Consider the following 112,789-nt stretch of genomic DNA (forward strand, 5'->3'; position numbering starts at 1 on the left):
CGCATACAAAGGCTATTGATTCATCTTGTTGCAATTTTCCATCCAAACACGTCCAGTTTGGAACAGAAATGCCCCAAGGCAGTGGTTCTCAACCTTTCATTGTACCCGACCACCTTACTTACAGTCATTATAGAAGTGCGCAATTATGGCCATTTTGATATGAAATTACACAGAAATGGATTATATTAAAACGTTGTTTATATTAAAACGATTGTTTAACCAGGTTGAAAACTCAACCAAGCAAGGCGTTTCGTAACGTTATGAATCATCATTAAATTAAACAATGATATCATAAACCAAACTGTTGAAACGGTTGGAATAGTTTTCACTAGTACAAATACTATAATATGACGATCTGAAGTGAACCTAAAACGTTTCAATCAAATCAATGGTCATTGATCAGTGATTTTCAACTTCATATCAAAAAGACTTTAACAATTAATTCAGATATAATTTTCCTAAATGTGTTGGTCTAAGATTTTTAAGTGATTTGAGCACTGTTTATGGTGTGTGCCAGGTGTGTGTGTGTGTACCACTGTTTATGGTGTGTTATGTCATTTAAGATGATTTTGTGTGTTTTACATGCTGAAACTATGCACAAGCTTTTATAAACCTATTCTTTCAAAACAACAGGGAATCTTTTGTTTTTTGTTTTTGTATGTGACAGTCACTGCTGTTCTTTACTTTGTAGTAAAATTTAAAAAAATTTATTTAGATTTATTATTTTTATTCCAACAGTTTTGGTTACACATTATCAGTTTTCCGCAATCAAGAAAATCTTCAAATATTTTAAGTTCTTTTCAGCAAATAGATTATAAAGCTGTATGATAATCAGGCAATGGATTGTCATCCAGTTTGTATGCAAGTTGACGTTTTGTTAAAAGCAATCAGTGATATGATTTCACAAGAATTTAAATCAATGCGACAAGATATGAGGAAGGAATTTGTAAAAATGCGAGAAAGCATGGAAGATATGATTTCAACGCTTGTTTCAGAGATAAAGAAAACTGAAACCATGAACAATGCAATGCCAGTTGAAGAAACATCGCAAACAACAATTGTAATACCCTTATCATCTGATAACAAGCCTTAATATTGAGGAAGTTTATTCCGAGAAAGCACCAGTCTTTCCTCTTGTTGAAACTATCAAAGAAGAACCTTTGCTGTTGGAAGAATATGAGGTTTCACAGACTGAGATTGATGACCCTAATATATCCATGTTAAATAAATTTCCTCCTCAATCAGATATTGGAGTAAATACCACAGTCAACATTGTTAAACCACAATGATGTGTTGCAAGAAACTCAGATGAAGAATGCAGCGATTTTGGTGAGATGTTTGTCAATAAATCTACTACAATTGAAAGAATCAATGCTTGCAAAGTTGGATGCTCAGTTGCTTGATGGAAATAACAAAGAGAAGCATTTTTCTTGCAATTTTTGTGATAGATCATTCAAATACAAAAGAAACTTGAAAGATCATCTAAGAACTCACACAGGTGAGCGACGTTACCAATGCGATGTGGGCCACAAGTCATTTATCCAGAATGGAAATTTCCAAACTCACATGAGAACTCATACTGGAGAGCGAACCTATAAATGTGATGTGTGCGACAAGTTATTTTCCGTTAGCAGCAGTTTAAAAACTCATATGAGAACTCACACTGGAGAGCGACCTTATCAATGCAACCTGTGCCACAAGTCATTTTCCGATAGCCGCAATTTGAAAACTCATGAGAACCCACACAGGTGAGAGACCTTATCAATGCCAAATTTGTCACAAATCATTTATCAAAAATGAAAGTTTGCAAGCTCATATGAGAATCCACACTGGAGAGCGACCTTATCAATGCGATCAATGTTCCCTCTAATTTTTCACGAGTCTGAGCAAACACACTAACTCCCTGAGCGGTCACTTGGACCAGTGTGAGCAACATCAGATGTGCGCACTGTGGCCATTATGATGCGTTTATTTTCAATTCAGGTTGGATTTTTTTTCTTGTGCGCAGCACAGATTTTCTTTGCGCGGAGACCGTGTCAACAGTGCGCATTTGCACACTTGTGCAGCTTAGAGGGAACATTAAATGCGATGCGTGCCACAAGTCATTTTCCGTTAACAGCCGTTAGGAAACTCACATGAAAACTCACACTGCAGAGCGACCTTATCTATGCCAAGTTTGTCACAAGTCATTTATCCATAATGGAAGTTTGCAAGCTCATATTAGAATCCACACTGGAGAGCGACCTTGTCAATGCGATGTGTGCCACAGACACCGTTTTTTGATTCAGACTTGAGCGTTATTGCTACCGTTAGTGCAAAAACTATTGTGTAATTAGTAGTTTGCAGTTATCTACTAGATGTAGGTTTACAGCTGATAGAAGGTACAATCCACAAGAACTTCTTCGAGTTGATGTATCAATACATCATGCATGAAAATTAAGTAAGTTTTATTCATTTAAACAGGAGTTTTCGTAAGCTTTAGCTTGCTTTGTCAGATTTAAAATGTAGGCAAAAATATTTTCGAAATAAATACTTAAATGTCTATAAGGTTAGCTATATGTCAAAATCCATAGCGACGTAATAGATAAATAACTGCTTGAATCGATGCAATTTGACAGAGGATATGACACGAAGGATATGTTTTCAGAAATTACAGAATATAATTATAAAAAATCTAAATAATAGATCTAAATCTAATTAAATCAAACATATAATTTGGTCCAGACAAGAGTCTGGGCAGTTTAACCAAACCCCAGTGCAGAAATCTAAATTTGTGAGCACCAAAAAACAATTGTCAGCAAAAATCTGGCCCACAAATTGAAAAATGTTGAAAGCACTGCTTTCGATGATCTTGGGGACAATTTTGCCCCAAACAGAAATTTACATTAATAATAACTGATTTCAAGTGATATTAGAAAATCTATTTTCAGATACTTGAAGAAGACAACAAGACAAGGATTTTTTTCCAGGTTTGCTGTAACTCACTCTTTAATCATAACCCGTTTTTTAATCATAATTGTGATCAAACACGTTTGCATGATACAAAAGAATTGCGCATACTATCAGCTTGAAGACGTTTTTCATTATGTTGTTTTAAATGTTTTAACTGTAGTGTGTCGCATCACGACAAGGTGAAATAGAATGCATCAATGCAACCACCTAAAATGTTTCAATCACATCAATGGTCATTGATCAGTGATTTTCAACAACACATCAAACAGACTTTAACAATGAATTTGGATATAACTTTGCTAAATGTGTTGCTGTAAGATTTTTTATGTGATTTGTACACTGTTTATGATATCCCAGTTGTAAATTATTTTAAGTCAAACTGCTGTGTAATGTCATTTAAGATGATTTTGTGTGCTTTACATCTTCAAACTATGTAAACTATGTAGTTATAAACATTCTTTCAAAACAACAGGGAATATTTTTGTTTTTGTATCTGACAGTCACTGCTGTTCTTTACTTTATTTTACTCATATGAGAATCCACACTGGTGAGCGACCTTATCCTTGCGATGTGTGCCACAAGTCAGATTGAGACTGCAGTATTGGGATGGCGATGGTGGTTGTCTTAAGTTGGCCTAAAGCCAAAGGTTTAGGTGTTTCATGAGAACTCCTTGACTGTGTTGTCTTTGACTCCGTTGCATGTACCATCTCTGATTTTTTTCTTTAAGTCAGCACAACGTTCATAAAGTACAAATTTTTATATTTCAAAATATAGTCATAATTAGTAGTTAGAAGCAATTTCATTTCCATTTCAAAATCCGAATAGAGCTATTCACTTGAATCGTTATAGTTCACCGCCCTCAGTGTCGCTGTTCTAGGACAATCATTCCGTTCGCGACGAAAATAATGATTCTCTCCACGGCTCCGCTGGTGTCTATAAAGAAATCCATTGTGGGCGAGCTTCGACTTTCCACGGATAGAGGGAACGAAGCTGAATTCATCTATTGTTATTAGTCGTCAAGTTGGAGTAACACAACTAATCTGTTATTCTGAGTTGCTCTGCTTTCTACTTATACTAATATGGTTTTCGTTGCTTTTTATACAAATGCAACGGAAACCATATTTTCTATTGCGTTGGTGTGATGTTGTGCAAAATGCAACAGATAACATGATTTCCGTTGCATTTATGTAAAGGGCCTATTGCGTCGGTGCGATGTTGTGCAAAATGCAACAGATAACATGATTTCCGTTGCATCTATGTAAAGGGCCTATTGCGTCGGTGCGATGTTGTGTGAAATGCAACAGATAAGATAAGAGCAACGGAAACCATGTTTTCTAGTGCGTTGGTGTGATGTTGTGATAACATGGTTTCTGTTGTACTTGTGTGAAGAGCATCGGAAACCATGTTATCGGTTGCATTTATATCGCATGTGCCATTCAATTCTCAACCATTACAGTAGTTTGATCAGTACTCACCAATGTGTCACTCAAATGAACTGTCATTCAGTTAAGCATGAATTATTTGTCAGTCAAATGAACGTTAAAAGAATGTGTCACTCAAATGAGCTGTCCTTCAAATGAAATGTCACTCAATTGATCAACTACCCCCCATTTCATATATTATGATGTTTTTTTTAAAACATTTCAGAAAAACTATAAAGTTTATGATACTTGACCTGGTTCACAATTTCTGGGGCTCGTAGTTCCAATGTTAATTTTACAATTAATGTTTATATGTGGAGAAAGCATTAGTCAAGTGTTTTATTTAATTAAGAAACAATTGCTGTCATGAGTTAAGCAAAAACGTTTTTTTGTAATTAACTGAATTACATTTGAAAAAATAACTTTGAATTAGATTACTGTCATCATGTGTAGGGATTCAAATGGTTATTTCCTGTTTTTTTTTTTTCCACTTTAAACACATCATACATTTTCTGTCACTTCAAGTATTTTCACATTTTTCAATTCATTTTTTTTGGTTTTGACATCTTATTATTCAAATTAATATGTTATTTTTATTAAAACTTTTTACCTTTCACATTTTCAGCAATTATTTGCATAGTTTTATAATAGTTTTATTGTATCACAATCAAACCATGGAGTGTCATCCAGATAAAATGCATGTTGATTTTTTATTGAAATCAATCAGTGATCTTATTTTACAAGAATTCAAAGCAATACGACAAGATATGAAGATAGAATTTGCTAAAGTGTAAGTAAACATGGAAGATATAGTTTCAAAGATTCTGGCAGAAACAAAGAAAGCTGAAATCATAAACAGAGCAATGCCGATTAAAAAAACGTCACAAGCATTAGATGTAGCATCTGATATCGGCATTTGTATTAAAGAAGTTTATTCTCAGAATGCATCAGTTCTTCCTCTTGTTGAAGCTGTCAAAGAAGAACCCTTGTTGTTGCAGCATTGGGAGTTTTCTGAAAAGGATGATCCAAGTATGTCCATGTCAAATAAGTTTTCTCATCAATCGGAGGTTGAAGTAAATGCCGTAGTTAAAGCTGTTGACCCCCAAACCTGTATTGGAGAAGATCATTCTGAAAAGGCATTAGTGTAACCCAGTGGTTCCCAAAGTGGGCGCCAGCGCCCCCTTGTGGGCGTTTGCGCCTCTCAAGGGGGCGCTGGCTAATAAATGGGCGATTGGGGGGCGCTGATAATAAAGTGGGCAGTAACAAGAATAGTGCCAAAGTAAACATTTGTGCTATTTGTATAATAGTTTTATGCTTCGATGTACTTGTTTTACTTTCCTGTATTCGGTTGCATAGTATGAGATTTTTCGGTTAATCCTAAAATGAAATACATTTATTAGGCTCACTATTCTTATTTTTACGTTAATAGACGAATTTCAACAGTATTGTGTCATAATAATCTTGCATTTTTTCTCACATGTAGCATATGCCAAAAGGTATTTAAGCCACGAGGAAGTTAGTGTGATTGTGAATAGCAATATTGTTAGATTTTAGTTAGTGAGTTGGTACCTAGTTATACTTATGTTATTCAGTCATTAGAGTGCTAAATAACGACTTCAGCCAAATGAAAATGCAGGCAATACAGTTCAAGTTATTTCCAGTATGGATTTATTCCAGCCCCAAATTCCGAATCACAGCCGATGTGTTTGCTGTGCTTTAAAAAGTTTTCTAATGAATCGATGAAGCTGTCCAGACTTTCCGAGCATTTAACGAAAATTCACCCAGATAAAGTAGGCAAGAGTGCATCATTTTTTTGAAACGCTCTGGGACAATTTCAAAAAACGCAAAACTGTTGGTACGATGTATTCAAACCTTTCCCATACAAGTAATGATGGATTACGTGCGTCTTACAATTTGTCTTTGATGCTTGCAAGAAAAGGCAAGCCGCATACGATCGGTGAAGCATTGATCTTGCCATCAGTGAAGGAAGTTTTGGACACCATTTTGCATCACAAGGCCTCTTCTACAGTTATTAAATCTATTCCTCTGAGTAACAATACTGTACAGAGACGGGTGGATGAGAAGGCCACCGATATAGAAGATAGTTTATGCAGCATCATCAGAAATACAGAACTCAGTTTACAACTGGATGAGTCTCTATTACTTGGGTATGTTCGTTTTGTGAATGATGAAGTTTTACATGAAGAGTTTGCAATCGCTTTAACACTGGATTCAGATCCCCGGGGTGAGACAGTATTCCAAGAAGATAAAACATATTTCGAAAAAAACAAATTCCACTTACCAATGTCACAGCGTGTGCAACTGACGGCGCCCCATCTATGATGTGCCGTTACCGTGGTTTCATGGCATTCCTAAAAGCAGCGAATCCAAACGTGCTTACAATTCATTGTGTGATTCATTGGCAGCATTTGGTGGCCAAGAATATCAGTGGTCGTCTTAACCTCTCATTGAAGACTGTCATCAAGGCAGTAAATAAGAGTAAAGCTCATGCGCTTAACACACGCTTGTTTAAGCAAATGTGTAAAGAGAACGACGAGGCCTTTGAGCACTTACTTCTACACACCGAAGTAAGATGGCTCTCCAAGGGAAACGGCCTTGTACGATTTTAAACACTGATAGATACTGTTGTGGAATTCTTGGAAGCTGTGACCCTCGCCTTGCCAAAGAAATTATTGCTATAAAATGATATCGCATAATTGTCAGATATATTTTCCAAATTTAACGAATTGAACCTATCCCTTCAGGGCAACGAGGTAAATCTAATCAAGGTAAAATCAGTAGGCCTACTGTGTGGATTCAAAAATAAGTTTGCGTTGTATGGGCGAAATTTAGCTAGACGCAATTCTCCCGGTTTTCCAGCCTGCAGCAACTTGCTATCAGCAACAAAGGTATTTCTTATGTTGATGTTGAGACATACAGCAAGCATATTAAGGAATTGCATGAAGACATGGAAGTTCGGTTTCAGGATGTAATACAATTGGAGATTCTTGACTGAATAATCGACCCATTCATTGATATTTCCGAGCAAGGCATTCTTGCAAAATTATTTTGAACGCAAACCATAATTCCATATCTTGTATCAATCATTTTGGCTGCAACGCGATATTAAAGTGAAATATCCTCACGTGTGGAATCGGGTAAAAAAGTTTTCATTGCATTTCCCAGCTCATACTTAGTAGAGCGTGCATTCAGTGTCGTCACAATGCTTCTGGACAACAAAAGAAACCGCCTGGATATAGTGAGACGGTTAATTAAAAGAAAAGCGATTACACGGTTTGAAAGAGGAATGTCCTGCTGTGTCAGAAATGTTTTAGTTGTCAAAATTGACCCATCGTACATCGAGTAATTGTAAAACATTTCAGGCTCATTTTAGAGCTGATTTTGCAAGCGTGCAGGTGCATGGTTAATCGCTTCCCGAATGAATAGTAAATTCGTTGTTACTTTTTTGTTGAATGGGCGTTTGATAGTCAGTAATATGTCCAGGGGGGCGTTATCGGAAAAAAGTTTGGGAAACACTGGTGTAACCAAACTTTCTTTACCAGGAACCTTCCTTCCCGCTTTACAGCTAGTCAATTAGCTCTGTCTTCTTTATTCACATTTAATGGCATATCTCTTAGGTAAAAACATCCGTCCTTCTACTATATCACCCAAACGTTACTGAAACACCACTCTATCTCCGAGCGAAACACCACACCAAAACAAATTCCACGCAATCGTAGAATCAGCGTGGGACGCTAAACACAGTACTGATTGGGCCCTTGGAAGACACTGTTTCCAATGTCTTGCAAGTTGTGTTGTTATAATCATATTTGTGACGTTTACCACGCTATTACATAACGTCATATTTGCCATAAGTCAATCACAGTTCACGGTATTACAGATTTACATAAATGTAGTTGATTGACAGTCAGTTCCGCGAGCTTACCTCTGCTTGCACTTTTGAACTTATTGCATTCTGATGACTTCTATATGATTGACAGCTTATTAGTAAACATGTTTATCTGTACGATTGACCTCGCATTAACAGCAGTGTTATGAAAAATTGACGTTGATAGATTGACATAGTGTTTCCTGTATCGATCACCTGACTTGTATTACGTCACGTTTAAAAGTCCGAATCATTTCCGTAAAGAAAAACGCATTCTCTTCAAGTTGAAATCCTCTTTCTTTATTATCTGTTTCAGTGTATTTTTATTTCCTTATTATCTTCTTAAGCGTTTAAGTATAGCGTATTATAGCGTGATTTAGTGAGAATTAGAGAGAACTAGAATTGTTACTTATACCTAAGAGGTAACTGTACTAACCTTATGAGCGTTTTCCTGAAGTATTAATGAATGTAGACTTGTAGAGTGTTGCGCTTGCTTGCTATTGGATTCTTAAAATCCTTAGTATATGACCCGTAATATTGTCGTAAATTTTAGTGTTGTTTGTAGAAATAATGAAAGATATTAAAATCAATATTAACCAGATTCTCCGTGTTTAAAATTATATAAACTATTCAACCGAAGTTTAGGAGTTCCTAGACAGAATTCACAACCTTCTAATCATTCTTAAGAGTCAGATAACAATATATCATAATATCTATAATTTGGCAGTTCTGTAAAAACCCAAAATAAAACAGTAACCGCCACCCTCGGGGTAACGTCACAAGAGATAGAATAAAAACATGTAGACCCATGAACAAGTAAAACACAGCAGCACGTGAACATGCACAAAGAGACAATACAACGCGGATAAATCGATGTACAAAACGTGACAGTGACAATGCGAACAACGTGATGATGCAAATAAAACGTGACGGATATAAAAACGGTGTATACAAATACTTCTCGTGACATCAGTTTATCCTCAATTTGAAGTTATTGAAGAGGAACCTTTGTTGTTACAAAAATATGAGGTTTCACAGACTGAGATTGATGACCCAAATATATCCATGCTAAATACATTTCTTCCTCAATCAGATATAGCAGTAAATTCCACAATCAAAATTGTTAAACCACAAAGCTGTGTTGCAAGAAATTCAGATGAAGAATGCAGCGATTTTAAGCAGATGTTTCTCAATAAATCTACTGCAATGGAAATAATCAATGCTTGCAAAGATGATGTTCAGTTGCTTGTTGGAAATAACGAAGAAAAGCATTTTTCTTGCAATTTTTGTGATAGATCATTTAAATGCAAAAGAAACTTGAAAGTTCATTTAAGAACTCTCACAGGTGAGCGTCCTTATCAATGCGATGTGTGCGATAAGTCATTTACCACTTGCAACCATTTGAAAAATCATATAAGATTTCACACTGGAGAGCGACCTTATAAATGTGATGTTTGCCAGAAGTCATTTTTTATTAGCAGCAGTTTAAAATATCATCTGAAAATCCACACTGGAGAGCGACCTTATCAATGCGAGGTGTGCCGCAAGTCGTTTTCCGTTAGCAGCATTTAAAAAATCATATGAGAACTCACACCGGAGAGCGACCTTATCAATGCCAGGTTTGTCACAAGTCATTTACCCAAAGCAGCCATTTAAAAGCTCATATGAGAATCCACTATGACATTTAATAATTCGCTTGTGCACTACTCGTGTGAAGTATTACACAATGAACATATCCGTCATAACGACCGCATTTGCTGGCGGTTATTGTTAGTATGTGAGCGAGGACGATTGATGGTTGGTGACTTGTTTTGCTTCTGTTTCGATTGATGAGTTCTCATTTCTCAAATTTGCGTGACTATGCTGTTAGTTGCTTGATCCTGTCTATACAAATTACTAACTTATAAAGTTCCCATTTTATTTATTATAACACAAAGGTTTTCACCTTCGGGCAAATCTTGCTGAATGTTACATCGCGCTCAGTAACACGTGAGACGGTAAAAGGGAAAGAGGAAGATCGTAAACATTACAACAGTATATATATGTGGCAAGCTAGTTCAAGCGAGGAAATTATCTGACGTCATTAAGGAGAACGCAAATCTGATAAACAACTGAATTATAGGATTCTAAATTAAATTCCAAATATCTCAAAACAACTCGTGAGTCGTGACGTAATCGTCACATAGCCTTCCTACCCAGAGTAAAGCTTGCCTGAAATGAAATTGAAGGCAACCTTTACTCGACAAAATTATGTCTTTGATTAAAATATTTATCACGGTCATTAAAACAAGAATTTAGTACAGTACAATGACAGAGTTCGGCAAATATAACAAATATCGATACACCATTTTACTTGAAATACAAAACATGAGACATAAGCTTACAGAAGTGTCGCATTTCCCTTGCGTGTCAAAGGTAAAAAAAAATGAGCGATCACGTCTGCGTGTGTCGTTCCGCGGCTGTAGCAAGCCTTGTTTGCGGTAGAGAGATGCGCCGTGTGGCGATGTCCAGTGGACTTTGTTTCTTGATGAGTAAAAAATATATACAATAGTTTGCTCATGCTCTTGGAGATGTATAACACGTTGGTTAGGCGATCAAAACTCCATCACATCAACCAGGTATCAATGCCATTATTGCTGTTGCTTCCGAATTAGTCTGGTTGCTGATATTGTAGATGGAATGTCGTGAAAACTTCCTCGTTGATTAGCGTTCGTAGTTGGCTGATCTTGCTGTTGAAACTTGTTCATCAAAACTTCATAAATAGCTGGTAACATTCTTTCTCGCTCAATATGCAACTAACTCAGCAATTTCGAACTGATCAGGGCACCAATTTATGACATTTAATAATTCGCTTGTGCACTACTCGTGTGAAGTATTACACAATGAACATATCCGTCATAACGACCGCATTTGCTGGCGGTTATTGTTAGTATGTGAGCGAGGACGATTGATGGTTGGTGATTTGTTTTGCTTCTGTTTCGATTGATGAGTTCTCATTTCTCAAATTTGCGTGACTATGCTGTTAGTTGCTTGATCCTGTCTATACAAATTACTAACTTATAAAGTTCCCATTTTATTTATTATAACACAAAGGTTTTCACCTTCGGGCAAATCTTGCTGAATGTTACATCGCGCTCAGTAACACGTGAGACGGTAAAAGGGAAAGAGGAAGATCGTAAACATTACAACAGTATATATATGTGGCAAGCTAGTTCAAGCGAGGAAATTATCTGACGTCATTAAGGAGAACGCAAATCTGATAAACAACTGAATTATAGGATTCTAAATTAAATTCCAAATATCCCAAAACAACTCGTGAGTCGTGACGTAATCGTCACACCACAATGGAGATTGACCTTATTATTGCCAAGTGTGTCAAAATTTCTTTTCGCAAAAAAGACCAATTTCTAAATTCATGGAACTATTCACATTGGAAAGATACCTTGACAATGTTATTTTTTGTTTTGTCACAAATTGTTTACGTTGAATCAATAATTAATTATTAAAACATATTAAAACTCAGATTGATAGAATAGAATGAATAAATACCAACAAACCAATAGAATAGAATGCTTTCACTTGCATTTAAATGAATCCATTTGTAGTCATTTTACACATACCCACCTTATAAAATAAGAACAAATGCACAATGCAAATTCCCCCCAAAAAATTTCTTTATAAGAGCACTCTACATTTGTAAATGTTTTAACTGCGTTTTGGATGGTTTTTGTGTTTTTCATGTGGTTTATAAATAATTAATTTATCAATGTCATTCACACCATCAACTGGCAATGGTAAGAAAGTTACATTCATTTGTTCATTCATGTTTTAAAGACCCAAGGTTAATGCAAGTTTGATTGCATTTTTATCACATTTGTGTGTAATTATTATTTTTTGCTAATAAATCTCTTAATTTAATTATTACATCAGGTTCACCATCTATACAACCTGATGTTTGTGATCAAGAAGCTTATAGTGAAAACTCATCAATTTCTGCTCATTTTGAAAAGATTAAAGAGGAATTTTTGTTAGATGAAGAACAAGAAGGTTTGCAAGAGTTTTACTTTAAAAAATCTGAAACATTTCCTAAACATGTAGGTGACAATTTGTATGAAAACTTTGAAAACAACTTCTACACTTCTCTGAGTCGTAGTGGGGTATCAAATGTTTCAAGTAATGCTTCTGGAATTGACGATTATGACAGTTTCTTAATTATGATGTTCAGTGTTATTTATTTTTAAGTTATGGTTAAGACTGTGCTTTACTCATTTTCTTTTCTTTGCACAAGGTTCAGTTATAAATGTTTCAGAAGAGTTGATAGGCGTAATTAAGCTCAAGGAATCCTTGTTCTGCAAACAGTAAGTCCATAGAATCTGCTGCAGTGACTAGTTTTGTTTGTTATTCTTGGCAATTTTTGAACAACATTCTATTACGATACTTGCTTTTATAGGCATTTTTTTGTAGGCGGAACAGTTTTGTTGGGTTTAATTTCACAGATGGATTCTCTTTCACAAATTAAGGCAGCCATTCAGAGACTGGAATATTAATTTAAAACACTCATCACATTGAATAACACAGGAAGGTTCGTTGAAGTAAAGAAGCAAGCAGCTCGATGCAAAGCAAGACTTCCTGATTCTCGTGAAAATGATGTCGTTGAAAGAAGTGAGTCTGAACTGGATGGTTCGAGATCATTCATAAATGTGGAATTGACTGAAGACGCGAACAATTTGCTTTCAGAAACAGAGGATGGTCTGTCGGACTTGGGATTTCAAAGAAATATGGGTTCGGCTGTGAATGAGTACAATGAACACGACACTTATCCTATATATTTGTCACCAGATGGCAGTGTTGGGCAAAATGAAAACCCTTTGAAGTGTCCGCAATGTAAAAGAACATACAGCAGGCGAGCAGCGCTACTGCAACACTTGCAAACCCACAGCAGTCGCTTGCCTTTCCACTGCATATACTGCCATAAGTCCTTCAAAATAAAAGGCCATTTAACGCAGCATCTCCTGGTACATAAATACGAGAAACCATTTAAATGTACAATTGCTGATGGTGATAAAGCTTTTAAGAAACGGCGAAAGCTTCAGGATCATTTACTCAGTCATGGGACAGAGAGAAACTATTCGTGCCATGTCTGTGGCAAAGCTTTCAAAATCGCCTCAACGTTGGCTGTTCACCTGAAGGCCCATCAAGACCTACGGCCGTCCCAGTGCCAACAGTGTGGCATGACCTTTAAATTTAAAGGTAATTTGAAAAGCCACATCAGAATTCACATTGGAGAGCGACCATTTGAATGCACTGTGTGTAAGAAATCATTTGCTCAGCAAACGACATTACAGATGCATATGCGAATCCAAACCGGGCAGAACCCTTACAAGCAATGTTCCCTCTAATTTTTCACGAGTCTGAGCAAACACACTAACTCCCTGAGCGGTCCCTTGGACCAGTGTGAGCAACATCAGACATGCCACGTGCGCACTGTGGCCATTATTATGCGTTTATTTTGTTTTCAATTCAGGTTGGATTATTTTCTTGTGCGCAGCACAGATTTTCTGTGCGCGGAGACCGTGTCAGCAGTGCGCATTTGCGCACACGCGCAGCTTAGAGGGAACATTGCTTACAAGTGCATGGAATGCAATCAGGCATTCGCATGCCATACAACTTTACGGAAGCATCGTGAAAAGCACAAGAACGGTCCTAAACCGTTTCTCTGTAGTATCTGTGGAAAGGGCTTGACCTGCAAACATACGTTGTCAGGTTTAGTCCTTTGTTTGTTTTGTGAAGTACACTCCGACCTGTGGTTTATAATCAAGTACGTAACAGTAATCACTAATCAGTGTCGTGTTTAAGGTATAAGCGATTTTCGTGCTTGCAGATTCTTTGAAAGAACCCGAGTGGATGCAGAACACAGTCTTGCATCTCCAAGCAAACAACGGCTAAGTTCTAATAAGTCAGATAACCACGCAGTTCTAAAGCTCAACTCTGTCAAAAATGGTTTATCCCATACCGACCCTCAGGAATATGTCACACTTTCAACTGCAGTTTAATAAACTTTTGTGCAAGTTTTTGATAAATAATACAACCATGCTATTCATCAGCTATAACAGTTTTAGGCGTTTATTAAACCATTTTTAAACGCAGAGCAACCCAGTCATTAAACTCCACAAAAAACACGTACTTGGAACAAATTTTTCCTAACCCACAATCTTTTCGTCAAATATAGGTAAATTAGTTTTCCCAGTGGCAATTTTAAAACAGATGATCTTGCTGAATGAATTAGTATGAACAATTTACAATTTTATCCAGTAAGTTATCATCTCTTCGATGTTAAAGTTGTAAGATCCTATCCCATTCCCGCCGATGTATTTCACTTCTCCATCCAATACCACGCACATCCACTCTGGCAGCCCTCCATAGTGGAGGTTTGCTTCGTTCTTCATCGTGTCCACCACAAGCGGGAGAGAAAAGTCATCCAAGCTCTGCAAAATTTCAGCCGCCGACAAACGATCTTCAATTGCACGATGCGTCTTTATTTTAAACCTGCCAAGAAAAATTATTATTTTTAAACCAATCTCGGGGCGCATTTATTACCAGGAAATGTGTCAAGTGAAGGCGACATAAACATGAAATTTATCACACATTTATCGCGTTTATCGCAAATCTATTTTGATCAACATTTTGGTTACTTGCTGAATGACATAGGCTTTTGACAAATGGGATCAGGAACCAAATATTTCCAATAGAGGTGTCCCGGAAAACATTGAAATCCAGCAAACTAAAGGGACAAACAACGCACCAATTACAAATCAGCACATGATGTAAAATTCCATTCATTTCAAATTAAACCTAACCTTAAAATTATAGCATTTACTGAGGCGCTGTTTGCATTTGGAACATTAGATTCTGAGCTATGCGCTTTTTGTAAAACTAATGTTGAAACGGTAATACACATGTTTATTCAAAACTCATTTTCGGTTTTGCTCTGAGAAATGTATGTAACTGGATTGCTGTGTACTTGAAGTAGCCTCAGAGATATGTTTAGTAAAATAAAGAAGAAATTAAGATTTCATTATAGTAAATGGAGGCTTAGCCTGCCGTGCTTTTCATTTGCATTTTATTAATTGTGCGTTTCCATTTACTTTATACTGTTTATTAATTATCTGTTCTTGTTTTTGTGTGCTTAATGATTAAACTAAAAGAGTGACAAAAATTTCGACATTAGTCCGCAGCAAAAGTCCACATTTATGAGCCGACTCGCAAACTTTCTGTGCTTATGGCAGTGCGTGACAACTTGAAGAACTTCAGTTTCAAAATAGACAAATTTGTCACCATCTTCAAGACAATTAGCGAACAATAAGGTGAACAATTAAGTCCAAGATTAAGAAAAGCATACAACAACCTTTTGGGACTCATATACCATCGATCGCAATAAACAATTCAACTGACAAACATTGTAGTCATGTATTGAAATGGGTTAACTTTACAGGTTAAGGTACAATAAAAAACCATTTCATTACAAGCTTATGCAGGCAACTTGGTAGATAGCAGGAATAAAAGCTTTCAAAATCACCCATTTGAATGATATGTAGGTATATTTTTCGCACAAGTTTAATATTTAAAAATACTCGGCTCGGTGCTCGAGCGATAAGGAATCATCTCTGCGTTTAAGTCGTGTAAATACTTTTCCCAGTCCGAGAATAAAGACTATCATGCCAAAACACCATAAAGTATCCATCGCTGAACTTAAAGAATATCTTACGCTGCAATGGAAGAATCTCTGTTTTTGTTGAAATATTGTTACGCAAAGGGGTAATCCCCTGTGTATTCCCCTACTGTTCGCTTGTTTAGCTTTCTCAGGTCTCAGCTGAAGCAAAAACAGAGCCATGTTTAATTACTGTCAGAGTGGGCATTTTAGATGTAATACGCGTTAAATACTTGGTGGTTACTAATTTGCTGATGCCAGAAACGCTAGTAAGTTCCTCTACACGATAAATAAAAATATTAAAATTTAGTTGCTAAGTTCTTCTTTTTCAACAATTTGCAAACTAGGCCTACGCAGTGCCACTGGCCCAGATTGCAGATGTTTTTCTGAAATGGTATTGCACACCAGAATAAACCTATGTCTCGAACCTATGTCACTATAATCAAAGAACATATAATTAAAGGACGATAAATAAAAATATTGAAAATTAGTTGCAAAATTCTGCTTTTACAGCAATTTGCACACTATGCAGTGGCACTGACCCAGACTGCAGAGTATGGCAAGTGCACACCCAAGATTTGTTTTGCGAAACGACATTGCACACTAGAGGTAATTGGTGTCTACAAACAAAGGAGATGCAAACTTTTGCTCCAATTTATTCTTCTAGTGTTTGAAACCGATATCGATGTTTATAATCAAAATAGATAAAAATCAGGAAAAAAATTTTTCCCTGATTTTTTATTTTATAAGACCGTAATGCCAAGATTCCCATTACCGTTATGCGATGCATTTTTTCTGTTTTTTTTCCCTTGAATTTTGTAGCAATATGACAAAGTAATGTCTAGAAGTATTGTGTGTGAGGAAATTTCATCGCATCTTGCTGAAGTATTATTTAAATTAAAACAAATGTTTAACCAGGTTGAAAACTCAACCAAGCAAGAAAATTCGAAAAGTTATTAATCATCATTACATTAAACAATGATATCATAAACAAAATTGTTGAAACGGCGGTTGGAATAGTTTTTACTTGTACAAATACTATGATATGATGATCTGAAGTGAAGCTAAAACGTTTCAATCAAATCAATGTTCATTGATAAGTGATTTTCAACATCACATCAAACAGACGTTAACAATTAATTCGGATATAACTTTTCGAAATGTGTTGCTCTAAGATTTGTACGTGATTTGAGTAATGTGTGGTGTGGGCCAATTTTGGGTTAGTTTAGGTCAAACTGGTGTTTAATGTCATTTAAAATGATTTTGTGTGTTTAACATGTTGAAATTACGCACAAGTCTTTATAAAAATCCTTTCAAAACAACGGGGAATCTTTTTGATTTTCCTTTTTGTATGTGAGGGTCGCTGCTGTTCTTTACCTTGTAGTAAGGATGTCGTATTTATATGTTATATTTTTTATTCCAACAGTTTTAGTTACACATTATCAGTTTTCCTCTATCAAGAAAATATTTTAAGTTCTTTTCAGCAAATAGGCTATAAAGTTATATGATAATCAGGCAATGGATTGTCATCCAGTTGGTATGCAAGTTGATGATTTGTTAAAAGCAATCAGTGATATGATTTCACAAGAATTTAAATCAATGCGACAAGATATGAGAAAAGAATTTGTAAAAATGCAAGAAAGCATGGAAGATGTGGTTTCAACTCATCTTGCAGAGATAAAAAAAACTGAAACCATGAATAATGCAATGCCAGTTGAAGAATCATCACAAATAAAAGTTGTAAAGTCAGATATCAGCCGTAATATTAAGAAAGTTTATTCCGAGAAGGCACCAGTCTTTCCTCTTGTTGAAGTTATCAAAGAGGAACCTTTGCTGTTGGAAGAATATGAGGTTTCACAGACTGAGTCTGATAACCCAAATATATCCATGTTAAATAAAATTCCTCCTCAATCAGATATTGGAGTAAATGCCACAGTCGAAATTGTTAAACCACGAAGCTGTGTTGCAAGAAACTCAGATGAAGAAAGCAGCGATTCTGTGGAGATGATTCTCAATAAACCTACTGCAATTGAAAGAATCAATGCTTTCAAAGTTGATGCTCAGTTTCCTGTTGAAAATAACAAAGAAAAGCATTTTTCTTGCAATTTTTGTGAAAAATCACTGAAATACAAAAAAAACTTGAAAGTTCATATAAAAACTCACACAGGTGAGCGACCTCATCAATGCCAAGTTTGTCAAACGTCATTTATCCGAAATGGTAGTTTGCAGCGTCATATGAGAATCCACACTGGAGAGCGACCTTATCAATGCGATGTGTGCCATAAATCATTTTCCGATAGTAGCAATTTGAAAACTCATATGAGAGCTCACACTGGAGAGCGACCTTATCAATGCCAACTTTGTCAAAAGTCATTTACTGTAAATGGCAATTTACAAAGTCATATGAGAATTCACACTGGAGAGCGACCTTATCGATGCGATGTGTGCGACAAGTCATTTTCCGATAGCAGCTATTTGAGAATTCATATGAGAACTCACACTGGAGAGCGACCTTATCAATGCCAGGTGTGTGAAATGTCATTCTCCGTTAGCAGCAAATTGACAAGTCATATGAGAACTCACACTGGAGAGCGACCTTATCAATGCCAGCTTTGTCAAAAGTCATTTACTGCAAATGGCAGTTTGCAGCGTCATATGAGAATCCACACTGGAGAGCGACCTTATCAATGCAATGTGTGCAACAAGTCATTTTCCGATAGCAGCCATTTGAAAATTCATATGCAAGCTCACACTGGAGAGCGACCTTATCAATGCGAGGTGTGTGATATGTCATTTTCCGTTAGCAGCAATTTCAAAACTCATATGAGAACTCACACTGGAGAGCGACGTTATCAATGCCAACTTTGTCAAAAGTCATATACTGTAAATGGCAGTTTGCAGCGTCATATGAAAATCTGCACACGAGAGTGATTTTATCAATGTGTTGTTTGCCATAAGTAATTTTCGTTAGCAGCAGTTTGAAAACTGATATGATAATTTACACTGGAGAGCGACCTTATCAATGCGATGTGTGCCACAAGTCATTTACCCAAAGCAGCAGTTTAAAATCTCATATGATAATCCATACTAGAGAGCGACCTTGTCCATGCCATGTGTGCCACAAATCATTTACCCAAAGCAACTACAGTCGACTCCGCTTAATTCGGACTCTTTGGTTCCGCTCACTTTTGGCCGAATTAAGTAGAAAATCGATTGTTCATTTCATGGTCATTTTTAAAGGCAAACAACGCATTTAAATTACGGTACTGTTGCGTAATAAATGAATTGCATGAACTGAACAGACAGTTGTAAATAATTGTATTCTAATTGCACAGCTTTAAGAGACAAAAAACTAAACTAAGCTGCAACACAAAAAGGTAAAGTTAAACAAAAGCATAAAAGGAAAACTGGTAATCTTAAAATGGTGAATCGTAATCATGCAACTGAAAAGAACTGAGGGACTGAACTGAGAACATAAATAGCGTGATTACGAGATATGCGACGAAGCTACAAGGGGCGTTGATTGATGACTGCGCGGGGCGTTGCATTAATCATTACATTGCACCTGCACTATAATGCAGTAATTGGTACTGATTGCATAAAACCCACAAGAGTATGAGTAAATGAGTACGCATAAAACGCACATTCTGAACCGCTTCCTCTTTAATTTAAACCTCGTCCACGAAGCATAGTCTCTTCACGTTGTTCACGCAGATTTGCATCATTTTTCTTCCAATCTTGCAAAGTACGTTTTGATATCCCCATCAACGCAGCTAATTGCCGAACTGTCAAGGAAGCGTCTTCATATTTTTCTTCGTTGACTTAAGTGAGCAATTTCACTTTTTCTTCTTAACTTTTCTGTACCATTCTGTTCTTACAAGATGGTCGCAATGGTGCTGAAGTAAAATGGTGTAAAATGAAGCATTGGTGCTGTTGTGAGAATGTTCAACTTGTAAGAGCTGGCGTGTATGACTTTATGAGGACCCTGAAATCACTTTGTAAATTTAAGATGTTGTACGTTATGGCCAACCAGGCAATAGTATCCTCAGCAAGAAATGGCATAGATACCCATGTTTGACCTAGGTTATAAAGTATAAACATAGAATATAAACAAGATGTGGCAAGAACAAGGTAAGTTATCGCAATGAAGTCACTAACTTGATGATGTCATACCTCGCCAAACCCCCGGCGACAAAAGTCTGTGCCTATGCTTGGAAGTTAACACTAATGCTTCCTCATTTTAATGTTGGATGGCTGTAATACTAGTTATTTGTCATTTCTGTTCTAGTTAACTGTTGCTAGCGGCAGGAAAAAAACTGCAAAAAGTTTTAAAATTTTCAGGAAGTAACTTTTGCAATAATATCTTTGTTTTTAAAGATTGCTTTATGGATGTTTTTAATTTTCATTTAGGATTTAAACGTGGTACAGTAATATCAGCACCTGGCGTGTGTGCGCTGCCAGACATGAGTGTATGTATTTGTTATTACTGCTGTGATCTCATTCTTACTTCTGACTTACATTTATCTCTTATATTTTTTGTCTTGGGATTAGACAAAGGTTTTACTGATTACAAATTCGAATTCCGATTAGTTGCAAAGTGTCCAATGCATGATTTCTAAATTTGATAATTTTGATGTTTTATCGCTGTTTTTTCTAAGCCAAGTTGTGTTTTGACCTTGCGGCAATCAACATGCCGTTATGGGTTTTTCTTTATATGTGATGTGTTGTTATGTTTTTTAAATTCCATGCACAAAATTTGTAAATGATCATAATTCAAGTTAACCCTTGTCTTTTTGTATGTGCAGGTGGATGCAGAAATGAATTAGATTTATTGAGTGTTTTGTTTGAAAATAGAGACAATGTTTGCCATAATCGGCTGTTCAATGAAATCGCTGTGTCTGATTTTGTGCACCATGCACCCATCTCATCTTGTTGAAGCTATCAAAGAAGAACCTTTGCTGTTTGAAGAATATGAGGTTGAATTAAAACTCACATTGGGGCAATGTAAATATTTTGAAAAGGGGATTGAACAAAAGCTTGGCCTTAAAATTATTTAATTAAAATTAAACATTTACAAACCATTCATGCCAATGCTGCATTCATTTTTTTGTGTTAATTTTTGTCCACTTTTACATGTTTTATCAATAACTTTTACATGTTTCATGAAACATAAAATTGCACTATGTGTTTTGGAAAATAGGTTGTTTTTTCAGGAAGTTTTTCAATGCTAGCTGTGTGAAATGTCATTTACCTAAACCAGCAATAGTTTTCACTAGTACAAATTTGATTTCCTGTTTTTTTGTGTTCCTCTTTAAACGCATCATAATTTTTGTCAACTGGCACAGCAAGCATATTTATTACAATTTACTTCTCACATTTCAATTCAAATTTTTGGCATTGACATATTATTATTCAAATTAATTTGTTGCTTTTTATTAAAACTTTTTATTTTTCCCGTTTTCAGCCGATTGTTTGTATAGTTTTATAATTTTTTATTGTATCACATTCAAACGATGGAGTGTCATCCAGATAATTCACATATTGATTACTTTTTAAAAGAAATCAGTGATTTGATATCACAAGAATTCAAATCAATGCGACAAGATATGAAGATAGAATTTGCAAAAGTGCAACAAAATATGGAAGATATGGTTTCAAAGATTCTGGCAAAAACAAAGAAAGCTGAAATCATAAACAATCCAATACCGATTAATAAAACGTCACAAGCATTAGATGTAGAAACTGACACGGGCGTTTGTATTAAAGGAGTTTATTCTCAGAATGCATCAGTTTTTCCTCTTGTTGAAGCTGTCAAAGAAGAACCTTTGTTGTTGCAGCATCGGGAGGTTTCTGAAAAGGATGATCCAACTATGTCCATGTCAAATAAGTTTTCTCATCAATCGGAGGTTGAAGTAAATGCCGTAGTTAAAACTGCTGAACCCCAAACCTGTATTGAAGAAGATCATTTTGAAAAGGCATCAATTTATCCTCAATTTGATGCTATCAAAGAAGAACCTTTGTTGTTGGAAGAACATGAGGTTTCACACACTGAGATGGATGACCCAAATATATCCATGTTAAACAAATTTCTTCCTCAATCAGATATTGGAGTGAACGCCACAGTCAAAATTGTTAGACCAAAAAGCTGTGTTGCAAGAAACTCAGATGAAGAAAGCAGCAATTCTGTGGAAATGTTTGTCAATAAATCTAATGCAAGTGAAAGAACTAATGCTTGCAAAGTTGATGCTCAGTTGCCTGTTGGAAATAACAAAGAAAAACATTTTTCTTGCAAATTTTGTGATAGATCATTTAAATACAAAAGAAACTTGAATGTTCATCAAAGAACTCACACAGGTGAGCGACCTTATCAATGTGATGTATGCCACAAGTTATTTAGCCAGAATGGAACTTTGCAAGCTCATATGAGAACTCACACTGGAGAGCGACCTTTTAAATGTGATGTGTGCGACAAGTCGTTTTCCATTAAAAGCAGTTTAAACAATCATATGAGAACTCACACTGGAGAGCGACCTCATCAATGCCAGGTGTGCAACAAGTCATTTTCCAGTAGCAGCAATTTGAAAAGTCATATGAGAACCCACACTGGAGAACAACCTTATCAATGCGATGAGTGCCACAAGTCATTTTCCCATAGCAGCAGTTTGAAAGATCATGTCAGAACTCACACAGGTGAGCGACCTTATCAATGCCAGGTGTGCCACAAGTCATTTAACCAAAACCACAGTTTAAAAAATCATATGAGAATCCACACTGGTGAACGACCTTATCAATGCCAGGTGTGCCACAAGTCATTTACCCAAAGCCGCAGTTTAAAACATCATATGAGAATCCACAATGGAGAGTGACCTTATCAATGCCATGTGTGTCACAAGTCTTTCACCGATGACCGCAATTTAAAACGTCATGTGAGAATCCACATTGGTGACTGACCTTGACAATCACTGCCAGGTGTATGAACATTTTTTTTCCCAAAAGAGCAATTTGAGAACTCATGAAAATATTCACAAAGCCATTCACACTGGAGAGCGACCTTGACAATGTTTGTGTTTTTTTTGGTCAAAAATCATTTACATTGAAATGGTAACTATTAACACTTACTAATTTTCCCATAGTAATTATTTCAAAAATCATGTGAGAATCCACATCGGAGTGCATAATTATCAATGCCAGGTGTGTGAAAACTCATTTACTCAAAGCTTCAATTTGAAAACTCATATGATAACTCATATTGAAGAGCAACCTTATCAATGCCAGGCATGTCACATGTCATTATCCAGAAGCACCAATTTGCAAGATCATGCAACTTCTTATTATAACACCATCAAACCATGGAGTGTCATACAGATAATATGCAAGCTGATGTTTTATTCAAAGCTATCATTGATATGATATCACAAGAATTCAAATCAATGCGATTGGATATGCAGATGGAAGAAACAAAGAAAACTGAAGCCATGAACATTGCGATGTCCCATCTAAGAAACATCACAACCATTAGTGTCAGATCACAAGTATGTGTTTTCCCAAGACTACCATTACCGTTATGCGTTGCATTTTGTTTGTCTTTTCCCTTGAAATCTTTAGCAATATGATAAAGTAATATCTAGAAGCATTGTTTGTGAGGAAATTTTATCGCGTCTTGCTGAAGCATTGTTTACATTAAAACAAATGTTTAACCAGGTTGAAAACTCAACCAAGCGAGGCAATTCAAAACTTTATTAATCCTCATTAAATTAAACAATGATATCATAAACGAAATTGTTGAAACGGTTCGAACAGTTTTCATTAGTACAAATACTATGATATGACGATCTGAAGTGAACCTAAAACGTTTCAATCAAATCAATGGTCATTGATCAGTGATTTTCATCATCGCATCAAACCGACTTAACAATTAATTCGGATATAACTTTCGTAAATGTGTTGCTCTAATATTTTTAAGTGATTTTAGCACTGTTTATGGTTTGCCAAATTTGGGTTAGTTTAGGTCAAACTGGTGTGTAATGTCATTTAAGATGATTTTGTGTGTTTTACATGTTGAAACTATGCAGAAGTCTTTATAAACATTCTTTCAAAACAACAGGGAATCTTTTGTTTTTTGTATGTGACAGTCACTGCTGTTCTTTACTTTGTAGTAACTGTAGAGAATATTATTTAGATTTACTATTTTTATTTCAACAGTTTTGGTTACATATTATTAGGAGTGGGCTATACTGGGGTGATTTTTCAAAAACAACAGAACTGGAGTTTAAAAGGTGCCTATAGACATACCTAGGAATGTTTAAAAAAAAATTTTTGATTTCGTGCAAATTCCGGATGGAGCCCGGACTTTATGTGAAAAATTCAAGATGGCCGCCATACAAATTGACAAATCTGCAATAAATCTGCTTCCTGTCAAGCTTTTGGCCTGATTTTGGTGTCAAAAGAAGCAGAAAGTTGAGTTAGCAACACATGTTCCTAAACACATACTGTGCGAGTCACATGTGTGTGAGAAATTGGATGAGTCATGCCTACATGTCCTAAAATCAGCAGAAGACCAGATCGGTTTATGCCAGATGTTAGAGAAACGAGAGCCGAGACTGAAGTCATACCTTCGTGTAGGCAAGTCAATTATCGCCTCAATTGTAGTCCCGGCTCTAGTGAAGCTTGTGGTTAGGGGTGGTGATGGCACGACTACTTCCATGGCAGACGAGTTTAGCCTGGTGTTGGAGGAGAGTGGTACTCACAAATCCTTCTCGCTCTATAAAGACCGCAGATTCACAAGATTGGATCACACTGCTGATGCGTTGGTTGACTGTGTTCTCCATTTCAAGAAGATGTTATCCAGAACTAGCAAGAATAACCTCCTTGTCAGAGCCTGTTCCCTTTACCTGGAGAATGAGTTCATTGTGGCATCACTAAAAGCATTGTCTCACTTCTGTCACAAGGTGACAATGCCTTACCTCAACATGGTAGAGTGTTGCCAGCAATCCGACCTCGTCCGGATCCTTCCTAAACTATACAAAGATCTTGAGAGGGCTAATCTGGAAACCCTGTCTGAGTTCCATGTTCCCTGGAAGCATGTGAATGCTGAATCACACAGCCCCACAACAGACCTTGACCATTACTTAGTTACTGCTATGGCCAAGCTGGCCTCAAGATGCGATGTGGAAGAGAGTACTGGGAAGACGAGACAGAGAATAGTGAGAGGAGTACAAGGATCCATACACTAACTGAAGAAATGAGGGTAAACCTCCCCACAGAGAACTTGCTTGCAGAAAGATACTTAGCCCGATTCGGAAATCTTACAGGACTGTCCGTAGGACATTTAAATAGATACTTTAAAGCGAAACGAATAAAAGATGACCTAATGTTTGCTAATGATGCACCAATTGACAGTGAGCTAGCATCCTGTAAAAGTGATGAAGAAGTTAGATGAAATGGAGATTGCATGGACAGAGACACAAAAAGAATCGATGAAAACTAAACTGAAGGAACGCATTAAAAAAAGCAGGAGGGAGATTTCCTCAACCACCTGGTGGATCAATGTAAGGGACATGGGGGCCCAATTACAAAAGTAGAAGAGCTCCGAGTTCTGCCAACAGCATCATAATCAACGCTGAAAAAAATCGTCCGCATGGAGATCCAGTACCAACGGATGATTCATCCACACGACAGCCAGGCAAATCCTAGCCTCTACTAAGTAAACAGCTTGAATGTAGATACCATGCTGGTGAACCTAGCTGTGATTCTTGGAACTGAGGATGAGGATGTTGGGACCATCTTCCCAACAGAAGATGAGGTATATGCCATCTTAACCTCTACTGCTGCAGCTTCCTCTGTTGACACAGATCAACCAGTGAAAATGTGTATTGCAGCAGCAATTCCTGAACTCCATAAAGAATACCCTATAGGAACGAATGTGGCTGTGGGACGGAGAAAACAATCAACGTCAGTGGTTTTTGGCAAGGGTCTGCCATTTAAACAATGATGGCACTGTACAATGTGACCACTACCAGCGGGTTAACGATAACAACAATACCATGTGGAGGAGACCAAAAAGAGATGACATTCAGGATGTTATTCCTGTTCAAATCGTCCCTGTCACAGTAGAGACTGAATGGGTGTTCCAAGGTGTGACGACCATTGTGTCGTTACTAAAGTGTATAAATGTTTCTCAAATCTCTAGTGTATTTCATGACATTTTTATGTGAATTTCATATACCGGTAACAAGTTATTTGTATATAGTGTTGAAATTGTCATCATTATTCTTGGATGCGACCAGTAATCTCAAATTGCACCAACAAAAATGAAAAAATTATGAAAAATAATGACCAAAATATAATAGTTTCAATGTTTTAGGGAACTTTCAAGCATGCTGGGCTTTTTGTTGCTGTTTTAAAGTAACAGGCTCAATTTTCTGCTTCTTTTGACACCAAAATCAGCTCAAAAGCTTGACTGGAAGTAAATTTATTGCAGATTCGTCAATTTGTATGGCGGCCATCTTGAATTTTTCATATAAAGTCCGGGCTCCATCCGGAATTTGAACAAAATCAAAAAAAATTTTTTGCACGTTCCTAGGTATGTCCATAGGCACCTTTTAAACTCCAGTTATGTTGTGTTACTTGAAAAAAGTCAAAATCACCCCAGTATAGCCCACTCCTAATATTATCAGTTTTCCTCTCTGAAGAAAATCTTCAAATATTTTAAATTGCACTGTTACTGTAATAATATTTAATTGTCATTTCTGTTCTAATTAACTGTTGCTAGGGGCGGCGGCTAAATTATATCTTGTATATATAGCTTTTGTAATAACGTCTTTGTTTTTAAATATTGCTTCATGGATTTTTTAAATTTTCATTTAGGATTTAAACGTGGTACAGTAATACCAACACCTGGCGTGTGTGCGCTGCCAGACATGAGTGTATGTATTTGTTATTGCTGCTGTGATCTCATTCTTACTTCTGACTTACATTTATCTCTTATACTTTTTGTCTTGGGATTAGATAAAGGCTTTTCCTGATTACAAATTTGGATTAATTGCAAAGTGTCCAATGCATGATTTCTAAATTTGATAATTTTGATGTTTTATCGCTGTTTTTTCTAAGCCAAGTTGTGTTTTGACCTTGCGGCAATTAACGTGCCGTTATGGGTTTTTCTTTTTATGTGATGTGTTGTTATGTTTTTTAAATTCCATGCACAAAATTTGTAAATGATCATAATTCAAGTTAACCCTTGTTTTTTTGTATGTACAGGTGGATGCAGAAATGAATTGGATATATTGAGTGTTTTGTTTGAAAATAGAGATAATGTTTGCCATAATCGGCTGTTCAATGAAATCGCTGTGTCTGACTTGGTGAACAATGCAGTGAATGCACCCATCTCAATCAACTGCATTTGCTGTGGAAAAATGAAAATGTGAATCGTGTCTGAGTTTGCGTTAAATCAACCTATCCACAGCTCCTAAGTGAAGAACAAGGAGCTTGCAATGATCATGACCATTCTGTATTTAACTGTCTATAGTTCAGCGCTTCATATCAATGGGTCAGTAAGCATGCCAAAATGTTTCTAACAAAATGTGACAATTGTTAGGTAGGATTTGTAGGTTATTGTAAACACATTTTTTGATAATAGGTTATTTTAATTGGACTTGTCTGTAATATTTGACTAAAAACTATATCAGCAGTGTTGCACAAAAACATTTTCTTTCGAGGATTTGCATAAAATCATGTAATGACTAGGGCAATTTTTTGCAACTTTTGCAACTTTTTTTTACAGCTTCCTAAATACTCAGAATTTATATATGTAGTATGATGTTTTAAGCTGTTTGTAGGAATTTTATATTGCAGCTTATTTCTATTTTTCATGCAACTTTTTACTGCAACTTTTATTACATATTGCGCAAAATGTAAAGGAGTGATTTAAAAAACAAGCTATAAAACTTTTTCTACTATATTTCTATTCTCTTTGCTTTGCATAACAAAGAGATATGTGTTGGATGAGCTGCATCTCAATTTTATCTATGACGCAACAGTTGGCTTGCAAGCTAGAAGTTTAAAAACCCCAGCCAAGCACGACAGTGCTCGAACTAAATTAGAATTGGAGGTATGACTTGGTTTTTGGCCAAGCCCGCACAAACGGAAACAAGTTGTGTCTAGTCTTTCGAGGGCAATTTTGGTTGAGTTTGCTTAGTTAGTTGCAGACCTAGGGGGTTTGGGAAAGGTATTTGACTTGTTTAGGGGGGAGGGGAGGGGTGGGTTTTTGCGGAAAATTATTTCCGCATTGCGTTATTTTCTTGCTGCGTACCGGCAAAAAATGTTATTTTCGACGGTCTCGCCAGGCCGTGTTTGAAATGGGAAAGTACCAAATTTGACAACTCTACAGGAGCTGACAGCAAAATCCTGTCATGTAGGTTTCAATCCTAAAGAATATAAAAATGTATGCATGATCGATTGTATAGCGAAGAAAGAAAAGGAACAAGCAGACACCCTGCAAATCTTAAATTGTTGGGTTATACAACGGATCCTTTCGAATATCTCATACCCTAATGCTTTTAAAAATTTTGTGCATAAATGCAACTTTTTACTGCAACTTTTGTTAAAATTAAGTGCAACTTTCTCACATTTTTAGTGCAACAAAAACTTGCCCTAGTAATGACAGATAAATACAGTTTCAATAAAAAACGAGCCTTTGAAGAGAAAACTATAGAGCAGCATGCACATATGATAAAACTTACAAATTCAAATATTCCAGGTTAAATTGTTACAAATTCATGCTCAAACGCCTGTTCGGCGATTAACCTGTTAATAATCTCTTCTGGACAAAGTACACGATTTTTGTAGATGTTTAACAAAACAGGTTTGTTCATTCAGGTTCACCACTCGTACTGCGCAAATATGTTTTAGTCTGCGTAATGTAGAAAAAGAATGTTCACTTGTACATGTGGTCAACGAAAGAGTTAAAAAGATGTAAGAAATGAATAAGTAGCCAGTTGCATCGCTTGGTCTTTTAATTGTTGTTAATAATTGTTTTAATTGTTGTTGATAATTGTTAATTCAAAATTGTGACATTACTTTTTTTTGTTGTTCTCTTTCTGAAGATCTTTGTGATATCATTAAAATGTATCAATACATCATGCATGAAAATTAAGTAAGTTTCATTCATTTAAACAGGAGTTTTTGTAAGCTTTAGCTTGCTTTGTCAGATTTAAAATGTAGGCAAAAATATTTTCGAAATAAATACTCAAGTGTCCATAAGGTAATGTCAAAATCCATAGCGACGTAATAGATAAATAAAGAAAATCATCCACGTAACCAAACTGCTCGTAACCAAACTGTAACCAAACGGAAATTTTATCTCGTCTCACTGAGGCATTGTTTACATTAAAACGATTGTTTAACCAAGTTAAAAACTCAACCAAGCAAGGCAATTCGTAACGTTATTATTCTTTATTGAATTAAACAATGATGTCATAAACAAAACTGTTGAAACGGTTTGAATAGTTTTCGCTGGTACAAATACCATGATATGACGATCTGAAATGATTGTAAAACGTTTCAATGGTCATTGATCAGTGATTTTCAACATCACATCAAACGGACTTAACAATTAATTCGGATATAACTTTTCAAAATGTGTTGCTTTAACATTTTTAAATGATTTGAGCACTATTTATAGTGTGTGCGTGCTAGTTGTGTGTGTGTGCCACTGTTTATGCCACTGTAAATGATTTAAGCACTGTTTATGGTGTGTGCCAGGTGTGTGTGCGTACCGCTGTTTATGATGTGTTATTTCATTTGAAATGATTTCGTGTGGTTTAAATGGTGAAACTATCCACAAGTATTTTGAACCTGTTATTTTAAAACAACAGGGATTTTTTTGTTGTTTTTGAATGTGACAATCACTGCTGTTCTGTACTTCGTAGTAAATTTAGAGAAAATTTATTTAGATTTAATATTTTATTCAAACAATTTTGGTTACATATTATGAGTTTTCCGCTATCAAGAAAATCTCCAAACATTTTAAGTTTTTTGTTCAGCAAATAGGTTATAAGTTTGTATAATAACAATCAGACAATGGAGTTTCATCCAGTTGGTATGCCAGTTGATGTTTTGTTAAAAGCAATCACTGATATGATTTCACAAGAATTTAAATCAATGCGACAAGATATGAGGAAGGAATTTGTACAAATGCAAGAAAGCATGGAAGATGTGATTTCCATGATAAATAAAACTGAAACCATGAACAATGCAATGCCAGTTGAAGAAACATCACAAACAACAATTGTAAAATCAGATATCAGCCTTAATATTGAGGAAGTTTATTCCGAGAAGGCACCAGTCTTTCCTCTTGTTGAAGTTATCAAACAAGAACCTTTGCTGTTGGAAGAATATGAGGTTTCACAGACTGAGATTGATAACCCAAATATATCCATGTTAAACAAATTTCCCCCTCAATCAGATATTGGAGTAAATTCCACAGTCAAAATTGTTAAACCACAAAGCTGTGTTGCAAGAAACTTAGATGAAGAATGCAGCGATTCTGTGGAAACGTTACTCAATAAATCTACTGCAATTGAAGGAATTAATGCTTGCAAAGTTGATACTCAGTTCCGTGTTGGAAATAACAAAGAAAAGCCATTTTCTTGCAAATTTTGTGATAGATCATTCAAATTCAAAACAAACTTGAAAGTTCATTTAAGAACTCACACAGGAGAGCGACCTTATCAATGCGATGTGTGCCACAATTCTTTCACCCAAAGCAGCAATTTAAAAAATCATATGAGAATTCACACTGGTGAGCGCCCTTATCAATGCGATGTGTGCCACAAGTCATTTTCTGAAAGCAGCAGTTTGAAAGTTCATGTAAGAACTCACACTGGAGAGCGACCTTATCAATGCCAAGTTTGTCACAAGTCATTTACTGTAAATGGCAATTTGCTAACTCATATGAGAACCCACACTAGAGAGCGACCTTATCAATGCAATGTGTGCCACAAGTCATTTATCCATAATGGCAGATTGCAAGATCATATGAGAACTCACTCTGGAGAGCAACCTTATAAATGTGATGTTTGCGACAAGTCATTTTGCGTTAGAAACAATCTGAAAACTCATATGAGAACTCATACTAGAGAGCGTAATTATCAATGCCAGCTGTGTGAAAAGTCATTTACTCAAAACGGCAATTTGAAAACTCATATGAGAACCCACACTAGAGAGCGACCTTATCAATGCAATGTGTGCCACAAGTCATTTATCCATAATGGCAGATTGCAAGATCATATGAGAACTCACTCTGGAGAGCAACCTTATAAATGTGATGTTTGCGACAAGTCATTTTGCGTTAGAAACAATCTGAAAACTCATATGAGAACTCATACTAGAGAGCGTAATTATCAATGCCAGCTGTGTGAAAAGTCATTTACTCAAAACGGCAATTTGAAAACTCATATGAGAATCCACACTGGAGAGCAACCTTATCAATGCGATGTGTGCCACAAGTCATTTACCCAAAGCAGCAGTTTAAAAACTCATATCAGAACTCACACTGAAGAACGACCTTTTCAATGCGATGTGTGCCACAAGTCATTTACTCAAAACGGCATTTTAAAACTTCATAGAAGAACTCACACTGGAGAGCGACCTTATCAATGCCATGTGTGCCACAAGTCCTTCACCCAAAGCAGCAGTTTAAAATCTCATATGAGAACTCACAACTTTTCAATGCCACGTGTGTAAGAAGTCTTTTATCCTAAATAATCATTTAACAGCTCATATGAGAATCCACACTCTGGCGAGACCTTATCAATGCCAAGTGTGTCAAAAGTAATTTTCCAAAGAAGCAATTTTCGGAATCATGAAACTATTTACACTAGAAAGCGACCTTGACAATGTTTGTTTTTTTGTGAAAAGTCATTTGCGTTGAAACGATAAATTATTAACACTCATATTGGGGCAATGTAAATATTTTGAAAATATTTTTGGACAAAAATTAACTTTGTGAAACATTTACAAAACATTTTTCCAGATGCTGCATCCATTTTTTTGTGCTATTTTGTTCAAGTTTTATCAATAACTTTGTATGTTTCATGAAACATAAATTTTCCCTATGTGTGTATTTTTGGCAAATGTGTTGTTTTTTTCTCTAAAACTCACACAGTAGAATAACCTTACCAATACATCGTTTGTGAAAAGTCATTTTCCTGAAGTTTTTATTTCAAAAAGCATATGAGAATCCACATCCGAGAGCATAATTATCAATGCCAGGTGTGTGAAAATCATTTACCCAAACCAGCAGTTTGAAAACTCATTTGATAACTCACACTGAAGAGCAACCTTATCAATGCCAGGCGTGTCACATGTCATTACCCAAAAGCACAGGTTTGCAAGAATATAAGAAAACCTATTACAGCACCATCAAACCATGGAGTGTCATACAGACAATGTGCAAGTTGATGTTTTATTGAAAGCAATCAGTGATTTGATACCAGAAGAATTCTAATCAATGAGATTGGATATGCAGATGGAAGAAACAAAAGAAACTGAAACTATGAACAATGCAATGTCCCACCAAAGAAACATCACTAGCATTAGTGTCAGATCACAAGTATGTGTGTTTCCAAGACTCCTATTACCGATATGCGTTGCATTTTGTTTGTCTTTTTGCTTGATTGTTTAACCGATTTAAGCGATTGTTTAACCAGGTTGAAAACTCAACCAAGCAAGAGAATTTGAAACGTTATTAATCAGCGTTAAATTAAACATTGATATCATAAACCAAACTGTTGAATCAGTTGGAATAGTTTTCACAAGTAAAAATACTATAATTTGACCATCTGAAGTGAACTTAAAGCTTTCAATTAACTCAATGGTCATTGATCAGTGGTCATGGTCATTGGTAGTGATTTCAACAACACATCAAACATACTTTAACAATTAAATCGGATATAACTTTCCTAAATGTGTTGCCCTATAATTTTTAAGTGATTTGAGCACAGATTATGGAGTGTGCCAGGTGTGTGTGTGTACCACTGTTTGTGGTGTATTATTTCATTTAGTATTATTATGTGTGTTTTGCATCTTGAAACTGCGCAGAAGTCTTTACAAACCTATTTTTTCAAAACAACAGGGAATCTTTTTCATTTTCGTCTTTGTATGTGACAGTCACTGCTGCTTTTCACTTTGTAGTAAAGTTTGAAGATAGAGTCCTAAACATTGTTGTAGTTGTTTGTCGAATAGTTTACCTGATGCAATACAAGTTGTGTTTGTGATAAAATTGAGGCAAGAAAATTGACATTGTGGTTGCTTTCACCCTGTTGTAACAATCGTCGACTGACATTGCCATCCTTCCAGATTAAACAAATTTCCTCCTCTCTCAAAGATGGATTAATGCCGCAATTAAAGCTGTTGAGCCACAAAGCTGTATTGAAATATTTCTAATAAATAATTTAGCGATTCTGTGGATATATTTCTTGTTGTTTAGCGATTCTGTGGATTCTGTGGATATATTTCTTGATGAATCTGCCAAAAGTAGTAAAGTCAGTACATGCTTGTGTCTGGTCAAAGTGACAAAGAAAAACAGTTTTGGTGCAATTTTTGTGATAAATTATTCCAACACAAAACAAACTTGAACGATTGGATGAGCGACCTTATCAATGCCAGTTGTGTCACAAGTTTTTGTATGTGACAATCACTGCTGTTCTGTACTTCGTAGTAAATTTAGAGAAATTTTTTTTAGATTTAATAGTTTTATTCAAACAATTTTGCTTACATATTTTGAGTTTTCTGCTGTCAAAAATATCTTCAAACATTTTAAGTTTTTTTTTTCAGCAATTAGGTTATAAGTTTGTATAATAACAATCAGACAATGGAGTTTCATCCAGTTGGTATGCAAGTTGACCTTTTGTTAAAAGCAATCAGTGATATGGTTTCACAAGAATTTAAATCAATGCGACAAGATATGAGAAAGGAATTTGTAAAAATGCAAGAAAGCATGGAAGATGTGATTTTAACGCTTCTTCCAGAGACAAAGAAAACTGAAACCATGAACAATGCAATGCCAGTTGAAGAAACATCACAAACAACAGTTGTAAAATCAGATATCAACCTTAATATTGAGGAAGTTTATTCCGAGAAGGCACCAGTCTTTCCTCTTGTTGAAGTTATCAAACAAGAACCTTTGCTGTTGGAAGAATATGAGGTTTCACATCGGTGCGATGTTGTGCAAAATGCAACAGATAAGACGAGATCAGAGCAACGGAAACCATGTTTTCTAGTGCGTTGATGTGATGTTGTGATAACATGGTTTCTGTTGTACTTGTGTGAAGAGCATCGGAAACCATGTTATCGGTTGCATTTATATCGCATGTGCCATTCAATTCTCAACCATTACAGTAGTTTGATCAGTACTCACCAATGTGTCACTCAAATGAACTGTCATTCAGTTTTGCATGAATTGTTTGTCAGTCAAATGAATGTTAAAAGAATGTGTCACTCAAATGAAATGTCACTCAACTGATCAACTACTCCCCATTTCATATATTATGATGTTTTTTTGATAAACTTTTAAGAAAAACTACAAAGTTTATGATACTTGACCTGGTTCACAATATTTTGGAGCACATAGGTCCAATGTTAATTTTACAATTAATGTTTATGTGTGGAGAAAGCATTAGTCAAGTGTTTTATTTAATTAAGAAACAATTGCTGTCATGAGTTAAGCAAAAACTTTTTTTTGTAATTGACTAAAACAGGGCTTCCCAAACTGGGGGTCGCGACCCCGCAAAGGGTCGTGTAACGAACTTCAGGGGTCGCAGAGCGTATACCAATTTTACACGAAGTACAAAATACAATCGAAACAAAATACCGTTCCAGCCTAATCAAAATTAAAACTGCCTTGAGACCAGCATTAACAGATATTCAGCCAAGGCTTTGTAGCAGAAAGCAGTCGCACCAATCACACTGAATAAATGTGTGTGCTTTTTTGTTTCCAGTAGCCTATATATGTGTAAAGTAGTAAGTAGACTTTGAGTACTGGTTGCTTGAATTCAGTCTACTCTTTGCATCTCAGTAAATGTCACTAATGACTAATGTATGTTTCGCATTGCTAATTTAATCAATTTAAACCTGAAGGGTCGCGGAAAACTTCAGAAGTTTTAAAGGGGTCGCGAGCAAAAAAGTTTGGGAAGCCCTGGAATAAAATACATTTGAAAAAATGACTTTGAAATAGTTTACTGTCATCATGTGTAGGGATTCAAATGGTTATTTCCTGTTATTTGTGTTCCTCTTAAAACACATCATACACTGCAAGTATTTTTACTTTTTTCAATTCATTTTTTTTGGTTTTGACATCTTATTATTCAAATTAATATGTTATTTTTATTAAAACTTTTTACCTTTCACATTTTCAGCCATTATTTGTATAGTTTTATAATAGTTTTATTGTGTCACAATCAAACCATGGAGTGTCATCCAGATAATATTCATGTTGATTTTTTTGTGAGAGCAATCAGTGATCTAATTTCACAAGAATTCAAAGCAATGTGACAAGATATGCAGATAGAATTTGCACAATTGAAAGTAAACATGGAAGATATAGTTTCAAAGATTCTGGCAGAAACAAAGAATGCTGAAGTCATAAACAGAGCAATACCGATTAAAAAAACGTCACAACCATTAGATGTAGCATCTGATATCGGCATTTGTATTGAAGAAGTTCGTTCCGAGAATGCATCAGTTTTTCCTCTTGTTGAAGCTATCAAAGAAGAACCTTTGCTTTTGCAGCATTGGAAGGTTTCTGAAACGAATGACCCAAGTATGTCCATGTCAAATAAGTTTTCTCATCAATCGGAGATTGAAGTAAATGCCGCAGTTAAAACTATTGACCCCCAAACCTGTATTGGAGAAGATCATTCTGAAAAGGCATCATTTTATCCTCAATTTGATGTTATTGAAGAGGAACCTTTGTCGTTGCATAAATATGCAGTTTCACAGACTGAGATGGATGACCCAAGTTTATCAATATCAAATAAATTTGTTCCTCAATCAAATATAGCAGTAAATTCCACAATCAAAATTGTTAACCAACAAAGCTGTGTTGCGAGAAATTCAGATGAAGAATGCAGCGATTCTATGCAGATGTTTCTCAATAAATCTACTGCAAATGAAAGAATCAATGCTTGCAAAGATGATGCTCAGTTGCCTGTTGGAAATAACAAAGAAAAGCATTTTTCTTGCAATTTTTGTGATAAATCTTTAAATGCAAAACAAACTTGAAAGTTCATTTAAGAACTCACACAGGTGAGCGACCTTATCAATGCGATGTGTGCCACAAGTCATTTACCCAATATGGCAGTTTGAAAAGTCATATGAGAACTCACACTGGAGAGCAACCTTATCAATGCGATATGTGCCGCAAGTCATTTTCCGAAAGCAACAGTTTGAAAGTTCATATAAGAACTCACACTGGAGAGAGACCTTATCAATGCCAAATTTGTGTCAAGTCATTTATTCAGAATGGAAGTTTGCAAGCTCATATGAGAACTCACACTGGTGAGCGACCTTATAAATGTGATGTGTGCCAGAAGTCATTTTTTGTTGGCAGCTGTTTAAAATATCATATGAGAATCCACACTGGAGAGCAACCTTATCAATGCGAGGTGTGCCACAAGTCGTTTTCCAGTAGCAGCATTTTAAAAAATCATAAGAGAACTCACACAGGTGAGCGACCTTATCAATGCCAGGTTTGTCACAAGTCATTTACCCAAAGCAACACTTTGAAAGCTCATATGAGAATCCACAATGGAGATTGACCTTATTATTGCCAAGTGTGTCAAAATTTCTTTTCGCAAAAGACCAATTTGAAAATTCATGGAACTATTCACGTTAAAAAGAGACTTTTACAATGTTTTCTTTGTTTTGTCACAAATCGTTTACGTTGAATCAATAATTATTAACACATATTAAAACTCAGATTGGGGCAAATTTAAATATTTTGTAAAGGTGTTGGGACAAAAACTTAGCCTTAAAAAACATTTACAAGATTTACAAGAAACATTTTTAAAAGAAAAATTTGCGGACTCATGAAACTATTCACACTTGAAAACGATATTGACAATGTTTAATGACGGTTGCATTAAACCTCCTATAGAGGAAATCTAAATAGTTTGAAGTAGTCTTCGGAGAAAATTTAGCATCGAAAAACATTTACCAACCATTCATCCAAATGCTGCATCCATTTGTTTGTCCTTTATTTGTCCACTTTCAGATGTTTTATCTGCAACTTTCTATTTTTACATGTTTTATCGGTAACTTCCTATATTTTGTGAAATATATAATTGCACTGTATTGGTTGTTTTTGGCAAAAAACATTTTATTATTTTAAAATTTTCAGTTTTTCAATTGTGATTAAGTTAAAAGATGTGTCTCAATTTAATTGTGAAGGAAAACTACTTCATTAAAAAATTGTGAAAATTCGGTTCGAGTGTTTTCATATATTCGTTTGTTGGGTATTTATAAGCTTAGAATTGGTGTCCCCATTTTGTATATTATGATGTTTTTGTTGATGAACTATTAACAAAAACTATAAAGTTCAAAATACAGGATCTGGTCCTCAACTTTCTGATCAATGTCCTTGTAAAAATTTTTATAAGCAAGGATAACACTGTGCTGCGTTTGAAAATTTTTTTTCATAGGTCAAACATGTTTTAACTGTTTCTGAATCGATTTTTTGCGCTGAACTCAAAAATGCAACCAGTTTTTTTCAATCAGGTCAAGTTTTTTTTCTATCACATATTTAATTATGCTAGCTTTGGTCATTATTGTGCACAAAGAAACTAATTTCTAGGGTAGCTTAATTGGTCATGCATGTTGTCAATTTTCGCAAGATGGTATTTTTATTTGAATGTAAGGTTTTTGCAATGACAGCCATTTTAAATACTAAAAAAATATAATGACACAGTTGAAATAAAGGTACTTACAACTAACCAAGAAAGCTTCCTAACACATAATTTTGTTCAACGGCGCTCAACCTAAAAGTAGAAGTTAATATGTTATACTATAGACACGTAAACACTTAACATCACAAATGTGTTTTAAATGTGAAATACTTGCCAACATCAATGTGTGAAATAAAAACGAAGTGTTCAAAATAGCTTAACACAGAAAGGGTTGTGCCGCACATGATGATATTACGACGTTAAATGCAATAACAATATAAATACAAATGATTTATGCTGACAAAAAGTGTCGCTTCAAAGATTTTCTTCTATGTGTGGTATTGGGAAGATTTCTTTTTAAGCACCAACAGTAATCTGCAAGCATGTTTACGTCCCAGTATCCTTGGTACCTTTCTTCCATATGGCGAAGGTCTTGGTGGAATCTCTCTCCCTGTTCTTCGCTGTAGTCACCACAGTTGTCAGGAAAGTAATCTAAATGCGAACTCAGAAAGTGCATTTTCACAGACATCCGGGCTCCAAGGGATTGAAAACTTTCAAGCAGCTCTTTAACCTGTGCTTCATAATCAGGGCTTCTATGCTTTTCAAGGAAGTTTGAAATTACTGCTCGAAATCCTGTCCATGCTCTTTTTTCTACTGCACTCATGTGTGCAGTAAAACCTTCGTCTTTCATCAGCTCACGGATCTGTGGCCCATCAAAGACTCCTGCTCGTAGCTTCGCTTCAGAGATACGGGGAAATTTCATTTGTAAGAACTTGAAGGTTGGGCCATCTTTATCAAGTGCTTTGGTATAGTTTTTCATGAGACCAAGTTTAATGTGGAGAGGTGGCAAAAGAATATTTTGTGGATCAACTAAGTAAGCAAATTTGACATTTTTAAAACCAGGTGTAAAACTTGTTCTGGGTGGCCAGCTAATTTGTGTGTAGTGGCAATCATCAGCCGTCGAGTCCCACAGACACAAAAAACATGGATGTTTAGTGTAACCGGCCTGTAACCCAAGAAGTATTGAAATCATTTTTAAGTCACCACATATTTTCCATTTGTGTTGGCTATACTGAAGAGATTTCAAAAGGAATTTCATGTTTTCATAGCATTCAGTGAGCATATGTGGTGCATGGAGCTAGCAAGTTGTTCTCACGTAGTCGTGATCCTAGGAGCTGAGCGGATTCTTTGGTGAGATTTAAATCTCGTGTTAGGTCATTCAGCTCAAGCTGTGTAAGAGGCTTTGGTTGGCTTGTACTTTGCTTTGCATCCCATGTGTCTTGTTCACTTGCTTTGCTCTCTGCAGATGAAGAACACTCCATTTCACTTATTTCTCCAGGTGGTTCTGGAACAGGAATACCAGGGCCATGTGGTACTGGTTTCATGGCTGAAGGAACATCAGGGTACTTCACATGTTGTTTGTTCTTCCGGTTTATTCCTAAAATGAAAAAGAACACTGTTACTCTTAAATCAAGCAATTAATGAAAATGCCTCCATACAGTGCAAGTATCAGCATACCTTGTAAGTTGGTCATGCAAAAATAACAATCAGTGACATGGTCTTTTCCTTCTCTCCATACCATAGGAATACCAAAAGGAAGGCTCTTTATTTTCTTTAGGCTCCATAATCTCAAGTTTTCAACGCATGCTCTACAACATATGTGCGGAGCAAATGCCTTGTCCTGATCGCCTAGTTTTACTCCAAAATACGCATAATATGCTTTCTTAACAAACTGCGTAATTTTTGCTTGGCGACTGCGCAGGGTGACCTTGCCACATATGTAACAGAACCTGTCTGGATCATTTTTGCACTTTCTCATTGTACTGTAAAAACAAATCATCTAAACTGCACACTAAGCTAGCCTGTAAAAACAAGTTCAGATGTTTAACTTTTCAAGCACCAGGTGCATTCGTTATGTTCTTCTCATTGTGATGTCACTTAAGTTTCATCAAAACTTAATTCAAAAGCTAAATCATTTTTATGACACCACAAATCTCAATCGCAAACGCTGAAAGCTGAAGTTGTCAAAAATTTCAAATGCAATTTGCCAAAAAACTAGACCTGATTGAAGAAAACGGATAACAGTTTTGGATTCAGCATCAAAAAGTACACTAAGAACCGTCAATACTTTAGTAACCTAAAAATTAACGCAGCACAGTGTAATTGTCTTCAGTGGTTGCTTGGCTAGACTAGTTGTAACATTGCATCACTTGCATTCAAATGAATCCATTTGTAGTCATTTTACACATACCCACCCTACCTTATAAATTTAGAACAAATGCACAGTGCAAATTCCCCCAAAAAAACTTTCTTTATAAGATCACTCTACATTTGTAAATGTTTTAACTGCGTTTTGGATGGTTTTTGTGTTTTTCATGTGGTTTATAAATATTTAATTTATCAATGTCAATCAGCCAATGTCATTCACAACATCAACTGGCACTGTCTTACCATTGCTATTGTGACTTGTTGCTGAATTGTTAAATCATCACATACTTTGATAAAACAAACACGGGTTAAGGTACCAAATCACGTTATTTTTTTGTTAAAACCGCATTCATTTTTTGATTCTTTTTCTATAAATTTTAATCAAAAGTTACATTCATTTGTTCATTCATGTTTTAAAGACCCAAGGTTAATGCAAGTTTGATTGCATTTTTATCACATTTGTGTGTAATTACTACTTTTTGCTAAAAAGTCTATTAATTTAATTATTACAGTACAAATAGCTGCAGTCTTCACATCAATTTATTTTTTATATAATAGTCAATTTATATAATAGTCTAGTGGAGCTTTTATAATAGCCTAGAGTTTACATTTGTCATGTTTTGTATTATTATGTCCCTGTGTGTGTTATTGTTGTCTTATTCATTCAGTTTTGCTGTTGTGTTTATTTCAGCTTCAATTGAAAATATTTATGTTGAGTTTATATAAACACAGAAAGACTGGAAACTGACCTGATCCAGAATCAGGTTGATGGAAATGGTGCAACAACGACAATCCGACACTTGTTCTTGCAAGAAATAAAATCAGTGAAGATGAATGTGGAGAAAGAATTTGCAAAATTGAAAAAAAGAATTGAAGAATTGATTTTAAAGCATTTTCTGGAAGAAACTGATATAGCTAAAGTTGTGAGAAACACGTTATCATATGAGCATTGAGCAAGCATCAGGTTCACCATCTATACAATCTGATGTTTGTGATCAAGAAGCTTACAGTAAAAACTCATCAATTTTTGCTCATTTTGAAAAGATTAAAGAGGAATTTTTGTTAGATGAAGAACAAGAAGGTTTGCAACAGTTTTACTTTAAAAAATCTGAAACATTTCCTAAACATGTAGGTGAGAATTTGTCTGAAAACTTTGAAAACAACTTCTACACCTCTCTGAGTCGTAGTGGTGTATCGGATGTTTCAAGTAATGCTTCTGGAATTGACGATTATTCTGTGAACGATGGGTTTTTGTCAGATCAGGAATCGAAAAGTTTTGAAAACGCAACAAGCAAAGAACCTTGTGCAAGTAGTGGTTTAGAACATTTTCAAGGGCCCATTAATCAAAAAGGTTTAACTGGGATATGTTGCCGTGAAACCGTGACTAAGGTTGGCTGCATGAACAAGGCATGTTTACAAAAACCATTACATCTGTCATCTAAAACCACTAGAGGCCAGTATACCTGCGAAATCTGCGGTAAGCAATTTGGAAAAAGATTCAGTCTTAAAAGGCATAAGCGTTGTCTTCACCCAGATGTAACTGACCCTATAAAATGTCAATACACTTGTTGAAATTTGTGGTATGCAGTTTGCAAAGAAGTTTAATCTTGATAGACACAAGCTGATCCATACAGGCGAAAAGCCTAGATCTATAGAAGATTCACGCACTTGTGAATTCTGCGGCAAACAGTTTGCGAAAAAATTCAATCTTAATAGACACAAGCTGCTACACACAGATGAAATTAACAGAACTTTGGAAAATGTTTAATATTAATATTAACTTTGCTACACAAGTGAAAAACAACACTGTTGCCAATTTTGTTGTGACAGCTTTGGTCGTGATCATGATCATGATCAAAAACCCATACAAAAGTAATAGATTTTCTTATTCGTTCCTGCTGAGATTACAAAATTATTGATCATGTAAAGTCAATTTATTTTCTTCTTGGCAATGCGTACATCTATACAGGCTATATGTTGATTAATGTCATATTTTATTTTTTGCAAATTACTTCAAAATGTACTTTTAGTTTTCTGTTGATGTTACGAGGTTAAATTGACATGCATGCGATAGCTATGCTATGTAGTGCCAGCTAAATAGCAGAGCAGTTGAAACTCAGAGGATTACCACGAGCCTTGCTTGATACCCAGTTGTGTTAAAGTTGTGACATGCTTGTCCTAAACTTTGTATTAATCATGACAAATATCTCTAGTTTAATGCTTGATTTGTCTATGAGTCTATGTTGATCTCATCACACTTTTGCATTTTATCATATTTTAAGGTACTCCAGTCACATAGTTGTCATTACTGTTTTCTAAATCATGATATTTAATTTCTAATTCTCACTTACTGTTTTTATTTACAGGGTGTTTCTAAGTAAGTATGGAACTTTAATAGATGGTGTCCAAGTTGATAATGATGTTATAATGAAAGCAATAGGAAACTTGATTTTGTGAGAATTGAAATCGATTAGAAAAGATATAAAGAAGGAATTTATAAAAATGGAAGAAAAAATTGAGGAATTAAATTTGAAGCAACTTAAAGCAGAAACGAATAAAAAGATGCCATTAACTAAAACCACAAATGAACCAAGTCAAGACATTCTATGTTTATCTCATGGGAATCAACAGCATCCTGTGATGCCAGATCCCCACACACTGAGTCGGATCCTAGCATCTCGGCCAAACAGTGCTCCTCCAGACCCGGTTCGTTTTCACCTCGTGTTTTTATCGTTAAAGAAGAGCCTTTATCAGTTCTGGAACAACAACTATCAGAACCATCACAGAAATTTGATAGAATAAGAAAAGAGAAAATTCGCGAAGAAGTTACATATAAAAGTCTCCCCAAAAATCATAAACATTCCATTGATGCAGTCACAACTAGAAGTGTGGCCAAAAAGAAAAAATTTTCCACTGACTCATGTGAGGTAAAGTCAAAAAGCAATCAAGATAAGAAAGAATCTGCAAAAAAAAACTTAAGACTTTCTTTTGGTAAAGCTGATCTTGTTGCTGAAATGCAATGCAAGTTTCTTGAGGAAAGTGAGACGCCACTGAAATACGATAAGATACTGAATGACGAAAAGTTGATTTGTGATGTTTGTGATAAATCATTTCTCAAGAGAAGATATCTATCTATACACAAGCAACTACACAGTACTATCAAGCCATACACATGCAAATATTGCGAAAAATCTTTTCCGCATAAATACAGACTCAATAGACATCTACTTACGCACACTGGAGATAAACCTTGGCCGTGTGTGACTTGCGGACAACGCTTTCGAGAAGAATACAAAGTAAAGCACCATCTTCGTATACATACTAAAGAAATGCCAATCCAATGCCCAATATATCCTAAACGGCTGTCTTCTGGAACCTGCTTAAAAACCCATATGAGATGCCACAACGGAGAAAAACCATGGATTTGTGAAATCTGTGAAAAGCGATTTCGATCAAAGTTTTCTCTTGCCAGGCACCAAGTGACGCACACTGGTGAAAAAACGGAGTGGTTAGATGGAACATTTGTACACACATAACATCATTGACATGAATTGTGTGCAATATTTACAGTAAAAAATGTAATAAACACTGCAAACATTTTCATTTTCAAATGTCAAAATTCTTTTATAATTGTACAACTGTTCAAGTTCATGCTTAATGCTTGACAGTTTGTTGATTATGATGTTCAGTTTTATTTATTTTTAAGTTATGGTTAAGACTGTGCTTTACTCATTTTCTTTTTTTTGCACAAGGTTCAGTTATAAATGTTTCAGAAGAGTTGATAGGCGTAATTAAGCTCAAGGAATCCTTGTTCTGCAAACAGTAAGCCCATAGAATCTGCTGCAGTGACTAGTTTTGTTTGTTATTCTTGACAATATTTGGACAATTTTCTGTGAAGAAATTGTACTTTTTTTATAGGCATTATTTTTGTAGGCAGAACAGTTTTGCTGTTGGATGAGAGTTCCTAGTGTTTACCGGTATGGATAATCTCATGGAAGTGTTGGTTTTGAAAGAACTGCGGTTAATTTCACTGATGGATTCTCTTTCACAAATTAAGGCAGCCATTCCGAGACTGGAATATAAAATCGAAACACTCATCACATTAAATAACACAGGAAGCTTCGTTGAAGTAAAGAAGCAACAAGTTCGATGCAAAGCAAGAATTCCTGATTGTCGTGAAAATGATGTCGTTGAAAGAAGTGAGTCTGAACTGGATGGTTCGAGGTATTTCATAAATGTGAAATTGTCTGAAGACGAGAACAATTTGTTTTGAGAAACGGAGGAAGATCCGTCGAACTTATGATTTCAAAGAAATATTGGTTCGGCTGTGAATGAGTACAATAAAGACGACACTTATCCTGTATATTTGTCACCAGATGGCAGTGTTGGGCAAAATGAAAACCCTTTGAAGTGTCCGCAATGTGACAGAACATACAGCAGGCGAGCAGCGCTACTTCAGCACTTGCAAGCACACAGCAGTCGCTTGCCTTTCCAGTGCATATACTGCCATAAGTCCTTCAAAATAAAAGGCTATTTAACGCAGCATCTCCTTGTACATAAAACTGAGAAACCATTTAAATGTACAATTGCTGGTTGTGATAAAGCTTTTAAGAAACGGCGAAAGCTTCAGGATCATTTACTCAGTCATGGGACAGAGAGAAACTATTCGTGTCATGTCTGTGGCAAATCGTTCAAAATCGCCTCAACGTTGGCTGTTCACATGAAGGCCCATCAAGATCTACGGCCGTACCAGTGTCAACAGTGTGGCATGGCCTATAAATTTAAAGGTAATTTGAAAAGCCACATCAGAATTAACACTGGAGAGCGACCATTTGAATGCACTGTGTGTAAGAAATCCTTCGCTCAGCAACGACGTTACAGATACATATGCAAATCCACACCGGGAGAAACCTTACAAGTTACAAGTGCATGGAATGCAATCATTCATTCGCATGCCATACAACTTTACGGAAGCATCGTGAAAAGTACAAGAACGGTCCTAAACCGTTTCTCTGTAGCATCTGTGGAAAGGGCTTGACGCCTTGACCTGCAAACATACGTTAACAGAACACATTCGTTTGCACACCGGAGAAAAACCGTTCAAGTGTGAACAGTGCGGGGAAAGCTTTCGTCAAAACCAAGCTTTGAAAGATCGTCTTAAACGCCATGAAAGCGTTCAGTGAGAGATTCTACGTCTAAGCTTGTTGAGTTCGCTTTTTTCAAACAACCTACGTTGGTTACTAATCTTTGTTTGTCTTATAATCAAGTATCTAACAGCAATCAGTGTTATTTTTGCGGTATGAGCGTTTTTCATGTTTTCAGATTCTTTGAATGAACCTGTGGTGGCTTGGGGCCACACCCAGTGCCATTATATCAATTGTGGAAACATATACGCCAGTTAAACATTGTTCATTGATAAACCAACAGCTAGCATTTAATATTTGCAATGCAGATGCAATTCGGCTGCAATCGCATCATTTACAAACTGCAATCATTATGCAACATTGGAAACTTGCACTAAATAACTTTATGTGAAAACGCCGTTTAGTACGTTACCAGGTGATTTCATAGCATCCGAGTTGAAACTGTAAATAATTCCCATCTGCCAACGCTTTGTGCTTATCGTTCGCACGTTTGAAATGTTCGTGTATTTTGTGTTGAATATTTCCGTTCACACCGCTCCACGCTGTTATAAGCTTAAACTTTGTGCATGTGCTCGCTCAGTCAGAGATTTTGAATCGTACGAACGTATTACGTTAGTCGTGTAAAATGTAATCTCTTAGACTCGTGTAAAATGGAAAATGCTAAGTTTGTGATTGTGTAATAATAATCGGAATCTGTACAGTTCCTACAATAAAGGATTGCTTCTGATAAACGGCATCTGTTAATCGTGATAGCTTTCGGCCAGTACCAGTAGTAACACGTTAAGGTTAGAGATTTCTAACCGCACGCAACCACGGAGTCAGATCATTAATTCGGCAGGTAAATTAAGACCGAATAGCTAGTTAAATCACGCAGTACCTCCGCACACAGTTTTGCATCGCCAAGCAAACGACAGATGGATTTTAGTTACGTTCTGATGAGTCAGATAACAACGCAGTTCTGCAGCTACACTCAGTTTAAAAACCTTTGTGCTCACTCAGTTTAAAAATCAAGCAGTACCTCCGCATTTTGGTGACAACAGACGTGGACACGACGTGTTTCAATCCCTACAGCCCCGTTCTGCACTGGTAAGTGAATTTTGCATGTTCTCTTTAAAAATAGCTGCAACCCTAATTAAAATGCATGCACAACAGTTTGTAATGCATGCTCACTTCGCTTAAGCTATAGTTTACACCGCGCTATAAAATGCAATAAAAGTTTTGTAGTAACTGTTTTTTTCCGGGATCTTTTGTGCCCAAACGCTTTTGCGGGGGGGTCGGCGAACTTTGTCGGTTCTGATAAATGCCAAAACCGTTGCCGACATCACGGAAAGTGACTTCGGTACTAGACAAAGCTAAGCCATCGGAGTACCAAATTAGCACACGAGCAACCCCACGGCCCGAACAGTCATTTCAGGGAACGACCATGTCAGGCGAAAACGATGAACCATCGGCAGAACCCTCCAGCAACGGGGAAGCCGGATCCTCTGGTCTGGGGGTGACAAGAAAGAACGAATAATTGCGCGGACTCAGGACACTACTTCGAGGAACGATATGTTTTCGCACGTCAAGCTTCCTACCTTTTGGAAATTCAATCCTGAAGCATGGATCTCCCACTTGGAACACAAATTTTTGTTGTATCGCATCGCTTCGCAAACAAACCGTTACTTGCTAGCAGTAGAAGCAATACCGGCTACAGACCTAGCGTTACTTCGTTTGCCTTCTGCGTCGGCCCAGGACTGTTACGACACCTTGATCAACGAAATTTTGAGGAACTTTGATAAACGTGAGGATCATTTGGATTTTTTGTTGGCTGACCTCACGCTGCATGGTCAGTCACCCAAGCATTTAATGCGGGAATTGATGAGTGCAGTCGGTCAAGAGAATCTCACTCCGCCCGTTGTTAAACTGATTCGTGCTAAATTTCTCAAAGCGTTACCGCAAGATGTCGCAATTGCGCTAGCCAGCGTGGAACATGAAAGTCTACAAAGTCTCGCGAATAAAGCCCACGAGGTATTGTTGCTTAAACAACCACAAACGTCACGGAACAACCTTTCGCTTGCTATCACTAATACAGATGGACAACAACATGCAGCAAGGAACCACGGACCAAGAAATCCTTACTACGCCAACGAAAATCCAGCAAACCATCGCAAAACATCAAACGCGACGTGGCAACAACGATCGGCACACGCAAACAATGGACGGTCTCACGAATCAGACAACTACAATGTCTGTGATAGAGAGGACCAACAACAAAGCGGTCCTTCCTTCACCAACAGACGCAACGGCAGGTTTTCAAATTCGCCTGCCACTTTTCCGAAACGAGAATACCAACGCAACAGTTACGATGGTGCTTCCCCGGGTAATTACCCTGGTGCTTCCCGTGGCTCTGACGGCTTATGTTATTATCACGCGCGTTTTGGAAGAGATGCGCGCTGCTGTCACCCGTCATGCTATATGTGGAAAAAACAATCACAAGCGTCAAAAAACGCTTGGCGGCCGACGCACCAACAATAGAACGCCCAGCCCCGTCGACCGCTATAGCTACCACAAGAGGCTGCCCTTTGTTGACTGTATATGATTACTGCAATGACATTCATTTTTATGTTGATAGCGCGGCTTCGAATTCGCTGCTATCGGCCAGCGCAGCTGACAAAATTAATCGAGAAGCAAAAGAGCCGCTGTTTGCAGCCAACAAAACGCTCATTACTACGTATGGCATTAAACAGCTTAATGTTTCTCTGCATCCTCGCTTTTCTTATCCCTTTGAGTTTGTACTGGCGGACACACCGTTTTGCATCCTGGGGTTGGATTTTCTCACCAATTACAACTTTGTCTTGGACCTCAAAGCGAAGCAGCTCATAGATGTTCCCAACCAGCAACAATATATGCTGGAGCCAGAGACGTATAACCCTCTTCGAATATCCATTCTCAGCCAGATAGATCCGGTGGGCCATCTGTTACATCAATTTCCGGGCCTGCTACAACCCATGTCAGCTGCTGTTAAACCGGTGAAACATTCTATCGTTCACCATATCCATACGACAGGTCCCCCTGTACGTTCACGCCCGCGTCGGTATAGTCCAGAAACAATGGAAATTTTGAAGAAAGAAATTGACAGCTTGCTAGAACGGGAAATCATCCGCTACAGTGATTCACCTTACGGGAGCCCAGCGTTACTAGTTCCTAAAGGCTCGTCAGGCAACAAATATCGTCTTGTAATTGATTACAAATTGGTCAATAAACAAACAACCGACAGCTGTTACCCTCTTCCGTTCCTCCACAGCTTTGCAGACGTCTTATATGGTAAGACTGTCTTCTCCAAGTGCGATCTTCAGGCGGCCTACCACCAAATCGAGGTGGCTCCTGAAGACGTTCATAAGACGGCATTCGTTTGCCCCCTTGGACAATTTGAATATACAAGACTTCCGTTTGGACTGTCGGGCGCGCCACGGACGTTTTCCAGACTCATAGGGGAAGTGGTACGTCCTCTTCAGCACCTGGGAATCTTTGCTTACCTCGATGATATCATCATTGGAAGTAGTAATCTGTCAGAACATCTTGAACACCTTAAGATGCTTTTTCAACGGCTTGATGAATTCGGCTTAACGTTGAATTTCGGCAAATGTGAATTCAACCGCCAGGCTCTTGAATACCTAGGACATCACATAAGCGCTGAGGGTATACGACCGACTCAAGAAAAAGTGCAAGCCATCCTCGACTACCCGCAGCCGAAAACCTGCAAACAGCTGAAAAGTTACTTGGGCGTTTATTGCTACTATTTTCGTTTCCTGAAGCATTGCTCAACCATGCTGCAGCCGTTGTACAAGCTAGTTCCAGGCAATCGAAACAAACGCGCCCTTTTACAATGGAATGCGGAAGCAGAACGCGCGTTCGCCGACAGCAAACAAGCTATCGCAAATGCTAGCACATTGGCTTTTCCAAAACTTCACGCCCCAACTTATTTAACAGTGGACGCTTCATTGACCGGTATTGGAGCAACATTGGAGCAACAACAAGGAAATCAACTCGTCCCGTTAGCATTCTTTTCAAGACAGCTGACTGCAACTCAACAGAAATACAGTTGTTTCGACCGAGAACTGTTGGCCGCTTACAAGTCAATTCGACATTTTCGTTACTTCTTGACAGGCCGTCAATTCACCTTACGTACTGACCATCTACCGCTGGTTTCGAGTCTCGGAAAGTACTCCGAACATTACTCACCAAGACAATTCCGATAATTGCTGTTCATTACAGAATATACGACAACCGTGGAGCACATAAAAGGTTCTGATAACGTGGTGGCGGATCTTTTGTCAAGGTCTCATATTGGAACACCCAACATTAATGCTATTTCCAGTTTTCCGCCGCCTTTGGAATATGAGAAAATAGCAGAAGCTCAAACCACAGATCCTGCCATTCAAAAACTACGCGCCGCGACAACAGCACTCAAGCTTCAAGACTGCAAGCTGCCCAATAACGACGTCACGATTCTTTGTGACGTGTCCGCCGATGCAGAGCGTGTACTAGTCCCGTCGTCCTTCCAGCGCCAAGTATTTTTGCACCTACACAATTTATCGCACCCTGGAAAGAAAGCCACCATCAAGCTCATCAAGGAACGATTTATCTGGACAGGAATGTGTAAACAGATTGCGACCTGGGTCCAGCAATGCCCAAACTGTCAAGAAGGAAAAATTTTCCGTCACACCAAAACCGCACCAGGGACATTTAAGATTCCGGATGGTCGATTTTCGGATGTAGCAATTGACTTAATTGGACCACTTCCAACCTCACACGGCTATAAATACATTCTTACGTGTATTGACAGATATACTCGTTTCGTTCAAGCCATACCAATCCCGGATGCTACCACAGAAACCGTCGCCGCTTACTTTGTAAATCACTGGTGTTCCTTGGTCGGCGTTCCAGTCATTCTCACAAGCGACCGTGGACCATGTTTCACAAGTTCCGCTTGGGCGGAAATTATGCGATCTCTAGGCATTCAACACAATCTAACAACTTCTTACCATCCCCAGTCCAATGGAATCACGGAACGTGCAAATGCGGAGATCAAGCGCGCCATCAAGTGTTCCGACGAACCAGAGCGTTGGTTTCACAAACTGGGCTTTATTGTTCTGGCGCTGCGAAATCGCTATCTGCAGGACCTGAAATGTACACCAGCTGAGTTAACTTTTGGACACACCTTACGTCTTCCAGGTGGTTTCTTTTCAGACTCTAAGCTTGCCTCTGCAGTTCCTACATCCAGCTACCTTGGTGCCTATCGAGACTTCATCAACGACCTGCAGTTTACGCCAACAACCGCGCATACGAAATTCATACAGCCCTATGTTCATCCGGATTTGAAACATTGTGACCGCGTATATGTGCGCTGTGACCATGTCAAAAGAGCGTTGGAACGCCCTTACGTTGGCCCGTTTCCAGTATTGGAAAGATACGAAAAGTATTTTGTTATTTCTCGACAGGGGAAACCGGACCGCGTCTCCCTCGACCGTTTAAAGCCTAGCTACACTATCGATATTGAGGCCCCTTTAGCACCAACAACGGAATTTTTCCTTGCAGACACAAGATCCTGCTCCGCAGCCATTGCCCTCCACCTCTGCGAGACAAGAAACGGTACCACCAACTGTCACCGCCACGGAGCCAACAGAACCTCCTGCGGTTATAAAGACGTCTCGAGCTTGTCGCAAAATCATTCCACCGAAACGTTTCAAAAATTATAAAAGCAACATGTTCATTTGCTTGATGCTTTCGTGCCTCTGCTTGTTCTCCTCAGCCGAACAGAGGAACTTCCAACAAGCGGACCAGGAATTTCTACTATGCCAACGTTCGCATTCACTTGGGTTGTATACCTTTGATGACGACATGCATTGCCAAAAGCAGACACCCTTCACCATACACAACTGCTCGGCTACAGTGTTTGCTCCAGATCTGCATCTCCAGAAGATTCCAGCAACAGTTTGTACTTCACAGAGCACCTGGGGCACCATGTACTTCTTTTTTGGGAGTTACCAGAAATCGGCCAATACCATTGACGCTCACCCACCTTACAATCAGAAATGTACGTCTTGGAATGAAACCAAGGTCTCATCGAATGGCCCACTCATTCAATCTGATCCGGCGGCGTACTCAACACGGAATGCCGTTCATTACAAGAATGTCTGGCCGACTTCAGAGTCAGGGACTGTAACCAACGACTTCCTGTATCAAACAACAATCTACTACGACTACGTCACAGACACAATGACGTCGTCGCTGGGATCGCTTGCTTCGTGCTCAATTGAGCGTGGATATTGCCTAACGGGCAATCGTATGTTTATATGGCGAGTACCCGCGCGTATCAACTGCCCCCCTACCAAGCCGCTTGGATCACATAAGATGCTACTTCATTACAACTCCACGTCCTTGTATAGAGTTTCCTTACCTGACCTGGGAATCTCCGTACATCACTGGAGAAAGTGTTCCGCACGTGCGAAAAGCTGCTATGGGAAAAATATTCACTGCGACAACAACAACTTTATCTTTCGCTACCAACAATGTACAGAGCTCGACAGACTCGCTCTTTTTCGCCCTAGTCTGCCAAGGCGTGTATCGGATCATACGCCACACTCGGAATTCTCGAGACTTCTGGCAACCTTTGACGGACAACAGGACGATCTCATTTCCGAAGTTCTCACTACTTTCAACGAAGACAACAAGTTCCTACATTGTCAACTCACGAAGCTGATTGGCACACTCTACAAAGCAGTTGGAAAGATTTTCCCCACTGAAATACTGTCTTCCACTCTTGGACATCAAGCCATGGGTTCCAACCTTGGAGATTTTATGTCCAGAGCAACATGTCACTCTATCAACGGTACTGTCTTACCGTCACTTGCGTACCGCAACGCGTTCAGTCAACGCCCTCTCATCCTTTATCGCGATCAAAACGGCCACAGTCAATACGGCCAACTCATCTCAGACAACATTGTCTTACCGGGAGTTCATCTGCTGGATTCGTATCGACCAGCTAGAAGTTTTGTCTTCCGAGTTCATGGGGACACTGTCCTTCATCACAACTACACCTTATCGCACGAACATGTGCAGGTGCACCAACTCAACTTACCTTTGTCGACTAGACACATCAACTACAACGCTTCCGACTACGAGAAGATTCTCAACGAGCTACCTGGCTTCGACTCGTTCACTGACTTTCAATCGCTGCTCAGCTCTATGTCTGAAGCCAACCTGCTTAAGGAGAAAATGCGAAATGTCATAACAAGTCTTACTACTACTGATGAAATGATGATCAACGGCTCATACGTCGCAGACACGTTCGCGCACGCCGCAAAACAAACACTACTGCTTGCATTGTCACAGATTACGAATCCATTTCTCTCAGCCCTTATCTTCATCCTACAGCTACTTGCCATGATGTGGGCCTTCTGTCATACCATCGGGTTTATCCGATCATCTCCGCAGCATTTGCGGTATGCCAGATCTCTTGTATCCCGGATTCACGCTGGACGCAGCCATCGAGATGCACCTCCACAACAAGCTCAACCGTCGCCCTTGCTTCGACGTCCTCGTAATCAACCGATTTCTCCTCGATCCTCTGATGACGCGCCGCCCGCTGCGTCGTCCCGTGATGAGTTCGCGGACACAAACACACTTTAAGTTTCATTACCTGTATCAACGCGTTTTTTTTCGGGGCCCCGAATGTCGTATGCATGTAACCATTTGCCATTTCCCCTTTGTCGTTGTCGACCGACAAATTTCTTGTGTATATCTTGCGTATCGCATGCCTACTAATTACTAACCTTTTCCTTACTACGTCGCCTTGTCTTACAATTGTATCTTTACCAATTTTTTGTCGCATAGCATGCTCTCCTTCCTACGCATGACCTGAGTTATTCAAATAATTACGCTCAAACCTCTAGTTTCTATACAGATATTGCCGTCATTACCACTGCTGACAAACAAATTCCAACATGTCGAAGTTCCCGGGACCCATACCTGACGTACAAATGGACAGTACAATGGCGGAGGCACCGGTTCCTCCTTGGCCGGCGCGTGCGTTTATCAACCTCGCAATGCCAGACCCACCGATTCCTGATTCACCAGACTCACCGGATGAACAGCAGGCCCCCGCTCCACAACCGTCGATCATCAGACCGGGAGAACAAGGCTCGGATTACCCCCTGCCCGGGCGGCGGGAGATGGCGGTTTGGAAACAAACAGTACTTCATCCGATTTACAAATATTATGAGATATTGGCACCAGACATTTCACAATTAACCGGCATTTCAACAAAGGTCCTAGCATTTTCATCACCACCAACCACTTCGGCAGAGGACCTGGAGAGATGGTTCCAGCGACTGGAAGCAATGTTCGACCTCGTTCCACAGATTAGTTGTGAGACCAAAATCTTCACAATGATAGGAGCCACAGCGGCTGTCCAGGCATCCGACTTGCTGCGGTTGTTCCTCCGCCTGAGAAACTCAATGCCACTTGAAACCCAGGCTTACGAACGGTTCAAGGTTATCTGAAACACCGATTGATGTGTGAGACACCCACCAACTGGTAGCAGGCGGTGGCTAATCGGCAACTGCAAAAACTGTAATTACTCTGTTATCTGTACATAATCATTGTGTTTGTTTTGTGCTACCCACGTAACCAGGATGTTATTTTTAATTGCCAATTTTTTTGCCTTCTGTAGCGGGGGAGGAATGTGGTGGCTTGGGGCCACACCCAGTGCCATTATATCAATTGTGGAAACATATACGCCAGTTAAACATTGTTCATTGATAAAACAACAGCTAGCATTTAATATTTGCAATGCAGATGCAATTCGGCTGCAATCGCATCATTTACAAACTGCAATCATTATGCAACATTGGAAACTTGCACTAAATAACTTTATGTGAAAACGCCGTTTAGTACGTTACCAGGTGATTTCATAGCATCCGAGTTGAAACTGTAAATAATTCCCATCTGCCAACGCTTTGTGCTTATCGTTCGCACGTTTGAAATGTTCGTGTATTTTGTGTTGAATATTTCCGTTCACACCGCTCCACGCTGTTATAAGCTTAAACTTTGTGCATGTGCTCGCTCAGTCAGAGATTTTGAATCGTACGAACGTATTACGTTAGTCGTGTAAAATGTAATCTCTTAGACTCGTGTAAAATGGAAAATGCTAAGTTTGTGATTGTGTAATAATAATCGGAATCTGTACAGTTCCTACAATAAAGGATTGCTTCTGATAAACGGCATCTGTTAATCGTGATAGCTTTCGGCCAGTACCAGTAGTAACACGTTAAGGTTAGAGATTTCTAACCGCACGCAACCACGGAGTCAGATCATTAATTCGGCAGGTAAATTAAGACCGAATAGCTAGTTAAATCAAGCAGTACCTCCGCACACAGTTTTGCATCGCCAAGCAAACGACAGATGGATTTTAGTTACGTTCTGATGAGTCAGATAACCACGCAGTTCTGCAGCTACACTCAGTTTAAAAACCTTCGTGCTAGTGTTGGATAAATAATACAACCATGCTAGCCATCAGCTGTAGCAGTTTTAAATGTTTAATAAACCATTTAGCAAAATAACCATCAAAGCAACCCAGGAACCTGCCAATTTGTTGCAAATAAAGTCTTGAGGACCACCGTATAGGATATTTCCGTTATCAAATATTACAGTGACAGAAAATTCGTCTTTAAAGTTAAACTCCACAAAAAAACACTTGGAACAGATAATGAAATTAAGATATAGGTAATTTAGTTTTCCCAATGGCACACAATTTTAAAACAAATGATTTTGTTCAATGAGTGAAAAATTACGGAGAAAATTTTACAATATTTTCCAAGTAAGTTATCATCTCTTCGATGTTAAAGTTGTAAGATCCTATCCCGCCGATGTATTTCACTTCTCCATCTAGTACCACGCACATCCGCTCTGGTAACCCTCCATAGTTGAGGTTTGCTTCGTTCTTCATCGTGTCCACCACAGGTGGGAGAGAAAAATCATCCAAGCTCTGCAAAATTTCAGCCGCCGATAAACGATCTTCAATTTCACGATGCGTCTTTATTTTAAACCTGCCAAGAAAAATTATTATTTTTAAACCAGTCTCGGGGCGCAATTATTACCAGGAAATTTGTCAAGTGCAGGTGACATAAACATTGCGTTTATCACATGTGCATTTTAATCAACATTTTTTTTATTTGCTAAATGACATAACCTTTTCACTAACTTATAAAAGCTAAGCCGTCAATTGGAAAAGCGATACTGAATTTCAGCTGGGCCTACTTGATTTGTTCGAACGACCAGCCATCAAGAGCGTGTATTTCGTCGATGTGGACGACCACAAAATCGACCATGTCCCTGTACATCCGCGAAATCATGCCAAGTTTATCGAGGCTTGTGACAAATGGGGGTCAGGAACCAAATATTTCCATGAAAACATGAAATCCATCAAACTAAAGGGACAAACAACGCACCAATTACAAATCAACAAGCGATGTAAAATTACATTCATTTCAATTAAACCTAACCTTAAAATTATAGCATTTACTCAGGCGCTGTTTGCGTTTGTAACATTAAATTCTGAGCTATGCGCTTTTGTAAAACTAATGTGGAAACGGTAATATACATGTTTATTCAAAACTCATTTTCGGTTTGCTCTGAGAAATGTATGTAACTGGATTGCTGTGCACTTGAAGTAGCCTCAGAGATATGTTTAGTAAAAATAAAAAAGAAATTAAGATTTCATTATAGTAAACGGAGGCTTTGCCTGCCATGCTTTTGATTTGCACTTTATTAATTGTGCGTTGCCGTTTAATTTATACTACTGTTTATTAATTGTCTGTTGTTGTTGTGTGCTTAATGATTAAACTGAAAGTTTGACAAAAATTTCGACATTAGTCCGCAGCAAAAGTCCACATTTATGTGCCGACTCGCAAACTTTCCGTGCATATGGCAGTGCGTGACAACTTGAAGAACTTCAGTTTCAAGATAGACAAATTTGTCACCATCTTCAAGACAATTAGCGAACAATAGGGTGAGCAATTAAGTCCAAGATTAAGAAAAGCATACAACAACCTTTTGAGACTCATATACCATCGATCGCAATAAACAGTTCAACTGACAAACATTGTAGTGAAATGGGTTAACCTTACAGGTTAAGGTACAATAAAAAACCATTTCATTACAATCACCCGCTTGAATAATATGTAGGTATATTTTTCGCACAAGTTTAATATTTAAAAATACTCGGCTCTGTGCTCGAGCGATGAGGATTCATCTCCCCGTTTAGTTCGTGTAAAGACTTTTCCCAGTCCGAAGATAAAGATTATCATGCCACATCACCATAAAGTATTCATCGCTGAACTTAAAGAATATGTTACGCTGCAATGGGAGAATCTAGGTTTTGTTGAAACATTGTCACGCAAAGGGGTAATCCCCTGTGAATTCACTTACTGTTCGCTTGTTTAGCTTACTCAGCTGAAGCAAAAACAGAGCCAGGTTTAATTACTGTCGGAGTGGACATTTTAGATGTAATACGCGTTAAATACTTGGTAGTTACTAATTTGCTGATGCCAGAAACGCTAGTAAATTCCTCTACACGATAAATAAAAAATTGAAAATATTGAAATTTAGTTGCTAAGTTCTTCATTTTCAACGATTTGCAAACTAGGCCTACGCAGTGCCACTGGCTCAAATTACAGATGTTTTCTGAAATGGTATTGCACACCAGAATAAACGTATGTCTCCAAACTATGTCACTATAATGTCACGGAGTGGACATTTTAGATGTACAGTCAACCCTCGATTTAACGTAGAAATGCGGACCAGCAGCAGTCCATTGCTAGAAAGTCCGTTAATCGAAAATAACATACTCCCACTACTGTACAGTGTACAGTCAAGTACTCTGCAATAGCATAGACCAAGGGTGGGCAAACATTTTGTACTGAGGGCCGCATTAGAAAAAATGTATTTGTATGTAATGAATTAATATGCTACCGTATTTGAATATTTTGTATATTAATTATTTGTATATTTTTTATTCCAACAGTTTTGGTTACATATTATCAGTTTTCCTCTATCAAGAAAATCTTCAAATATTTGAAGTTCTTTTCAGCAAATAGATTATTAAGTTGTATGATAATCAAGCAATGGAGTGTCATCCAGTTGGTATGGAAGTTCACGTTTTGTTACAAGCAATCAGTGATATGATTTCACAAGAATTTAAATCAATGCGACAAGACATGAGAAAAGAATTTGTAAAAATGCAAGAAAGCATGGAAGATGTGGTTTCAACGCTTCTTGCAGAGACAAAAAGAACTGAAACCATGAATAATGCAATGCCAGTTGAAGAATCATCACAAATAAAAGTTGTAAAGTCAGATATCAGCCTTAATATTAAGAAAGTTTATTCCGAGAAGGCACCAGTCTTTCCTTTTGTTGAAGTTATCAAAGAAGAACCTTTGCTGTTGGAAGAATATGAGGTTTCACAGACTGAGATTGATAACCCAAATATATCCATGTTAAATAAAATTCCTCCTCAATCAGATATTCGAGTAAATGCCACGGTTGAAATTGTTAAACCACAAAGCTGTGTTGCAAGAAACTCAGATGAAGAAAGCAGCGATTCTGTGGAGATGATTCTCAACAAACCTACTGCAATTGAAAGAATCAATGCTTGCAAAGTTGATGCTCAGTTTCCTGTTGGAAATAACAAAGAAAAGCATTTTTCTTACAATTTTTGTGAAAAATCATTGAAATACAAAAAAAACTTGAAAGTTCATCTAAAAACTCACACAAGTGAGCGACCTCATCAATGCCAAGTTTGTCAAACGTCATTTATCCGAAATGGAAGTTTGCAGCGTCATATGAGAATCCACACTGGAGAGCGACCTTATCAATGCGATGTGTGCCATAAATCATTTTCCGATAGTAGCAATTTGAAAACTCATATGAGAACTCACTCTGGAGAGCAAACTTATAAATGTGATGTTTGCGACAAGTCATTTTGCGTTAGAAACAATTGGAAAACTCATATGAGAACTCATACTGGAGAACGACCGTATCAATGCCAGCTGTGTGAAAAGGCATTTACTCAAAACGGCAATTTGAAAACTCATATGAGAATCCACACTGGAGAGCAACCTTATCAATGCGATGTGTGCCACAAGTCATTTACCCAAAGCAACAGTTTAAAAACTCATATGAGAACTCACACTGGAGAGCGACCTTATCAATGCCATGTGTGCCACAAGTCCTACACCCAAAACAGCAGTTTAAAATCTCATATGAGTACTCACACTTAACAGCGACCTTTTCATTGCCAGGTGAGTGAGAAATCTTTTACCCTAAATAATCATTTAACAGCTCATATGAGAATCCACACTGGGGCGCGACCTTATCAATGCCAAGTGTATCAAAAGTAATTTTCCAAAAGAGCAATTTGCGGAATCATGAAACTATTTACACTGGAAAGAGACCTTGACAATGTTTGTTTTTTTACGAAAACACGTTTGCGTTGAAACGATAATTATTAACACTCATATTGGGGCAATGTAAATATTTTTGGACAGAAATTAACTTTGTGAAACATTTACAAAACATTTTTCCAGATACTGCATCCATTTTTTTGTGCTGTTTTTTTCCAGTTTTATCAATAACTTTGTATGTTTCAAGAAACATAAATTTTCCCTATGTGTTTATTTTTGGCAAATATGTTGTTTTTTCATGAAGTTTATTCAAAGACTATGTCAGTTTTTCCTTTTGTTGATGCTATCAAATAAAAACCTTTGCTGTTGCAGCAATGGGGTATTTCTGAAACTGATCGACCAAGTATATCCATTTCAACAATGTTTTCTCATCAATCGGAGGTTGGAGTAAGGACCACAGTTAAAATAGTTGTTTCTTGAAGTTGTATTGAAAGAAATTCAGATGAAGAATGCAGCGATTCTGTAGAAATGTTTTTCGTTGAACCAAGCGCAAGTGATAGAAACAATGCCTTGCAAAGTTGATGCTCGGTTGTTTGTTGGAAATTACAAAGAAATTTGTTTTTCGTGCAATTTTTGTGAAAAATCATTCAAACGCCTAACAATCTTTAAAGCTTATCTAAGAACTCTCACAGTAGAATGACCTTATCAATACATCGTTTGTGAAAAGTCATTTTCCTGAAGCCTTTATTTCAAAAAGTATATGAGAATCCACATCCGAGAGCATAATTATTACACTGTGCTGCGTTAATTTTTAGGTTACTAAAGTATTGACGGTTCTTAGTGTACTTTTTGATGCTGAATCCAAAACTGTTATCCGTTTTCTTCAATCAGGTCTAGTTTTTTGGCAAATTGCATTTGAAATTTTTGACAACTTCAGCTTTCAGCGTTTGCGATTGAGATTTGTGGTGTCATAAAAATGATTTAGCTTTTGAATTAAGTTTTGATGAAACTTAAGTGACATCACAATGAGAAGAACATAACGAATGCACCTGGTGCTTGAAAAGTTAAACATCTGAACTTGTTTTTACAGGCTAGCTTAGTGTGCAGTTTAGATGATTTGTTTTTACAGTACAATGAGAAAGTGCAAAAATGATCCAGACAGGTTCTGTTACATATGTGGCAAGGTCACCCTGCGCAGTCGCCAAGCAAAAATTACGCAGTTTGTTAAGAAAGCATATTATGCGTATTTTGGAGTAAAACTAGGCGATCAGGACAAGGCATTTGCTCCGCACATATGTTGTAGAGCATGCGTTGAAAACTTGAGATTATGGAGCCTAAAGAAAATAAAGAGCCTTCCTTTTGGTATTCCTATGGTATGGAGAGAAGGAAAAGACCATGTCACTGATTGTTATTTTTGCATGACCAACTTACAAGGTATGCTGATACTTGCACTGTATGGAGGCATTTTCATTAATTGCTTGATTTAAGAGTAACAGTGTTCTTTTTCATTTTAGGAATAAACCGGAAGAACAAACAACATGTGAAGTACCCTGATGTTCCTTCAGCCATGAAACCAGTACCACATGGCCCTGGTATTCCTGTTCCAGAACCACCTGGAGAAATAAGTGAAATGGAGTGTTCTTCATCTGCAGAGAGCAAAGCAAGTGAACAAGACACATGGGATGCAAAGCAAAGTACAAGCCAACCAAAGCCTCTTACACAGCTTGAGCTGAATGACCTAACACGAGATTTAAATCTCACCAAAGAATCCGCTCAGCTCCTAGGATCACGACTACGTGAGAACAACTTGCTAGCTCCATGCACCACATATGCTCACTGAATGCTATGAAAACATGAAATTCCTTTTGAAATCTCTTCAGTATAGCCAACACAAATGGAAAATATGTGGTGACTTAAAAATGATTTCAATACTTCTTGGGTTACAGGCCGGTTACACTAAACATCCATGTTTTTTGTGTCTGTGGGACTCGACGGCTGATGATTGCCACTACACACAAATTAGCTGGCCACCCAGAACAAGTTTTACACCTGGTTTTAAAAATGTCAAATTTGCTTACTTAGTTGATCCACAAAATATTCTTTTGCCACCTCTCCACATTAAACTTGGTCTCATGAAAAACTATACCAAAGCACTTGATAAAGATGGCCCAACCTTCAAGTTCTTACAAATGAAATTTCCCCGTATCTCTGAAGCGAAGCTACGAGCAGGAGTCTTTGATGGGCCACAGATCCGTGAGCTGATGAAAGACGAAGGTTTTACTGCACACATGAGTGCAGTAGAAAAAAGAGCATGGACAGGATTTCGAGCAGTAATTTCAAACTTCCTTGAAAAGCATAGAAGCCCTGATTATGAAGCACAGGTTAAAGAGCTGCTTGAAAGTTTTCAATCCCTTGGAGCCCGGATGTCTGTGAAAATGCACTTTCTGAGTTCGCATTTAGATTACTTTCCTGACAACTGTGGTGACTACAGCGAAGAACAGGGAGAGAGATTCCACCAAGACCTTCGCCATATGGAAGAAAGGTACCAAGGATACTGGGACGTAAACATGCTTGCAGATTACTGTTGGTGCTTAAAAAGAAATCTTCCCAATACCACACATAGAAGAAAATCTTTGAAGCGACACTTTTTGTCAGCATAAATCATTTGTATTTATATTGTTATTGCATTTAACGTCGTAATATCATCATGTGCGGCACAACCCTTTCTGTGTTAAGCTATTTTGAACACTTCGTTTTTATTTCACACATTGATGTTGGCAAGTATTTCACATTTAAAACACATTTGTGATGTTAAGTGTTTACGTGTCTATAGTATAACATATTAACTTCTACTTTTAGGTTGAGCGCCGTTGAACAAAATTATGTGTTAGGAAGCTTTCTTGGTTAGTTGTAAGTACCTTTATTTCAACTGTGTCATTATATTTTTTTAGTATTTAAAATGGCTGTCATTGCAAAAACCTTACATTCAAATAAAAATACCATCTTGCGAAAATTGACAACATGCATGACCAATTAAGCTACCCTAGAAATTAGTTTCTTTGTGCACAATAATGACCAAAGCTAGCATAATTAAATATGTGATAGAAAAAAAACTTGACCTGATTGAAAAAAACTGGTTGCATTTTTGAGTTCAGCGCAAAAAATCGATTCAGAAACAGTTAAAACATGTTTGACCTATGAAAAAAAATTTTCAAACGCAGCACAGTGTTATCAATGCCAGGTGTGTGAAAAATCATTTACCCAAACTAGCAATTTCAAAACTCATTTGATAACTCATCCTGAAGAGCAACCTTATCAATGCCAGGCGTGTCACATGTCATTACCCAAAAGCACCGATTTGCCAGAATATAAGAATACCTATTACAGCATCATCAAACCATGGAGTGTCATACAGATAATATGCGAGTTGAAGTTTTATTCAAAACAATCAGTGATATGGTGTGACCAGAATTCAAATCAATGCGATTGGATATGCAGATGGAAGAAACAAAGAAAACTGAAACCATGAACAATGCAATGTCCCACCGAAGAAACATCACTACCATTAGTGTCAGATGACAAGTATGTGTTTTTCCAAGACTCCCATTACCGATATGCGTTGCATTTTGTGCCATGCTTTTTGCTTGATATCTTAAACAATATGACAATAGTAGTAGTATCTTAAACAATAGTATCTAGTAACATTGTGTTTGAGGAAATTTTATCGCATCCCGCTGAGGCATTGTTTATATTAAAATGATTGTTTAACCAGGTTGAAAACTCAACCAAACAAGGCAATTTGAAACGTTATTAATCATCATTAAATTAAACAATGATGTCATAAACGAAACCGTTGAATTTGGTGACTGCACCCATCAGTCCGCTCCTCCTTTGCTTAAGTGATATCAGCTGCTCACTGAGGTAGCCTTCCAGATCATCAGATTGTGGCTCATACCTTACCCCTGGCACATCTTCAACTCCAGTGATATTGTTCATAGTCACGCGTTACCTCAACAGGTGCACAGCACAGGAGGACACAATGCCCAGGCCAGTAAAGATTTCAACCCGAAATATACGTACACGCCCAACACGGGCTCTCGTAGAAATTGTGTAAAACTCGCAAGGGTTCTATTGTAGAAATTACGTAACCGGCAAATTTACAGAAGCCGATCACCTAGTCTTTTGGGCCAACAAGGCCGGAATTCCACCCTTATTCAAATAGAAATGCACACGTAATCTTGAAGCTGTTATATTTACCAGGTATAACGGTATAGTATATGGTAACGTACATGTGATTTCTACAAATACCGAACCCAGGTGGTTACTTAGCATCTGAAAGTACAGTACAAACAATAATCGTAGATACCAATAAAGTAGGTCTCAATCACATGGTTACTCAGTTTACGCGTTACAACATGTACACTGACCACTACTCAAACGTACTGCATGCAACCCTCACTAAACAGGTTAGGCTAACACAATACTGGGCCTAACAACACGGCCTCGGCTATAATTACAGCAATTTAAGACAAGAACGCGAGGCCAAACACACAATCATCAAGTTGTCCGGAATTTTGATTACCAAGCCAATTGGAATTTTAGTTCAAATAAATCCTTATCACAAATCATATAATTGGGAGGAACAACATTTTAATTTGTACGTTACAAGCTCCATTCCTGCCATAACTGTGCCTATTGCTCCAAGTACGTTCATGAATGTATGGAAACAACCAAGCATTTTAACAATTGATTTTTTTTTAAACATTTTTAATAAAAAATGTCAAAAATATTTCTTTTTCTCCTAGATTTTTAATATGTTATTCTTGATGATAAATACTACACAAAACCGTTGAAAAACCTTTTGTAGGAATTTTTTTGGGGTCAAACCGTATATTGACCTGACTAACTTGGTAGATAGCAGGAATAAAAGCTTTCAAAATCACCCGTTTGAATAATATGTAGGTATATTTTTCGCACAAGTTTAATATTTAAAAATACTCGGCTCGGTGCTCGAGCGATGAGGAATCATCTCCACGTTTAATTCGTGTAAATACTTTTCCCAGTCCGAGGATGAAGACTATCATGCTAAAACATCATAAAGTATTCATCGCAGAACTTAAAGAATATGTTACGCTGCAATGGGAAAATCTCTGTTTTTGTTGAAACATTGTCACGCAAAAGGGTAATCCCCTGTGAATTCACGTACTGTTCGCTTGTTTAGCTTACTCAGCTGAAGCAAAAACAGAGCCAGGTTTAATTACTGTCGGAGTGGACAGTTTAGATGTAATACGCGTTAAATACTTGGTAGTTACTAATTTTCTGATGCCAGAAACGCTAGTAAATTCCTCTACACGATAAATAAAAAATATTGAAAATTAGTAGCTAAGCTAAGTTCTTCTTTTTCAACAATTTGCAAACTAGGCCTACGCAGTGCCACTGGCCCAGATTGCAGATGTTTTTCTGAAATGGTGTTGCACACCAGAATAAACCTATGTATCGAACCTATGTCACTATAATCAACGAACATATAATTAAAGGACGATAAATAAAAAATCTTAAAAATTAGTTGCAGAATTTTTCTTTTACAGCAATTTGCACACTATGCAGTGGCGCTGACCCAGACTGTGGAGTATGGCAAGTGCACACCCAAGATTTGTTTTGCGAAACGAAACTGAACACTAGAGGTAATTGGTGTCTCCGAATAAAGGAGACGCAAACTTTTGCTCCGATTTATTATTCTAGTGTTTGAAACCGATATCGATGTTTTTAACCAAAATAGATAAAAATCAGGAAAAAAATTTGTCCCTGATTTTTTATTTATAAGACCGTTTTGCCAAGATTCCCATTACCATTACATTTATTCTGTTGTTTTCCCTTGAAGTTTTTAGCAATATGACAAAGTAATGTCTAGAAGTATATTGTGTCTGAGGAAATTTCATCGCATCTTGCTGAAGTATTGTTTACTTTAAATTAAAACAAATGTTTAACCAGGTTGAAAGCTCAACCAAGCAAGACAATTCGCAAAGTTATTAATCATCATTACATAAAACAATGATATCATAAACGAAACTGTTGAATCAGTTGGAATAGTTTTCACTAGTACAAATACTATGATATGAAGATGTCAAGTGAACCTAAAACGTTTCAATCAAATAAATGGTCATTGATCAGTGATTTTCAACAATACGTCAAACAGACTTTAACAATTAATTCGGATATAACTTTCCTAAATGTGTTGCTCTAAGATTTTTAAGTGATTTGAGTAATGTGTGGTTTATGCCAATTTTAAGGTATTTTAGGTCAAACTGGTGTGTAATGTCATTTAAGATGATTTTGTGTGTTTAACATGTTGAAATTATGCACAGGTCTTTATAAAAATCCTTTCAAAACAACAGGGAATCTTTTTTATTTTCATTTCTGTATGTGACAATCATTGCTGTTTTTTACTTTGTAATAAAGTTAGTGAGTTTTATTCAGATTTATTATTTTTATTACAACAATTTTGGTTACACTTTATCAGTTTTCCTCTATCAAGAAAATCCTGAAATATTTTATGTTTTTTTCAGCAAATACATTATAAAGTTGTATAATAATAATCAGACAATGGAGTGTCATCTAGTTGGTATGCAAGTTGACGTTTTATTAAAAACAATCAGTGATATGATTTCACAAGAATTTAAATCAATGCGACAAGATATGAGAAAGGCATTTGTACAAATGCAAGAAAGCATGGAAGATGTGATTTCAACGCTTCTTGCAGAGATAAAGAAAACTGAAACCATGAACAATGCAATGCTAGTTGAAGAAACATCACAAACAACAGCTGTAGACTCAGATATCAGCCTTAAAATTGAGTAAGTTTATTCTGAGAAGTCACCAGTCTTTCCTCTTGTTGAAGTTATCAAAGAAGAACCTTTGCTGTTCGAAGAATATGAGGTTTCACAAACTGAGATTGACCCAAATATATCCATGTTAAATCAAATTCCTTCTCAATCAGATATTGGAGTAAATGCCACAGTCGAAATTGTTAAACCACAAAGCTGTGTTGCAAAACACTTAGATGAAGAATGCAGCGATTCTGTAAAGATGAATCTCAATAAATCTACTGCAAGTGAAAAAATTAATGCTTGCAAAATTTGATGCTCAGTTGTTTGTTGGAAATAACAAAGAAAAGCAATTTTCTTGCTACTTTCGTGATAAATCATTCAAATACACACAAAACATGAAGGTTCATCTAAGAACTCACACTGGAGAGCAACCTTACCACTGCAATTTGTGCCACAAGTCATTTACTAAAAGCAGCAGTTTAAAAACTCATATGGTTATCCATACTAGAGAGCGACTTTGTCAATGCCTGGTGTGCCATAATTCATTTACCAAAGGCTACAATTTAAAAGATCATATTAGAATTCACACTGGTGAACGACCTTATCAATGCTAGGTGTGTCAAAAGTCTTTTACCCAAAGCAACCATTTGAAATCTCATATGAAAATCCTTCACACAAAGCAGCAGTTTAAAAGCTCATATGGTTCATATAAGTTCATATAAGAACTCACACTAGAGAGCGACCCTATCTTTGCCATATTCGTCGAAAGTCATCTTCCCAATAGAGAATTTTGCGGAGTCATGAAACTATTCACACTGGAAAGCGACCTTTTAACAAAGTTTATTTTTGGTCAAAAGTCATTTACATTGAAATGATAATTATTAACTCATATTACTCAACTCACATTGGGGCAATTTAAATATTTTGAAAAGGGGAAAAACATTTACAAACCATTCACGCCAATGCTGCATTCATTTTTTTGTGTTTCTTTTTGTCCACTTTTACATGTTTTATCAATAACTTTTACATGTTTCATGAAACATAAAGTTGCACTATGTGTTTCGGCAAATATGTGGTTTTTTCAGGAAGTTTGTCAATGCTAGCTGTGTGAAATGTCATTTACCCAAACCAGCAATTAGAAAACTCACATGATAACTCACATTAAAGAGCAACCTTATCAATGCCAGGCTTGTCACATGTCATTAACATGAAGCACCGATTTGTAAGACCATACGACTACCTATTATAGCACCATCAAACTATGCAGTGTCATCCAGATTATAGGCTGGTTGATGTTTTATCCAAAGCAATCAGTGATTTGATATCACAAGAATTCAAATCAATGCGATTGGATATGCAGATGGAAGAAACAAAGGAAACTGAAACCATGAACAATGCAATGTCCCACCTAAGAAACATCACTACCATTAGTGTCAGATGACAAGTATGTGTTTTCCCAAGACTCCCATTACCGTTATGCGTTGCATTTTGTTTGTCTTGTATTCTTGTATTTTTTGCTTGTATTCTTTAGCAGTACGACGAAGGAATGTCTAGAAGCACTGTGTGTGAGGAAATTTCATCGCATCTCGCTGAGGCATTGTTTGTATTAAAACGATTGTTTAACCAGGTTGAAAACTCAACCAAGCAAGGCAATTCGAATTGTTATTAATCATCATTAAATTAAACAATGATGTCATAAACGAAACTGTTGAAACGGTTGGAATAGTTTTCACTAGTACAAATTTGATTTCCTGTTTTTTTTTGTGTTCCTCTTTAAACGCATCATAATTTTTGTCAACTGGCACAGCAAGCATATTTATTACAATTTACTTATAACATTTCAATTCGAATTTTTGGCATTGACATATTATTATTCAAAGTAATATGTTGCTTTTCATTGAAACTTTTTATTTTTCACGTTTTCAGCCCATTGTTTGTATAGTTTTATAATATTTTTATTGTATCACAATCAAACGATGGAGTGTCATCCAGATAATACACATATTGATTTCTTTTTAAAAGAAATCAGTGATTTGATATCACAAGAATTCAAATCAATGCGACAAGGTATGAAGATAGAATTTGCAAAAGTGCAAGAAAATATGGAAGATATGGTTTCAAAGATTCTGGCAGAAACAAAGAAGGATGAAACCATAAACAATGCAATACCGATTAAAAAAGCGTCACAAGCATTAGATGTAGAATCTGACATGGGCATATGTATTAAAGAAGTTTATTCTCAAGATGCATCAGTTTTTCCTCTTGTTGAAGCTATCAAAGAAGAACCTTTGCTGTTGCAGCATTGGGAGGTTTCTGAAATGGATGACCCAAGTATGTCCATGTCAAATAAGTTTTCTCATCAATCGGAGATTGGAGTAAATGCCGTAGTTAAAACTGTTGAACCCCAAACCTGTATTGAAGAAGATCATTCTGAAAAGGCATCAATTTATCCTCAATTTGATGCTATCAAAGAAGAACCTTTGTTGTTGCAGCATTGGGAGGATTCTGAAACGAACGACCCAAGTATGTCCATGTCAAATAAGTTTTCTCATCAATTGGAGATTGGAGTAAATGCCGTAGTTCAAACTGTTGAACCCCAAACCTGTATTGTAGAAGATCATTCTAGAAAGACATCAGTTTGTCCTCAATTTGATATTATTGAAGACAAACCTTTGTTGTTGCAAAAATATGCAGTTTCACAGACTGAGATTGATGACCCAAATACATCCATGTTAAATAAATTTCTTCCTCAATCAAATATTGGAGTGAATGCCACAATCAAAATTGTTAAACCACAAAGCTGTGTTGCAAGAAACTCAGATGAAGAATGCAACGAATCTGTGGAAATGTTTCTCAATAAATCTACTGCAATTGAAAGGACTAATGCTTGCAAAGTTGATGCTCAGTTGCCTGTTGGAAATAACAAAGAAAAGCATTTTTCTTGCAATTTTTGTGATAGATCATTCAAATCCACAAGAAACTTGAATGTTCATCAAAGAACTCACACAGGTGAGCGACCGTATCAATGTGATGTGTGCCACAAGTCATTTAGCCAGAATGGAAATTTGCAAGCTCATATGAGAACTCACACTGGAGAGCGACCTTTTAAATGTGATGTGTGCGACAAGTCATTTTCCATTAAAAGCAATTTAAACTATCATATGAGAACTCACACTGGAGAGCGACCTTATATATGTGATGTGTGCCACAAGTCATTTTCCAATAGCTGCAATTTGAAAAGTCATATGAGAACCCACACTGGTGAACGACCTTATCAATGCGATGTGTGCCACAAGTCATTTTCCATTAGCAGCAGTTTGAAAGATCATGTCAGAACTCACACAGGTGAGCGTCCTTATCAATGCCAGGTGTGCCACAAGTCATTTACCCAAAGCAACAGTTTAAAAAATCATATAAGAATCCACACTGGTGAACAACCTTTTCAATGCCAGGTGTGCCACAAGTCATTTACCCAAAGCAGCAGTTTAAAACATCATATGAGAATCCACAATGGAGAGTGACCTTATCAATGCCATGTGTGTCACAAGTCTATCACCGATGACCGCAATTTAAAACGTCATTTGAGAATCCACATTGGTGAACGACCTTATCACTGCCAGCTGTGTGAACATTTCTTTTCCCAAAAGAGCAATTTGAGAACTCATGAAAATATTCACAAAGCCATTCACACTGGAGAGCGACCTTGACAATGTTTGTTTTTTTTTCGGTCAAAAGTCATTTACATTGAAATGATAACTATTAACACTTACTAATTTTCCCATAGTAATTATTTCAAAAATCATGTGAGAATCCACATCGGAGTGCATAATTATCAATGCCAGGTGTGTGAAATGTCATTTACTCAAAGCTTCAATTTGAAAACTCATATGATAACTCATATTGAAGAGCATCCTTATCAATGCCAGGCGTGTCACATGTCATTATCCAGAAGCACCAATTTGCAAGATCATGCAGCTTCTTATTATAACACCATCAAACGATGGAGTGTCATACAGATAATATGATGATAATAAGCTGATGTTTTATTGAAAGCAATCATTGATATGATATCACAAGAATTCAAATCAATGCGATTGGATATGCAGATGGAAGAAACAAAGGAAACTGAAACCATGAACAATGCAATGTCCCACCTAAGAAACATCACTACCATTAGTGTCAGATGACAAGTATGTGTTTTACCAAGACTCCTGTTACCGTTATAGGTTGCATTTTGTTTGTCTTTTCCCTTGAAATCTTTAGCAATATGATAAAGTAATGTCTAGAAGCATTGTTTGTGAGGAAATTTTATCGCATCTCGCTGAAGCACTGTTTACATTAAAACGATTGTTTAACCAGGTTGAAAACTCAACCAAGCGAGGCAATTCGAAACTTTATTAACCATCATTAAATTCAACAATGATGTCATAAACAAAACTGTTGTAACGATAGGATTGGATCGTACAAATACTATGATATGCTGATCTGAAGTGAACCTAAAACGTTTCAATCACATCAATGGTCATTGATAAGTGATTTTCAACAACACATCAAACCTACTTAACAATTAATTTGGATATAACTTTCGTAAATGTGTTGCTCTAATATTTTTAATTGATTTGAGCCTTATTTATGGTGTTCCAAATTTGGGTTAGTTTAGGTCAAACTGGTGTGTAATGTCATTTAAGATGACTTTGTGTATTTTACATGTTGAAACTATACAGAAGTCTTTATAAACATTCTTTCAAAACAACAGGGAATCTTTTGTTTTTTGTATGTGACAGTCACTGCTGTTCTTTACTTTGTAGTAACTGTAGAGAATATTATTTAGATTTAATATTTTTATTTCAACAGTTTTGGTTACATATTATCAGTTTTCCTCTATGAAGAAAATCTTCAAATATTGTAAGTTGTACTGTTACTGTAATAATAGTTAATTGTCATTTCTGTTCTAATTAACTGTTGCTAGGGACAGCGACGGCTAAATTATATCTTGTATATATAGCTTTTGTAATAACATCTTTGTTTTTAAAGATTGCTTTATGGATGTTTTTAATTTTCATTTAGAATTTTAAACATTGTACAGTAATACCAGCACCTGGCGTGTGTGCACTGCCGGACATGAGTGTATGTATTTGTTATAACTGCAATGATCTCATTCTTTATTCTGACTTATATTTATCTCATATTTTCTGTCTTGGGATTAGACAAAGGCTTTTCCTGAATTCAAATTCGAATTCCGATTAGTTGCAAAGTGTCCGAGGCATGATTTATAAATTTGACAATTTTAATGTTTTATCGCTGTTTTTTCATTTTGTGGCAATTAACATGCCGTTATGGGTTTTTTTTTATGTGATGTGTTGTAATGTTTTTTAAATTCCATGCACAAAATTTGTAAATGATCATAATTCAAGTTAACCCTTGTCTTTTTGTATGTGCAGGTGGATGCAGAAATGAATTAGATTTATTGAGTGTTTTGTTTGAAAATAGAGACAATGTTTGTCATAATCGGCAATTCAATGAAATCGCTGTGTCTGACTTGGTGAACAATGCACCCATCACAATCAACTGCATTTGCTGTGGAAAAATAAAAATGTGAATCGTGTCTGGATTTGCTTTAAATCAACCTATCCACAGCTCCTAAGTGAAGAACAAGGAGATTGCAATGATCGTGACCATTCAGTATCTAACTGTCTATAGTTCAGCGCTTCATAACAATGGGTCAGTAAGCATGCCAAAATGTTTCTAACAAAATGTGACAATTGTTAAGTAGGATTTGTAGGCTATTGTAAACACATTTTTTGATAATAGGTTATTTTAATTGGACTTGTCTGTAATATTTGACTAAAAACTATATTAGCAGTGTTGCACGCAAAAATGTTTTTTTGAGGATTTGCATAAAATCATGTAATGACAGAACCATAAATGCAGTTTCAATAAAAACAAGCCTTTGAAGAGAAAACTATGGAGCAGCATGCACATGTGATAAAACTTACAAATTTAAACATTCCAAGTTAAATTTTTACAAATTCATGCTCAAACGCCTGTTCGACGATTAACCTGTTAATAATGTCTTCTGGATAAAGTACACAATTTTTGTAGATGTTTAACAAAGCAGGTTTGTTCATTCAGGTTCACCACTCGTATTGCGCAAATATGTTTTAGTCTGCGTAATGTAGAAAAAGAATGTTCGCTTGTACATGTGCTCACCGAACGAGTTAAAAAATCGTAAGAAATGAATAAGTAGCCAGTTGCATCGCTTGGTCTTTCTGTTTCGCTAGACCGACTAAATTTTCTGAACCATACTTTTAATTCAGCAATTAAGTCTTCCAAAAATTTAGTTAAATCGTTTTGATAAAATTTTCCCATCACTTGAACGCTTTCGATTTGTTTGGCTGACCGCCCTAGCATTAGATCAACTAGAGTTCACTTATGTAGCCCACCAATGATAGATTTGTGGGCAGTGAATCTAGACACGAGATTAGCGATAAAACTGTCCGAAATCGGGTTAAGTATTCGAATTTGCTAAAAATTTTAATTGCTTAAACCTTAAGAAGAGCTGAACTGACACAGCATTTCAGTAGACCTAATTGTTAATTCAAAATTGTGACATTACTTTTTTTTGTTGTTCTCTTTCTGGAAGATCTTTGTGATGTCATTAAAATGTATCAATATACCTTGCATGAAAATTAAATAATTTCTATTCATTTAAACAGGAGTTTTTGGTAAGCTATAGCTTGATTTGTCAGATTTAAAATGTAGGCAAAAATATTTTCGAAATAAATACTCAAGTGTCCATAAGGTAATGTCAAAATCCATAGCGACGTAATAGATAAATAAAGAAAATCATCCAAGTAACCAAACTGCTCGTCAAAATTGATACAAGTTGACAGAGGATATGACATGAAGGGTAGATATTGGGTCATTCCATGTCAAATCAACCAATGGGTTTAACCCCTATCTCTTCGATTTTGCTAAATTTGGTATATAGGGAGGTCTTAGCATAATTAGCACAAATCCAAAATATTAGCTCAATCGGACCAGTGGTTTTAGAGATATAGGCACTCGAATTTTGGCAAAAACGGACGCGGTTGGCAAATTTTAAGCCCGATATTTTGGTAACCGGTGAACCGATTTTGATGAAACTAGTGTCATTGGAAAGGTAATTTCACAAGGAATCCAAATCTGTCTTTCTTTTCTTGATAGGAGCAAGTTAAATGTCTGCGACCTTTTAACCTTGAATTTGACCTTGTGGCCCACGTGACCTTGAAATTAATTTAAATCGAAATTATACCCCAAGATGTTACTTACAACATATAATAAATCCAGAGATGTAATATTTTTGGTTTATTAATAAAATACACTTAAGTGGGCATAACTGACCATAAAATGACTATTTTGAAACTTATAATGCATTAATGTACACAAATACACTGCAGGAGATATGTCATAGTTTAGTACAAATCCAAAACTTATAATCCTTATTCAAAGTAAGATGTCATATTGTATTAACACTATAACATGCTTTGCTCATATTAATTGACATATTTTAATTAATTAATCAAGCCTTCACGATGCTTTTCATTAAAAATCAAAACAAGATGCTTGTATCTGTACATGTTCTTGGTAGCTCTGAGACTGTACAAACTTTTCTTTAACCGGATGAAACCGACGAAACGAGTGCAATGCACATGGATGTCGACAATAGCTCAACTGAAAATGTGAATAGCTCGTTCTATTCTTCCTCCTCCTCCAGGTCCAGTGAATTTATTTCTTCGTCTGCGTTCCTTTTCCTTCTCCCAGCTTTTCTCTTTTTTGCAATTGTTCCATTTGCTTCAAAGTTTTCAACTTGTTCGTTAAATTCTTCATTTGTAAAATGCTTCCATTCATTTTCACTCTTTTTCTTTTTTTTGCTTCTTGTCATTTGTTTGTAGTCCCCTTGATTTTAACACACTTTCTATCGAAACCGATTCATCTTTTGAGACAAGCCGTATTTCATACTTCATCCCTTCGGGAGCGTGAAGTTGCAATTCATTGATGATGTCCTTTGTTGTTCTGATCTGTGATGGTGCTGTGGTGCTCGTAGACGGTGTGGAAAGAGCTTAAATGTTGATTGATGCAATTTGATGAGGTGGATGGCATTTGTTCCACATTACTTGACCATCCAGTTTCCTGTGAACTGGTCTTTTCCAAAATTGGATTGCCGTCTTCATCTTTTGGAGAAACACAATGCTACCACGACTGGTTAAGGGCTCACTTCCCAATATAAAGACAATTTTGAGCCGGCAACACAGTGATTATTACGTGTTCGTACTCAATGCGTCATATTAAAAAAAGTATGAAGTTTTCCGGTCCAATGCGCATGTGACGTCGCTGTGAACAAGTTTTGTTGTTATTTTGGCGGCAGCTGGTCGCAGGTCTAGGCTAAGTTGTACATTTTTTGTGGGTTTGAGTTTTTGCTTTTTTGGAGAATTTGTGCTGAATTTTTAAGTTTAAAACTTGCTGTAAACTTTAGGTAGCTGTTATAGAAAACTGAGTACATGGATTTTGTCCAAATTAAGACTGCAAATAGTCATAACCTAGATATCGTTGCAAGCAAAAATTCAGTGTAGGTTTATGATGTGAATTTGCGACAGTAGCGTCTTGATTTAATGTACTTTGCATTGAAAAGCCTATCTCATTCAGTTGGGTCATGAGCCCTTAAACTAACACTGAACAGAGACTTCTGAAACTGGTAAATGCTTACAAAAAGGTTAAGCTTTTGAATGGCTATTTGGCAGGAGTTCAACAAAGTGGAATGGTACATAAATCAATTAACTACAAAGAACAACACAAAATGATTGGTAAGTGAAACTTCACGCTTAACTTCACGCTTAACTTAACTCACTTAACTTAATTTCAAATGAATCATCAGTACATTAGGATTAATGTATTTACTAGACATCAAGAAACTGAGACAATGCAAGTAAAACATTAAAATGCTAGTTTAATTCCTTATAAGATATCGTTTTAATGAAATCGTTTTAAAATGAAAGTTATTAAAGATGGGGTAAAAAATAAGCACAGGGAAAATGAAAACAACTGTCTTTTTTGGCCCAACACATTGTGTAGTTTTGGGATAAAAAAAGACAACATAGAATAGAATGAAAGGTTAACGGCAATCAAAATTGAAGTACTGGAGTACCATCATACTAAAATATCATGCAATTACACATAAAAAGATTGTGATTGTCAACCATCGTTTTCGATCCACAAAAAGTTTACTAAAGAGTAAAAAAAAATTTTGGAGTGTTTTAGGGTCAATTTAGTGATTTGCATAGGTCCTGAAGAGTACTTACCTCTAGACCTGTATTGTATGTAAAAAACTATGCAAATAAATGATTTTTCTAACCATGCAAAGCTTTTTAAAAAAAAGCATTCTTAGGGGAAGTGGGGGGTTGTCCTTTTTTACCCCAAGTTACCCTATATTTTTTTTTGCCCCAACTGACTTGTGTCAGAAGTAGAAATGAGCTGATACAAAATTCGACCAGAAAAATCTTTCTCGCAACACATCCCTAGCCACAAGTTTTGTCACATTATTTCAGTTTGCGAGCTCAATTGACCATTTACACTGGAGAGCACCGACACTACCGTCTTTATTGGGATCACAGCATATGAGTCATGATCACATAATTATGTGAGTATTGTGAGAAAGCTTTTACTAAGTGGCGTTCATAGAAAATATTTAGGAGCTTCTCACCCTGATTCTGTATCCATGTAAATTTTGTTTTGGATTTCTATTTTTACCTTTTTCAACATCGTATTTTCCATTTAAGTAAAATACAGCTTTGCATTGTTGTGGTTGGTAAATAGCATTTGATAACTATACTTTCCAGTTTCTTAATTCTGTTTCTATTCATCGATACCGCAAAAATACAAATATAAACAAAAACAGTCAGTGATAGTGCGGTACAAACACCTCGGCCTTTCGAAAAACTTAAATAGAATTAGGGCTACACAGAACTAATCCAATTTACAATGAGCTTAAAGCCTTTGCCTTGCTCTAACCCAACGCTTACGGGAGCAAGTGTCATCGCAGATTTGCTTCATTTTTCAGCTGGAGTTAGATATCTAGGTTTTTTATATAAGATATCTATGCATCACATTTATTCATCGTAAACTTTGGTCGCGTAAAAGGGTAATTACCGTTTTTGTTCAAGAATGCTAAACATAGTGTAGGACGCACAGGTTAACAAGAAGCCAGGTATGACACAAACCCCTCAAACCCTCAAATTCACTTTTTAAATGGAGTCAAATGGGCATTGCAGATTGACACTGCAGAGTCAGCAGTGCTAAATGCATGTGGAGTTAAAATTTATTGCGCATACAAAGGCTATTGATTCATCTTGTTGCAATTTTCCATCCAAACACGTCCAGTGTGGAACAGAAATGAAGTGGTTCTTAACCTTTCATTGTACCCAGCCACCTTACTTACAGTCATTAGAAGTGCGCAATTATTGGCATTTAGTTGTGAAATTACAGAGGAATTAATTAATTCAATCTATTTATGTGCTAAAAATTGAGTGTTTTTAGGAAATTCTGTCCCAGTCATTTAGTGCACAAACAGGCACACACTGTTCCATGCGCTGGTCTTTTCTCAGAGTAGAAATTCACCGTATCAGAGAATAAAGCCATTGATGCCAGTTGAGGTGGCATCAATGTTGTTTTGTTGTTGTTTTTCCATGCTAACATGGACATCAGCTATTTATGTTGATCATAATATTAACACATAACGTTTATACAGATAATATCTGACGTCTATATTTTAAAATTATTTAATTTTGTTATTTATTCTTGATCATAAGCCTACAAAGCTGGCTTACATCTGTTTTGTCTTGAGCAGCGACAACATTCTTCACAATCTAGCTTATACTTACACTGTTTCCTATGTATAAAATCTGTCTGAGAATCTATCATCTGTTTTGCATATTAAGGAAAAAGGTTGGACACTCCTGATCTAGCCTATACTTTGGGTGTATAGTCTCTTGCTGTTATGATTACAGCGTTTTTTTTTTGTGCAAAGTAAGCAAGTGCAAGAGTAAAAAAATGTGAACGTGCTCGGTTTTAAGAAATTAGCATAACTCGTGTAATCACTGGTATATAAGAGCTGGCTTGTTATTGGTTCATTGACATATTAAATGCCTAATCTTAGCATACTGCTAATACATGCTGAAATTTTTTTAAGGAACTTCTTTAAATTAAACCAATGTCAGGTTGCGTACAATCGATACTTTCGATATGTAAGCTCGCAACTTCAACCAATTACATGAAACACATAATTGCCACCAATTGTCACAACAAAAATTGTTGTTACAATTTTGTTTTAAACTTTTCGAATCTAAATTTTTATATTATTACTAGGGCAACCAAAAGTCAATATGGTCAATTTTTTTTACCTGCTCAGAATGCTATGAAACAAGCACAAAACAAGTTTCAGCTTTGTATGACGTGTGGTATAGAAGTTATTAGGTCAGATAAAGTCAAAATGTTACGTTAGGTCAAAATACGGTCAAATTGTTTCGTTAGGTCTTTTTTTTAGGTCAAAATCTATTAAACTTGTAATTTTGTAACCATTTTGTAATATTATTCTTCCGTTTTTCTCTTTTCTTGTACCGCAAACAATTCCAGTCCCGCAAATTTTACTTAGAACCAAAGCCACAAAGAGAGGGAAGGCTTTTCAGCGCGTTTGGTGACGTCACGATGTGACGTCATTGCATTTGAAACTGCAAGTTGTCAATCTTAATACGCAGAAACGAAAAAAAAGTCAACACTAGAAAAGCATTTTGTCAATTTTAAATGCAGCTTTAGATTAGAAAGTTACTGTAGCCAGTGTAGAGACTATCAGTATAGCGGTTTTCAAAATGAGGTCAAAATATAAACTTTTAAGGTCAAAATTTAAAATTTTTATGTCAAAAAACTGGTTGCCCTAATTATTACTCATATTGTAGATAACGTAATATAATGTTAGCTTTTTTGTTTTTTTGTAGATTTTTTTTTTCAGCAATTACATTTTAAGTTTCTCATAACAATCAAGCCATGGAGTGTGATCAAGGCATAATTTAAGTTGATGAATGAATGATGAATATGAATATGAATCTTTCGTTTTTGTATATGACTATCACTGCTGTTCTTTACTTTGTAGTAACTGTAGAGAATATTATTTAGATTTATTATTTTTATTTCAACAGTTTTGGTTACATATTATCAGTTTTCTTCTATGAAGAAAATCTTCAAATATTTTAAGTTGTACTGTTACTGTAATAATAGTTACTTGTCATTTCTGTTCTAGTTAACTGTTGCTAGCGGCGACGGCTAAATTATATCTTGTATGTGTAACTTTTGTAATAATATCTTTGTTTTTAAAGATTGCTTCATGGATGTTTTTAATTTTCATTTAGGATTTAAACATTGTACAGTAATACCAGCACCTGGCGTGTGTGCACTGCCGGACATGAGTGTATGTATTTGTTATTACTGCTATGATCTCATTCTTTATTCTGACTTATATTTATCTTATACTTTCTGTCTTGGGATTAGACAAAGGCTTTTCCTGATTACAAATTCGAATTTCGATTAGTTGCAAAGTTTCAAAGGTATGATTTCTAAATTTGACAATTTTAATGTTTTATCGCTATTTTTTGTAAGCCAAGTTGTGTTTTGACCTTGTGGCAATCAACATGCCGTTATGGGTTTTTTTTTATGTGATGTGCTGTAATGTTTTTTAAATTCCATGCACAAAATTTGTAAAAGATCATAATTCAAGTTAACTCTTGTCTTTGTGTATGTACAGGTGGATGCAGAAATGAATTAGATTTATTGAGTGTTTTGTTTGAAAATAGAGACAATGTTTGCCATAAAAGCAAGTAAACAAAGGCAAAGGCCGCATTTCATATTTCTCATCAACTGTATGCGAGGAATTTATTAACATACTTTCAACGAAAGTCTTAAATTTTATTATCTCCAAAATAAAACAAGCAAAGTATTATTCAGTGTCTATGGACGCAACACCAGACGTCACAAATATTGACAAACTAACAATAATGATTTGGTATGTTTTAAAATTAGGCTGCAGAGGTTATTAATGCAGATGCAAAGCTTATCTGTCTTAACTTAATTTACCTGTTGAAATAATTAACTGACTCTATTGTTGCGTGCGGTTAGAAAACTCTAACCTTTTATCAGCCGAAACAGATTACAACATATTAATATTACAACAGATACAGTTTACAAGAAAAGGTTTTTATTGTAGGTGCTGTACACTTTCTTAATATTACGCATAACCAAAAACATAGTAATACTACTGCTAATAAGATGTCTATTGAGTTGCAAACATCATGACCAGTGTAGTAAGCTCATATGACTCTCTCTTCGCCCGTAAAAGTGCGAACTTATAAAGCGTGAAACGATGGGAGTGAAAATGTTCGACAAGAAAAACACAGAATTTCAGAACATGTGCAGTGAGGAAAACAAAGGGAGTTAAATGTAGTGTAAAGTTAAGAAGCGGGCATTTGCAATAAAGATTTCTTATCAGCACAGATGCTGGAAACAACCTGGGAACGTATGGCAAAATAATAATTCGCACAATTGTTTGTTTGGTTTCCGTGTGTTTTTCCACGCTTTATTTCTGTTGGTTATCAGCTAGCTTTTAAAGTGTTTGTTATCATGATTTCTCTTGTCACTGTTTTATTTCATGTTGTTTTCTCTGCTGCCTCAAGTGTTCGGATGTGGTCGAACGCCGAATGATTACATGTCATTTTTTGGTTGGTGTCACGCATGGGCTTCAGGCGGGAGTGTGTGCCTTCGAAGAAAAACGTGGCCTTCGAGGTCAGTATTCAGTAAGGCTCTAAGTCTAAGGAGACGAGCGAACACGACGAGGACCGTTTTTCTTGGTCCCTCAGATCTATCTTGTTGCTTTTAGTATATTTTATCAAATTGTTTAATTTAAGTTAAGCCCCAAAGTTAAGCCCCAAACGGAGAGGAGTTTTTAATCTCATATGAAATACAATCAAACTACATTGAAAACGTTCGTTGGCTTAAGTGAGCCATGAAAGGGTTGGAAAACGATCTGCCAAATTGGCAGTTTGCAAACTCATATGAGGATTCACACTGGTGAGCAACCTTATCAATGCGACGTGTGCCACAAGTTATTTTCAGATAGCGGCAATTTGAGCAATTTAGTTTCCGCTCTTACATGTTTTATCGGTAACTTTCTATATTTCATGAAACATAAAATTGCTCTGTATTGGTTGTTTTTGGCAAAAAAACATTCAATAATTATCAAGTTTTCAGTTTTCTAGTTGTGATTAAGTTAACAGATGTATACCAATTTCAATGTGGAAGAAAACTACTTAATTAAAAAATTGTTGGAGTGTTTTCATATATTTATTTGTTGGATATTTATAAGTATAGAATTGCTGTCCCCATTTCATTTCATATATGATGATGTTTTTTTGATAAACTTTTAAGATAAACTCTAAAGTTCATGATACTTGACCTGGTTCACAATTTTCTGGGGTTGATAGGTCCAATGTTAATTTGAAAATTGATGCTGATGTGTGAAGAAAGCATTAGTCAAGCGTTTTATTTAATTAAGAACACAGAGAATTTGTCATGAGATAAGATGAAACATTTTTATGTAATTGACAGAATTGAATTTGAAAAAATAACTTTGATATAGATTATTATTGTCATCATGTTTAGGGATTCAAATGGGTATTTCCTGTTTATTTGTGTTCTTTAAACACATCGTACATTTTGTCAACTGTCACAGCAAGTATATATATTACAATTTACTTTAAACATTTCAATTCAACTTTTTGGTTTTGACATCTTATTCAAATTAATATGTTACTTTTTATTAAAACGTTTTACCTTTCAGGTTTTCAGCCAATAATGTGTATGGTTTTGTAACAATTTTATTGTATCACAATCAAACCATGGAGTACCATCAAGATAATATGCAAGTTGATTTTTTATTGAAAGCAATCAATGATATGGTTTCACAACAATTTAAATCAATGCGACAAGACATGAAGATAGAATTTGCTAAAGTGCAAGAAAATATGGAAGATATGGTTTCAAAAATTCTGGCTGAAACAAAGAAAGCTAAAACCATAAACAATGCAACACCGATTAAACAAACGTCACAACCATTAGATGTAGAATCTGACACGGGTATTTGTATTAAAGAAGTTCGCTCTGAGAATGCATCAGTTTTTCCTTTTATTGGTGCTATCAAAGAAGAACCTTTGCTCTTGCAGCATTGGGAGGTTTCTGAAATGGATGACCCAAGTATGTCCATGTCAAATAAATTTTCTCATCAATCAGAGTTTGGAGTGAATGCCGTACTTCAAACTGTTAAGCCCCAAACCTGTGTTGCAACAAACTCAGATGAAGAATTCAGCGATTCTGTGGAGATGAATCTCAATAAATCTACTGCATTTGAAAGAATCAATGCTTGCAAAGTTGATGCTCAGTTGCTTGTTGGAAATAACAAAGAAAAAAATTTTTCTTGCAACTTTTGTGATAAATCATTCAAATGCAAAAGAAACTTGAAAGTTCATCTAAGAACTCACACAGGTGAACGACCTTATCAATGCAATGTGTGCCACAAGTCATTTACCCAAAGCAGCAGTTTTAAAACTCATATGAGAACTCACACTGGAAAACAACCTTATCAATGCCATGTGTGCCACAAGTCCTTCACCCGAAGCAGCAGTTTAAAATATCATATGAGAACTCACAACTTTTCAATGCCAGGTGTGTGAGAAGTTATTAAATAATAAATAGTTACTAAATAATCATTTAACAGCTAATATGAGAATCCACACTGGAGCGCGACCTTATCAATGCCAAGTGTGTCAAAAGTACTTTTCCAAAAGAGCAATTTGCAGAATCATGAAACTATTTACACTGGAAAGCGACTTTGACAATCTTTTTTTTTTTTTGTGAAAACACATTTGCGTTGAAACGATAATTATTAACACTCGTATTGGGGCAATGTAAATATTTTGAAAATATTTTTGGACCAAAATTAACCTTGTGAAACATTTACAGACCATTTTTCCAGATGCTGCATCCATTTTTTGTGCTGTTTTTTTTTGGTTTTATCAATAACTAGGGATGCACAATACAGAATACCTGGCTATTCTAGAATATTCTAGAATACTTAATTTCAAATCTAGAATTTCGAATCTATTCTGAAATTACGCGCGACAATTTTTTCTAGGCAACTTTTTCTAAATAATAACGAACAAAAAGCAAAAATATTTGTACATTATTTTGAATTGTATTTGAATGACACACAGTCTAACATATGCTAAATCAAGCATCATACGATTCACATTTACACATCGAATTAATCAAGAAGTTGCTTGTTGCAATGTAAAATATTCAATGCTTCTAAGTGACTTCCGGTAAGTCGAGATCTCAAGACGGTAGCAGTTAGCCCTGCGCTGGAGAAGCACCTTTCTGATGCTGCAGATGATGCTGGCAGCGAAAGGTATTTCAGGCAAATGCTGTACAACATCGGGAATTCGTTTTGTTTTACATTCCAATACTCCAACACGTCTGTGTTATTGGAGTTCTCTTTTAGGTTGGCTGAAACCTTATTATTTACAATAGTGTCAATGTCAGCTCCCTCATCATCTGCATCTCCTTGGTTGCTTTGTTGTACCTCCATTCCTAAATTAAACAAATTTTCCATCATGGAAACAGAACTGTGGCCAACAGGAATGGGATTATGGGTTGGTGGCGGTGCTATCATTGCTGCGGTTGTGTCAGACTCAGACTGAGAAATCATTTTTGATTTTAAATGCTGGCGAACCCTTGTTGCATAATGTGTTTTAAAATACTTTTCTTTGTATGCTGGGTGAAGCCATGTTGCAATATGAAATAATGATGGAAATGGAACATCATCAGATGCAACAGCAAAGTCAAATCTGCATTCTATAGCAGATTTTATCTTTTGTCTAAATGCCGAAATATGCACACTAGCACTACTTGTAGAGGAGCCTGAGGAGGAGCTTGAATAGTTACTTAACAGCCCTTTAATTAATGGTATAATGGCTGCAGTTGTCACATATTGATCTCCTTCAATAAAGTCACTGGCCACCTTAAGAGGTAACAGTTCTTCCATGAGTCCTTTAAGCAAGAACCAGTGATGATCCCTGATTTCCAAGTGGCTTGCTTTGGAACGGCTTGTAACTGTAGTGTCGCTTAGAATTTGCCGCACCATCCACTGGAGGTGGCAAAGCCTTTGAATCATCTCAAAGGTAGAATTCCACCTTGTAGCCACATCCAGCACTAATTCCAATGCACCGCTTTCACTTTCACCCTGTTGTTGTTGCCGCTGTAACGATCGCAAAGCTTCTGCTGCCTTGTGTGACTGCTTAAAATATTGCACCAGATGCCTTGCAGCTGCTAGAGCAGATTTTATAGCAGGTAAGGAACAAGCATCTTTGATGCACAATTGCAGAGTATGTGCCGAGCATCGAACATGTGTCCAGTTATGCCGTTCATTTAAAATTTCACATGCACGAACCATGTTGCTACCATTGTCTGACACCACAGCAAATATTTGACCTGGGCTCAGTGAATACTCCTCCAGTGTGGACTCAATCCAGTCTGCTATATTAATACCAGTGTGAGAGTTAATGACTTGCTTAGTTGCGATAACAAAAGTTTGTAACTGACCAGTCTCGGTGTCCAAGCAGTGGGCTGTTACACCAATGTATGATTGTTGGCACAAACTAGACCACAAATCTGTGGTGAAAGATATATGATTAGCTGCCGACAAAATGTTTGTGATCTTCTTTTTGCACTTCAGTAGCATGCTGTCCAGCTTCCTCGTAAACGTCATTCTTCCTGGCATGTCATAACCAGGTGCCAAAAACTGGATAAGTTGCTTGAAGTTGCTACCTTCAACGAGGTTAATTGGCCTTAGATCTCCAACAATTACGTTCATAATAAGGCTGGTAACTTTGGCTTCCTGGGTTGGAGTGAAAGCACGATGAATGTGTCCATCTAACAAAGTTTGATGGGGCCTTTTTTTGCTGCTGGTGGATGTGGTGTCACTGTATCACTGAAGAAAAAAATGCTAGTCAGGCTAAAGACTACTAATACTATTAAGAAATTCGATTAATCATTATTAAATCCTGGAATAAATTCTCAATAATTGATGCTTGTGTTACTTTGATCTTTATCAAACAATTCACTTTTTTAAGTTTGTTAATTGTTGCAATATAGAAAAATTACTTATAGACAAGACACATGAGATATGTCATATGTGTTGTGTTATTGTTACACATAATGTGTTATAACTTACCTTTGTTTAGAACTTTCACCACTGTTATTATTTGCGCTTGCAGTCGCAGAGAGACTGCCTTCAATTCCGCTGATATTTAAAAACAGATGCTTTGTCTTCAAGTGCTTCAACAGACTGCCAGTACTGTTGCAATATGATAAAATTCCCTTGCAATGGCGACAAACCACTCTATTTTTTTCATCTGGCGAAGAAAAATGTTCCCACACGCTGGAACTTTTTCTTCGCCCACTACTAGTCGACATAATGCAGTGATAATATAGATTGATCTCAACTTCAACTTCCTCCTCAACCTTCTGATATTGGCGAACCCTTTTTGCTGCTGTCAAAGCAGTTGGCGGACCCCTGAAGTTTAAGCAAACTAAGGGTTCTGAGACTGAGACTGCACTTAAATGTTTCTTTGCTTAGTTTTACTTAATAGTCTTGGTGCACAACTGCGCTATTCATTCAAAATAACCTCAAACTATGCGGATATTTTTACTTAAAATCACTGTATCCAGCTGTCTTCTCGTATAATCCGCAATCTAGTGCATCATAAATTCATAATAGGTCTTACCTGCGGGTGATAAATCTAAATAAGCTTTTGTATTGTCCCATCACAATAGGCAATTAAGCAAATGTTCAAGCCTATTTCAAAAAGCAATGATAAACAGCAAACATTTTTAAAAACTCTTACTTTATGTTGCAAATTTGGAAGTTCTCACGGACCAACTGAAAACGTTTCGCGGACCCCCAGGGGTCCGCGGGCCTCCGATTGAGAACCACTGCTGCTTACTTGATTAGTTGATTACGAATCTCCCATTCACTCCCAAGCGTTGGGGAGTGAATCAATGCGCGCGGCGTTGGGGAGTGAATCAATGTGCGTGACTTCACTGTACAATACACACGTAATGAATCATTCGCCCGCACACACATGCAGCGCTTGCAAACTTCAGCTTTTTCGTTGGCTTCATCGTTTTGCGTTACTGATGATTAAACTAAAATCTAGACAGGACAAATTATTAACTCGTCATTATTTTCGAATCCTGAGATCCGAAAATAAACAGCAAATAAGATTCGAATACATTGAGATTCGAATCTCTAAGATTCGATATTCTATATTGTGCATCCCTATCAATAACTTTATATGTTTCATGAAACATAAATTTTCCCTATGTGTTTATTTTTGGAAAATATGTTGTTTTTTCATGAAGTTTATCCAAACACAATGTCAGTTTTTCCTTTTGTTGAAGCTATCAAACAAAAACCTTTGCTGTTGCAGCATTGGGATATTTCTGAAACTGATCGACCAAGTATATCCATTTCAACAATGTTTTTTCATCAATCGGAGGTTGGAGTAAGGGCCACATTTAAAACAGTTGTTCCTTGAAGTTGTATTGAAAGAAATTCAGATGAAGAATGCAGCGATTCTGTAGAAATGTTTTTCGTTGAACCAAGCGCAAGTGATAGAAACAATGCCTTGCAATGCTGATGCTCGGTTGTTTGTTGGAAATTACAAAGAAATTGATTTTTCGTGCAATTTTTGTGAAAAATCATTCAAACGCCTAACAATCTTTAAAACTTATCTAAGAACTCACACAGTAGAACGACCTTATCAATACATCGTTTGTGAAAAGTCATTTTCCTGAAGCGTTTATTTCAAAAAGCATATGAGAATCCATATCTGAGAGCATAATTATCAATGCCAGGTGTGTGAAAAATCATTTGCCCAAACTAGCAATTTGAAAACTCATTTGATAACTCACACTGAAGAGCAACCTTATCAATGCCAGGCGTGTCACATGTCATTAACCAGAAGCACCGATTTGCAAGAATATAAGAAAACCTATTACAGCACCATCCAACCATGGACTGTCATCCAGATAATATGCTAGTTGATGTTTTATTGAAAGAAATCAGTGATTTAATATCACAAGAATTCAAATCAATGCGATTGGATATGCAGATTGAAGAAACAAAGGAAACTGAAACCATGAACAATGCAATGTCCCACCAAAGAAACATCACTACCATTAGTGTCAGATGACAATTATGTATTTTTCCTAGACTCCCATTACCGATATGCTATGCATTTTGTTTGTCTTTTTGCTTGATATATTAGACATTATGACAATGTAGTGTCTAGAAGCATTGTATTTGAGGAAATTTTATCGCATCCCGCTGAGGCATTGTTTACATTAAAGCGATTGTTTAACCAGGTTGAAAACTCAACTAAGCAAGGCAATTTGAAACGTTATTAATCATCATTAAATTAAACAATGTTATCATAAACCAAACTGTTGAATCAGTTGGAATAGTTTTCACTAATAAAAATACTATAATTTGACAATCTGAAGTGAATTTAAAGCTTTCAATTAACTCAATGGTCATTGATCAGTGGTCATGGTCATTGGTCAGTGATTTCAACAACACGTCAAACATACTTTAACAAGTAAATCGGATATAACTTTCCTAAATGTGTTGCTCTAAGATTTTTAAGTGATTTGAGCATTGTTTATGGTGTGTGCCAGGTATGTGTGTGTACCACTGTTTATGGTGTGTTGTTTCATTTAGTATTATTACGAGTGTTTTGCATCTTGAAATTATGCAGAAGTCTTTAGAAACCTATTCTTTCAAAACAACAGGGAATCTTTTCCTTTTTTTTGTGTATTTTGGTTTTTGTATGTGACAGTTACTGCTGCTTTTCACTCTGTGGGTAAAGTTTGAAGATAGAGTCCTGAAAGTTGTTGTAGTTGTTTGTCGAGTAGTTTACCTGATGCAATGTAAGTTGTGTTTGTGATAAAATTGGAGCAAGACATTGTGGTTGCCACCACCCTTTAGTAACAATCGTGGATTGACATTGCCATAGGCGCCGAAGTTTACAAAATGTAGGGTGGAAAAGTTAATGGGTTTGGGAATTCCCCGTGTCAAGGATTGTTGTAAAAACACAAAACAACATAAAATATACTTCTAATCAACGTTATTTGCGATAACAGCCATGCTACAAGTTTTTGCTTTTTATAAAAATTCTAGACTTGTTGGTTATGCTAACCTAACACTTATAGCTCAATTGTATTTATCGTCCGTGATTTTCTGCACTTCTTCTAGTTTTGCTCTCGCTATTCTCTTTAAACTCTTCGCATGCGTCGTCCCAAGGTTATTTTTGGTCATTATGTTTGTCTGTACAGACGTAACACCAGAGATGGGAAAACAATTCCAACAAAAGCATATCAGTCGAATCCGGTTAATTGCATAGTCAATTTGCCAAACCTTTTTATGAATTATTATGATTTTTATGAATTAACGAATTATGCGTTTATGCAAAAGTGCAAATTCCACTTATTTTCTTACTTGACATGCGACGCTGGTCACGTGTAAAGACGTCAACACGCAAAACACTAACGTTTATTGTGTATAGCGATCATTCATTCATTCAAGCACACAAAAGATGAAAACATGCTTTCTTGCATTTGTGTTTTTAAGCGAACAAATGTGGCCATGTCCGCCCCTTCAAACTGTAATCGTTGGCGAATTGTATGAAGTACATGCAGAACTTCTTTATTTTTTGGTGTTGTCACAGCGATTGCGTCAGCAGAGCTTTCTTTATTGTTGTCGTCTTTTTCAACTTGTTTGTTTCGTAAAACGTCTTCACATATTACGGCATAATCTTAACGCAACGCTTAAATGAAACTAAAACAGTACGAATGTTAATGTGTGCGTATTGACAGCCACGTGTTAATGCTTAAATTGAGTATTGTTGGTTTCATTGTTTCGTAACAAAGCGCACTTCAAGTCACAAAGCTTACGCATTGCGTGTGCGCTCCCAGTGCGCGCTGTTTTCAATTTTATCTTTCAAAACATTTTTGAATAATCGAATAAATTATCTTCATTTTATTCAATTAACCGGATTATGCAATAAACCGTTATGCAATAAACCGAAGTATTGTCTTTACAAATGATAGACTGCGCCTACGGTTCGGGACTTGCGCCCTTTATGCGATAAAACGAATTATGTGATTATCCAGAATGCAATTAACCGGATTTGATTGTATAACGTTTTGAACATAAAATCGCTATTATTTGTTAGAAAAATCCAGGGTGGAAAAATCCACCCTGTCCACCCAGGTTCGGCGCCCGTGGACATTGCCATCCTGTATGCCTTGAAGTCGGCGCCTATCATATATTGTACCATTCTTGTTTTTTACACCAACCAATTTCTTCAGGAAGTAGCATGTAATTAGTTACATTTATTATTAACATGAACTATGGAACGTGACCTTGGTACAATGCAAGTTGATGTTGCATTGAAAACTAACAGTCACGTTAATGCCATTTTACAAGAATTAAAATCAATGCGACAAGATATGAAGATGGAATTTGCAAAAGTGCAAAAAAACATGGATATGGCTTCAAAGATTCTTGCAGAAACAAAGACAGTTGAAACAACAAACAACGCAAGTCCAATTGAAATATAGAACCTGCTAATGGCATTTGTATTGAGCAAGTTTATTCTGAGGAGCCACCAGTCCTTTCTCTTATTGAAACTGTCAAAGAAGAATCTTTGCTATTGGAAGAATTTCAAATTTCACAAACTGAATCTGATAACCCAAGTATATCCATATTAAACAAATTTCCTCCTCTCTCAAAAAAGGAGTAATATTACAATTAAAGCTGTTGAGCCACAAAGCTATGTTAATTAGTAAAGTCAGTACATGATGCTTTATGCTCATATGTGTCTGGTCAAAGTGACAAAGTAAAACAGTTTTGGTGCAATTTTTGTGATAAATTATTCCAACACAAAACAAACTTGATCTCGATTGGGTGGGCGACCTTATCAATGCCAGTTGTGTCACAAGTCATTTACCGAACTAAACCCACTCCAGCGTCCAACAAGAACTCACACAGAAAAGCAACCTTATTCATACCGGTTGTGTGAAATTTGATTAAAGCCAAGCATGTTTTTGACACCTCATATGAGAAGTCACACACTTGAGACACCTCATCAATGCAATATGTGTGAAGAGATGTGTCAGAGGTGTCAGGATTTGGTTTCCCAAAAATGTTCTTTGCGTAGTCATGTGATTATTCATACTGGAAAGCGACCTTAACTATGATTTTTTTGTCAGAAATCATTTATCTTCAAAGGATATTTGTTTAGACATATTAGAACTCACACTGGGACATGACCATACAAACGCAAATATTGTGAAAAAGTGCATGGACAAAAATTTAACCTTAAAAAACATTACAAACCATTCATCCAGATGTTACATTAATTTATTTGCATTTTAGTTTCCGCTCTTACATGTCTTATCGGTAACTTTCTATATTTCATGAAACATAAAATTGCACTATATTGGTTGTTTATTGGTTTGGTACAGATGTACAGTGGGACCTCGTTAATCCGGACCCCGATGAACCGGAATCGCCGCTATCCGACACAAAACTGCCGGGAACGGATTTCTTCCTATGCATTTTACCCCTTGAATCCGGAAACCCCGCTGTCCGACTCCGACACAAAAGTTTTGGAACAAGTGTGCTAAATCAATAGCAATAAAATCCGATAAACCGGATTATTAACAGTTAAGCGAAAATGATTCACGATTGTCCTAATACAGTAGCCTATGTAGTTAGTTGACGAAACAATTGCCGATTATTATCTACGCATAATTACGTTGCGTATTTCATAGTATGACTAAAAAGCTGTGCGACTTACTCAGCTGTAACTGACAAAGTATTTCCGCGGTCGCAAAAAAATATTTCCGGTCGGTATTTCCGCGGTCGCAAAAAAATACGTACATTACGTAGGTTGAGTGCGGCAATCTATTGAAGACATACTGCTGCGACTCAATCGTGCTATCAGGTTTTGATATCGCATTGCGCAAAAATTGGAAACAGGCCTAAGAAAGTTCTAGACTGCTGGTCCCGCCGGAATGCTTCGCCATGCAAGAGCGGTTGTCAAACCGATTTGCGGCCGCATGTTCGTCACTTCTGGCTTAGAGCATTCGTGTTTAATACTGTGGTTCTGGGGTTCGACACTGGGTCGGATCATACAATAAATATAATTTTATTTTAGTTGCTGTCCAGCCAGAAACTCGGTACTTAGAATTGGAGTAAGGTGCATACTGCGTTTTGAACACGGTGCTGCATTTGCAAGATTGATTGATTTTTTACTTTCCAATAATCCGGATACCCCGCTAAACCGACATTTTTTGACGAAACGAAGTGGTCCGGATTAACGAGGTCTCACTGTATACCAATTTCAATGTGGAGGAAAACTACTTAATTAAAAAATTGTGAAAATTATGTTGGATTGTTTTCATATATTCATTTGTTGGGTTTTTATAAGTATAGACTTGTTGTACCCGATTTCATATATGATCATGTTTTTTTGATACACGTTTAAGATAAACTCTAAAGTTTATGATACTTGACCTGGTTTACAATTTTCTGGGGTTGATAGATCCAATTTTAGTTTTAAAATTGCTGTTCATGTGTGGAGAAAGCATTAGTCAAGTGTTTTATTTAATTAAGAACACAGAGAATTGGTCATGAGATAAGATAAAACATTTTTGTCTAATTGACTGAATTGAATTTGAAAAAATGACTTTGAAAATAGATTAATTATTATTGTCATCATGTGTAGGGATTCTAATGGGTATTTCCTGTTTATTTGTGTTCTTTAAACACATCGTACATTTTGTCAACTGTCACAGCAAGTATATATATTACAATTTACTTTAAACATTTCAATTCAATTTTTGGGTTTTGACATCTTATTCAAATTAACATGTTACATTTTATTAAAACGTTTTACCTTTCTGGTTTTCAGCCAATAGTGTGTATGGTTTTATAACAGTTTTATTGTATCACAATCAAACCATGGAGTACCATCAAGATAATATGCAAGTTGATTTTTTATTGAAAGCAATCAGTGATATGGTTTCACAACAATTTAAATCAATGCGACAAGATATGAAGATAGAATTTGCTAAAGTGCAAGAAAATATGAAAGACATGGTTTCAAAAATTCTGGCTGAAACAAAGAAAGCTGAAACCATAAACAATCCAATACCGATTAATAAAACATCACAAGCATTAGATGTAGAATCTGATATCGGCATTTGTATTAAAGAAGTTTATTCTCAGAATCCATCAGTTCTTCCTACTGTTGATGCTATCAAAGAAGAACCTTTGTTGTTGCAGCATTGGGAGGTTTCTGAAATGGATGACCCAAGTATGTCCATGTCAAATAAGTTTTCTCTTCAATCGGAGATTGGAGTAAATGCCATTGTTAAAACTGTTGAGCCCCAAACCTGTATTGAAGAAGAACATTCTGAAAAGGCATCGATTTATCCTCTATTTGAAGTTATTGAAGAGAAACCTCTGTCGTTGCAAAAATATGCAGTTTCACAGACTGAGACTGATGACCCAACTATAGCCATATTAAATAAATTAACTTCTCAATCAGAGATTGGAGTAAAAGCCACAGTTAAAACGATTGATACCAGAAACTGTATTGAAAGAAGTTCCGATGAAGAATGCGGCGATTCTGTGGAAATGTTCTTTGATAATTCTGCAACAAATGATAGAAACAATGCTTGCAAAATCCATACTCAGGTGTTTGTTGCAAACAACAAAGAAAAGCGTTTTTTCTGCAAGTTTTGTGATAAATTATTCCAACATAAAGCAAACTTGATTACTCACATAAGAACTCACACTGGTGAACGACCTTATCAATGCGATATGTGCCACAAGTCCTTTTCTAGTAGTAGCACTTTGAAAATACATATGAGAACTCACACTGGTGAGCAACCTTATCAATGTGATGTGTGCCACAAGTCATTTTCAGATAGCAGCAGTTTTAAAACTCATATGAGAACTCACACTGGAGAGCGACCATATCAATGCGATGTGTGCCACAAGTCATTTATCAATAGCAGCAATTTGAAAACTCATGTGAGAACCCACACAGGTGAGCGCCCTTATCAATGCGATGTGTGCCACAAGTCATTTTCCCAAAGCATCAGTTTGAAAAGTCATATGAGAACCCACACTGGTGAACGACCTTATCAATGCGATGTGTGCCACAAGTCATTTTCCCAAAGCAGCCAATTGAAAAATCATATGAGAACTCACACTGGAGAGCGTAATTATCAATGCCAAGTCTGTGAAAAGTCATTTACTCAAAGCTTCAATTTGAAAACGCATATGAGAATCCACACCGGAGAGCACCCTTATCAATGCGATGTCTGTGAAAAGTCATTCACCCAAAGCATCCATTTGAAAATTCATATGAGAATCCACACTTGACAGCGACCTTATCAATGTTCCTTTTGTCTGAGGTCATTTACGTTGAAAAGAAATTTGTCACTCTGGGAAATCTTTGTCTGGAAATGATACAGGGCCTGATTCATGATTTTATGGTGCTAACCTTGTAAAAATTTTTATAAGCAAGAATAAAATTGTCTTCAGTGTTTGCTTGGCTAGACTAGCTGTAACATTGCATCAGTTAATGCATTCACTTGCATGGTATTTTTAAGGTCTAGGAACAAGCAAAATTGTTGCCTTCTTCAACTTTTGCGGCCAACCAATAGAATGTGTTTTAAATGAATCCATTTGTATTTTGTAGTCATTTTCACATACCTACCCTACCTATTAAATTTAGAACAAATGCACAATGCAAATCCCCAAAAAAACTTTGTTCATAAGAGCACTCTACATTTGTTAATGTTTTAACTGCGTTTTTGATGGTTTTTGTGTTTTTCATGTAGTTTATAAATAATTTATCAATGTCAATCAGCCAATGTCATTCACACCATCAACTGGCACTGTCTTACCACTGCCATTGTGACTTGTAGCTGAATTGTTAAATCATCACATACTTCGATAAAACAAACACGGGTTAAGGTACCAAATAACGTTTTTTTTTTTTTTGTTAAAACCGCGTTCATTTTTCGACTCTTTTTCTATAAATTTTAATCCAAAGTTTCATTCATTTGTTAGCTGATAAATAATTCGTCAAACACTAATTTCTTTCCAAGTAAATAATTTTTTTTCTAGAAATTGTTTTTAAGGTAAAGCTTTTTTCTGCTATCGCTATTTCCAAATGAACAGACATACTGGGCATGAAAATCTGTTGTGCTTGGCCCTGCGCAGATGTGAATTCTGTGAAAAAGTGTTTTGGCTTTAGTATAATAATACTTTGTTTACTAATTATTTTTCATGTTTTAAAGACCCAAGGTTGATGCAATTTAATTGCATTTTTACCACATTTGTGTTTAATTACTTATTACGCCACACACAGGTTTTGCCAATAAGTCTCTTAATCTGATTACTACAGTACACATAGTTGCAGTCTTCACATCACTTTTATTCAATGTTTACCTTTTATAGCCTAATGGACAGAGAGTTTACATTTGTCATGTTTTGTATTATTTTGTCCCTGTGTGTGTAATTGTTGTCTTATTGATTCAGTTTTGCTGATGTGTTTATTTCAGCTTCAATTGAAAATATTTATGTTGAGTTTATATAAACACAGAAAGAATGGAAACTGATCTGATCCAGAATCAGGTTGATGGAAATGGTGCAACAATGACAATCCGACACTTGTTCTTGCAAGAAATAAAATCAGTCAAGATGAATGTGGAGAAAGAATTTGTAAAATTGGAAGAAAGAATTGAAGAATTGATTTTAAAGCATTTTCTGGAAGAAACTGATAGAGCTAAAGTTGTGAGCAACACGTTATCATATGAGCAAGCATCAGGTTCACCATCTATATAATCTGATGTTTGTGATCAAGAAGATTACAGTGAAAACTCATCAATTTTTGCTCATTTTGAAAAGATTAAAAAGGAATTTTTGTTAGATGAAGAACAAGAAGGTTTGCAACGGTTATACTTTAAAAAATCTGAAACATTTCCTAAACATGTAGCTGAGAATTTGTCTGAAAACTTTAAAAACAACTTCTACACTTCTCTGAGTCGTAGTGGTGTATCAGACATTTCAAGTAATGCTTTTGGAATTGACGATTATTCTGTGAATGATGGGTTTTTGTCAGATCAGGAATCGAAAAGTTTTGAAAACACAACAAACAAAGAACCTTGTGCAAGTAGTGCTTTAGAAAATTTTTAAGGGCCCATTAATCAAACAGGTTTAACTGGGATATGTTGCCGTGAAACCGTGACTAAGGTTGGCTGCATGAGTAAGGCACATTTACGAGAACCCTTACATCTGTCATCTAAAACCGCTAGAGGCCAGTATACCTGTGAAATCTGCGGTAAGAAATTTGGAAAAAGATTCAATCTTAACAGGCATAAGCGTTGTCTTCACCCAGATGAAACTGACACTATAAAATGTCAACACACTTGTGAAATTTGTGGTAAGCAGTTTGTGAAGAAGTTTAATCTTGATAGACACAAGCTGTTTCATACAGGCGAAAAGCCTAGACCTATAGAAGATTCACGCACTTGTGAATTCTGCGGCAAGCAGTTTGCGAAAAGATTCAATCTTAATAGACACAAGCTGCTCCACACAGACGAAATGTCCAGACCTTTGGAAAATAATTGATATTAATATTAAATTTGCTACACAAGTGAAAAACAACACTGTTGCCAATTTTGTTGTGACAGCTTTGGTCGTGATCATGATCAAAAACCCATACAAAAGTAATACATTTTCTTATTCGTTCCTGCTGAGATTACAAAATTATTGATCATGTAAAGTCAATTTATTTTCTTATTGGCAATGCATACATCTATACAGGTTATATGTTGATTAATGTCATATTCTATTTTTTGCAAATTACTTGAAAATGTACTTTTAGTTTTCTGGTGATGTTACGAGGTTAAATTGACATGCATGTGATAGCTACGATAGTTAAGATACTCCATTCACATTGTTGTCATTACTGTTTTCTAAATCCTGATATTTAATTTCTAATTCTCACTTACTGTTTTTCTTTATAGGTTGTTTCTAAGTAAGTATGGAATGTTTAATAGCTGGTGTCCAAGTTGATAATGATGTTATAATGAAGGCAATAGGAAACTTGATTGAAACTTGCGAGAATTGAAATCGATTAGAAAAGTTATGAAGAAGGAATTTATAAAAATGGAAGAAAAAATCGAGGAATTAAATTTAAAGCAACTTGAAGCAGAAGCAAACAAAAGGATGCCATTAAACGAAGAAGAAAAAACTAAAACCACAGATGAACCCAGTCAAGACCTTCTATGTTTATCTCATGGGAATCAACATCCTGTGATGCCAGATCCCCCACACACTGAGTCGGATCCCAGCATCTCGGCCAAACAGTGCTCCTCCAGATCTGGATCGTTTTCATCTCGTGTTGTTATCGTTAAAGATGAGCCTTCATCAGTTCTGAAACAACAACCATCAGAACCATCACAGAAATCTGATAGAAAAACAAAAAAGAATCTTTTCGAAAACGCTACAACCAAAAGTGTCCCCAAAAATAGTTGTACAACTGTTCAAGTTCAGGCCTAATGCTTGACAGTTTGTTGATTATGATGATCAGTTGTATTTATTTTTAAGTTATGGTTAAGACTGTGCTTTACACATTTGCTTTTCTTTGCACAAGGTTCAGTTATAAATGTTTTAGAAAAGTTAATAGGCGTAATTAAGCTCAAGGAATCCTTGTTCTGCAAATAGTAAGTCCATAGAATCTGCTGCAGTGACTGGTTTTGTTTGTTATTCCTTGACAATATTTGAACAACATTCTGTACCGAAATTGTACATTTTTCTAGGCAGTATTTTTGTAGGCGGAACAGTTTTGTTGTTGATTGAGAGTTTCTAGTGTTTACCGGTATGGATAATCTTATGGAAGTGTTACTTTTAAAAGAACTACGTTTAATTTCACAGATGGATTCTCTTTCACAAATTAAAGCAGCCATTCAGAGACTGGTAGTTCACACAGAGTCATGAGCATATCTTAAACATCATGTGAAAAGGCGTCTATGCACAGATACATACTCAATTGATTTTTTACGTTTGGCTATTTTTTTGAAACAAACTGGGTATGCTCATTTCAGCTATAGACAAGAAACTCAAAACTATATTATATCGAGAACATTCACTTACGACTACAGACAAAGATAGAATGAAAAGATTCCTTATGTTAAATGAATACTTTGATTGGCATCAAAGAAAAATAAGATAACTGTTCTTACATATTGTTGACCTCCTTTCAAATAAATTATCACAAATTTTTTTGTATGCTGTACTTATAGTATTTTTTTGTGTCCTGCTTTTTGATGTTGCATTTCGAGCTTGTTTTGTTACTTTTGCTTGTTTATATTGTTATTTATTCAACTAGAAATGTTCAAACTACAATCCTGAATCAGTTTTTTATGACAAACTTATCATAATTTTACAGTCATTACAGAATATTGTGTTGTGCAATGGCATCATGTTCAGCATGAAATTCAAATGACCTCATACTGCCTCATATGTTTGAGTGTTTGGTATTACTTCTTAACTTTTTGAAGTGCGGTGTGTGTGAATTCAGAAAGTAATGTTTTAATGTTGTGTTAAACTGACCTTCTTAGTTTTTTTTTTTATCAGCAATTAGTTTTTGATTTAATGGAAACTATGAAGTGTCATCCAGGTAATATGCTTGACTTTGAAATTAATCAATCAGTTGATTTCAAAAGAATTTAAATAAATACTACAAGTTTGATCAGTACTCACCAATGTGTCACTCAAATGAACTGTCATTCAGTTGAGCATGAATTATTTGTCACTCAAATGAACGTTAAAAGAATGTGTCACTCAAATGAGCTTTCACTCAACTGATCAACTACCCCCCATTTCATATGTTATGATGTTTTTTTGATAAACTTTTAAGAAAAACTATAAAGTTTATGATACTTGACCTGGTTCACAATTTTTGGGAGCACATAGGTCCAATGTTAATTTTACAATTAATATTGATGTGTGGAGAAAGCATTAGTCAAGTGTTTTATTTAATTAAGAAACAATTGTTGTCATGAGTTAGGCAAAAACGTTTTTTTGTAATTAACTGAATTACATTTGAAAAAATGACTTTGAAATAGATTACTGTCATCATGTGTAAGGATTCAAATGGTTATTTCCTGTTATCTGTGTTCCTCTTTAAACACATCATACATTTTCTGTCACTGCAAGCATTTTTACTTTATTCAATTCAATTTTTTGGTTTTGACATCTTATTATTCAAATTAATATGTTATTTTTATTAAAACTTTTTACCTTTCACATTTTCATCCATTATTTGTATAGTTTTATAATAGTTTTATTGTATCAAAATCAAACCATGGAGTGTCATCCAGATAAAATGTATGTTGATTTTTTATTGAAATCAATCAGTGATCTTATTTTACAAGAATTCAAAGCAATGCGACAAGATATGAAGATAGAATTTGCACAATCGCAAGTAAACATTGAAGATATAGTTTCAAAGATTCTTGCAGAAACAAAGAAAGCTGAAATCATAAACAGAGCAATACCGATTAAAAAAACGTCACAAGCATTAGATGTAGCATCTGATATCGGCATTTGTATTAAAGAAGTTTATTCTTAGAATGCATCAGTTCTTCCTCTTGTTGAAGCTGTCAAAGAAGAACCCTTGTTGTTGCAGCATTGGGAGTTTTCTGAAAAGGATGATCCAAGTTTGTCCATGTCAAATAAGTTTTCTCATCAATCGGAGATTGAAGTAAATGCCGTAGTTAACGCTGTTGACCCCCAAACCTGTATTGGAGAAGATCATTCTGAAAAGGCATTAGTGTAACCAAACTTTCTATACCAGGAACCTTACTTCTCGCTTTACAGCTAGTCAATTAGCTCTGTCTTCTTTATTCACATTTAATGGCATATCTCTTAGGTAAAAACATCCGTCCTTCTGCTATATCACCCAAACGTAACTGAAACACCACTCTATCTCCGAGCGAAACACCACACCAAAACAAATTCCACGCAATCATAGAATCAGCGTGGGACGCTAAACACAGTACTGATTGGGCCCTTGGGGTAAAGTCACAAGAGATAGAATAAAAACATGTAGACCCATGAACAAGTAAAACACAGCAGCACGTGAACATGCACAAAGAGACAATACAACGCGGATAAATCGATGTACAAAACGTGACAGTGACAATGCGAACAACGTGATGATGCGAATAAAAACGAATAAAACGTGACGGATATAAAAACGGTGTATACAAATACTTCTCGTGACATCAGTTTATCCTCAATTTGAAGTTATTGAAGAGGAACCTTTGTTGGTACAAAAATATGAGGTTTCACAGACTGAGATTGATGACCCAAATATATCCATGATAAACAAAATTCTTCCTCAATCAGATATAGCAGTAAATTCCACAATCAAAATTGTTAAACCACAAAGCTGTGTTGCAAGAAATTCAGATGAAGAATGCAGCGATTCTAAGCAGATGTTTCTCAATAAATCTACTGCAATGGAAATAATCAATGCTTGCAAAGATGATGTTCAGTTGCTTGTTGGAAATAACGAAGAAAAGCATTTTTCTTGCAATTTTTGTGATAGATCATTTAAATGCAAAAGAAACTTGAAAGTTCATTTAAGAACTCACACAGGTGAGCGTCCTTATCAATGCGATGTGTGCGATAAGTCATTTACCACTTGCAACCATTTGAAAAATCATATAAGATTTCACACTGGAGAGCGACCTTATAAATGTGATGTTTGCCAGAAGTCATTTTTTATTAGCAGCAGTTTAAAATATCATATGAGAATCCACACTGGAGAGCGACCTTATGAATGCAATATGTGCCACAAGTCATTTACCCAAAGCAATAATTTGAAAACTTATATGAGAATCCACACCGGAGAGCGACCTTATCAATGCCAGGTTTGTCACAAGTCATTTACCCAAAGCAGCCATTTAAAAGCTTATATGAGAATCCACAATGGAGATTGACCTTGTTATTGCCAAGTGTGTCAAAATTTCTTTTCGCAAAAGACCAATTTGAAAATTCATGGAACTATTCACATTGGAAAGCGACCTTGACAATGTTATTTTTTGTTTTTTCACAAATTGTTTACGTTGAATCAATAATTATTAACACATATTAAAACTCAGATTGATAGAATAGAATGAATAAATACCAACAAACCAATAGAATAGAATGCTTTCACTTGCATTTAAATGAATCCATTTGTAGTCATTTTACACATACCCACCCTACCTTATGAAATAAGAACAAATGCACAATGCAAATTCCCCCAAAAAAAATTCTTTATAAGAGCACTCTACATTTGTAAATGTTTTTTTAACTGCGTTTTGGATGGTTTTTGTGTTTTTCATGTGGTTTATAAATAATTAATTTATCAATGTCATTCACACCATCAACTGGCAATGGTAAGAAAGTTACATTCATTTGTTCATTCATGTTTTAAAGACCCAGGGTTAATGCAAGTTTGATTGCATTTTTATCACATTTGTGTGTAATTATTATTTTTTGCTAATAAGTCTCTTAATTTAATTATTACATCAGGTTCACCATCTATACAATCTCATGTTTGTGATCAAGAAGCTTATAGTGAAAACTCATCAATTTTTGCTCGTTTTGAAAAGATTAAAGAGGAATTTTTGTTAGATGACGAACAAGAAGGTTTGCAACAGTTTTACTTTAAAAAATCTGAAACATTTCCTAAACATGTAGGTGGCAATTTGTATGAAAACTTTGAAAACAACTTCTACACTTCTCTGAGTCGTAGTGGGGTATCAAATGTTTCAAGTAATGGTTCTGGAATTGACGATTATGACAGTTTCTTAATTATGATGTTCAGTGTTATTTATTTTTAAGTTATGGTTAAGAGTTAAGACTGTGCTTTACTCATTTTCTTTTCTTTGCACAAGGTTCAGTTATAAATGTTTCAGAAGTGTTGATAGGCGTAATTAAGCTCAAGGAATCCTTGTTCTGCAAACAGTAAGTCCATAGAATCTGCTGCAGTGACTAGTTTTGTTTGTTATTCTTGGCAATTTTTGAACAACATTCTATTACGATACTTGCTTTTATAGGCATTTTTTTGTAGGCGGAACAGTTTTGTTGTTGATTGAGAGCTCCTAGTGTTTACCGGTATGGATAATCTCATGGAAGTGTTAGTTTTAAACGAACTGGGTTTAATTTCACAGATGGATTCTCTTTCACAAATTAAGGCAGCCATTCAGAGACTGGAATATTAATTTAAAACACTCGTCACATTGAATAACACAGGAAGGTTCGTTGAAGTAAAGAAGCAAGCAGCTCGATGCAAAGCAAGACTTCCTGATTCTCGTGAAAATGATGTTGTTGAAAGAAGTGAGTCTGAACTGGATGGTTCGAGATCATTCATAAATGTGGAATTGTCTGAAGACGAGAACAATTTGCTTTCAGAAACAGAGGATGGTCTGTCGGACTTGGGATTTCAAAGAAATATGGGTTCGGCTGTGAATGAGTACAATGAACACGACACTTATCCTATATATTTGTCACCAGATGGCAGTGATGGGCAAAATGAAAACCCTTTGAAGTGTCCGCAATGTGAAAGAACATACAGCAGGCGAGCAACGCTACTGCAACACTTGCAAACCCACAGCAGTTGCTTGCCTTTCCACTGCATATACTGCATCTCCTGGTACATAAAGCTTAGAAACCATTTAAATGTACAAATGCTGGTTGTGATAAAGCTTTTAAGAAACGGGGAAAGCTTCAGGACCACTTACTCAGTCATGGGACAAAGAGAAACTATTCCTGCCATGTCTGTGGCAAATCGTTCAAAATCGCCTCAACGTTGGCTGTTCACATGAAGGCCCATCAAGACCTACGGCTGTACCAGTGCCAACAGTGTGGCATGGCCTTTAAATTTAAAGGTAATTTGAAAAGCCACATCAGAATTCCCACTGGAGAGCGACCATTTGAATGCACCGTGTGTAAGAAATCCTTCGCTCAGCAAACAACATTACAGATACATATGCGAATCCACACCGGGGAGAAGCCTTACAAGTGCATGGAATGCAATCAGGCATTCGCATGTCATACAACTTTACGGAAGCATCGTGAAAAGCACAAGAACGGTCCTAAACCGTTTCTCTGTAGCATCTGTGGAAAGGGCTTGACCTGCAAACATACGTTAACAGAACACATTCGTCTGCACACGGGAGAAAAACCGTTCAAGTGTGAACAGTGCGGGGAAAGCTTTCGTCAAAAACAAGCTTTGAAAGATCATCTTAAACGCCATGAAAGCGTTCAATGAGAGATTCTACGTCTAAGCTTGGTGAGTTTGCTTTGTTCAAACAACCTACGTTGGTTACTAATCTTTGTAAAGTTTAGTACTTTGTTTGTTTTATAATCAAGTTTTTTTCTAACAGCAGTCCGTGTCATGTTTGCGGTATGAGCGTTTTTCGTGTTTGCAGATTCTTTGAAAGAATCTAAACAGCTAAACTCAGTTTAAAAACTTTCGTGTTAGTTTTGATAAATAATACAACCATGCTATTCATCAGCTGTAGCAGTTTTAAGTGTTTAATAAACCATTTAGCAAAATAACTATCAAAGCCACCCAGGAACTTGCCAATTTGTAGCAAATAAAGTCTGGAGGAGCAACTTATCCGATATTTTCGTTACCAAATATGGCAGTGACAGAAAACTCGTCTTTAAACTCCACAAAAAAACACTTGGAACAGATTTTTCCTAACCCACGATCTTTTTCTAAATTATAGGTAATTTAGTTTTCCCAATGGCACCCAATTTTAAAACAAACGATTTTGTTCAATGAGTTAGCCCTAAAGATTACTGAGAAAATTTTACAATTATTTCTAAGTAAGTTATCATCTCTTCGATGTTAAAGTTGTAAGGTCCTATCCCGCGCATGTATTTTGATCATTTCTCCATCTAATACCACGCACATCTGCTCTGGCTTCGTTCTTTATCGTGTCCACCACAAGCGGGAGAGAAAAGTCATCCGAGCTCTGCAAAATTTCAGCCGCCGACAAATGATCTTCAATTGCACGATGCGTCTTTATTTTAAACCTGCCAAGAAAAATTGTTATTTTTAAATCAATCTCGTGGCGCAATTATTACCAGGAAATTTGTCAAATGAAGGTGACATAAACATCAAATTTATCACATATGTATTTTAATCAACATTTTGATTATTTTCTGAATGACATAGCTTTTTCACTAACTTATAATAGCTGAGCGGTCAATTGGAAAAGAGACATTGAATTGCAGTAACTTGTTCTGTTCGAACAACCAGCCTTCAAGGGCGTGTGTTTCGTCGATGTAGAAGAACCACAAAATCGACCCTGTCCTTGTACATCCGCGAAATCCTGCAAAGTTCGTTGAGGCTTGTGACAAATGGGGGTCAGGAACCAAATATTTCCACTAGAGGTCTCCCGACAAACATGAAATCCAGCAAACTAAAGGGACAAACACCGCGCCGTCGCCAACAAGGGACAAACACCGCGCCGTCGCCAACAAGGGACAAACACAACTCAACAAGCGACGCAAAATTACATTCATTTCAAACTAAACCTAACCTTAACCCTATTTACACTAGGTGTGGCTTCTCCCGCAAACAGCCACAAACAAACGTGGCGTACAGTTGCATTGTTTGCTGTAGAAACTTGAAATTTGGTGACTTTTCCTAAAAAATGTTCAGCTATCTGTCTATGTTTGTTTTATAAAGTTGGAGTTTGTAATTTTTGAGATATTGTCATATTTTCATAATGTTTCTCTCTCTTCGCATCGAAGCGAATCGTTTACTCATTTACGCACCACTAACTCGACTAACTATTCTCTTGCGTTCTCTTCTCTTGGTCAGCTGGTTTTCCGCACAGCGGGGGCGCTTGTGGAAATACTTAATTTACACTAAATGCACTTTGTTTGTGTTTTAAAATTATGATGTATACAGGAAGCCAGATGTTTTTGCTACAAACCTGTCAAATTCCGATCGTTTACGACGTATAGTTTTCGAGTAATTAACGATTGAAATTGTGTGAAAATGGCAAAGTTGCGAGCCCAGTATGGATAGAGTTAAAGCTATAGTATTTAATCAAGCGCTGTTTGCTTTTGGAACATTAGATTCTGAGCTATGCGCTTTTTGTAAAAATAATGTTGAAACTGTATTACACATGTTTATTCAATACTCATTTTCGGTATGGTTCTGCGAAAATGTATGTTACTGGATTGCTGTGCGCTTGAAGTAGCCTCACAGCCTTCAGTATAACAACTTACTACTCGGAATTCCTGAACTGTGAATATCTTTTTGACTTGTTAACTGCTTTTTGCCAGCAGCGCGTTTAATTATTTGTCGCGCCAAATCTAACCACTGTAAATCATCGATTGAGCTCTTTGAAAATTTGGTGAAGGACACTGAAAAATCCGAGTAGGCCTAATGTTTAGTAAAAAGAAACTAAGATTTCAATATAGTAAATGGAGGCTTGGCCTGCAATGCTTTTGGTTTGCATTTTTTAAACTGTGCGTTGCCATTTAATTTATACTACTGTTTATTAATTGTCTGTTGTTGTGTCGTTAATCATTAAACTAAAAAAGCCTAAAAAGTGACAAACATTTTGTAATGAAAAGGGGGTATAATGGTACCTTAGCCTGTAAGGTTTACCCACTTACACTACAAAGTCTATTTCCTTGTGTATTACTTAACAGTGAACTTTGATAGACTTCAGCAATAATGACACAGGAATGACTACTGTATAATCTGATTATATTTGAAGCTTCTTTGAACGAATACATCAAGATAGAACATTATGACAGCAACAGCACAGAGACATGTTGCGGCGTTGAACGTACGACTGAAAAGGGCTGAATAAATCAAAATGCACGGACAGTAAGAGGGAAGCATCGATTACGTCACGCAGTGTTATGCTTCGCTGATTCGATAGACGAGAATTCTATGTCGTACACAATTTTATGTTACATTAATTGATATATTTATCACAATTTCAACATTAGTCCGCAACGAAAGCTGCCAGTTATGAGCCGACTCGCAAACTTCCCGCGCGCATGGCAGTGTGTGTATTTGGTTTGGTGTCGTGCTAATGCTAATGCTTGGTTTGGTGTCGTGCTAATGGTGTCGTGCTAATAAGTTATTGTTAGTTATCAAAACTGGTTTTGGAAAATTTTGTAGCTCTGATAGGCTGCTATAGCCTATGCAGGCCATTTGGTAGATAGCAGGAATAAAAGCTTTCAAAATCACCCGCTTAAATAATAATATGTAGGTATATTTTTCGCACAAGTTTAATATTTAAAAACACTCGGCTCGGTGCTCGAGCGATAAGTCATCGTTTTCGCGTTTAAGTCGTGTAAAGACTTTTCCCAGTCTGAGGCTAAAGACTATCATGCCAAAACACCATAAAGTATTCATCGCTGAACTTAAGGAATATGTTACGCTGCAATGGAAGAATCTCTGTTTTTGTTGAAACATTGTCACGCAAAGGGGTAATCCCTTGTGTATTCCCCTACTGTTCGCTTGTTTAGCTTTTTCAGGTCTCAGCTGAAGCAAAAACAGAGCCAGGTTTAATTACTGGCAGAGTGGGCATTTTAGATTTAATACGCGTTAAATACTTGCTAGTTACTAATTTGCTGATGCCAGAAACGCTAGTAAATTCCTCTACACAATAAATAAAAAATATTAAAAATTAGTTGCTAAGTTCTTCTTTTTCAACAATTTGCAAACTAGGCCTACGCTGTGCCACTGGCCCAGACTGCAGAGTATGGCAAGTGCACACCCAAGATTTGTTTTGCGAAACAAAACACTAGAGGTAATTGGTGTCTCCAAATAAAGGAGACAAAAACTTTTGCTCCAATTTATTCTTCTAGTGTTTGAAACCGATATCGATGTTTATAATCAAAATAGATAAAAATCAGGAAAAAAATTTTTCCCTGATTTTTTATTTCATAAGACCGTAATGCCAAGATTCCCATTACCGTTATGCGATGCATTTTGTCTGTTTTTTTTTTTCCCTTGAATTTTGTAGCAATATGACAAAGTAATGTCTAGAAGTATTGTGTGTGAGGAAATTTCATCGCATCTTGCTGAAGTATTGTTTAAATTAAAACAAATGTTTAACCAGGTTGAAAACTCAACCAAGCAAGAAAATTCGAAAAGTTATTAATCATCATTACATTAAACAATGATATCATAAACAAAATTGTTGAAACGGCGGTTGGAATAGTTTTTACTAGTACAAATACTATGATATGATGATCTGGAGTGAAGCTAAAACGTTTCAATCAAATCAATGTTCATTGATAAGTGATTTTCAACATCACATCAAACAGACGTTAACAATTAATTCGGATATAACTTTTCGAAATGTGTTGCTCTAAGATTTGTACGTGATTTGAGTAATGTGTGGTGTGGGCCAATTTTGGGTTAGTTTAGGTCAAACTGGTGTTTAATGTCATTTAAAATGATTTTGTGTGTTTTACATGTTGAAATTACGCACAAGTCTTTATAAAAATCCTTTCAAAACAACGGGGAATCTTTTTGATTTTCCTTTTTGTATGTGAGGGTCACTGCTGTTCTTTACCTTGTAGTAAGGATGTCGTATTTATAAGTTATATTTTTTATTCCAACAGTTTTAGTTACACATTATCAGTTTTCCTCTATTAAGAAAATCTTCAAATAGTTTAAGTTCTTTTCAGCAAATAGATTATTAAGTTGTATGATAATCCAGCAATGGAGTGTCATCCAGTTGGTATGCAAGTTGATGTTTTGTTAAAAGCAATCAGTGATATGATTTCACAAGAATTTAAATCAATGCGACAAGATATGAGAAAAGAATTTGTAAAAATGCAAGAAAACATGGAAGATGTGATTTCAACACGTCTTGCAGATATAAAGAAAACTGAAACCATGAACAATGCAATTCCAGTTGAAGAATCATCACAAACGACAGTTGTAAAATCAGATATCAGCCTTAATATTGAGGAAGTTTATTCTGAGAAGGCACCAGTCTTTCCTCTTGTTGAAGTTATCAAAGAAGAACCTTTGCTGTTGGAAGAATATGTTGGAGTGAATGCCACAGTTGAAATTGTTAAACCGCAAAGCCGTGTTGCAAGAAACATAGATGAAGAATTCAGCGATTCTGTGGAAATGAATCTCAATAAATCTACTGCAATTGAAGGAACTAATGCTTGCAAAGTTGATGCTCAGTTGCTTGTTAGAAATAACAAAGAAAAGCATTTTTCCTGCAACTTTTGTGATAAATCGTTCAAATGCAAAGGAAACTTGAAAGTTCATCTAAGAACTCACACAGGTGAGCGACCTTATCAATGCGATGTGTGCTACAAGTCATTTATCCAGAATGGCAGTTTGCAAGCTCATTTGAGAACTCACTCTGGAGAGAAAACTTATAAATGTGATGTTTGCGACAAGTCATTTTGCAGAAACAATTGGAAAACTCATATGAGAACTCATACTGGAGAGCGACCTTATCAATGCCAGCTGTGTGAAAAGTCATTTACTCAAAACGGCAATTTGAAAACTCATATGAGAATCCACACTGGAGAGCAACCTTATGAATGCAATGTGTGCCACAAGTCATTTACCGGAAGCAGCAGTTTAAAAACTCATATGAGAACTCACACTGAAGAACGACCTTTTCAATGCGAAGTGTGTCACAAGTCATTTACCCAAACCAACAATTTAAAACTTCATATGAGAACTCACACTGGAGAGCGACCTTATCTATGCGAAGTGTGTCACAAGTCATTTACCCAAGCCAACAATTTAAAACTTCATATCAGAACTCACACTGGAGAACGACCTTATGAATGCAATCTGTGCCACAAGTCATTTTCCGAAAGCAGCAGCTTGAAAAGTCATATGAGAACTCACACTGGAGAGCGACCTTATCGATGCAATATGTGCCACAAGTCATTTTCCGAAAGGACCAGTTTGAAAGTTCATAGAAGAACTCACACTGGAGAGCGACCTTATCAATGCCATGTGTGCCACAAGTCCTTCACCCAAAGCACCAGTTTAAAATCTCATATGAGAACTCACAACTTTTCAATGCCAGGTGTGTGAGAAGTCTTTTATCCTAAATAATCATTTAACAGCTCATATGAGAATCCACACTCTAGCGAGACCTTATCAATGCCAAGTGTGTCAAAAGTAATTTTCACAAAGGAGCAATTTGCGGAATCATGAAACTATTTACACTGGAAAGCGACCTTGACAATGTTTGTTTTTCGTGAAAAGTCATTTGCGTTGAAACGATAACACTCATATTGGGACAATGTAAATATTTTGAAAATATTTTTGGACAAAAATTAACTTTGTGAAACATTTACAAAACATTTTTCCAGATGCTGGATCCATTTTTTGTGTTGTTTTGTTTCAGTCTTATCAATAACTTTGTATGTTTCATGAAACATAAATTTTCCTGAAGTGTTTATTTTTGACAAATGTGTTGTTTCTTCTCTAAAACTCACACAGTAGAATGACCTCATCAATACATCGTTTGTGAAAAGTCATTTTCCTGAAGCGTTTATTTCAAAAAGCATATGAGAATCCACATCCGAGAGCATAATTATCCAGGGGTGTGAAAACTCAATTACCCAAACCAGCAATTTGAAAACTCATTTGATAACTCACACTGAAGAGCAACCTTATCAATGCCAGGCGTGTCACATGTCATTAACCAGAAGCACCGATTTGCAAGAATATAAGAAAACCTATTACAGCACCATCAAACCATGGAGTGTCATCCAGATAATATCCTAGTTGATGTTATATTGAAAGAAATCAGTGATTTGATACCACAAGAATTCAAATCAATGCGTTTGGATATGCAGATTGAAGAAACAAAAGAAACTGAATCCATGAACAATGCAATGTCCCACCAAAGAAACATCACTACCATTAGTGTCAGATGACAAGTATGTGTTTTTTCCATTACTGATGTGCGTTGCATTTTGTTTGTCTTTTTGCTTGATTGTTTAACCGATTTAAGCGATTGTTTAACCAGGTTGAAAACTCAACCAAAGAAGACAATTTGAAACGTTATTTTAGCAGCATTAAATTAAACAATGATATCATAAGCCAAACTGTTGAATCAGTTGGAATAGTTTTCACTAATAAAAATACTATAATTTGACCATCTGAAGTGAACTTAAAGCTTTCAATTAACTCAATGGTCATGGTCATTGGTCAGTGATTTCAACAACACATCAAACATACTTTAACAATTAATTCGGATATAACTTTCCTAAATGTGTTGCTCTAAGATTTTTAAGTGATTTGAGCACGGTTTATGGAGTGTGCCAGGTGTGTGTGTGTGCCACTGTTTATGGTGTGTAATGTCATTTAGTATTATTACGAGTGTTTTGCATCTTGAAATTATGCAGAAGTCTTTAGAAACTTATTTTTTCAAAACAACAGGGAATCTTTTTGATTTTCGTTTTTGTATGTGACAGTTACTGCTGTTCTTTACTTTATAGTAAAGTTTGATGATAGAGTCCTAAAAGTTTTTGTAGTTGTTTGTCTAGTAGTTTACTTGATGCAATGCAAGATGTGTTTGTGATAAAATTGAGGCAAGACATTGTGGTTGCCTCCACCCTGTTGTAACAATTGTCGACTGACATTGCCATCCTGTATCTTTTTAATTCGGCGTCTATCATTACTTGTATCATTCTTGTTTTTTTACACCAACCAATTTCTTTAGGAAGTAGGTTGTAATTAGTTTCATTCATTATTGACGTGAATTATGGAACGTGACCTTGGTACAATGCAAGTTGATGCTGCATTGAAAACTAACAGTCACGTTAATGCCATTTTACAAGAATTTAAATCAATGCGACATGATATGAAGATGGAATTTACAAAAGTGCAAGAAAACATGGACGATATGGCTGCGAAGATTCTTGCAGAAACAAAGAAAGTTGAAACATTGAACAATGCAAGTCCAATTAAAGCAACATCACAACCATTGGATATAGAACCTGCTAATGGCATTTATATTGAGCAAGTGTATTCTGAGGAGGCACCAGTCCTTCCTCTTATTGAAACTGTCAAAGAAGAATCTTTGCTATTGGAAGAATTTCAAATTTCACAAACTGAATCTGATAACCCAAGTATATCCATATTAAACAAATTTCCTCCTCTCTCAAAGATGGAGTAATATGACAATTAAAGCTGTTGAGCCACAAAGCTATGTTGAAATACTTTAAATAATGTAGCAATTCTGTGGAAATATTCCTTGATGAATCTGCCGAAATTAGTAAAGTCAGTACATGCTTGATGCTTGTATGTCTGGTCAAAGTGACAAAGAAAAACAGTTTTTGTGCAATTTTTGTGATAAATCATTCCAACACTAAACAAACTTGATCTCGATTGGGTGGGCGACCTTATCAATGCCAGTTGTGTCACTGGTCATTTACCGAACTAAACCCGCTCCAGTTTCATATAACAACTCACACGGAAAAGCAACGTTATCCATACCGGGTGTGTGAAATTTCATTAAAGCTAAGCATGTTTTTGACACCTCATATGAGAACTCACACACTTGAGACACGTTATCAATTGCGTTATGTGTGAAAAGATGTGTCAGAGGTGTCAAAATTTTGTTTCCAAAAAATGTTATTTGCGGAGTCATGTGATTATTCAAAGACGGATTCATGTGATTTGCAGGCTTATTTGAGAATCCACACTGGAAAGTGACCTTATCAATAGCGGGTGTGTAACAACAAATTTTATTTCAGCTATGACTTGCACAGTCAGATCAGAACTTATTCGAACGACCTTGTATGTGTCATGTCTATCACAGATCATTTTCTCAAAGTTGCATTTTATGTACTTATATGACTATTCATTCAAGAATGCACAATTACTATTGCTAAGTGTCTCCGAAGTTGAAATGAGCTGATACAAAATTCAACCAGAAAAATCTTTCTCGCAACACATCCTTAGGCACAAGTTTTTTCACATTATACCAGTTTGAGAGCTCAATTGACCATTTACACTGGAGAACACCCAACTACCGTCTTTATTGGGATCACAGCATATGAGTCACGATCACATAATTATGTGAGTATTGTGGGAAAGCTTTGACTAAGTGGCGTTCATAGAAAATATTTAGGAGCTTCTCACCCTGATTCTGTATCCGTGTAAATTTTGTTTTGGATTTCCATTTTTACCTTTTTCAACATTGTATTTTCCACTTAAGTAAAATACAGCTTTGCATTGTTGTGGTTGGTAAATAGCATTCGATAATTATATTTTCCAGTTTCTTAATTCTGTTTTGGTGATGTACAAAACAGAGTTCTTCTCAGTTTTGAAATAAATTGTCGGACATCCAAAGTTCAATGTCATATTTAACTTGTGATAATATTGTGATTATAATTAAAACTAATATACAGATTATGTGAGATTTACAATTCTAATACTGATGCGTCGTTTCAGCAGAGTAACACGAGCCGCAATCACTTCCTATACCATTGTTGTGACGTAATATTTTGCCTTTCTCGTATGCATGCAGCTTATCGAAAACAACTTTGTTAGCGTTTCAGAGTACGAAGTAACAAGTCTGGGAATAAACAGCAATCAGCAATTTTATGCAGTTGAACATAGCTAAGCTAAAATGCTATTACATTAACTGTTGAATGAAGTGCTGTTGGTGTGCCAATGTTCTGTCAATTTGTAATCGTATAACGAAGAAACAATATAACCAGTTTATACAATCAACAAATTTGTGCAAACTACTGAACAGTTCAACTTAAGACAAGCTAAGTGTTAAGTCAGACAACTCTGCTTGTCGGCCTTACAAGACAATCAGCTTTTAGCTGAACAAACGAGTCTAGGATTGAATAAGCAAACAACGACCTTGAGGCTCATTATATCGAGGACAATAAACATTCAGACAATCAAAGATTGTATTGGAGTGACTGGTAAAGTCAAGTTCAACATCAATAACCAATCATTCCATTACAAACTTTATAGCTTCGGGTTGGTTTGCGAAGACAGCATTAGTTTAATAGTTTAAAAAAATATTTACAGTAGCAAGTATAGCAAAAATTTCCATTGTCTAATTCAATAACTTTGAGCTTTTCTGTAATAAGTGGGGCTTAAAATGGGCTCTGTTGAATGGTTTAATATCGATGGTTGCTGCCCTAAACTGATATTCCATTAAAGCAGTTTCGTAGTAATTTGTGTCTATATGGTGTAATATAATAATTTAAAAGCTATGGAGTCGTCTCATAGACATCTTATATATAAAAATACTTCTTACTCTAATGAAGGGTTACCCGTTTGCATTATGCTAAATGGTACCGATAGGCAATTACCTTAGGCAAGCTTATTCATCGATACCGCAAAAATACAAATATTTACAAAAACAGTCAGTGATAGTGCGGTACAAACACCTCGGCCTTTCGAAAAACTTCAATAGAATTAGGGCTACACAGAACTAATCCAATTTACAATGGGCTTAAAGCCTTTGCTTTGCTCTAACCCAACGCTTTAGGGAGCAAGTGTCATCGCAGATTTGCTTCACTTTTCAGCCGGAGTTGGATACAGTATCTAGGTTTTTTATATAAGATATCTATGCATCACATTTATTCATCGTAAACTTTGGTCGCGTAAAAGGGTAATTACCGTTTTTGTTCAAGAATGCTAAACAAGGTATAGGACGCACAGGTTAACAAGAAGCCAGGTATGACACAATTTACACAAACCCCAATCGCAATGATCGATAGGTCTGGCTGTTGGCACTAGAAAGTAGAAATCCTTGTTATTTAATAGAAAATTTTTATTTCCATTTTTTTTTTGTTTTTTGAAAAATGGTTTGATGAACCCTCAAATTCACTTTTTAAATGGAGTCGAATTGGCTTTGCACATTGAGACTGCAGAGTCAGGGGTGCTAAGTGCGTGTGGAGTTAAAATTTATTGCGCATACAAAGGCTATTGATTCATCTTGTTGCAATTTTCCATCCAAACACGTCCAGTGTGGAACAGAAATGCCCTAAGGCAGTGGTTCTTAACCTTTCATTGTACCCGGCCACCTTACTTACAGTCATTATAGAAGTGCGCAATTATGGGCATTTAGTTGTGAAATTACAGAGGAATTAATTAATTCAATCTCTTTATGAGCTAAAAATGGAGTGTTTTTGGGAAATACTGTCCCAGTCATTTAATGCAAAAACACGCACAGACTGTTCCATGCACTGGTTTTTTCTCAGAGTAGAAATTCACCGTATCAGAGAATAAAGCCATTGATATCATCTTTCGTTGTTGTTTTACCTTATTTTGAGACAGACATCAGCTATTTATGTTGCTCATAATGTTAACACATAATGTTTATACAGATAATATCTGTGTCTATGTTTTGAAATTATTTAATTTTGTTATTTTTTATAGCCTATATCGCAACATCATAAGCCTACAAAGCTGGCTTAAATCTGTTTTATCTTAGGTTTTTGTTGGTGTTACTAATCAACAGTTGTTAAGAATATCTTCATTTTGTATTTAACATTATTTCATTGTATCCACAACATGCTCTACATTTTAGCCTATACTTATACTATTGCTTATATATGAAATCTGTCTAAGAACCTATGATCTGTTGCTCTTGGCTCTATTAGGCCCATTAAGGAAAAAGGTTGGACATTCCCTATATTTGTGATGCATCTTGGTGCTAGGATTGGTGCGTTTTTCTGTGTGAAGTAAACAAGTACAAGAGTAAAAAAAATGTGAAAATGTTCGATTTTAACAAATCAGCATAACTCGTGCGATCACTTGTATAAAAAAGCTTGCTTGTTGAAATATTGGTTCATTGACATAACAAATGCCTAAAGCTGGTATATTGTTAGCACATGTTGTAAAACTGCTTTATGGAACTTCTTTAAATTGCACATTACAGATGTTAGGTTGCGCACAATTGA

At 36.3% G+C, this 112,789-nt stretch overlaps 13 protein-coding genes, 1 long non-coding RNA gene and 2 pseudogenes across 18 annotated transcripts; 13 read left to right on the forward strand and 3 right to left on the reverse strand.

Annotated features, from left to right (window-relative positions):
* Positions 1-799: 799 nt before the first annotated feature.
* On the forward strand, positions 800-3,934 carry LOC143450588 (uncharacterized). 3 transcript variants are annotated; one of them, XR_013114727.1, is made up of 4 exons: positions 1,750-2,440; positions 2,931-2,969; positions 3,113-3,698; positions 3,830-3,934. XR_013114727.1 is itself a non-coding variant. In XM_076951195.1 (3 exons), the coding sequence occupies exons 1-3, from the start codon at positions 1,309-1,311 to the stop codon at positions 3,138-3,140; spliced, it is 507 nt and encodes a 168-aa protein (XP_076807310.1). In that variant the 5' UTR covers positions 800-1,308; the 3' UTR covers positions 3,141-3,705. The 3 variants fall into 3 exon arrangements, 1 of the variants encoding a protein (XP_076807310.1); XM_076951195.1 differs by lacking the exons at positions 1,750-2,440; positions 3,830-3,934 and adding an exon at positions 800-1,748 and having other exon boundaries at positions 3,113-3,705; XR_013114726.1 differs by lacking the exon at positions 3,830-3,934 and having other exon boundaries at positions 3,113-3,705.
* LOC143450589 (uncharacterized) lies at positions 3,792-4,289 on the reverse strand. Its single transcript, XR_013114728.1, has 2 exons — positions 4,220-4,289; positions 3,792-4,148 (listed from the first exon to the last, which is right to left on the reverse strand). It is a non-coding gene; the product is annotated as an uncharacterized LOC143450589 (long non-coding RNA).
* A 1,944-nt stretch (positions 4,290-6,233) lies between these two features.
* On the forward strand, positions 6,234-6,834 carry LOC143448582 (SCAN domain-containing protein 3-like). Its single transcript, XM_076948389.1, has 2 exons — positions 6,234-6,618; positions 6,800-6,834. Exons 1-2 carry the CDS (start codon positions 6,234-6,236, stop codon positions 6,832-6,834), a joined length of 420 nt encoding a protein of 139 aa, XP_076804504.1.
* A 10,554-nt stretch (positions 6,835-17,388) lies between these two features.
* Positions 17,389-27,226, forward strand: LOC143448470 (uncharacterized; annotated as a pseudogene).
* Positions 27,227-30,023: 2,797 nt separating this feature from the next.
* On the forward strand, positions 30,024-33,479 carry LOC143449184 (uncharacterized). Its single transcript, XM_076949281.1, has one exon. It carries the CDS (start codon positions 30,047-30,049, stop codon positions 31,709-31,711), a length of 1,665 nt encoding a protein of 554 aa, XP_076805396.1. The 5' UTR covers positions 30,024-30,046; the 3' UTR covers positions 31,712-33,479.
* A 4,368-nt stretch (positions 33,480-37,847) lies between these two features.
* Positions 37,848-40,049, reverse strand: LOC143449230 (uncharacterized). Its single transcript, XM_076949342.1, has 2 exons — positions 39,427-40,049; positions 37,848-39,346 (listed from the first exon to the last, which is right to left on the reverse strand). The coding sequence occupies exons 1-2, from the start codon at positions 39,746-39,748 to the stop codon at positions 39,021-39,023; spliced, it is 648 nt and encodes a 215-aa protein (XP_076805457.1). The 5' UTR covers positions 39,749-40,049; the 3' UTR covers positions 37,848-39,020.
* Positions 40,050-42,486: 2,437 nt separating this feature from the next.
* LOC143449223 (uncharacterized) lies at positions 42,487-45,991 on the forward strand. The gene is made up of 2 exons (XM_076949335.1): positions 42,487-43,938; positions 44,035-45,991. Exon 1 carries the CDS (start codon positions 42,723-42,725, stop codon positions 43,650-43,652), a length of 930 nt encoding a protein of 309 aa, XP_076805450.1. The 5' UTR covers positions 42,487-42,722; the 3' UTR covers positions 43,653-43,938; positions 44,035-45,991.
* On the forward strand, positions 44,096-45,991 carry LOC143449225 (uncharacterized). Its single transcript, XM_076949338.1, has 2 exons — positions 44,096-44,315; positions 44,493-45,991. The coding sequence occupies exons 1-2, from the start codon at positions 44,096-44,098 to the stop codon at positions 45,152-45,154; spliced, it is 882 nt and encodes a 293-aa protein (XP_076805453.1). The 3' UTR covers positions 45,155-45,991.
* A 9,101-nt stretch (positions 45,992-55,092) lies between these two features.
* LOC143448583 (thyroxine 5'-deiodinase pseudogene) lies at positions 55,093-55,657 on the reverse strand (annotated as a pseudogene).
* Positions 55,658-57,313: 1,656 nt separating this feature from the next.
* On the forward strand, positions 57,314-61,718 carry LOC143449213 (uncharacterized). The gene is made up of 2 exons (XM_076949323.1): positions 57,314-58,603; positions 59,078-61,718. The coding sequence occupies exon 1, from the start codon at positions 57,428-57,430 to the stop codon at positions 58,580-58,582; it is 1,155 nt and encodes a 384-aa protein (XP_076805438.1). The 5' UTR covers positions 57,314-57,427; the 3' UTR covers positions 58,583-58,603; positions 59,078-61,718.
* LOC143449229 (uncharacterized) lies at positions 59,818-61,718 on the forward strand. Its single transcript, XM_076949341.1, has 2 exons — positions 59,818-60,139; positions 60,220-61,718. The coding sequence occupies exons 1-2, from the start codon at positions 59,818-59,820 to the stop codon at positions 60,543-60,545; spliced, it is 648 nt and encodes a 215-aa protein (XP_076805456.1). The 3' UTR covers positions 60,546-61,718.
* A 2,222-nt stretch (positions 61,719-63,940) lies between these two features.
* On the forward strand, positions 63,941-94,839 carry LOC143449189 (uncharacterized). Of its 3 annotated transcripts, none has more exons than XM_076949287.1 (4): positions 63,941-64,389; positions 70,974-71,253; positions 80,450-81,330; positions 93,414-94,839. In XM_076949287.1, exons 2-4 carry the CDS (start codon positions 71,198-71,200, stop codon positions 93,653-93,655), a joined length of 1,179 nt encoding a protein of 392 aa, XP_076805402.1. In that variant the 5' UTR covers positions 63,941-64,389; positions 70,974-71,197; the 3' UTR covers positions 93,656-94,839. The 3 variants fall into 3 exon arrangements, with proteins under 3 accessions (XP_076805402.1, XP_076805403.1, XP_076805401.1); XM_076949288.1 differs by lacking the exon at positions 93,414-94,839 and adding an exon at positions 85,155-90,704; XM_076949286.1 differs by lacking the exon at positions 93,414-94,839 and having other exon boundaries at positions 65,272-80,457.
* On the forward strand, positions 90,755-93,414 carry LOC143449193 (uncharacterized). The gene has a single exon (XM_076949292.1). It carries the CDS (start codon positions 90,755-90,757, stop codon positions 92,183-92,185), a length of 1,431 nt encoding a protein of 476 aa, XP_076805407.1. The 3' UTR covers positions 92,186-93,414.
* Positions 94,840-99,363: 4,524 nt separating the features above from the next.
* Positions 99,364-100,054, forward strand: LOC143448586 (uncharacterized; the record flags this gene model as incomplete). Its single annotated transcript, XM_076948392.1, has 3 exons — positions 99,364-99,517; positions 99,766-99,835; positions 99,928-100,054. Coding segments are annotated over 3 exons (273 nt in total), but the record flags the coding sequence as incomplete, so codon positions are not given.
* LOC143449246 (uncharacterized) lies at positions 99,714-102,914 on the forward strand. Its single transcript, XM_076949362.1, has one exon. The coding sequence runs from the start codon at positions 100,692-100,694 to the stop codon at positions 101,139-101,141; it is 450 nt and encodes a 149-aa protein (XP_076805477.1). The 5' UTR covers positions 99,714-100,691; the 3' UTR covers positions 101,142-102,914.
* A 173-nt stretch (positions 102,915-103,087) lies between these two features.
* On the forward strand, positions 103,088-110,440 carry LOC143449197 (uncharacterized). Its single transcript, XM_076949298.1, has one exon. The coding sequence runs from the start codon at positions 105,585-105,587 to the stop codon at positions 106,935-106,937; it is 1,353 nt and encodes a 450-aa protein (XP_076805413.1). The 5' UTR covers positions 103,088-105,584; the 3' UTR covers positions 106,938-110,440.
* Positions 110,441-112,789: the final 2,349 nt, after the last annotated feature.

This window comes from Clavelina lepadiformis, chromosome 3 (assembly GCF_947623445.1).
Source record: "Clavelina lepadiformis chromosome 3, kaClaLepa1.1, whole genome shotgun sequence".
NCBI lineage: Eukaryota > Metazoa > Chordata > Ascidiacea > Aplousobranchia > Clavelinidae > Clavelina > Clavelina lepadiformis.

Coding starts and splice junctions, on each gene's coding strand:
- LOC143450588 (XM_076951195.1), top strand. CDS start 1,309: ATGAAGAATGCAGCGATTTTGGTGAGATGTTTGTCAATAAATCTACTA. Junction 1,749..2,930: donor ACTCATGAGAACCCACACAG/GTGAGAGACCTT, acceptor ATCTATTTTCAG/ATACTTGAAGAAGACAACAA. Junction 2,970..3,112: donor AGACAAGGATTTTTTTCCAG/GTTTGCTGTAAC, acceptor TTTTAACTGTAG/TGTGTCGCATCACGACAAGG.
- LOC143448582 (XM_076948389.1), top strand. CDS start 6,234: ATGTATTCAAACCTTTCCCATACAAGTAATGATGGATTACGTGCGTCT. Junction 6,619..6,799: donor ACTGGATTCAGATCCCCGGG/GTGAGACAGTAT, acceptor ATTCATTGGCAG/CATTTGGTGGCCAAGAATAT.
- LOC143449184 (XM_076949281.1), top strand. CDS start 30,047: ATGGAGTTTCATCCAGTTGGTATGCCAGTTGATGTTTTGTTAAAAGCA.
- LOC143449230 (XM_076949342.1), bottom strand. CDS start 39,748: ATGATTTGTTTTTACAGTACAATGAGAAAGTGCAAAAATGATCCAGAC. Junction 39,347..39,426: donor TTGCATGACCAACTTACAAG/GTATGCTGATAC, acceptor TTTTCATTTTAG/GAATAAACCGGAAGAACAAA.
- LOC143449223 (XM_076949335.1), top strand. CDS start 42,723: ATGTTTATCTCATGGGAATCAACAGCATCCTGTGATGCCAGATCCCCA.
- LOC143449225 (XM_076949338.1), top strand. CDS start 44,096: ATGGATAATCTCATGGAAGTGTTGGTTTTGAAAGAACTGCGGTTAATT. Junction 44,316..44,492: donor AAATGATGTCGTTGAAAGAA/GTGAGTCTGAAC, acceptor ATTTGTCACCAG/ATGGCAGTGTTGGGCAAAAT.
- LOC143449213 (XM_076949323.1), top strand. CDS start 57,428: ATGGAGTGTCATCCAGTTGGTATGGAAGTTCACGTTTTGTTACAAGCA.
- LOC143449229 (XM_076949341.1), top strand. CDS start 59,818: ATGATTTGTTTTTACAGTACAATGAGAAAGTGCAAAAATGATCCAGAC. Junction 60,140..60,219: donor TTGCATGACCAACTTACAAG/GTATGCTGATAC, acceptor TTTTCATTTTAG/GAATAAACCGGAAGAACAAA.
- LOC143449189 (XM_076949286.1), top strand. CDS start 67,509: ATGGAGTGTCATCCAGATAATACACATATTGATTTCTTTTTAAAAGAA.
- LOC143449193 (XM_076949292.1), top strand. CDS start 90,755: ATGGAGTACCATCAAGATAATATGCAAGTTGATTTTTTATTGAAAGCA.
- LOC143449246 (XM_076949362.1), top strand. CDS start 100,692: ATGAAGGCCCATCAAGACCTACGGCTGTACCAGTGCCAACAGTGTGGC.
- LOC143449197 (XM_076949298.1), top strand. CDS start 105,585: ATGGAGTGTCATCCAGTTGGTATGCAAGTTGATGTTTTGTTAAAAGCA.